The sequence below is a fragment of the Xyrauchen texanus genome, chromosome 2 (genome assembly GCF_025860055.1).
Source record: "Xyrauchen texanus isolate HMW12.3.18 chromosome 2, RBS_HiC_50CHRs, whole genome shotgun sequence".
Lineage (NCBI taxonomy): Eukaryota > Metazoa > Chordata > Actinopteri > Cypriniformes > Catostomidae > Xyrauchen > Xyrauchen texanus.
The window spans coordinates 16,235,708-16,379,886 of NC_068277.1; the positions used below are offsets into that span (position 1 = coordinate 16,235,708).

The 144,179-nt window shown below is 38.0% G+C and overlaps 2 protein-coding genes across 4 annotated transcripts; one reads left to right on the forward strand and one right to left on the reverse strand.

Moving 5' to 3' along the window:
• Positions 1–3,502: 3,502 nt before the first annotated feature.
• elp4 (elongator acetyltransferase complex subunit 4) lies at positions 3,503–94,446 on the reverse strand. Its single transcript, XM_052152398.1, has 10 exons — positions 94,278–94,446; positions 93,879–93,914; positions 86,688–86,809; positions 80,643–80,774; positions 75,833–75,966; positions 68,978–69,062; positions 53,307–53,495; positions 44,400–44,508; positions 37,904–38,010; positions 3,503–3,936 (listed from the first exon to the last, which is right to left on the reverse strand). The coding sequence occupies exons 1-10, from the start codon at positions 94,444–94,446 to the stop codon at positions 3,826–3,828; spliced, it is 1,194 nt and encodes a 397-aa protein (XP_052008358.1). The 3' UTR covers positions 3,503–3,825.
• Positions 94,447–94,599: 153 nt separating this feature from the next.
• Positions 94,600–117,535, forward strand: LOC127660387 (mitochondrial inner membrane protease subunit 1-like). Of its 3 annotated transcripts, none has more exons than XM_052150590.1 (6): positions 94,600–94,641; positions 106,933–107,057; positions 107,186–107,274; positions 107,399–107,525; positions 116,779–116,889; positions 117,391–117,535. In XM_052150590.1, the coding sequence occupies exons 2-6, from the start codon at positions 106,953–106,955 to the stop codon at positions 117,451–117,453; spliced, it is 495 nt and encodes a 164-aa protein (XP_052006550.1). In that variant the 5' UTR covers positions 94,600–94,641; positions 106,933–106,952; the 3' UTR covers positions 117,454–117,535. The 3 variants fall into 3 exon arrangements, with proteins under 3 accessions (XP_052006550.1, XP_052006559.1, XP_052006541.1); XM_052150599.1 differs by lacking the exon at positions 117,391–117,535 and adding an exon at positions 108,503–108,614; XM_052150581.1 differs by lacking the exon at positions 117,391–117,535 and having other exon boundaries at positions 116,779–117,382.
• The last annotated feature ends 26,644 nt before the right edge of the window (positions 117,536–144,179 follow it).

Below are 144,179 nucleotides of genomic sequence, written 5' to 3' on the forward strand. Positions count from 1 at the left end.
ATGTGTTTTACTACTCGATTGCTAGGTGGATCCCATCTGGTTGATAGGCAGTTACCACAGTGATACACAAAAGGCTTGTTGCTACCCTGAGTCAAATGAGCCAACACGGAAGTCTCTACGATGTTCTAGTGCAGAGATATATGTTTTGTTACATGGTTGCTAGGGTAACCCCATCTGGATGCTAGGCAGTTATCAAGATGATACTCAAAAGGTTTCTTGCTACCCTGAGTCAAATGAACGACACTGGAAGCCTCTACTATGTTCTGGTGCATAGATATATGATTTGTTACTTGGTTGCTAGGGTAACCCCATCTGGTTGCTAGGCAGTTACCATGTTGATACTAAAAAGGCTCCTTGCTACCCTGAGTTAAATGACCCTATTTGGAAGTCTCTACGATGTTCTGCTGCAGAGACATGTGTTTTGCTAATTGGTTGCTAGGGTAACCCAATTTGGTTGTTAGCCAGTTACCAGGGTGATCCGAAGATATCCATCTAAGCTTATTTTAACGGAAGTCATGGGTTTTGGTTGCTAGGGTGCACTAAATGATAGATAGATTGATAAACAGACAGACAGACAGACAGACAGAGAGAGAGAGGGAGGCAAAAAGGACAAATAGAATGATAGAGATAGAGACAGATAGAAATAGTTGTATTGATATGGCAATATTGTAAAAACAGTCATTCAGAGTGAATTTGATAGAAATAAAGATTCAATATAGTGGCCCAAAGCATATTAAAAGAGATCTGATAGACGAGCAGCCTAAAGCATGTTAAAGCCTTGTGTTGGTGGCTCAGATTTGAATTTGGACAGTTTTTGAATAGTTTGATGGAATATTCAGATGAGCCATGACTATTCAATGTAAGTGAATGGGATTTTTCTGATTTTTGATCATCCGCTGTGGGAAACCGTATGTCTGATCAGTTAGAAAAGATATAGCACACTATTTTAGATCAGTCTGAAGGTTTGGTGTATGTAGCTTGAAAGCTCTAGGAGGAGTAAGTGTTAGAAATGTTTGTCTCAGTAGAAGAATAAAAATATTAAGTTTAAATAGTATATCAGTAGGTTGGCTTATTCAAGCAATCCTAATTACCACAAACTACCCATTAGTAAATGTAATGACACAACACACAACAACCACTCTCTCCAAATACCTCATAACCACCAAAGAGCTTGTGAACAAAGACACCAGCCGACTCCACACAACTCAGACATCACAAAAACACACCACAATGGAAAAGGCCTATGCCATTGAGCACTGCCAGCTCTTGTTTTGGTAGTTGCGATGGTCTCAAAGGAAGGGGGGGGGGGGGAGCAAGTGAGCATGGGGGGAGGACAGAGGGAAGAAAACGAAGAGAATAAAGTGGCCCGAGCATGCCTAGAGTGAGCGGAGGGAGAAATGAAGTGATTGTGTGGCAGAATGAGTTATTTGCTTCACTTGCTGTCTCAGCAGGGAAGGGACAGACAGAAAGTGTCCGTGTGGAAGAGTTTAGGGGGTCGTAGGTTGGTCCTGGTGATAGCTGGGTCAGGTAGTGTCCTGTGGGATTTTAGGACAACTTCACACTGTTTCTCTCAGACACCCACATACACCCGCATAAACAGCAGTGAGAAAGCAATGAAAGTGAAACACTGCAGGAATCTTGAAATACAACTAAAGATCTGCAAGGAAATATTGGGGTGTTTAAATACTGGGACAGAACTGTTATATTTCACTACCAACAAGAGTCAAAAATCATGGAAAACCTGCACCTCCATTTTTAAATTTGTTTTTTTGATGCAGGTACATGACTAGAAAATATACAGATGAAAACACACACCAAAGTTACTCCCAAATCAATTTAAAAAGCTTATCAAGTGGCAAAAACGTGACATTTCAAGCTACATGCTCTTCATCGGATGACCAAGAAGAGTTTTCAGTATTGAACAGTTGACAAATAACATGTCCATGATCTTTCTTTTTAATCAACATCAAGATTTTATATCAATGTATATTTATATTTTACATAGATTTGCTATAAATAAGATTAACAATAAATTGAACTAAAATGTTTAAGGATTTGTGGTGGAAAGTGTATAATTTAGGCCATGCAACTTTCCAACATTTTTGCCTTCACTAGTTCATTTGAAATGATCCTTCAATGTGACAAATGAATTATTACAAATAAAACTATTCCATGTAGTTTTTTTAATAAATATGGTAAAAAAAAAAAAAAAAAACTGCATATATAATAAATACAAACAAATTAGCAAAATGCTGTTTAAAAGTTTAATCGAAAAAAACACATTAACTAATTGTACTTTTGAAAAAAATAAATAAATCATGCCACAGGACTTTTTTTAGTGAACTGTATCTAAAAATATATAATACTACTACAATAAGAATAATAAAAGCAACTGTGATAACATTTTGTTAATTTAAATAAATAATAGAGTAAATAAATTAATTCAAAATAAAGCCCCTAAATGGCACTTTCTCTTACAGATATACATTTTAAACTAAATTGTTGATGTTGAAAAAAATAAATAAAAATAAAAGACATGTTATGTGTCAGAAACACTAAAAGAGAATTGGATCTGAGTCTGCCAATATCACTTCTACAACATTTCAAAATAAATTGAGGTCCCCCAAAAAAGCTAAATCGGCTACATCAGTTTACAGATAATGAAAACAAGACTATGAAAAAATTATGTGTGCATATGAACACACTTAACATGTCGGTCTCATAAATTCATGCAGTCACAAGCAGATTTATTAAACACAAAAATGAATAATTTGTGCATGATGGGATTTTGTTTCATTACAAATACATTTCAAGCAAAGTCAAGCAAGGTCAAGTCAGCTGAAATGTAAATCTGAATATTACAAATGCAAAACAAGCTCTTATTATACTGTAATAACATGGCAAATTATTACATCTTAATTTGGACCTTGGAAGATACTGTCTTAAGAAAATTGTACATATCAAGAATATATATGTATAACAGCTACTGTCCAAATCTCCAGTCTTGTATTTGAATATATTTCCATGACAACCTCTGACCTAATTCATCTCCATGGACCTGTCATAAAAACACAAAGACTGTGTGTAGCTGCCCTGATGAGCTATGATGGCCTCACAGATTTGCACCAGTGTCTCTCATCTCTGAGTTTAAGAGTTCTAACTCACTGGCAACCATCTGTTGGGAGACTGAGAACAATGTGAAGACATAGATTCTTTATTTGTCCAGTGAAAAGAACCAAATAAATGACAAATGACTTCAAGTACCTGTATAATCAATGTTTTCAAAATAAAAAAATTATGAAATTGGAAGTCTATGTGGCACTTGTTTCACACTGTCCCATAGACTTACACTGTAAGCACATAACTATTAAGGATTTTTGTTGTTTTTTTTCTGCAGTATATGACATCAGGCATCAGATAATATCAATAAAGTTTAACTTGTATTCAACCTGTAAAATTAAATGAATCAAGAAAAACCATGACAGCAATTTTTGTAGCAATTTTAGAACATTTATTGACAGCATATATTTATTAGCCAACAAGCTAATGAACATCAGCAAGCCAGACACAGCTCATGCTCATGCTCCCAAAGATAGCAACAGGTCTTTGTAGTTCTGCATGCCACCAAGTTACCATTGGGACATGCATCCTTCCCCATGTTGTGTATTTACTAAACAATGTGCCGTTTTAAGACAAGGAATCATGGTAACCATGTCAATACAGCTGTGACCATAACCTAGTACTAGTGAAGTGTTGCTCTTCCGCCCTTGAACATCACTGTGTTGGGAATTGAAAAGAGGAAGGGTACAGGAGGGAGGGAAAACGCTAGAAATCTAGGTGCTTGTTGCCTGTGGCAGTGGTACAACATCCTGCTGCCAGTTCTGATTTACTCACTCGACTCACCGTCTCTGACAGGTCTGGAGGCAAATGCAGTCTCTGTGAAAGAGAAAGAAATGTAAGAAGGTGGCTGAGAAACACTGTGTGAGGCAGGTGATAAAGCTACATTGGAAAGCAAACCATACAAAAAAGTACTGTGATGGTACCATGGTGTATGTGTACGGTACATGTGTATATACATGTACACTACCGGTTAAAAGTTTTGAAACACTTGACTGAAATGTTTCTCATGATCTTAAAAATCTTTTGATCTTAAGGTGTATGCTTAAATTTTTTAAATTAGTTTTGTAGACAAAAATATAATTGTGCCACCATATTCATTTATTTCATTAAAAAAAATTAATGTAATATAAAAAAAAGTTTTGGAAATTGATGACTTGGACCAAATAATAAAGAAAAGAAACCAAAGTTGCTGTCTGCAAATTCTAGGCAAAGGGTGACTACTTTGAAGATGCTAAAACATAACACAGTTTTGATATATTTTCGATTTTGTTTAGTCAAAACAGAATTCCCACAATTCAATTTATGTTATTCCATAGTTTTGATGACTTTACTATTATTCTAAAATGTGAAAAAAAAATAATAAAAAAAAAAAAAAATACACACACACACGGCCAAAAGTTTGGATTAATGTACAAATGTATCTGTTTCTGAAGGAAATTGGTTCTTAAATTCACCAAAGCAGCATTCAACTGATCACAAAGTATAGTCAGTAAAAAACAGCACCATCACTATATGAAAAAAGTCCTTTTTGATCAAATCTAGACAGGCCCCATTTCCAGCAGCCATCACTCTGAAACCTTATCCTTCAAAAATCATGATAAACTGCTAATTTGGTACTAGAAAATCACTTGCCATTATATAAAACAGAGCTGAAAGAAATTTGTTTCGTTAAATGAAGCTTAACATTGTGTTTGAGTTTCCACAGTATGCACTGGAATGTCTCATCAGTCAATCATTGTTTTGAGAAATGAAGGTTATACAATGCTTGAAATTGCCAAAAATGGAAGATTTCATACAAAGGTGTACACTACAGTCTTCAAAGACAAAGGACAACTGGCTCTAACAAGGACAGAAAGAGATGTGGAAGGTCAGATGTACAACTAAACAAGAGGATAAGTGCATCAGAGTCTTTAGTTAGAGAAATAGACGCCTCACATGTCCTCAGCTGACAGCTTCATTGAATTCTACCTGCTCAACACCTGTTTCATGTACAACAGTAAAGAGAAGACTCAGGACCCAAGACGCAGGCCTTATGGGAAGAACTGCAAAGAAAAAGCTAATTTTGAAAAAAGAAAAGGTTAGAGTGGGCGAAGCAACACAGACATTGAACAACAGATAATTGGAAAAGAGTGTTATGGATCTTAACCCCATTGAGCTTTTGTGGGATCAGCTAGACTGTAAGATGCGTGAGAAGTGCCCGACAAGACAGCCACATCTATGGCATGTGGTACAGGAAGCGTGGGGTGAAATGTCACCTGGGTATCTGGACAAACAGACAGCTAGAATGCCAAAGATCTGCAAAGCTGTCATTACTGCACATGGAGGATTTTATTGGCGAGAACTCTTTGAAGTAGTTTCAAAGAAACTGAAAAAAATTCAGATTGTAATAGTAATTTTTCACATTATTAATGTTCTGACTATACATTGAGATCAGTTGAATGCCACTTTGGTGAACAAAAGTAACAATTTCTTTCCATAAGAGCAAAATCTATACCCCCCCACAGCATTCAGAAAGTATTCAGACCCCTTCATTTTTTCACATTTTGTTAGGTTGCAGCCTTCTGCTAAAATGCTTTAACTTATTTTTTTCACATCAATCTACACACCATAACCCAAAATGACAAAGCAAAAAACTGATTTTTGATAACTTTGAAAATGTATTAAAAAGAAATTAATTAAATATCACATTGACATAAGGAGTACACCTGTAGCAAATTCCAATGATCGGAACTGCACACACCTGTCTATATAAGATCTACAGCTGAAAATGCAAATCAGAGCAAAGACCAAGCCATGATGTCAAAGGAACTGCCTGCAGGGCTCAGAGACAGGATTGTGTCAAGGTACAGATCTGGGGAAGGCTACAAATAATTTCGGCTGCACTGATGGTTCCCAAGAGCACAGTGACCTCCATAATTCTTAAATGGAAGAAATTTGGAACAACCAGGACTCTTCCTAGAGCTGGCCGCACGGCCAAACTGAGCAATCGGGGGAGAAGAGCCTTGGTAAGAGAGGTGGACAAGAACAAGATAGTAACTCTGATTGGAGACTCCAGTGATCATGTGTGGAGATGGGAGAAACCACAAAGCTTGTCACATCATACCCAAAAATACTTGAGGCTGTAATCGCTGCCAAAGTGCTTCAACTAAGTACTGAGTTAAGGATCTGAATAATAATGTCAATGTGATATTTCAGTGTTTTATTTCGTAATACATTTGAAAAAAAGTTACAAAAAAAGTTATCAAAAATCTAGTTTTTGCTTTGTCATTATGAGGTATTGGGTACAGATTTAGAGCATTTTAGCATAAAAACCACTTAACTTGATAAGACTGCAACATAACGAAATGTGAAAAAAATTAAGGGGTCAAAAATTTCAGAATGCACTGTGTAATATATATATATATATTTGTATACTGTATATGTGTGTGTGTGTCAGTCATAATACATTTTAAATCGTGATTAATCGGACAAGTTTCCATAGTTAAACATGATTAATCACACTGAGATTTTACTCTATTTACACCTTTTCAGGCCAAAATGCATTTATTTCGTTCATAGGTAAAAAAAAAAACACACAAAAAAAACAATATGTAACAATAATGCTTTATAAAAATTTTCCAAACAAATCCTTGCAGTGTAATTCACCAATTTTTCCACCAATTCAAGTACCATTAAACATTTAGCAGTTTAACAAGTGGGAGTTTGACTGATTAAAAGAACTACCCAAATAGGTTACATATTCATTGCAATGCTCATTAAATCTCAAACTTTCATCCTCCACAATATTTGTAGTCCAGCAGTCTGTGGCTATCCCTTTTTATCTATAGCATTTTTTGAAGACGCATTCAAGTTTTGCATCAGGGCATCAACACCAGAATCAAATGCTGCTTTGAATTCTAGATTTCTTGTTTGGCTCTCAGCCGTGGCACTGCCAATGTAATTACAACTTATCTGAGTTGTCCAGTTATCATTAGCCGATGCTTCAAAAGGCCAGAAGCAATAGGTTCAAAGTTTAAATTATTTAACTATGGGAAAACTCCAAAAAGCTAGCTAGATGCAGCTGTCCCTCATCAGTGATATGTATCGTATGTTTTGACGTTTTGGTGACGTAGTTCTGTGGTAATTAAATTGTGCCCTACAGAGGCTACAAAGTTCTTGATTTTTGTTTCAAGTCCCATCTGGGTTTGTTTTCTACAACAACAGTTTAATGTCCCCAGACAAATGTCGCAATATTGGAATTTTTCAAATGAAGATTGAGATTAATAATGAAATCGATATTTTTCCCTAGCCCAAAGTGCTACAAGTTAATTACTCTCCAACACTGGGATACAACACATTGAACATACAGAATAAATTTTTTATAGTAAGAGAACTGATCCCAGTATTAACCACTTTTAGCTAGAGATGCCTGATTTAACTTCCAGCCACTGCAGTGACAACCTGCAGACTGAGACAGTAAAAAAAACAAACAAAAAGAAACATCCTAGTCCATGTTTGCAGACAGACGAAACAGAGTGTGTGAACACAAATCGCATTAGACGCTTGGCCATGCACCTTAAATGGTCCGAGAGGTGTAACTGTTAGCGTGCCGCTAAAAACCCCTTCAGGAAGACGAAGGCTTTTTGGCAGTTCAGGAGAAAGGTTTGTGTGTAAACTATGGCTTGGAGTACATTCATTAGAATCAAGCATTTTATTACAGCAAATTGGCCTACATGGGTACTAATCTCTAACAAGGCAATGAGTTATGCAAAAGGCTTGTGCTAAAGACACTAATGAGGGGAGCTCAGTGCAAGTTGTACACGCACTCCGTGTCAAGGGTAGTCAGGTGTGTGATGAATACAAGTTCTGTGCAGTATGTAAAAAGCTACTAGCAAAAGATACCTGCAACTACCATTCTCATCTCTTCAGCAGCCTCGATTAAAATGACCTTTATCCTGAGGCTGATGTTTATCTCATACCAAACAATGGTTTTTTAAAGCTCCTATTGTTTGGAACCATAGCCAAGTCATGTTCCTGAAAGGTTAAGTCATCGGAAGCTCAGCGCACCGTAATTTCACTGAGTTTATTCCACACGCCTTTAAGAGCTCCACATCCTTCCTCTCTGAAACCCTCAAGGCTAGGATGCACCCAGTTTAGGAGACACCCAGGATCAAAAAGTCTAAGATTATCAGGAGGAATTTTAAAGAACAGAAGAGGTAAACTACAGATTATGAACTTTTAGGACTTAAAAGGAGGAGTGGGCAAGGAAAAGATGAACCATGAAAACCAGGAAAACTAGGAAAGAGTAATAATTAAAGGAGATTCTACACAGTTTTCCAAGCAAGTGGCCAAAAGAAGAGCCCACATCTACAGAAAGCCCACCTCTACACACACTATATCTTCTATAGATCCAGAATTCATGCTGCGATCCCTGTCCTAAAGTCATTCAAGTCATCTGTATATACTTTGCTGAAAAGATCCAATACCTTTTCCTCTGAGTAAGGGTGGAAGAGAAATTACATTGAAATTTTGTGTCATACAGATGCACATCGTCCACCAAAAAGCCCAGGGATAAAGCATGTAACCATCATAATCATCTATTCACATGCAACCCTGAGCCCCAAGGCAGACTAGACCAATCAATATTAGATGGCGTGACTAAGAGAACCTGACAAATATTTGATCATACAGTGGACTACTGTATAAGGGCTCAAATAATGAATTAACTTGATTTAAACATAGAATTCCATCTCTAGGATCATTATTAGGATCAGTGGATTATTAAGAGGCCCTCGTTGTAATGAAGTGCTTAGTTAATTTGCTTTAAGTATGTTATGCAAATAGCAACAACAATTTCAGCCAACAGCTCACTTGAGCAAAATCAGTTTAAAAGATTTCAAGAGATTTTCAAGAGGCTCTTGAGGGGAACATTAACAGTGACTTTCCTTAAGAGGGTTACTTATGCCAAACAAAACCTTATGCTGATAATAGCTTTAAAGCCCTCCAGCTAGTAGCCGTTGGTTGTATTGGCACTTGTGAAGAATAACCACAAATGTCAGAGGAGAATGCATGCCAATAATGCTTATTTAGTATTTGAATTGGAGGAGATTTGACCTAAGTAAAAGCCTTACTTTTTTGATATAACAATTTTTTTGTCATTTAGCTTTATTAACCTGAAAAAAGGAGAAAAAGGGTATGTGTACAATTAAATAGTTAAAATAGCTTTTTCCACCTTAACCCAAAGTGTTGAGTTAAAAAAAAAAAACACACATTTGCAACAAACAATTTTTGCAACTAGTTTGAAGCACTTGATTGATTTTAATTGTAAAATGTGAAACAGAATTGTAATGTTACTGCATGTACAGTATATGCATAACTATCAACACTTGTGGCCACAACTTACCAGGTATAAATATTTTGCCTTTGGTTTCACAGTAACAGCATTTTTAAATTATCCACCAAGCTCTGCATTCCATAAGCAATATGTTAAATGAAGCATCCAAGCACGAACCGTCGCTTAAACTTGTCAAAATCTTTCCTTGAAATAACATTGGACATGTCTAGCAACTTTTCAGTTGGGGTTACAATTTTTCCAGGGCAATATACTTCTCACATTTAAACTGTTAATGTTGATAAGTTTTTTTCAGATGGACATCATTGTTTAAGGGAAACTGGAGAAATTACTGGGGGACTAGCTTGGTGTAACGGGAACTGTTAAACCTCAAAAAGAGCACTCATGAACCCTAGTTTTCCTCTTTCACTATGACAAGCGTAATATGATTCTAAGTCGACCACCATCCCACTGTATGGAACTTTCACACCTCCTGAAAGTTTAGCATAAAGTACAATTACCTACCATAAGGCATTGAGAGCAATACAATACAAGGAACAGGCATTGTTTGAATCTTTAAGAAGTAAAACTGTACTGAGCAAAACACAAGTTGATTTCAAGGCAACAAGGTTCTTCTCTGTTTTTATACCATTCAACACTGTACTTTCATACTTAACAAAATCCTAAACAATCAAATACAATTATGGTGACCAAAAGAGGTGTCCAAAACATGCTAAACCTCATGTCTGACATCTATGTTAAAGGAGAATCATGTGCTGTAACATCAACTCATCTATTAGGTCTCACATCCATTTGGATTTGAACTAAATGCGAACTATAGCTCACACGTAGTGGATAATATGTATTATTAGAATACGATTGTGACAGGGCGGAGCCAGGTTGTGATTATACACACCCGGTCCCTTATCAGGCTAATTAAGCCTACGAGAGGGATAAAGGCTTGTTGCGGACGGTCGTGTGACGAGAGACAGATCGTTTACGTACATGTCCTTCATGTGTGTGTGTGTGTGTGTGTGTGTGTGTGTGTGTGTGTCTTTTGTTTAAGTTTATCATTAAAACTATAATTTTGCTATTACTATTTACTTACTATTAATAATTACTATTATTATTGTCACTATATCGTCAAGCCTGTTCTCGCCTCCTCCTTTTCCATTGAACTGCTTTACAACGATATTTATTTGACAGCCATCAGGGCTGATAGAACATATATGTACACTTTTTTGGCAAACTTCCATTTACAATTTCTCATGCATGGTGAGTCTTTTTACTTAATGATGTTAAAACAAGTACCAAAATGTAAAGCTCGACAATTCAGCTTTATTTCCAAGGAACATACACAATTTGCTGGCTACATAATACTGGAACCATTCAGACATGAAATAATGGGAAGTAGAACTTTTTGCATCTGTACTACAATAATCATAATTTTCTCACTTTTGCAGTATAAAAAAAAATAACAGCATAATATATCCTGCACCATATTCAAAATCCAACAACGCTAGGATACATAATAGAAAAACACATCTGTGTATCACAATCAGTATCTTTCTCACTGCATTTCCCCCTGTGGTCAGCTGTGTCAGATGCACTCTTAATCTTTAGGCCAGTGACCGCAGAGGTCGGGAATGGGGGGTCACTCCTTTCTGCTCATACATATTTGGAGAGGTGCCAAGCGAATGGACCTTGGGTGCTGAAGAATGGGCATTTTGTACAGGCTGATGGCTACAGGGCCCTTTCGAACTGGCTGGGCAGAATATGAATGCCAAGGCAGGTGCCACCGAGGTACTCTGGGGTGCAAATGGCGCAGAGGACAAACACGTGTAATTGCTGCTTTCATATCCAATTGGCTGAGCTGAGAAATGAAGGCTGAATATGATGACAGTGTATATATGTGTGTGTGTGTGTGTATATATATATATATATACACACACAAATACAAATCTGTTATATACAGATAGTGCAAGGGAATATAATGGCAGATGAGGTATGGAAGAGGGTATGTTGGGTAAATACTGAATAAGCTGTGTATGGCACATAATTATTGCTCAATTGGGCAGTTTTAACTGTTCATGAGATGGATTACCTGAGGGAAAAAACTGTTCTTGTGCTTGACGGTTCTGGAGCTCAGTGCTCTGTAGCACTGGCCAGAAAGCAACAGTTCAATAGGTAGTGGGCTGGGTGAGTGGGGTCCAGAGTGATTTTTCCAGCCCTTTTCCTCACTCTGGAAGTGTACAGTTCTTGAAGGTAGGCAGGGGGCAACCAATAATTCAAAACCAAAAGTGGTGACTATTTAGTGTAATGGGGTTAGCAGGTCAGAATCTGTGCATTGTTGTTTTTCAAAGATTGGTGTCTTATTCTGAGGCTAAGTGAACTAATAGGTTAATTTTATGTAACTCCTAGCTAAAACAGATTTAACTGGAAAGTTTCTAAGGAAATGTTGCTCCCTTCAGACAATTTCAGACATGCAGCTTAGTTGCAAATCACTCATAATTGCAAACATGCAATTGCGAACAAAAGGACCTTGAAATTAGTTCTGACATTGCTTGAGTTGTCATTTTAGCAGATAGTACAGGCATATGCAACCTAAAAACCTTTGCACACCATATATGAATTTTGTCCACGACTTCTCGCCACAATTAACAGCATGAGTTGAAACAATTGAATCCTATGAAGCCGTTCACAACTGTAGTGAACATTCGCATGATGACAAAGTGAGGTTTTTATGATTTGTTTTATTGTATTTTTTTTCGCCGGCAACGAAATTCCTTTAAAAATAAAATATAAGCTTTGGATCATGAGTCAGTAGCCGCTGCAGTTACCAAAACCAGTACAACTGATAGCGCTAAAGCACAGAAAGCTGTTTTAACCAGGCTGAAGTAACTTGAGGAACAAATCCTGAACTAGCAGTAATGATGTGTATTTTAATTGCATTAAATGCCTTAAAAGCTTAGCTCTTAGCATGTAAATTATATTACCACATAATTGCCTTGGATCCACCTAAAATACAAATCTCTGTGATCTTACGTTGATTGTCTTCATAACAAATTCAATGTTGCTTAATTGTTTTTCCTTTGCATTTAATCTTATGCGAGTTCTCGTATATCTCTAACATTATACTGTATATATTGTGGGATCTTTGCCTTAATATCACAATCTTTTCAATAAGCAACTTTAAAAGATCTTAAGTGTTTTTCTTTGCCAAATATTAATAATATGAATACCATTGCTGTGACTTGAAGTGCACTTTCTAAAACGTGCTAGATTCTCCACAAAATTATGAAATCTTTATTACTGTGCTATAATTAACAGTAAAGACCTAATAATGGGTCAGACTGAAGACGGATTGTGTTTAGATGTCATGTTTAATTCGTAAAATGCTTGGTTTTTAGCAAATGTATAGCAGAAGAAGATATACATTGCAATAAGATACAATTGGTATTGTTCCAAATAACTTAATTTGTTTTAACGTTCATTAGGTGAATGCATTACGCAGTGATTTTAAACAAATGTACAGTGGATACAAAATTCGACACACCCCTGTTAAGATGCCAGGTTCTTGTGATGTAAAAGAATGAGACAAAGATAAATCATGTCAGAACTTTTTCCAGCTTTAATGCGACCTATAACTTGAAAAATTGAATTGAAAAACAAACTGAAATCTTTGAGGGGAAAAAAAATAAATAAATAAAAACTCACAATAACCTGGTTGCATAAGTGTGCACACCCTTAAACTAATACTTTGTTGAAGCACCTTTTGATTTTATTACAGCACTCAGTCTTTTTGGGTAGGAGTCTATTAGCATGGCACATCTTGACGTGGCTGTTCATAATTCCCTCCACCCTGACCAAGGACCCGGTTCCAGCTGAAGAAAACAGCCCCAAAGCATGCTGCCACCACCATGCTTCACTGTGGGTATGGTGTTCTTTGGGTGATGTGCATTGTTGTTTTTGCGCCAAACATACCTTTTGGAATTATGGCCAAAAGTTCAACCTTGGTTTCATCAGACCATAACACTTTTCCTACATGCTTTTGGGAGACTTGATGTTTGTTTTTGCAAACTTCAGCAGGGCTTGGATGTTTTTCTTTGTAAGAAAAGGCTTCCGTCTTGCCACCCTACCCCATAGCCCATTCATATGAAGAATACGGGAGATGGTAGTCACATGTAGCACACAGCCAGTACTTGCCAGATGTTCCTGCAGTTCCTTTAATGTTGCTGTAGGCCTCTTGGAAGCCTCCCTGACCAGTTTTCTTCTCGTCTTTTCATCAATTTTGGAGGGACATCTAGTTCTTGGTAATGTCTCTGTTGTGCCATATTTTCTCCACTTGATGATGACTGTCTTCACTGTGTTCCATGGTATATCTAATGCTTTGGAAATTCTTTTGTACCCTTATCCTGACTGATATCTTTCAACATTGAGATCCCTCTGATGCTTTGGAAGCTCTCTGCGGACCATGGCTTTTGCTCTGAGATGCATCTAAGAAAATGTCAGGAAAATCCTACTAGAACTGCTGAACTTTATTTGTGATTAATCAGAGTCACTTTAAATGATGACAGGTGTGTAATGACTTCTATTTATGAGTTTGAATGTGATTGGTTAATTCTGAACACAGCCACATCCCCAGTTATAAGAGGGTGTGCACACTTATGCAACCAGGTTGTCCAGGTAAGGTTTTGAATTTTAATTTTTCCCCCACAAATATTTTAGTTTGTTTTTCAATTGAATTGTTCACATTATAGGTCACATTAAAAGTGGAAAAAGTTCTGACATGATTTATCTTTGTCTCATTCTTTTACATCACAAAAACCTGGCATTTTAGGGGTGTGAAGACTTTTTATATCCACTGTACACATAGCACAAATATATGCAGTATGCATGGCAGTGGCATATCAGTATTGTTCCAATTGATAACATGTTTTAACCATTAATAATTTGTTTCACACAATTCTTTCTAATCATCTCTCAGACTATGTATACATGATAATACTGCCAGTCAATTTGTCCAGCAGGTGAAATTAAATAGTTTGTGAAGTGTCTTAAAAGTTTTCTTTCTCATTGAGCAAATCAATAACACACTTTTCATAGTTGCTGCAGCTTGTAGATACATTTGTTTTATTTTCCATCTGAGAAATCACTTGCTTGTCTTTCATATAGCAGTTTCATGGTTGTTTTGCAAATTTAAAGTAAAAGTAGTTCTTCTTCTCGTACATGATGGGCGAAGGGCAGACCAGCTGAAAGGTGCTTTGTGTCACCTACCATACCGAGGTTTAAAAAAAGGGTAGATTAGCATTACCTATTGTAAAGGCGTGAATGTGTTAACGGCGATCATTCGCCTCACATTTAATGTGAAAGGGCCATTCGTAATTCGCAATATTGTATTGCCCCGGTGTGCAAAGGCCTTCAAGGTGAATTTACTTGCTCAAGCACACACTGGTGATAGACAAACCCAAAAATCATATTTGTGTCCTTCAAATTACTAGCCCAGATCACTAAAGTCAGCTTCCCACTAACTGGTTTCAGACATTTACAAAGTAATTCATGAATCAGAGAGAGTCGTTGCTGCAGTAACTTCTTTTTACAAAACAAAAAAATTATGTATACCTCAAATGGTATATTTTACGTTGCAGTACCGTTGTTTATATTATTAAATGATGAACTTAATATATTAACCTTCTGAAACTGTAAAAAGTAATTACAGAAGGGCACATGATGACATGATGTTCATCAATAGTGGCCCTTCCAGGAGCAATGACCAATAAACATATATAGCACTCACTCACACAAAAACTTAACACCATCAGGGGTAACACAGGTGAAATTAAAATTATGCAATAAACATGAACTAAACTACATCAAATATAACACAGAACACCCCAAAGTACATAACTGATATTTAAAAAAAAAAACGTAAACTATTCCCATAAAATATAATGAAATGCAATGGGTCACGCAGGGAATTCTGGGAACACCTGATTACTGTTTTTTTTTATTTTTTATAATTTATCGTTTACTCTCTTGTTGAACATAATATACATTTTTACTGTTAATTATATGGGAAAATCATACTTCTTACAACAAATTTTTACAACATTTTACCATAAAACCACAGTAGTTTTTACGGTAGTTTTTTAGTAGTTTTACGGTAACTACTTAACCAATTTACGTTTTTTACAGTAGCATTTTTACAGTCTTTAACCATTAAAACTACAGACATTTTTGTTTTACAGTGTATTGTTCTGTGGGTAGGGCAGCCTCTTGTGGCCTTGGTTGAGACCAGTGAGCTGCTTCTTACAATGTAGAACTGACATACTATTACCCTTCTCTGATCTGATCCCAAAAGGCAGTCAGCTTAAGCTACCTTGCTGAAAATAGTAACAATCCTTAAGGGCCCTGTATTAGTTGTATTAGAAATTTTGGGACCTGTCTAAAAAGATAAGAGAAGATAAGAGGTTGCTAGGTACTGTCGGTGATCAAATTGCTCAATATGATTCCACCAACACTGCTATAAATCTCTACATCTTTCAGCACTCAACAAATTCGAAAATTTACTATGACTTCCAGACTATAAATATTATTTATGAACAGTAACAAAATACATAAGTATATTTTTAATGTTTCCTCTCTGGAGCATACGTAAACTCAAAAGGCATTACAGAGAATGCAGATTAGGAAGAGAAAGTATTCCCCTTTAACCATTTTCTCCCCAACAAAAACCCAATCCCTGTTCCCTCCCCACCCACTTCCCCCAAAACCAGAAGTGGGGTTCACACACAGTTTAAACACATTACGTGCAGCAGCAGAGAGGTCAGCCATGGGTTACTGTGCCATTTCCTCTGCAGGCCTGACCACATCGGCTGAGTGGTGCGGTCCTCTGGCTAACACTCCAGGGTACATGTGTGCTGCGTGCTAGCATGTGTGAGAGACAGGCGATGCCACATTTTTTTTCCTATGTCTACTAGAATTAGGGCTTGCATGGTTTTTACTTGTCATCCAAAAAAGTAGTCTGTGGGTCACTTTTTACTTTAAGTAAATCACTCGCTATGCAACACCGCTGGTCTTTGCATTTCAACCTGAAATTGAAGGAGTGTGTGTGTGTGTGTGGAAAATGCTCACATAGCTTAGATGATGAGGGGGAGAAAGCACAAATATCTCCATTGCCAGAATAATACTGCATGCATTGTCATAAACTGTGCACTTGATTGGTTTCAGGGCAGATTACAAGAATTGTGGACAAATCTAAATGGACACAGAACATCATATATCCATAGCAGAAACACAGTTCACTTGTAACATGCTGTTTTAATGTAAATTCCCCAGTTTCACATTATCACCGTGCCAAACAGACACAAGCACTGTAATGGCTCCAGTAGCATTTACAAACCATTCCTAGCTCTAATTTCTTGGCACGGTTAGCTAATCATACTCAAGAAAGAGAACCTTTCAGGTGGAAATGCATCACGGATGGACTTGATTGGTCACTTTCCCAGTAAGTCAGTCCTGATTTTGTGGCACCACAATTGCAAAAAGAAACCAATCAATGCCAATGAGCCCAAATCAGTACAAAACTGTGCGGTTCCGCAACAGAACTCTTCGGCCCAAAAACGAAAAAGTTCCATTGTTGACATGTCGACTAGGTGATTCAATCCTTAACTACAAAACAAAAAAAGGAACTCTGTTTAATGTGACTACAAACGGAGGTTTGGAACTCAATCACTCAACCCAATAAGAGCATCCCCCAAGCTTAGGGAAAGTGTGCATGAGAGTGTGTGCATTTGTGTGTGTGACAGTGAGCTAAAGGCCTCTGCTGTTAGCCATCACTGCTCTTTATGCATGTGCAGCACCATGAGGAAGGAGCTAATGAGCCAGCAGGTATTTTCAACTATCAAGAAGATGTGGGTGGAGGAACACCAGTGAGAGAAGGAAAGAGAGAAGGTGGGCAGAGGAAGACAAGGGGAAAAAAGATAAAGATAAAAGATAAAGACAAGGTTTGTATGGATGGCTTGGCTTTAGCAAGGCTGACAGGGAGAGGCTGCAGATCAAATCATGACAAAAGAAGAACTGTGTGTATGGAAAGACGAGAGGAACTTGGAGAGACCGAGAGAGAGAGAGAGAGAGAGAGAGAGAGAGAGAGAGAGAGAGAGAGAGAGAGAGAGAGAGCGTGTGTTCAAGTGCTTCACAGAGTGTTAATGAATTGGGGGTGTAATCCATCACAGGTTGTAACTCTTTACAAGAAAGAGTCCCTTTAGCCAAAAGGACAGCACTTGTGGGGACAAAGAGAGGCATACTGAGGACTTCATACTGCAGCCTTGAAAAGGTGTTGCCGTTAGTAACCCTCTCACACTGAACCATAATCTGCACTTTGCCAGTCACAAGCCTGACCTTAACCAACAACACTGAGTTGTCTAGAATGATTACGTTAGGTCAAAATGTGCTTTATTCTGCTTGTAGATCCTCTCTGTAAACAAAAGAGAGGCAAAGAGTGCATACTGAGAAAGAAAGATAGAAAGAATGAAAGAAAGAAAATTAAAGGGCACCTATTATGGAATTTTGAAAATTACCTTTCATGTAGTGTGTAACATAGATTTAAGTGAACAAAAACATCCTGCAAAGTTTTATATATGAAAGTTCACCGTAAAAAAAGTTATTGTCTCTCAAAAGTAGGAGTCGACTCTGAGTCAATGTAATGAATCGTTTATCCAATGAGTCATTTTCCTTTTTGTTGTGACGTCAAGACGAAAAATTATCAAATTGGCCGCGCCCACTCATTGCGCGCGCAGACACCAGGGAAAACTTGAAAACATCATGTCGACAACAAGACGCTGTGTTCTGAAGTGCATATCAAAAGCGACCTTTTTTTCACTGCCCAGGGACGAGCATGTGAAGAATCAGTGGCTAGAGTTTACATTTACAACTATACAACACAAGTATAGCCGAACCTTGTGCTGTGTTCGCGTCATTTTAATGACGATTGCTTTATGAACATGAATGCTTTCATGTGTGGATTCGCGAGCCGGTTGATACTGAAGGAAGGTTCAGTACCAAGTTTATTTGGATCAGCTTCCTCCTCCGAATCACAACCTGTAAGTATTATTAATAATTGTTGCTTTTATGTGTTTTTTAGCATGCTTAATAAGTATTTGTGTGTGTTGTGTAAGTTACGCTCAGCGCAGCTTCTAGGTCTCCAATGAAAATTTTTTGGAAATATGTGAAATGTTTGTCGATGTTATTGGAGTTGTCATAAAGAATAGAGCAATAACTTGTAGTAATGCAATGCTTTATCAATATGTTTATGCGTTGGGCTAACGCAAACAATAACTGATTGGGTGTTTACCACCGAACTTTGGGCTATGATCGCTAACATAAATCAACTCAAATTCCTTCTCTGATTTTGATTTTTTTACTACAAAGCGGAGATGGGCGTTCCGTTTCCAACAATCTCTGCACAGAGTATACCAATCACAACTGACTGGGTCATCTGACCAATCACCGCAGATTAGCGTCACGCAAAGGAGGGGTTTGGAAAAATTAGTCGTTGAACAAATCATTTGGGAGTCGGTGAGCAAATCACGTAAACATAAATGCATATTATAAGACAACAAAAGTGTTTTTTGTCATTGCATGCATGTAGAACTGTTGTTGGGGACTCCCACACAATATTAGGAACATTTTAAATGACATAATAGGTGCCCTTTAACATATTGAACATACAATATATAAAATATTCAGGATATCCATACATAGACATTTTTTATTTTTGTGTAAACTATCAGTTTTAAGTTCTTCAAGTCTAAAAAGTTCTACAAGTCTGAGGCCTGAGCTTTCTAATTGTCAAAGCAGAAGAGGTGTATTCCCAGTAGTCAAGAGTCTCTTAAGTGGCTCTTGAGTTGTTTGTGACCAGACTAATGGCACTTCCTTCACTTCATTCTTAGGGATGACAACACTTATGCAACTAAAGCAGCTCTTTAGAGTGCTAATAGAGCACTTGCTAAAAAGTTGAGTGAGATACTAAGAAAACACAGCATTTAGATACACACTTCAAAATTTTAACATTTACTGAATGCAAGAATTGCCACCGCTATGCTAGGGGTTTTGTGGGTGGTTGCAGGGCATTGTGGTTTGTGGGAGGTTGGGTATTGCTTGGTGGTTGCTTACTGGCCCAAGTCAAAAGAGGTGGGCTCTTTTTGGAGACAAGCAAATGAGAGAAAAGAGAGAGAGAGAGAGAGAGAGAGAGACGGATATAGAAGCAGGGAGGGAGAGAGAGAGAGAGAGAGAGTATACGGGTGCTTGGCTACAGTTTGTGGTGTGCAATTGAATTTCACACAATATGTGGCAGCAAATGACATGTAAATCATGAACAGCGTCCGGCTCGCTCCTTCACGACAGAGTTAAATACCGGAGGTGTTAGTGAAATCATACGGCCGCTCCAGAGGGCCAGGCAAGAGAACAGCAGGAGTGCAAAGGCTTTCGAGACACTGAAAGGTCCTCCTCGAGCTCGGCTGAACAGCCAATCTGACACACACACACACACACACAGACACAGACACAGACACAGACACAGACACACACACACACACACACACACACGATTGCTTCAAACCCTGGGCAACCACAATGAGGACGAGGCCTGTAATTGTGTTTGTCCACCTAGGTATAAAATAAGCATTTTGGCGATATAGCGCTGGCTTGCTGTGCTGCTGAGTCCTCCGCGGAGGGGAGCAGCCACGAGTGGATACACTTCATTACCCCCAAGATTCTCCCTCCAATTACCCCTAAATAAATACAGACAGCCTTCTGGCAACAACAATGACATATAGCCTGAAATGAGAATGAAAGGAGAACGTATCAGACACAATTCGTATGTATCAAAAGTGTTGACAAATAATGACCAGATGAGAAACAACACAAGACCTGAGGGATCTGCGTATTTAACAGAAGAAAGGACCAATGAAAACAGTCTGCAGAGAGAGTAGAACACCACACTGGAGGAGATCTACAGATTGCACTGGAAAATATTGTGAGAACTTGACATCATTAAGGGTAATTTTTAATTGCACTAAGGGCAGTTCTGCCTTTCAAGCAAGCTTTATGGAGGACAGAATCTTACAAGAGTTGATTATCTACATGATTTAGGTCTAAATAACTGCTCTTATATTACATTATATAATATTATACATTTTTCAAAATATTATCATCTCTCTATATTTACCCTGATCTCTGACAAAGACAGACAGACAAACAGACAGATAGACAGACAGGAAGCTAGATAGATATATAGCCTCTCTCATAGAAGTGGAACAGAGGGGCATTTATCTATCTGTGATCTAAACGGAACATAATCATCATAAGACCGGATCACATGAGCAGTCAGTGCACCTGCCAAAAGGTTGTTCCCACATCACCAGTTTTGAAGTCCTGCTCAGCAAGAGACCAATCACACACATGGGAGCATGAATGAACATGGCCATTCACAAAGCAGGAGGCGTGAGCTCGCTCGTGGCCAAGCTAATGATTTTGACGAGAAACGCAGATGAAGCGCATCCTGTACGGTTGAGTGATGCTGACAGATGTGAACTGACACCAAAAATGGAACAGGCTCATCAAAATTCCTGAATGTTTGAAAACTCATTCAAAACCATCTCAGGTATTACATAGGGGTGGGGGTTAACATGCATCCAGTGCATTGTCATCATTCTGCCATTCACACCTGCACAACTATACACAAGCACCACCTTGGCTCTGGGCATACAGCTAGTATTTGTCATGCCATTCGATCAGTCGTTCCCACGGAGGAGGGAGGGACACACATATTTTTACCAGATTATCGCCGGGCCTCCATCTAAGGAAGTGAAATGAAACGGGGTTCCTGAGAAAAATGAGTAGGGCACCTAAGTCCAGAATGACAGCTATGAAGTGTGGTTTCTTTACTTGCTGCTTGGGACAGCTTTGCATGTCAGCAATCTCAAGTACATACAGTAAAAATCAATTAGTGACATTACTATTTTGTGTCAGTGCATGCATGGGCACATTTGATTATATAAAAGGGCAATATTAGAGAGTAATGTTACATATATACATGCATATTGCACAGAACATAACCAGGGTCTAATACACCAAACTATCTCTAAAAACAAACAAGCAGGTGGATCAGAACTGATGGGGCAACCTCTCATGGGAGAGTTCATAATCATTTGTCATTTTGCATTTTTGTTGTTGTTCACCATTTACCCCCAAACCTTTATGACTTTCTTTCTTCTGTGAAACACAAAATGAGATGTTTACCAGAATGTTGATGCTCCTTTTATCCGTACAAAGAAAGAATACAGTGACCAGGGGCTCTCAAGCCATTAAAGTAGCCCATTTGACTCATGCACTATATTTAAATCTTCTGAAGCCATATAAGAACCTTGAAAGTCTTTAATTAAAAAAAAAAATACTCCACTCTGTCGCAGCTCTCATGTAAACAGACGTCGCACCAGGTTTGATATCAATGATGCCAAAGGTCACAGTTTCTTACTAGAGCTGTCAAAGATAGCGTAATTAACATTTACTGTTAATTAAGCATAAACCATCATAAACTCTGATTGAAGTAGGGCAGAACCTTTGCAATGTGTCCACCTGGAGTCATTACACTGGCTCATACATCACAAACACACATTCAACAGTCGTGTCAGTGATCAAACGATGGAGAAAGGACCTCTTGCTCTATTTGCTGTACAAAACAAGCCCAGATGGGACTTGTGACATTAATCAAGTACTATGCAGCCTCTGTAAGGCGCAATATAACTACCACAGAAGCACGTTAAGTCTTAACTATCACGGAAATGCAGAATGAGACACTGCTTGCAAGTGCTGCTTGATAATGGTGTTTACGCTCTGACACATGGAGGATGAGAGTTTAAGAGATTTAATGGACATTGCAATGAATATGCAACCTATGTGAGGACTAGTTCTTTCAGTTAGTCAACCTCCAACTTAGACTTTGCAAAACAATGAATGTTACTTGAATTGGTTCTATTTTAGTTCATTTTTATCTTTATACTGCGGATGGCTTGTTTGGAAAATATTAATAAATTGTTAATTGATGAATATTGTTTTGTTTTCTTTCCTTTTATCTACTGACAGCACTAATTCTTATGGGACACGTGAACAATTGCTACAGAAAGTTTGAATATGTGGAAATGAATTAGGTATGAAAGCTATATCAGAATACTTGATTTTTGGTGAATAACGATGTTGCTCTGTTACACACAAAAAGCTGAAATAATATGGCTTCAGAAGACGAGCTATAGTACAAGAGTTGTATGGACTATTTGTAGGTGCTTTTTTTTTCTTTTTTCTTTTTTGGAGTGTGACAGTTCATGCTAACTGTACACTTTCATTATATGGTATAGTGTGCAGTGTGAATTTTCTACTAAACGTCTCCCTTTTGTATTCCAATGAAAAAAGAAAGCCATATGGGTTAGAAACTATGTGAGGGTGAGTAAATGATCACAGAATTTGTATTCTTCCGTAAATTATTCCTTTAAAATATTTTATGTATTAAGACTGCTAAAGTATCATACATATTAATGGAACTGACTTCAAGGCTGTTTTATATTCTGTAGACACAAGACAAGTACTAACAACTGAAATAAATGTAATTTAAAAAAAATATATATGTTTAAGTAAATTAATTTAATTTTGTGACCCGTAACATGGACGGTACTGTCATCAATATCAAAATCCCACCCTATCAAGAAAGGCATAAATACATGCAAGAACAAGTCTAGCCAGTTTCACCCTCGGTTATGGGAAAAATTTGCATGCTAAAGCCAGTCAGCATGCTAAATTGATTACCAAACTACCAGGGCCAAAATCACACGAAGGAATAAAGCAGATATCCCTAGGTGGCCATATTGTTTAGGGCAATATTGATCAATTTGTCCACTGCCAAAAAAAACCTAAATGAACAATTTTTTGCTTGTTCCAGGCAGGGTTTCTGTGTACACTCCCTCGCTTTTCAGTTGGCTTTCAAAGGAAAATTAATTATCTCAGATACATGTTGCTCTTCAGTGGGTCTGGGCTTATTTGTATTGAGGAATATTCAGCAGAAGTAATGGATGCACATTCAAACAAATGAATGCAATTTTCATGCAAAATTTTCCCACAGGAGCAACCGTATCAGACACGGTTGACAAAAATATAAAACCAAGCAAAAGGTACACAAAATTATCTGGAAATTCTAGAATAAAAAAAGCTGGAATAGATGTTCACCAAAAATAAAATAAATATATATATATTTATTTAAAACAATCGCAAAAGGGTGGAAAAAAGAGAAATAATATTACAATGTGACAGTTAACGTCTTTATATAAATGCAAGAATTGAAATTCCAATTACTGGGAAATTTATATCTTAATCAGGTATTTGTGCTCACTGCTCCATTAGCATTTATGGAGCATATTATTTACTGTGACTGTAATAGTGTCAGGGCCGCTGTACCACCTCACCTGGAAACTGCGCTGCCAGATTCCATCTTTTTAAAGTATCTAAATGCTGTACTTTTTGGTGAAACGCAAAGGGATAGTTCACACAAAATGAAAAATCCCTTATCATTTTCATACCCTCTTGACTTACTTTCTTCTGCTGAACACAAACAAAGATTTTAGAAAAATATCTCTGCTCTGTAGGTCCATACAATGCAAGTGATTGGTGGCCAGTACTTTGGTGGTTCAAAAAGCATATAAGGGCAGCAAAAAACAACCCATATGACTCCAGTGGTTAACTCCACAGCTTCAGAAGCGACATGATGTGGTGTGGGTGAGAAACAGATCAATATTTACGTTTTTACTAAAATCTCCACTTTCACTTTCTTCTTCATATGTTTTTGCCGATTCACATTCTTTGTGCATAACCTTGCATTAAAGAGCAGAAAGTGAAAAACCTACCGACGTATGCATGTTGAGTACTGACTGGTTAATTGCAAAAATGTTCTCTTGCCTCTGTAGTAAAAACTCAAATCATCCACATTCATTTCTCATTGAAGCACCTCAGATAAGACAGCCTGTATGGAGATTACACTGTGAGTAAATCACATACTGATCACAGAGTAAATCAAACACCGCACAATATTACAGCAAACCCTAAGCTGCACAAAGTACCTTGCGTTAATGAAGTGTGTCCATGTGACACCACTCTATTGCCTTTCCTAAGCCTCAGAAATACCCACATTACAACATAAAAGTCAATGATATCCAAGTTAGTCTTGCTTCACTGATGGCCATTACAGAACCTCAATCAAAATAATAAAATAAAAATGCCAGCTGAAAGTAGTTATATAGTAAATATGCAGAAAACCCTGATAGTTTCCAAGAGGATATTCTCGTAACAAAATCAGCAGCTTAAAATGTTAAATAAAATTGGCAAACTTTTTTTAAATAATTTTATTTTTAAGTAGTCTATTTGGCACCATAAAAAATATTCTGAAAGAATGAGATGAGATGAGTGACAAAACGTTATACTTTTGTTATGGAGATAAGATACAAGTATGTTTTGTGATTGCTTTTAAAGAAAAGACCTCAGAGAACACTGATTGTACTGGGCCTGTGTTGAGGGGCAGAGAAAAGAACTGAGTTGAGAGTAGTGAGAAAGCAGAAAAGAGTCTCTAATGCCAATTCTGTAATGCCCCTGCTCTCTTATTCACACAGACTCATGCACTCCTGAGCTCGGTTTCACACTGGCCCAGCACGCAACCCTCCATTTTACACACAGGCAAATAATCTTGTATAAACATGAACCAGTGTGTATGCACATTATTTGGAAGGGTTTGGTTTTAGAAACAATCACTCGTGGTTTTCCAGTTTTTGCAGAACATGTGTGAGATCGCAGCAGTGTCTGTGTGTGAAGGGGGGATGGGGCATCACTGCAAACTGGAGGCATGCCAGGGATAGGTGAGCTGTCACTGACTATTACCATCATCACTGGGGCGATACAAGGAAGCAAGGGAGGCTAGGGAGATGTGGGTGGAGACTTTCAGGGCGTAAATGTAAAACTTTTTCTCCTACCCTTCTGAATTGCCACATGGCAGTTGCCTCATGGGAAACTTTAGCACGCAAACACCTTATACACTACCGGTCAAACATTTTGAAACACTTGACTGAATTGTTTCTCTTGATCTTAAAAATCTTTTGATGTGTAGGCGTATGCTTAAAAGTTTTAAATGAGTTTTGTAGACAAAAATATAATTGTGCCACCATATTAATTTATTTTATTATAAAACTAACATTTTATTCAAAAAAGAAAGTTTTTGAAATTGATGACTTGGACCAAATAATAAAGAAAAGCAGCCAATAAGTGTCCAACATAGATGGGAACTCCTTCAATACTGTTTAAAAGCCTCCCAGGGTGATACCTCAAGAAGTTGGTTGAGAAAATGTCTAGAGTACATGTCTGCAAATTCTAGGCAAAGGGTGACTACTTTGAAGATGCTAAAATACAACACAGTTTTATTTATTTTGGATTTGGTTGAGTCACAACATAATTCCCACAGTTCCATTTATGTTATTGTATAGTTTTGATGACTTTTGACATTAATTGACATGCTATTATTCTAAAATGTGAAGGAAAAAAATTAAAGAAATTCAAGAAGAGAAACTCATATGCTAATGCTTTATCATGCTAAATTGGATCAAATAGTTCTAGTCATTTAAATTAAAGTCAAAATGTCTTAGTGATGTCTTAAATGTTTAACAGAGCTTAAATTTAATGTGTCATTTAAGCAATGTGATTGGCTCTGACAAAGTGTATCTCCGCCCCTCATCCCAATACCCCTGTCACTCAGCATTACTTCTCCTCATTAGCTACGATGGGAAAGTTTGTCTAAAGCTGAAATATTCGAGCTAGGCTCCTAGCTCACAAAGCTGGTGTCACAAAACCTTGTCAAACACTGGGCTGGCTTTGGTCGCAAAAACATTCTTTAAAATGGATCTGGGACCATCCCATTTTAATTCATGAATAACCTATTAAGATACATTAAAGTGCATTCAGTCCTCATTAATATGCATTTCCAGTGACCTCTGTGATCTGTTTGGGTTCCTTTGAAAAGCCAGTCAGCTGAAGGGGTAAAAGATGGTCATAAAATGTATAAAGGTTTTATGGTAAGTTCCTCAATGATGGTGATGGTTTAAAGGCTGCGTTTTGATTTACATAACCTTTCAAAAGCACTCTTTCTATCCATATTCAAAAAGGAGAGAGGTCAAAGTAACACAATAATTCTACTTACAACTTTTAACTTGTAAAAGCACTGCGTTATGACTGGTGCCAACACCAACTGTCGAGACAACAAATGAGTTGGATGTGTACATATACTCCCAAGGTTTACCATTACTATCCTACCACTAGTGTTGGGAAAGTTACTTAAAAAAATAGTAATCAACTACGAATTACTAATTATTTCTCTTAAATTGTAATCTGATTACTTTACTAATTACTTAATTGAAAAGGAATCACATAACTAATTAATTTACTTTTAAATTACTTAACTTATATGTTACTTTCTAAAGAATTCTCTGCTCACCAAATTCAAAATAATATATTTCTTTCTTGTTCATTGTTACACACAAGTCATACACACAGCACCTCACATTTCTCCTTCACAATGACTCGTTATGGGGCCATAATTCATGTATCATGCATAAATAATATATTTGAAATAAGCATAACCCTATAATGTACTTAAAATTGAAAGTTGGTAACAGTAATCTGATTACAAGAATGCATTACACTACAGTACATTTTTGACTAAAATATAATTATAGTACAGTAACTAATTACTTTGTACTTGGATTACACCCAACACTGCCTACCACAAATTTCAATAACATGATGTTACTCATTCACAAAACCTCTGCATAAAAGCTATTTTTACCCATTTTTACTTTTACTAGTGCACAGAGTTTGGAAACTATCTGACAAGTTGTTCAAAAGCCCTTGAAATGTTTTGAGTGTGGGAAAGTTATTTTTAGCAGCCATACCAGAACCATCAGAGAAGTCCTTCCTAAGCACTTCTACATGGTCATCTACAGCTCCGGATCAAAATTCCACCTTTGAACTGGCCAACAGTGGACCAGGTGGGGCTGAGGATGGCAAGTTTTCCTTAAACTATGTTCCCTCTATACTATCTCAAGTGAAGCAATGCATTTTAAAGAGGGTGTTTTCCCCCATTCCTTTGTTCTGATTTAGTTCAAATATTTAATGAGCAGTGATCCAGACAACTAAACTAGTATATAGAAAGCCATAGTCTAAAATAGCATGAGTCTAAGTAAAAATATTTAAATTATCTTTTCTGTGCTCAAGAACCTCATTAATCATATCAACATAAACATATAATTTAACATTTCTTGAAAAAATAGTACACAACATAAAGTACAGTATATACTGCACAGCATGCAGTAAGCAGTATATAAGTTTCCCTTTCCAAACAAAGACATATTCTAATAAAATTCCCTGGGATTTGCATACTTTCATTAAAGGCATTGGCTAGCATCATGTTAACATGCCTGAAGCTTTACAGATAGCAAAAGATGCACAAAGGAAAAGCACAAACTATTCTCACCTTTCTGTTACCTCTAACCTTTGACATTATAAGAATAGCATGACTCTTTAATTGTCTCTCACTGACACAGACAGACGCTATGACATAGATTTGTAGCTTTTGCCCATAAGCTAATCGAGAAATTCAAGTGAGCTTGGCTTTTCTTCAGCAAGATGTTTGGGTTGCAAAGGAGCGTTAATATTAGATTATACATTGGACATGTAGAGCCATGAGTGTCTAGGCTAGCATCAGGGGCTTGATTTGGCACTTAGTGTGTGGGCCTCTGTAGATAGAGCCAGATGAATAATAGATACTGATATGATTTATAGGCTGAGTGTTGCACTCAGGATGGAGTCTTCAGGGACCAAATACATGATATGTACAGGGCCACAAACTTCAGGCAAAAAAATCTACTTGATATACACAATGACTGTCAAATGCATGCAGAAACATAATGGATAAATGATTTACATTTAGTCCCATTCATTGTGATTCAGTCATAATTATAATTAACAATTTCATCTTTCCAATAGCAATTCCGTTCCCTATTCAGTAGAAGATTTGTGGAGTATAAGTTTAGGATACGGTAAACCCAGCCTGATTTCATGAAATTGACGTAACAATAGCAACATTTTTGAAAACCAAAATTACGTGCTTCATTACATGTTTGGCTGCAAATTCCCATTGAATGTGGGGGTGCCAAAAGCAAATTAAACGATGTTGTAATCAGATGAGGTTTATAAGGTGGATATTAAATGGATGTTTTAATGAGTAAAACGTTCCTCCCTAACCTAAAACTTTAACCTAAACCCAACTAATAGTGTCTTAAAAGATAAACAAGAGGTGAACAAAACAGACATCCTTACCCTAAACAAACACCTAAACCTAATTGATTGTGCACAATTTCTGAAGTAACCATGTCATTTAGTGTCGCTTTAGCTTCACTCTTACTTTTGTTTGGAGAGTCCTTGGGTGGGTTCGAGGCTGGGTCACAGAGTCCAATGTCAAACACTATCAGGTGAGCTACCGCAGAAGTTAATCACACAGGAATAAGTGTGCAAACGTAGGTGGGTCTGCGATAAAATGTATAGTTTTTCAAATGATGCCTTAAGAGTTTGTGTTCTGATATAATGAGTAATAAAACAGAAAATAAGTATTTATAAAGTCATAAACAGCCATAGTAGTGTTAATAGTGTTAATTTCACCCAAACAAAATGCAGCAAATTATAGAAGTTTCTAAAAATTAAGTTATAGTAACATTCATTCTATGAGACCAGGTTGGGAAAACCAATGGCCTCCAGAGGCTAAGAGGTGTTTAAACATGGCCTTTATCATATTACGCAAATTAGTCACATTAGGCACCATCACATTGTTTTGTAAAATAACTAATAAAAATATCAGTCAGGCTGATTAATCAAATGATATTTGGCCATTTTGAGACAGTTATGCCCACAGGGATGATTAATAGGAGTGTTTTTTTCACTCATGTAACAGTTCCAAAATCTACAGACAGCTTTGTTCAATGGATAATGCACATTTTCTGTTTTCATACGTCTAACACCCTGTCTACTCATGACATGACAGATTCCTGCACCACAATATGCCACAACACAACAGCCTGACACTGGACGTGTCGAGGTGAACATGCTAAATTATGTGCAGCTAACATGGACCAATCAGCTGTGAGCTAAAGGCTAGGCTTGAGCAAAGGTTAAATGGGTAAATAAACTGCGTCCTATTTTATCTTTAATGGAAATCCATTGGTATGAAAAATAAACATTTTTTTTTTAGTGTTATAATGTTAATATCATAATTTATGACAAATGAAATGTACACATAATAATAATTGGTAAGTAAAATCATCTTATTTCAGATAGACAGGCTAATAAAGTGGCTAGGGTAGTTCTAGAGCACATCAGAAATTGAACAGAGCATCAGTCAATTGAAGGCGCATTGCGCTGCTGTGTAGACTGTGTCATTGATTATAATGGGAATGATATGCATCCATACATAGGAGACCAGAAACGCATCTCTTAGCTCAATACAAAAAATACATATTTCAAAGCTGCATGAATTATTGTGGCAGGAAAGTGGTAAGATGGTATTAACATTTTGAATGTAATATTGTTATTTGTGATTTATAATTGTATCTATTAAAACCAGAAGTTTTCAAGGATGACATCTTAACCTGTCTGTGATAATAAGTAATAAAAATGCTTAAAGCATAGTGTGACTATGCTTTATTGTCATTGTCAGTGACTCCTAAAACATTTGTACCAAAACGTAACATTTAACAAATAAAAAGTGAGTGGTGTGTTTCTCAGGGAAGTTGCAGCAATTTTCTCTATGAAAATGTCCTTTTTAACATTCATGAAACTCCCATCCATTAATTGTCAGTTTGGTGATGTTTTTTTCAACCATTTTTAGCTCAAGCAGCCACCACCACCTCCCAGTTTTTCCCTCGCATTTTAGAATGTCCCACAAGTTTTCATTTGGGTTCTTTTCAGTTGAAGAATGGAGCCAATCATTATTCAGTCATCTTTCAAACCTTTCAGGCAAGCAAAGCAGTTGAGTACTTAGACCAAATTGAAGGAGCCGTAACCTGGATGAAGATCATGTCATCTTGAATACTATTGAATTCTTATACCAATGTTCGAAGAAACTTAGAGTTCACATTTATTTATTTTGTAGTTAATTTGCGCTTTTTAATCTCCACACATTTTTGCTGCTCTTCTGGATATTATTAAAAGTATTTTATTGTCTTGTGTTCACACCTCAATAGGATGGGAACTTCAAAAGTACTGCATCCTTCTGATAGGCTTCTCAAAATGTTTGGCTTGTCTGTGTCACTTAGATCCAATTTTACCTGTAGTAACAAAACAGCCTATTAATTATACACATTTGAATACAGGATGTTAGTCGTTTTAAGCCACACCCTCCCTCATCAAGGATTAAATAGCACTTAAAAATAAATCTACTTAGTTACAATTCAAGTTGATATGGTTTGGAAAAATAGGCTTGTAAATTATATATCATAAGAATACTGACTTGCCTAATAATTATGCACACACTGTATATATATAGGTAAAATACTGGCTACTAGCCACCAGGTTCTCTAGATATAGGTATCAGCCACAAAAAAAAAAAAAAAAAACATAGTGGTAGACCACTAAAAATAAACCTCCAAGCACTTTGCATTCTCAGTAACTGCAGGTTAAGAGTGGGGCTCACAGCAGCAGGGCCCTGGCCTGAATAACAACAAACCAAACCTAACCACTGACAGCAAACTGGCCCAGACATAATCAATCAATCAAGATCTTGCCCCAGGAGCAGAACCTTCATAACTAAGACAAGACAAAAAACAAAAACAATTACTAATGGAATGTTCATGTGATTAGGAGAATTACAAAACGAAAGTTCTGACATTTGCATCTTGAATATGCCCACACAAGTCTTAAATATGCCCAACTTCATTGGCATAAAAAAAAAAAAAAAACACCTAACAGTTCCACAAGTCCAAGTAAAACAATGCAGGTAAAACACTCACAGTTGATGGTGCTGTGCTTTTAAGATTGCACATCTGAAAGCCCACAACAAATTTTACCCAAATCCTAGGTTGAACATCATCCGATCTCACCTTCACAACCCCAACACCCCCAAGGTGCATTTAGCTCATGTTTTGGTCAGGGGTCACTCAGGGTTAAGTACAGTTTAATCACTTACCTCTTACATTCCTATCTCAATCCTCACATGTTGTTGAGTGAACAACTGACATGTATGTGTATGTGTGAGAGTTTGCTAATGACGGTTTTCCTCAGAACCCCTCTCTCTCTACCTGCCGGAACAGGGACAGAGGTTAATTCTGGCCGCAGGGCATTCTGGGCAATTGACTGCTCATCAACCGCCAACTGAACTTTACCAGTCAGTCAAAAGACAAGCAGCCAAATGCTCTTCTGGTTAGTGGAGTGACAGCATCTAGATCCAGCCTGATTAATTCCATTGCAGCAAAGCAACTATTTCAACAACTAGAGTGCTCATAAATCACATTAAGCTCCATTTGATTTCACTTCTACAATATTAAAATATGACAGATTTATAGTAAATCAGATTTTCTGATTATCATTCTAAAAACCAATCATATTTGATTATCAAATGTATACATTTTTATGAATGCACCTTAATGCAATTAAGGATGCACAAATTATCTGTGACAAAATCTGTATTAGTCAATATTAGCATTGCATTATATTGTGGTCATCGGTTTTGATTAGGATGATATTGGTAGAAGATTATATCATGGCATATTTTATACTCTTTCTACTGCAAAAGTACAAAAAATGCCTGGTTTTACTTAAAGTATGTAAAATTGCAGACTGGAGGTTTATTGCAAAAGCTTTTGCGTTGCAATATCGAGAATGTGATTTTTTCACACAATAAGAATTTGGGGTGGAAATATACTTTAATATTATAAAAACAATGTAACAATTCAAAACAATCTTGGTATCATTTTAGGATAAGGTTGTATTTGTTAATATTAGCAAATGCTTTAGTTAACCTGGACTAACAATGAACAATATTTTTTTCATAGCATTTATTAATCTTCAGATTTGCAATAATAATCTTTGTTTTTAAAACAGATTTCTGAATACGCCTCCTATCTGCCATTGGTCAAACAAAGAGATAGTCCTGCCCCCAACTCACTTAGTGAGACTAAGCAGTCGCTCAAAACAAACACAGCAATTTTCAAAGCACAACTGAAACACAGTTTAAAGTTTTTGTGAACATTTAAAGGCTTAATAATAGATATGTCTGCAAATTAAGCTGGGATAGGAGAAAGTATTTTAACACAGTAAAAGATACATAATTGAGATTTAACCAGGATTATAAATACTATTCATGTTAGCTATTGAAACGAATATAACCTTATTGAAAAGTGTTACCAAAATCTTAATTGTAATAGTGTTTTTCTTTTCTTTTCTTATTCAATTTCTCATTTCTTTCTTTTGGTTTTGGGCTGAACTACCAGACATTTCTTTATGGAATTCACCAACCTAATATTTCAATTTGAGGTTTTTACATGTCTTATACAGTTCTCTGTATGCACACTTATATTTCTGCCATATTTATATCTTGTTGCCATGACGTGGCTGATCTTTGATTGACATGTGCACTGTTAACGACCTGACTGACACACACTTGGACTGTCAATCACCCTTCAAACACAATCTACTGATTCACACTGACTCATCTCAAATGGAAGGTGAAGAGCATGTCTTTCTTTGTGCGAATGAAAGTTGGAATGTGGCGTGGTTTGCAAAAATGATGATGTCTCCATGTTAACAGCAAATAGGTGTTAAAATTGTTGTGGTGACACACCCTAAATGTACACACAAGTGGCGGCTCATCAGCTGATCCATTTCAAATCTTGATGTCAAATTTTCATAAAAAATAAAATATCATCATGGATGAAGGACTGAAATTTGACACAAGCTCACAAACTACCTGCGACCCTGCAGGGCCAACTCGTTTACATGATTTTTGTTTCTGCCCAATTTAAACCCTGCACGGCATATTTGTTTGTGTGCTTGAAAAAGGTACTGGAGTGATATTGTTAATCAAAGGTCTGTTTGTAGATATGCAGGTTGTAGGTGTAAACCGGGATGTTAAGATCATATGGGGAAAATCCCCTATGTAAACAGGTCTACTTTTCAGCAGCCTAAATTTCCAAAGTATTTTTCCCATTAATTTTCTCCATAGGGATCTAAAAAAATTACAACTCTAATAAAGAATTCTAAGCCATGATCCAAACCAACCAGCTATGAGATTAATCACAAAATGTATATATCTGATTCAAAGCAAAAAAGAAAAAAAAAAATTGGGAAAAAAGACAAGATTGTGTAATTAAAGTTTTTATGGGACAACAAACAACACACCCATGAAGAATTGCAAATTTAGAATAAAATCAGAAACGTCGGCACAACGTATTGTCTATATTACCCGGTCTTTACAGAATGTGACAAATGACATGCAGCAAATACGAACCAATCAGCTGTGAGCTCAAAGACTATATGTGAGCAACCATTAAATAGATAAATTACCCAATTTCTACTTTGTTTTCAAGGAAAATCCATTGGTATAAAATATAGCTAACATTATATTAATAATGATGTAATATTATTAGACGAACTGCGTACGCATATGGTTAGAAAAAAAAGATGATCGAAATCAGTAGATCAAAGGGCAGAAACATCATGAGCAGTATTTGATGTACCAGTCAGAACAGAAGTTATTTAATAAGTGGCATGGTGCAATGCGACAGATGCATCATGACAGCATCATGTTTGGCTTGAGTACAATGTAGAAAGTACATTTAAGTTATTGCTAGGTGGTATTAAAATAAGTTTATTGCAAAATATGCAAAAAATAAACAAATAAATAAGTAGTTTGAAAGTGTAGCGAGACTGAATGTGTCATTGCCAATGCTCTATGGGAGTAAACTGTCTCTGCTGAACACTTTTGTCACAAATTCTAGCATATTGTCCCTTGTAGGAGAGGTAAACACAGAGAAAATTAACAGCTAGTCATATTGCTGCATACATATGGACTGTAAATACATAACAATATAATTGAAAGTACTTGTTTAACAACTAGTGGAAACTCGCATGTTGGATTTGAACCCATTCCACCAACATGAGTGTCAGCTCAACAAGAAGGAGCACATGTGCTGACCACTAGGCCTATATGACATATAAAACCGTTAAGTTTTTTCTAAACTTACCTATCCTTATAATGGATATGTACAAAGATCAGGTGAAAAGATTTTAAGATGCATCAAATTGCCAATGAAGACACCAAAATTATTTGGTGCTGCCACAACACAAACCTACACTGCAGCGCATCCACAAACTCTAAGTGGTTTGCTCATTAAACAGCCATTGAGGGAAACCACCTTGACTTTTACTGACCCTATAAATCTGGTGAGGAGTGGATGAGAGGTCTCTGGCTTAAAAGAGCATTTAAAAGGCAAAGACTCCTGGTCCTTCCAATACAACAGACTTCCTGATTAACTATTAACAGGTTCAACGGTGATAACTTAATTAGCGGCCAATGATGGCGCTCTACTGAGAGCCTAGGCACTTTCATTTGTCTTCACATGATGGACAGGCACTCATTGGCTGGAAGAGGATTGTGTCTGTGTGTGTACTGAAGTTTGTATTAGTAAACATACAACCTGTGAAAAATTAACATTCACCAAAGGTCAATTGCAAGTAAAAATATTCTTTGGCTAAAAAATTTTCTAGAATTGCAAAATTGTGCATAGTTGAAATTGCGTATGGAGTGAATCAAATTAAAGAGATAAAAGTGATCTTCTGAAGATCAGAAACTAATGGGCTGTTCTAACAACTTGTACCTCAAAAGAAAATTTACCATAAGAAATTTATACTGAAAGCCAAATTTAAACGTTCACATTTCTGTAAAAATAGTAAGTGAACCCTTGGATTTAATAACTGGCCGGTCCTCCTTAGACATCAATAACCTCAACCAAGCGTTTCCAGTAGCTGCATATTAGACCTGTACAACATTGAGGGAATTTTAGTTCCATTCTTCCTTACAGAACTGCTTCAGCTCAGCCATATTCTTAGGATATCTGGTGTGAACGGCTCTAGAGGTAATTCCACAGCATCTCTATTGGGTTAAGGTCTGGGCTCTGACTGGGCAACTCCAAAAATTTGATTTTCTTTATTTTTTTAAGCCATTCTATAGTGGACTTAATTCAATGTTTAGGTTAATTGTCCTGCTGCATCACCCAAATTTAACTTAGCTTCAGCTGATGAATAGCCACCCTGACATTATCCTGTAGGATATCTTGGTAAACTATGGAATACATTTTTGATGATGGCAAGGGTCCAGGCCCCCGAAGCAGCAAATGAGCCCCATATCATGATGCTCCCTTCACCGTTGGGATGACGTTATCATGTTGGTATGCGGTGCCATTTTTACACCTTACTGTAAGTAGTGCTGTGTGTTCTTCCCAAACAATTAAACCATTGTTTCATCAGTCCATACATTTTTTGCCAGTTACGTTGTGTAGGGTCAAGGTGGTCTTTTGCACACTTCAGGCAGACAGCAATATTTATGTTGGAAAGCAGCGGTTACCTTTGTGGTGTCCTGCCATGGACACCATGGCTGTTTAATGTTTTCTGTATAGTAGACTTATGAACAGAGATGTTAAGTCCCAGAAGTTCCAATGATTACTTCAAGCTGTCACTCTAGGGTTCTTTTTTACTTCATTGAGCATTCTGTGGTGTGCCCTATGAGTCATATTGGCTGGAAATCCACTTATAGTGAGAGTAGCCACAGTACTAAATCATTTCCATTAAAAGAAAATGTGTCTAAAAAAAAAATATATATATTTTTTTTTATCAAATCTAGACAGGCCCCATTTCCAGCTGCCATCACTCCAACACCTTATAATTGAGTAATCATGCTAAATTGCTAATTTGGTACTAGAAAGTCACTTGCCATTATATCAAACACAGTTGAAAGCTATTTGGTTTTTTATATGAAGCTTAACATTGTGTTTGTTTTTGAGTTGCCACAGCATGCAATAGTCTTAAGGTCAATATTAGGTCAAAAATGGCAAAAAAGAAACTCATCAGTCAATCATTGTTTTGAAGATTTATACAATGCTTGAAATTGCCAAGAAACTGAAGATTTCATACAAAGGTCTTTCTTCAAAGACAAAGGACAACTGGCTCTAACATGGACAGAAAGAGATGTGGAAGGCCCAGATACAAATTAACTAAAGGATAAAGTACATCAGATGCCTCTCTTGTCTTCATTGAATTCTACCCGCTCAACACCAGTTTCATGAACAACAGTAAATGGAAGTCTCAGGGGTGCAGGCCTTATGGGAATAATAGCAAAAAAAGAAGAAAAAAAAGCCACTTTTGAAATAGAAATCAAAAAGAAAAGTTTAGAGTGTGCAAAGAAACACAGATATATGACAACAAATAATTGGAAAAGAGTGTTATGGATCTTAACCCCATTGAGCTTTTGTGGAATCAGCTAGACTGTAAGGTGCGTGAGAAGTGCCCGACAAGACAGCCACATCTATGGCAAGTGCTACAGGAAGTGTAGGGTGAAATATCACCTGGGTATCTGGACAAACAGACAGCTAGAATGCCAAGGATCTGCAAAGCTGTCATTGATGCACATGGAGGATTTTATTGATGAGAACTCTTTGAAGTAGTTTAAGAGGTTCTGACATTTTTTTCAAATTGTAATAGTAATTCTTCACATTATTAATGTCCTGACTACACATTGTGATCAGTTGAATGCCACATTCGTGAATAAAAGTACCAATTTCTTTCCATAAGAGCAAAATGTTTATATATGGGGCAAAATATTGAGAGATTTTGTGGTGTAACAAATCCAGTTTAGAATCAATAATTTCAACCTTTCAAATTGGCACTCAATAGCTCATGAAAATAAACAGGAAATAGTGAAGCATAGCTAATCATCTAACATTGCTAACATCAATTCATAATCATGACCTCCTAATATGTTCAGTGGTTCGTGAGATGTGGGGGGAGGAAAATGCAATTAGCAATTAAATGGAATAATCTCAGCACTAAATGTGTTTTACTCTTCCTGTTTTGGTGCCTGTAATTGTTACAACAAAATAATTTTAAGTTAAAGAAACTGTAAGACATAAATAACCAACAATTATAGTTTGTGCCAACAGTGTATGTTATTATGAATGTGTTCTAGTGAGAGGAGGGAGAGAACTGTAATTAAAAAGAAAATGCAGAATAGATAAAAGAGGAGACTGATGCAGATTTTCTTAGCATATTATGAGGTCATAACTGAGTGCTCACCTCAATTGTGAACTGCTTCCTTTTGAGTTTGAAAGCCAAATCTTTCGTATCGGGTACCTCACATGTCAGACAGTTAAGACGCGGAACCTGGCAAACATGCAGGAGACCTGAACACAGAAGAAAGGAAGGACAAGTTATTTAGCTGAAAACGGACAATAACATAATGTGTCTGGTGTAATACCACTACACAGCATGGGTGTAAAAATGTGCTGTGCATAAATTCAAATCTGATCACAATAATTACAATCATCTGAAATTAATATTTTTAAGTTACACAATAAGAAAAAAAACACTAAACATCTTGAATATGCACTAAATATTTATATTTAAAGTACCCTTTTATCCCTTCTAGTAATAGAGAGTATGTGCTGTGGAAATACATACTGAGTAATGTTACGTTGAGGAAATGTAATTTATTTAACATTATTTATAAAACTGATATTTCCAGACATGGATGCTGATTGGCCAGTGCACCCGTGCTAAAATACACAATATAGTAACCGCTATTAAATGTGTTCTATTAAAATGTGTGCTCTTAACATTTATATTATGTAGTAACTTGTTTCATAACAGCAATAAATCACTCAAGGCTGTGCTTGACAGTGAATATGTTGTCTGCAAACCTATGCACGTTGTGTTTAACAGTGCCTTTTAACTCTAACTATATTCAAAATATAGCACAGCCTCACATACTTTATTGCTTACATAATGCACAGAAGGAGAGGGTAATAAACACATTCTGTGCCATATATATATATATATATATATATATATATATATATATATATATATATATATTTCACATTTTGTTATGCTGCAGCCTTATGCTAAAATGCTTTAAATTAGTATTTTCACACCAATCTACACACCATACTCCATAATGACAAAGCAAAAACCTAATTTGTTTTATAACAGCAAATTTATTAAAAAAGTGAAATATCACATTGACATAAGTATTCAGACCCTTGTCTCTGCTGTGTGCTTAGGGTCATTGTCCTGTTGAAAGGTGAACCTTCAGCAGAGTCTGAGGTGCTGAGTGCTCTGGATCAGGTTTTCATTAAAGATATCTTTATGTGTTTTGCTGAATTCAGCTTTTCTTCAACCCTGACTAGCCCTGCCACTGAAAAACACCCCCACAGCCTGATGCTTCCACCGCCATGCTTCACCGTTGGGACGGTACTGCACAGGTGATGAGCGGTGCCTGGTTTCCTCCAGACATGATGCTTGTATTTGAGGCTAAGGGATAAGTTCACAAGAGTACTTGGAATCTTCGGTTTGAGAAACAGTCACTTTATCACTTTAATGGCATTCTAAACTCTAACAGAAATGCCAGGGCAATATATTTGTGTGCTATTCAATAACTAATTATGAAACTGTCATAAAACTAAAATAATAAACTTTTACCTAATAAGTACATCAGAGTACTTAGAGACTATATTTTGAGAAAGACACCTCACATGTCCTCAGCTGACAGCTTCATCTAATTCTACCCGCTCAACACCAGTTTCATGTACAATAGTAAAGAAAAGACTCAGGGGTGGAGGCCTTATGGGAAGAATTGCAAAGAAAAAGACACTTTTGAAACAGAAAAACAAAAAGGAAAGGTTAGAGTGAGCAAAGAAACACAGACATTGTAAAACAGATACTAGGAAAGGAGTGTTATAGATATTAAACCCATTAAGCTTTTGTGGGATCATCTAGACTGTAAGGTGTGTGAAAAGTGCCCGACAAGACTGCCACATATATGGCAAGTGCTACAGGAAGCGTGGGGTGAAATGTCACCTGAGTATCTAGACAAACTGACAGCTAAAATGCAGAGGATCTGCAAAGCTATCATTGCTGCATGTGGAGGAATTTTTGATGAAAACTCTTTGAAGCAGTTTAAGAAGTTCTGAAATTGTTTTAGGCTGAGTAATCTTTCACATTATTAATGTCCTGACTATACATTCAGGTCAGATCAGTTGAATGCCACTTTGGTGAATAAATGTACCAAGTTCTTTCAATAAGAGCAAAACCTGTACATTTTTCCAAACTATTGGCTGCCAGTGTATACAGTATACACTGTGTTTATATATATATATATATATATATATATATATATATATATATATATATATATATATATATATATATATATATACACACACACTCACCTAAAGGATTATTAGGAACACCATACTAATACTGTGTTTGACCCCCTTTCGCCTTCAGAACTGCCTTAATTCTACATGGCATTGATTCAACAAGGTGTTGAAAGCATTCTTTAGAAATGTTGGCCCATATTGATAGGATAGCATCTTGCAGTTGATGGAGATTTGTGGGATGCACATCCAGGGCACTAAGCTCCCGTTCCACCACATCCCAAAGATGCTCTATTGGGTTTAGATCTGGTGACTGTGGGGGCCATTTTAGTACAGTGAACTCATTGTCATGTTCAAGAAACCAATTTGAAATGATTCGAGCTTTGTGACATGGTGCATTATCCTGCTGGAAGTAGCCATCAGAGGATGGGTACATGGTGGCCATAAAGGGATGGACATGGTCAGAAACAATGCTCAGGTAGGCCGTGGCATTTAAACGATGCCCAATTGGCACTAAGGGGCCTAAAGTGTGCCAAGAAAACATCCCCCACACCATTACACCACCACCACCAGCCTGCACAGTGGTAACAAGGCATGATGGATCCATGTTCTCATTCTGTTTACGCCAAATTCTGACTCTACCATCTGAATGTCTCAACAGAAATCAAGACTCATCAGACCAGGCAACATTTTTCCAGTCTTCAACTGTCCAATTTTGGTGAGCTCTTGCAAATTGTAGCCTCTTTTTCCTATTTGTAGTGGAGATGAGTGGTACCCGGTGGGGTCTTTTGCTGTTGTAGCCCATCCGCCTCAAGGTTGTGCGTGTTGTGGCTTCACAAATGCTTTGCTGCATACCTCGGTTGTAACGAGTGGTTATTTCAGGCAAAGTTGCTCTATCAGCTTGAATCAGTCGGCCCATTCTCCTCTGACCTCTAGCATCAACAAGGCATTTTTGCCCACAGGACTGCCGCATACTGGATGTTTTTCCCTTTTCACACCATTCTTTGTAAACCCTAGAAATGAAAATCCCAGTAACTGAGCAGATTGTGAAATACTCAGACCGGCCCGTCTGGCACCAACAACCATGCCACGCTCAAAATTGCTTAAATCACCTTTCTTTCCCATTCTGACATTCAGTTTGGAGTTCAGGAGATTGTCTTGACCAGGACCACACCCCTAAATGCATTGAAGCAACTGCCATGTGATTGGTTGATTAGATAATTGCATTAATGAGAAATTGAACAGGTGTTCCTAATAATCCTTTAGGTGAGTGTATATATATATATATATATATATATATATATATATATATATATATATATATATATATATATATATATATATTTATTTTTACCAGGTTTTGATTTGTCTGGTACCTCTTTAAACAGACTCTGGCTTTTATTGTCTGCTGAGTTTTTCTGTTGGCACATGTAGCTATCACCTTTCACGCTGGCAACTATAGCATTGTATCAACCATTATTTTATTAGCTGCACCAATAGGCAGAAACCAAAACATACTAGAGAAGGAGTGCAGCAGAAGGAGGAGAGAGATGGGCTGATGGGAGTGAGAGAGAAAGATATGTGAGTGGAGGATGGGGGTAAAACAAGGTCACTTAGCACAGGGGAATGTTGTGGAGAAAGCTTTTTCACCCTCTCTCATTTCTTTCCTCCATCTCAATTTGTTTTCTCTAAGTTATGCTGCAAAGCGAGCAGTAGAAATATGACATTAAAAACGGAGCACTGAAGACCAGGATGAGGGGGATAAGAGGAAATAGTGTGTGTGTGAGAGAGAGTATATGTGTGTGTGTAAAGGGACCCGTACGCTAGGCTGATTCCGCTCGTGTTAATTCACTCTGACAGGACTCCCAACATGCTTTGTGCTGTTGACGCACCACAGAAGAGAAAGAGTGGCCTCATGTACGTCTTCACATTTACTATTGTCTATGAAACCTTATGGCAAAACACTAATCCATGTAACGAGACACAAATCAACAGCAAAAGGAAATACTAACTTGATAATTCCAAACCGCCAATTTTTTTGGACACTTAATTTAATTTAAACAACCCAGCAAGAAGAAATATGTTACCAAAATGCTATTAAAGAGTGCTTTATCTGAAAGGGATTGCGTTATACTTTAACCATCTTATTTGTTTGAAAGCATCTTAAAATAAGCAAATTCAAACATATATTAAATCATTACAATCACAAAAACAATCTCTTTAATGGCATTCCAAACTCTAACAGAAATGCCAGGGCAATACATTTTTGTGCTATGAAATAAATATTTATGAAACTGTCATAAAACTAAAATAATAAACATTTACATAATAAAAAAATACATTTTAATAAGAGTGACACTGACCTGATATGTTTTTTAAATAAAAGTTAAAATTATCAAATTAAAGCAATATTAATAAAAGTTCCAAAAGTAACTGACCAAAATGTTTTTTTTTTTTTTTTAAATAAAAAGGTATTATTTTCTCCCCCTTTCTCCCCAATTTGGAATGCCCAATCCCCAATGCACTCTAAATCCTTGTGGTGATGTAGTGACTCTCCTCAATCAGGGTGGCAGAGGACGAACCTCAGTTGCCTCCGCGTCTGAGACCACCAATCCAAGCATTTTATCACGAGGCTTGTTGAGCGAGTTACCATGGAGACGTAGCGTGTGGAGGTTTTCACGCTAATCTCCGCGGCATACACACACAACTCAGCACACACACCACCGAGAGTGAAAACCACATTATAGTGACCACGAGGAGGTTACCTCACGTGACTCTACCCTCCCTAGCAACCGGGCCAATTTGGTTGCTTAGAAGACCTGGCTGGAATCACTTAGCATGCCCTAGATTCAAACTCACGACTCCAGGGGTGGTAATCAGTATATTCGTTGAGCTACCCAGGCCCCCATCATTTTTTTAAATAACACCTTAAATAAAAAAATGGATGAATAAAACCGTGCCAAAAAGTAACTGCAATCTGTCTTTTTTACATTTTTAAATAATAAATCTAAATGAATAACACATTGGCAAAAGTAACTCTGAGCTGACATAAAATAAAACAAATAAAACAGTGGCAAAAGTAATTCTGAGCTGACAAAATTAAATACATAAATAAATAAAAAACTGCTGAAAAAGTAACTGACGTGACAATAAAAAAAAAAAGTAAAGTAATTATATTAAATAAATCATAACGCTTTGTTGTGACAATTAAAATATTAAATTACTCATAAAAAAATCTATACAAAGTTTAAAATGAAGAAAAAAATATATTTACGAAATAAAAATAAAAATGTAATAATATAATCCTCAGAGGTCATTAGTAGCTCTAAACCACACCCACTTCAGCTGTTACGTTAGCAAATAAGCACAGGAAGAAACAGGGCAGGGGCGGAAAGGAGGAGAGTGGACTTTCTGTAAACAAACTGACCTTTACAACAAAAAAAAGACACAAAAGAAGAGAAAAGAGATGGAAAGATACAACATGAAGAGACAAATAAAACCAAGAAGAATAAAAAGGTAGAATGAGAGAAAAAGGGCCGAACAGAAAGAGCGTGAGCCCCAAAGATCTTCCTCGTCTGTAGTCTGGCCACAGAGAGGTTTTAGCTAGTATGAAAATATTGATTCTGCAACTCTGCCACCCCTGAGGGCTATGCTGGGTGCTTGTGTTGGGGCGGGGGGCTCTATGTGAATGTGTGTGTGTTTGCTGTGGCAGCTGAATCTCCCCCCGGCTTGTCTGCCAAGGAGCACGTCTGATTGAGCAGAGCCACACTAACACGAGCTGACAGCCAGAGAGAGGTCCACCCTGCCTGCCCCTCTACTAATGCACTTTACAGCAACAAAGTGTGTGTGTGTGTGTGTTTGAAAGAGTCAGGGAAAGAGGATGATGCAAAAATCACAAATAAGACGAGGGACCAATGAAACTAGATTTTTTTATTTTCTGAAGAAAATGTGGTTGGCCATGCAAAACTCGCTGGCAATATGCTATTGTTTAGTGGGTGGATGCCAGGGTGTTGCTTTTAGGGTGCTGAGATATTCTGAGTGGTTTTTAGTGTGTTGTTATCCAGTTGCTAGGGTGTTGCAAGGTGGTTGCTAGGGTGTTCTGGGTGGCCGTTAGATGGTTTGCTTAGTGGCCAATGTCTAGGAGTCCACCACAAAGTCTCTGATATTCTGGTCTCTGGATGTAACACAGGTTCCTTCTTTTTCATGCTCCTTTTATCATAATTCGAGGTATCATTCATGTCCATAGTACAAATGGAGCAGGATGAGTTATGCTCTAAAGTGTAATATTTATTGTATGATTAGGGATTTGCACAAACCCCTAACCCTTAAGCATAAGTAATAGTGTAGCAATAGTAATAGTGATGCTTGCTATTTGCACCCTCTTGTGTGTTTGCATGTGTTTTGGTTTCTCTCACCGTGGTAGTCTTTGTACAGTGTGTTGGTCTCTTTCTCTGAACCTCTGAACGATTCCAGAGCGATGGCAGTGTCACTTAGTCTGATTATCCGCCCCATTACGGTTCTGTTCTAAAAGTCAAACAGAGAATGAGAGTGGAAAAATGAGTGAGACAGGAAATATATGAGAGGAGTTTAATTAAATGTGTAAAAGCATTAAGAACATATAGAGAAATGCCAAGAGCAAACTAAAAGGTGCACTCTCTTCCTGTGCAAACTGAATTAGGTCATCATTATCTCTCAGTAAAATTAAGATATGTATTCCAGAGACAGAATTTATTGTCTTTTATTGAGTTTACAGAGTTTAAACCAGCTTAACTTTACAAGTTTATTCAGTTTCATTTAAATACTGATAATTAGTGAGAATTTGTGTAAATTGTGAGGTTTGTTGAAAAGACATGTGTTTTTACTTTTCTTAGCAATCATACTTGAGGGTCTGAAATTCTTTGGGCGATTAAAGTCATCTCAATGGGAATACGCACTATCAGTAATTTCCCTTGATGTGCTTCAGGTGGCGAAGAATGTTCCTACACAAATTTGCGAGGGGTGAACAGAAACACAATGTTGCAGTGTTGACCAATGGAAGTGGCTTGGTTTAGCAGTGATGGGCAGTGCTTTGTATATAAACAAAACTTAATATTAACAATGGAGAAGGAAACCATTTTTTCAAGTCATAAATCTAGTTATAAAATTCAGTGGAACAAAATTATGTTTGGATCCTTGGATAAGCATGCAAGTATCCATCATGACATCTGAACTGGAATTGCTAGTTTTTCTTTAGTAAGGATATCATCTCGACAACATAATGCAACCTTTTAAACTGCTGTGTTCGAGTCGTGTAACATTAAGTCAATCAGACCAGAGTGGAACACACGTTTGGTGCTCAGACACATTGTGCATTTTGATTCGCTGAAACACATACTCTCAAAATCTGTCTGTCTCGCTTTCTCCGATCACACGACTCATACCGTGTCACCATAGAGCACAAGTCTGGACAAATGGGATCATGAAGCCACATAAGAGATCAGAGAAAGATCTAAACTTCCCAACCTAGTCTAAATCAGGCCAAAACAAATGCCCCTATCTCTATTTCATAATGTCAGAGGGAAATTTCATAAATATGTGCAGTTAAATGGTGTAATTATATTATTATTATTATTATTTTAAATCTAAAGCATTTAAAATATGGCTTACAGCTCATCAAGCTCATTGTGCTGCACATGTGTCAAATATGTTTTCACTTTAAAATGTATGGATATATTCCCTTAAAGCTAAAGTGTGTCATTTTTTTTTCCAATTTAAAAATAGTTTCTCCAATCTCAGCTTAATATGCAGTCAACTATCTGCAAGCTATTCATAGGTTGATTCCCCACAGTGACTCTGTAGTATTGCTCTCTTTGTTTGAGCATCTTGACCAGCCCAAAACAACAACATTGATTCAAACAATGGTGTCAGTTTGGGGCGGGGCTATCTTTTTGCCAACCAATGAAAGATGGGGGAAGCATTTGAGAAACCTGTTTGCAAACAGTTATTATTTTTACAATTCTACTTTGTTGACTGTACTGAAAACCTCCGACCTGATATGAATACTTGATGTGTTCATAGGTAAAACTACACAAACACAGAAACAAACTCTTAAGTCAAGTCAGATGGGAAAAGAAGGCAATTTTTAGCTGTACAGAGCAAGAAAGCACAAACATATGCAAATATAGAAGACAAGCAGCAAATCTGCAGAGAGCTCCACCTACTGGCCATTAACAAAAGAAAGACAGGAAAGGAGGAGGTGCTCCAAGGAAAGACAGAGCTAACGCCATTGTGAAAAATTTATCACTACACCACTCTTGAATATTTCATACACTCTCTCTCTCTGTAGCAGCTGACGAGGCCTAATGCAGTTTTCATGCATACGTGCCCTTTCTCTTTTCTTTCCTCCTTTTCTTTTTTCATTCCTCCTCCAGCCCCCTCTCCTCCTCCTCTCATCTGAGGCATACTTTGAGAGCACCAAGATGTGCAGCAGCAGTGACCTTTTTCCCAAACCTATTATAAAAAATTAAACCCAAGCTACTTTGTAAGTGACAGTCACAGGGAACCCCACATCATCACAGGGTTAAACCTCAACGCAGCTACAAAATAAAGCCAAAAAAATTCAACATTACTACAACAATACTACTGTGTGTAAAGTCCTGAATTGTATTTAAGAAAACAGAATGGTTAGCCAAAGTTAGATGAAGAGAGACTACGTTAAATATGTTTGTGTTATTCATAATTAATAATGAAAATATGAAACAAAACAGTTTTAACCTCTGAATAAGAATTTATTAGCCTAGTTTGAATTTCAGCTCAAATAAAAATATTTATAAGGCAATTTTGAAGAAATGTAATGGAAGAAACAAAAACATTAATTACAAATGTATTATTTTTCTTGATACAGCCACATTCTCTTAAATAATCAATATTGTATGTATTTGACTGTGTTCACATTCTGATAATCATTGGACAATTTACTCAGGAATTTATTCTGCCCATGTTTCATGAATGAGGTCCAATATATGGTTAACATCCCATGCAAATCTACACCCTTTTTTATGCACTCATTAGGGAAGTTAATATGTGGGAAACAGTGAAATATGATAAAATGTATTAAATGGATCTGAGAGCACTAGACTCATATTAGGTAAATGTAATGAAAATATGTTGATTTGTAGTTTCACACCAAAATCAAAACAAACCTCGAAGTTGAGTTGAAAGCAGTAGTTTACAATCAGACAAAATATCTAGACAAACATATAAGGGGCAGTAGAATTAGCAATATAGTCTGATATAGGCATTACATTATAATACTTAAATATTTTGCTAAATTAAATTTATATGGCTTGTTGTACACATTGTGGCAGGTTTTTGGTGAAATAAACACTAAAGCGCTACAAAAACAATGACTTTTATTCACTTCCACACAAATCAGGAGAAAAATGGCAAATTATCAGTTCATAAACTTGCCCTGTTCTTCTCACAATGTTATCTTATGACATCAACACACTTTTATTATAATGCATCACTCGTAAGGCGCTACATTTTAACATTTGCATTACATAACCAACTGCATTTATAAGCTTGTTCAAGAGTGATCAAATGGTGTGGTAGCTCAACTGATGCGTTGAACTTGTGATACAATGGACCAAGGTACAAGTCCTAAAGAACACGAAAATTGTCACATGAGCTATAAGTGTCATATAAACTCCACAAAATGACATTATTGATTCAGAAATTGTTTTTTAAATCACATTCGCTATTATGACACTATCGATTAGGTTTAGGTTTAAGGTTAAGGGTATGGGAGGTACGTTTTATTGATTTAAACCTCAAAAGACCTTCAACCTTAAAAAAAACTTGCTTTTAGTGTCACACATAGGACATTTCACCATGGAACTGCCACTATATGTGTAATTAGCCATGTAATATAATTTAGCAAACATTTCGCCATATCCACGTAATTTTCATATGATGCGACAGATAATTTTTTAAATGATTGGTATTTACTCTTAGTGGATTTCTTTGGAAGTAAATTCTGTGCAGTTTGACTAAACAGTATGCTTTATTATCTGATATTTACTTTAACATGATGTCATGTTAAAATCACTAGTACTCGGACCTTGAAAGCTGGCCATCTCATCCTTACATCCCCACTTTCACTCTCCAAAACCTGGTGTATGTAATTCAACAGACAGATATGTTTGGTCTCCAGGGTCCTGAACTTACAGCGTCTGTTTGTGTAGGTGTGGCATCTCAATGCACAATAGTCCAAATTAGGGTTACACGGTATACCACGGTTTGAAAATTGACGGTTATCATCCCATGTACATTTGCTTATCTACGGCATTGAGAAAAAAAAGCAACCGGACGGAGAATCTCACATGCGCGTGCACATCTCCTTTATTCCTTGTCTGCCTTTCAGACTCGTCAACTTGCAACACACACACACACACGCATGCGTGAAAATGTCTGAGAGAAGCGAGCCTTTACTACAAGCTCTACATGTTAAAATCCATTACACATAAGCACTTTCAAACTAATTACAGTGTTTACTCCATCACTTCCACTGTTGAGCAATGCTGTGTGCCCCCAAGCATCCCTGAGAGGGGTTTTCAGCACCCTGTCTCCAAACAGACAAAGAGCAGCGAGATCTTGTCTTTTGAAGCACTCTTAAAGCACAGCGGCTGTGGCCTGAATCTCGTTGCCTAATGGAGGCACAAAGAAAAGGGCCTCTCAGAAACCCAGAGCCTCTGAATGAGAGAAGCGCCTAGAAAGACTCGCAACTGACCACTGGCTTACTGAATGCAAAGTTGAGGACCTCAGACAAAGAATGTGTGTTCACGCGCCAATGAAGACGCTCTTCTGAAGGCCAAACATACATGTACTCAAACAGTTAGACACACAGGCCCCCTGAACCCCAGCCAAGCGTAACCCCATTTACATAGCAGAGGGGGTTGCCGCTTTGACTCCGGCTCATGGGGCCGTTATGGTATGCCAGGATGGACAAACTTATGGTGACCTCAATGCTGGTCTATGTGATTGAGAGTCAAGTTCAAAACAATCTAGAAAAGACAGTTCTTTGGAAACAGTTTGGGAATTTGATGATGGAAAAGGATATAGATATGGAAAGGATATTGGAGTGGTGGTGGTGTAAACGATTAAAGCATATAACTGGTAATCATAAGGTCGCTGGTTTGATCCCCACAGTCACCACCATTGTGTCCTTGAGCAAGACACTTAATCCAGGTAGCTCCGGGGGGATTGTCCCTGTAATAAGTGCTCTGTAAGTCACTTTGGATAAAAGCGTCTGCCAAATGCATAAATGTAAATGTAAATGTAAATATGGATGTGTCATGTGTAATTATTAATCACAATTATTGACTAGTAACGTAAAAACTTAGATCTCTGGAACCATTGCACAACCAAAAAAAAAAAATGTATAATAAAAATGTAAGAGGTTCTTGCCAAAGCAAAACTTGCCACTATGATGCTAGGGTGTTGTGGGTGGTTGCTTAATGGCCAGAGTCAAAAGAGCCCTTCCCCAATTTTTGAGAACACTCTTGTCCCCTGATATGGTTGTATTTAGTTTTTGGTGATGTTTTTGGAATGGCCTCGTTTGTTATGGTGATTAGAGTACTGGTAAAGTTTTTAAAAGGATCTGCATCATCCTCAAGGTACTGTACTGAACCCCTCATGGCATAGAGTTTGAAAATTGTACAGGTTTTTATTTATTTATTTATTTTTTATGTTGCCATCATTCTACTCTTGATACGTCTCTTCATCAATTGAATGTTAAAATTAGTGGAATGAAGTCACTACCACGGAGGCCATTCCACATTTTCTACGAGAGCTCTAAAAGTAACGGTGGATCCTAAAAGTGACAAATTGTTAAATTAATGCCTTGGGTGTAATTAAGTATATGATCCTTCATTAAAAGACATACAACATTGTTATTTATAAATTCTTCAGTTACATTAAGATTGCTGTTAATACTATTGTGACTATATAAATCATATAATTTCTCATTAAAATAGGTGTACCACCAGAGGCCTGTATATTATTACACCAAATTCATTTAAATATACAATGTTTAAAAGAGAGGGTAAAATCTGTCAATAGTTGTTTTTCTTGAAGACAAAAGACAAAAGGATTGATGACTGCAGCCAAGTGCTGCAACCCAGCAAAATTATCCCCGAGTCCAAGACAGATCCACTGGATAAAAATGCTCTCCATTATCAAGTAGGGAGCATATGGACAGTTCCCCAAATTTTGCCATTTGGGGACTGACCTCTAGTCAAGTCAAGTCAAGTCAAGTGGTTTTTATTGTCGTTTCAACCATATACAGTTAGTACAGTACACAGCAAAACGAGACAACGTTCCTCCAGGACCATGGTGCTACATAAAAACAACAAAGGACCAACATAGGACCACATGAGACTACACAACGAAATAAAATACCTATATAAACTACCTATATATACCTATATAAAGTGCACGTGCAAACAAATTACTGACAATGAACAGGACAATAGACAGTGCAGCGCCGACCAGTACTCAGTAGTGCAAAAAGATGACAGTTTCTAAAAATGTAAACATAACATACTATGAGATAATGTTCTATGCACATAGCAGTTATTGAGGTAGCAGACAGTTATAAAGTGACAGTTATTAAAGTGCAACTCAGGACACGTGTGTGTCAAACCAGTCTCTGAGTATTGAGAAGTCTGATGGCTTGGGGAAGAAGCTGTTACACAGTCTGGCCGTGAGGGCCCGAATGCTTCGGTACCTCTTGCCAGACGGGAGGAGGGTAAAGAGTTTGTGTGAGGGGTGTGTGGGGTCGTCCACAATGCTGGTTGCTTTGCGGATACAGTGTTTTTTGTAAATGTCTTTGATGGAGGGAAGAGAGACCCCAATGATCTTCTCAGCTGTCCTCACTATCCTCTGCAGGGCTTTGCGGTCCGAAACGGTGCAAGTCCCAAACCAGGCAGTGATGCAGCTGCTCAGGATGCTCTCAATAGTCCCTCTATAGAATGTAGTGAGGATGGGGGTTGGGAGATGTGCTTTCCTCAGCCTTCGAAGAAAGTAGAGACGCAGCTGACGATCACCCCTCTCATTTCAAAATCTTTTATGTTTTTTGTCTTTGAGGTTTCTTCTTTAAGTACTTTTGATTGTGAGCAAATAAGCTTCTTTGTACTTCTGTTTGAGTTTGATTTTCAGTTGTTGAACTCCAATTGGACTGGATATTGCTTGAAGTAGACACACTTTGCATTCCTGTATTATTAGTTCTTGGGAGAGATATATTCCTGTTACCAGTTAGGGGTTTACAACTTTTGGATCCATGCCCATATTTTTTACATTTAAAACACTCCAATGGGCTAGGTTTTGAACAAACTGTACTGGGTACTCAGATAGCTAATTAGAATTCTTTCTGTTGGGAGAGGTTTATTAAAGGTGAAGCTGTATGTACCCATTTTGTTTACTCTCTAGATTATTATCCTTTTCACTTTTACCTTAAATTTTGAGTCCAGATTATGCATCAGGGATATAAAGATGATATATTCAAGCAAAAAGAAAACTGCTCAATCCATTCGTCTGACCCTTAGCCAATGCATCAGGGATATAAGGATGATATATTCAAGCAAAAAGAAAACTACTCAACCCAATCGTCCGACTCTTAGCCAATGCTTACTGTGGATTCAATCTTGACCAGTTGATTGATTGGATCAGATGATTCCATCCTCCTGTCTAGGTAAAGTAGGAGCCAAAGTCTCATGTGGAATTATGGCAGCCACAACAAACCACTTTCCTCAAGTGCCAGGATCTCTTCATTCACAGACACAGGTAAGCAAGTCACGGCAAACAGTCAACCCTTTCCTTGCGAAAAGCATAGGAAGCAAGTATACTGAGCACATATTTTACTCTGGGTAAAAAGGGGTGATGTATATATAGGTGTAAAAGACATTTACGAGAGAAAAAGTCAGTGAGAGAGTGAGAGAGATCTGTAACTCTAGTATGGGAGGCAAGGATTGTTCACTCTTGCCCAATGAAGATGGCCCTAGCACTACAGAAGAAAAAGAGTGTGCCACTGTTCCTTTTACAAGCTACCACCATGAAGATGAAGTACCCGGAGTGCTGCAGAAAGCATGGGATGTAAATTGACGGCTAGAATGTCTGAGGTATCATTGCTGCAAGTTGTAGATTCTTTGATGATCAGAATGTTTGAAGAATATAGCATTTATTTAAACAGAAATTATTTGTTACATAAAAAATTCTATAAACTGCATAACATTTATAATGTTATAAACTCCAATTCTTGATCAGTCTAAAGTAGGGGATAGGTTACAAATGGGGGGCATTTATCAGTCATATTACATCAAATCTATCGTCAAGCTCCTCTTTGTATAAAAACATTTATCTAGACTTAAAATATACCAGTTCTCTATTATAGAGCCATATAGGTGCTAATGCACCTGTATGGCTCTGTAGGTGGATATGGCTAAATAGACAGAGCAGTGCGATCTCAAGCTCTTCATCAAGCACATTTGATCTTTGCAGCGCTGCCACAATCAGTGAGAAGCAAGGTGCGAGAAGCGGAAACCATTTGAATTCGACACAGAATTCTACATCACCACCTAGTTTTTACGTGTTTACTATAGTAACACTAACTGTACTTTAGGCAGAAATCGATTCAGCTCTACTGTATTAAATTTGTCATTAGGGGAGTGAGGGAATATAATCTTTTTTTTTACAACTTATAAATGTTTATATTTTGTATTTATTGTTTTTAAATGTACTTAGGGTAGGCTTACTGATTATAATTACAAAATTGCCCTAGTTTGTTTTATAGAAGTCATGTTACATCTAACCATGGTAGTGAAGATCCTTGCTTCCATGTGCTTCTATGGTCTTGTTACAAATAGCACTGTTAAAAAAATAACAAAATAAATATATAACTAAATTAAAATTTTCATAAGGGCAAATGCAAAACAAACAAAACTTAACTATTAAATTATGCAATGCATCGAAGTTGCAGTGAGCAAATTAAGATGATAACACAAAGTCTCCCATTTCAAATTGTCACATAATTTGTGGGGGGGGGGGGGCATTGTGGTAAAGGAATGAAGGAGGGGGGCATTCATCCAAAAAAGGTTGAGAACCACTGATCTAAAGCATCCCTGGTGAATAACAGTTACATTTTTTTTTTTTTTAAATCATACATATTTCATTAGTGATTCCACACTTTTTCAAACACAAAGGGACATCAAGCATCAGTCTTTAACAATGTCAAGCGCAAAGGATTATTATGAACTAAAACTAAAAACTCTTCTGATTAGCCATACCTGTATGAGGTGGGAGGGTACTGTCACCATGGCGACCGAGAGTGAATTGCGTAACAGGCCCCGGAGGGCATAAAGGAAGGTGGTGAGGTTGTGGCGGTGGGCGGGGTTATCCATGCAGCACAGATCATCTCCCCATAATGCTGACCCCAGAGAGTGAAGACCAAGCCGCAGGACATTTCGGACCTTAGACTATGAAAGATAGAAAGAGATTAACTTTTGAATTTTACACAAGATTACATTCTCCCCAAAAAAAATTTACTTTGCAATGAATATTTGATTAAAGATTCATAAAGTAAAATCTTACAAAACTTAAGTGTTGAAGCATGCATGAATAAATATCTAAAGTTCTCTTACGAGAGGTTCTCTCGTATTGCGTAAGCTAGCTTACGCTACGGGAAAGATTCATCTTTTCTGAGATATTGAAGCCAAAAAATTATCCTTAATTTTGCATCCATTGTCAACGCAGTGCAGCAGCTGCATACCTTGAGCGGGCTAGCTAGCGAGCTCATTGGTTGCTCTGCGGCAACTGCTGCAGCCTATAGAGGAACTTGAGTGAACTCGCGTCCAATGACAGGCGCCCGTGCCGTCACTGTATCAAAGCCCGCCAGAATGGGCGTGGCTAGAGTGCATATAAGCGTAAGTTCGTAGGCTGGAACCCTGATTTTCATCTATTCAGCGAAGCTCTTCGCATCTCTGAACTGCAGAAGCCGCGTCGCCGTTCGAGAGGCATCTAGCAAGCTTGGACAGCGCTCGAAAAAGCCGGCCGTCTTCGCCACCTTCAGCCATCCTGCGAGCTACGCCATCCGGTGACGTATCCTTTTTAGAGCAAGCTAGTTCCTCAGCGAACTTCACAAAAAGAGCAACGAGCGTCTTTTTAAAGATGCCTCGAATGCGCCTTATGCCGCGCCCCTCTCAGCGCCGGAGACCGCCACCTCATCTGCGCTCTCTGCCTGGGACTGGAACATGCAGAGCTCGCCCTCGCTGACGGTGGGTGCGACCTCTGCGAGGAGCTTCCGATGTCGACCCTGCGGGCTCGACTCGAAGCACTCAAAACTGAAGCCGCCAGCGCGCTTTTGTTTCGGCCACGCAGAAAGAAGCGCCGCCCCAAAGGCTGCCAGAACCGGTGTTAGAAGCGGCTACCTCGCCGGAGCCTCTCCTCGAGCCTCGCTCACCCTCCCCGCCCCGGACGCCGCGAGTTGCCGCTGAGCGGCCGCGACTGTTGCCATCTCGGATGACGAGGCGGAGGATAAGGGCTGCTGTTCCATCATGGCTTCGGACAGCGAGGAGTGGTCAGGCTCCCAAGCCTCCTCCTCGGCCCAGGAATCCAGCAGGACCCGCGCCGGAGTCGAAGAAGAACTAACGCGCCTCCTCTCACAGGCCGTCGACCGCCTCGAGTGGTCACCACCCTCTGAGCAGACTCCCAACAGACTCGATGGCTGCTTTCTTCAGAGCCGTCGCCGCGCGGCGCCCGCGGCCCGGGCCGCTCCCTTCCTGCCGGAACTCCACGCCGAGCTCTCTAAATCGTGGAACGCGCCTCTCTCGGCCAGGAACCGATCCCATGTCTCCACCTCTCTCGCTTCGATGGACGGCGCCACCGAGAGGGGCTACTCTTCCATCCCCCCGGTCGAGGATTCGGTAGCAGCACACCTTTGCCCGCCCTCCGCGAGATGGCGGTCTAAGCCAGTGCTCCCATCTAAGGCCTGCAGAACTACTTCCGCCTGTGTTGGCTGCGCCTATGCCGCCGCCGGCCAAGCCGCATCTGCTCTGCATTCCATGGCCGTTTTACAGATCCTCCAAGCGGACCTTCTTCGAGAGTGGGATGAGAAAGGCAGGCACCCAGAGGCTGTTTCAAATCTAAGGAGCGCGACGGATCTCGCCCTTCGTGCCACCAAAGCTGCAGCTCAAGCCCTAGGGAAGTGCATGGCCGCGCTGACTGTGACCGAGAGACACCTATGGCTAACGCTAGCCGACATGGGAGAAGCTGAACGCTCCACGTTCCTCAACGCGCTGCTCTCTCCGTCCGGTCTCTTCGGTTCCGCGGTGAGTGGCATTGTTGACCGTTTCTCGGAAGTCCAGAAAGCCACCCAAGCCATGAATCTCTTCCTGCCTCGTCGCGCTAGTTCCTCTGCAGGCCGCCCACGTGACCATCCTCCTGCACGAGCCTCTTCACAGCGCCCAGCTCAGCAAAGCATACTTCTCAGCGTCGACAGGGCGGCCGCCCTAGAACGCGCTCAGACAGCCGCCGCAGACCGCTGAAGATTGCGCTGAAGCCTGAGCAACCAAAGTCCTCCTAGCTTTGTTGAGGAAACGACGGCTCAGTCCCGCCGCGGCCGGACCACCGTCAAAGCTTCGCCCCCTGTCAGTCCCCTTCTCTCAGGCTACTGCAGTGGTGGATTCAGCAGCCAACAAGCCGGTGATACTGCCCGCTTGCCTGCACTCAAATGCCGTTTTCACGGCGACCCAAAGAAATCTTGTAAAAAGCAAACATGCCTTATGTGTAGAAAATGTACCCACAATCCAGTGTTCACCCCTACACACAAGCATTACACTTCCCGTGTCCCTATCAGAGCCCACTCACATAAAGCGGGCACAGCCAGCTCGAGTGTTAGTCAATAAACGCCCACCGAATCCGTGCGCGCGCCCCTTCTCTGCCCGCTCTGTCACACGGCCAGCAAACACCTCTCTGTATGTAAGTCCCATGCCCGTGACTATGCTCGTGCATCACTTCACAGATGTGACTCTTTCCCCATTCACCTCAATCGAGAAGTCACTCACAGAACAGCCTGTCCCTGCTGTCTGCGAGCAGTCATGCATAAGCACAGAAAGCGCGCTCACACATTCTGTTCAGCTCGCTGTGTGCGGCAATCAGGGTGACTTGGCCATTCACCCTCTAGCGTTACGCTTCAAAGCGTGGAAAGCTATCCCAGGGATATCCAAATGGGTGTTACGCACAATAAAACAGGGCTATTTGCTACAGTTCGATCGCCGCCCTCCCCATTTCAGAGCGCGGCTCGAAACTACTGTGAACACGGAAGCAGCCTGCATGCTTCGTTCAGAAATAGCAAACCTTCTGTGCAAAAGGGCCATAGAGAGAGTGCCACCTTCTCTGAGCGAGTCGGGGTTTTACAGCCGTTATTTTCTTGTCCCCAAGAAAGACGGCGGCCTCAGACCAATATTAGATCTCAGGGTTTTGAACGAGGTGCTCGCAAAAGACCGCTCAAAATGCTTACAATCAGGAAACTCCTCGCACATGTGCGCCAGGGGACTGGTTTATTTCTCTCGATCTGAAAGATGCCTACTTTCAGATTCAGATAAATCCCCGTCACAGGCCATTCTTGAGATTCGCCTTCGACGGCCAGGCTTATCAATACACCGTCCTTCCGCTCGGCCTGTCTTTAGCACCCGTACTTTCACGAAGTGCATGGATGCGGCGCCGCACCCCTGCGGAGTCAGGGCTTGCGAATTCTGAACTATTTGGACGATTGGCTGATTTTGGCACAGTCACATACGGAGCTTCTGTCTCACAGGACAGTTCTCCTCAGTCATCTGAACAGTTTGGGTCTTGCAGTCAATTGGACCAAGAGCTCACTACAGCCCAGTCAGGCAATTTCCTTCCTTGGAATAGAACTAGACTCCATGGCGTATGACGGCTCGCTTATCTACACAGCGCGCGCACCGTGTTCAGCGACTAGCCGCGTCCTTTCAGATGAACAGCCTCACGCCTCTGAAAAAATGTCAGAGAATGCTAGGTTACATGGCCTCAGCCGCAGCAGTACTTCAGCTGGGTTTACTGTGCATGCGCCCGCTTCAGCATTGGCTAAACACCCACACGTCTCGCCGGGCTTGGGCCACGGGCCGCCAGCCGATCAGAGTGACTCAGACCTGTATCTCAGCTCTGCAGTCCTGGGCAGTGGCCGAATGGTATCAGCGGGGAGTGACGATGGGAGCTGTATCTCGCCGAAAAGTCATCTCGACAGACGCATCCAACACGGGTTGGGGCGCGGTCTGCGAGGGCTCTCCGGTTTTTGGCCTATGGTCAGTTCAGGAAAAGCTCCTTCACATAAATTGTCTGGAAATGATAGCGGTCGAGTACGCCGCAGCGCTTCCTCCCGGTCATTCAGGGTCACCACGCCCTGGTCCGCTCGGACAACAGATCTGTGGTATCCTATCTAAACCGCCAGGGCGGTGTCAGATCCAGGAACCTCTTCCATCTGACAAAACGCATACTGAGTTGGTCCCAGTGCCACCTGCGCCGCTGAGGGCGACACACGTGCCAGGCCACCTGAACGACGGCCCAGACAGACTGTCCAGAGACAATATTTCCCCAGGGAATGGTCCCTGCACGCTCAAACAGTCCAGAAGTTATGGAGCATATTCGGCAGAGCAGAGATAGACCTCTTTAGCGCCAGAAGAGAACTCTCACTGCCCAGTATTTTTCTCGAAAGCGAGGACACGCTGGCCCAGGACTGGCCCAACCGCCCGCTTTACGCCTTCCCTCCCGCCTCGCTATTGCCACAGGTAATGCAGAGGATCAGGGAACGCGCCACTCGGTGCTCCTCATAGCCCCACGCTGGGAGAATCAGACATGGTTCCCGGAGCTTACGCGGCTGTCACTGACAGCCCCGTGGCCCATTCCAGTGAGAGCAGATCTCCTCTCTCAAGCTCGCGGCACGATCTGGCATCCCCAGCCAGAGCGCTGGGCGCTGCACGCGTGAGTGATCAACGACTACCCGTCGCTTTGCCAGAAGGAGTAATAAACACTATCATACACGCTAGAGCCCCTTCCACGAGAAGACTCTATGCGTCCAAATGGTCTGTGTTTTCAAAATGGTGCACCGACAGAGATCTGGACCCACGGACATGTGGGGTGTCGTCGCTGCTCTTGTTTTTACAAGAGCTGCTGGATAAGGGCAGATCCCCATCCACGCTCAAAGTGATGCGTGGCGGCCGTCGCGGCGTTCGCTGAACCCCTGCACGGCCAGTCACTGGGAAAAACGAGCTGGTCATCCGCTTCCTCAGGGAGCTAGAAGGATGAACCCCCGCGCTCCCATCGGTTCCTATCTGGGATCTTGCCGTAGTTCTCGAAGCTATGAAAGCCCCCTTTCGAACCACTTCAATCCGTGGATTTGAAATACCTTTCACTCAAAACCGTTTTCTAACTGCCCTGTCATCAGTTAAACGTGTGGGAGACCTTCACGCGCTGTCTGTCAGCCATGCGTGTCTTGAGTTTGGACCAAGTGACTCCAAGGTCATTTTAAAGCCTAGACACGGCTATGTCCCCAAGGTGATCGGTACTCCTTTCAGAGCACAAATCATTTCCCTATCGGCGCTGCCAGCATCCGATAGCTGAACGCGACGCCAATCTCCTTTGCCCAGTCAGAGCACTGAGATTGTATACTGCGCGCTCCGCCTCTTTCAGACGCTCTGAGCAGCTTTTTGTTTCGTTCGAGGGCGCACCAAAGGTTTCCCGCCGAAACAGACACTGTCTAGATGGATAGTGGACGCTATTGCTGCCGCGTACGTGTCAAAAGACCTACCATGCCCGTTAGGCATTAGGGCTCACTCCACTAGAGGCATGGCCTCCTCGTGGGCATGGTCCAGCGGGATTTCCATTCACGACATATGTGTGGCAGCGGGCTGGGCTTCCCCCTCCACCTTTGTCAGATTTTACAATCTGGAAGTGCCCGCCCTGCAGGCAAAACTACTAGCGGTTTAATACGCTACAGCTCCCCTGGTGAGCTGCACTGATGGGACACATTCCACACAGACCGGCACCGCCGCTCTGTCTTTCCCTTCCCACTATGTGCTTATGTATTACACACACACACACACACACACACTGGCCCGCACTCTTGCCGGCCAAATATTATTCCCCCACTCACAAGGGCTCCCCCGGGTCCCCCCACCCCCGGGGCTCATGCAGTGGATGCTTGGCGCACACGGCGTTGACAATGGGTTCCCGTAGCGTAAGCTAGCTTACGCAATACGAGGGAACCTCTCGTAAGAGAACGAATCGGTTACCTAAAGTAATATCGGTTCTCTCTAGATGAGGGAACGAGTATTGCGTAGCCGGCCGTGCTCGCGCCACGAGCGATTTTCGCTTCATTCAATGAAAACCAGGGTTCCAGCTTACGAACTTACGCTTATATGCACTCTAGCCATGCCCATTCTGGCGGGCTTTGATACAGTGACGGTGCGGGCGCCTGTCATTGGACGCGAGTTCACTCAAGTTCGTCTATAGGCTGCAGCAGTTGCCGCAGAGCAACCAATGAGCTTGCTAGCTAGCCCGCTCAAGGTATGCAGCTGCTGCACTGCGTTGACAATGGATACAAAATTAAGGATAATTTTTTGGCTTCAATATCTCAGAAAAGATGAATCTTTCCCGTAGCGTGAGCTAGCTTACTCAATACTCGTTCCCTCATCTAGAGAGAACCGAGGTTACGTTAGGTAACCGATTCGTTTTCTAAGATGCAAAACAATTTTTTTTTCAAAGAAAGCAGCTAAAAAAATATTTCAAAATACATATAACATGTAAAACATTTGAGAAATTATTGATTTACTGGACTGTAAAAGTTAGTAAATGTGTAATGCATGATTTAGCAGTGATTTCTGGTAAATGCACATATTTTTTTAGGAAAATTATTAGATATTGTACAATTTTTCCATCTTATGCTCACTCTAAAATCAGGCAGATAGAGGTGAAAAGCAAACAAAACAGTACCCAAACAGTATGTCAAACATAAGTGGGCAATGACTTGTGTAACTTAGTCAGTAGTGGAATTGTGTTTTTAGTGAAAAGTCTTTTGTCAGTTGAAAGGAGGTCCATGTACCCCTCAAACAACTTGAAACTATGAAAAACAGTGAATCCAAGACCACTCAATGGCATGGTCAGATAGAGCAGTGTGGTCAAAAGTGATTGGACAACATCTTCCAATCAGGACAGTTGCCTGACACAACCACAATGTGGCTGTCATCCTGAGAGCCAAAATGTCTGCTTCCAACAAGCGCCAACAAATTCTTGGCACACCATCTACCAACGCCAGCCAATCTAAGGGGCCATGGGTAAGAGTTGTGCCCTCTACAGTGTACAAAGCCTGGGGTAGAGTGACAGAGAATTGGGCCTTATTCACAAACCATCAAAAACCTGATGTGCCGACTCTGGACCTGGTTAATAAAGCTGACAGAGAGGAGACCTGTTTCGGGCCAGAGCATCTAGAAAATTGGCTACAAAAAATGTTCTACTTTTTAGACAATGACAAGTTTCAAATATCTCAAAAGAGGAAATATATTTTCATATTTACGTATTTATTAACATGTGAAAGGTACAATCTTACTATAGATCAACACTTTTAATACAGGAGGTCCAATAGTTTTGTGGTCTTTGCTGATTTTAGAAAGCCGCACCATAGCCAAAAATACAGGGCTTTTCAGAAAATCTCATTTGCATTTCCACATATTCAAATAGTATGCACCATGCTTGGTTATAAAACACTCAGATATCAATAGAATTTGGCATTATTGACATCAAACAGGTCCGTTGTGTCTTGATGCGCCATATTTAAATGGGCGCAAATGCAAATGAAATGGGTTAGCTATGGGAAGCAGAAGGGAAGATTTTCAGCTAATTTAATTTTCGAGTTCTCAAACAAAGGTATCATATGGTTTCAGAATACTAGGGAAATCGTGCACAAGCTATATGGACTATATATTTGGACCCAATTTTGAACCCATCCCCATTCACTTTCATTATGTAAAAGAGCAAAATCAACATTCTGCCCTCCATTGGAATAAAGTCATAAGCAGCAGAAGCCGGTCTGATGCAGCAAAGGAACCTGAGCATTTTCAATAATATATTCAAAATGAACATTGTTTTAATCAGTTTCACTACTACTACTGGGGATTGGCTCTCTTGAGTCAGGTTAGTAAGCAGCCAATAAGAATCACTCTGGTCACTAGCCAGCAAACCCCTAGCAACCATTTAGAGCGCCCTAGCAACCATTTAGAGCACCCTAGCAACCAGCAACATTGACTTCCATTCAAAATCACTTAGATCTGATCTCTGCACCATAACATCGCAGACACTTCCGGGTTGGTTCATTTGACTCAGGATGGCAAGTAGCCTTTTGAGTATCACCTTGGTAACTGCCTAGAAAACAGACGGGGTTACACTAGCAACCAAGTAACAAAACAAATATCTCTCCACCAGAATATCGCAGACACTTCCGGGTTTGTTCATTTGACTCAGGGTTGCAAGGAGCCTGACACCTCTCTTTTGAGTATCACCTTGGTAACTGCCTAGAAACCAAATGGGGTTACACTAGACACAGAGTAGCAAATAAAATCTCTGCACCAGAACTCCATAGAGACTTCCTGGTCAGGTCATTTGAGTCTGGTAACTGCCTAGCAACCAAATGCTAAAGTCAAGCCTAGCAAAGCAAAACGCTAAAACATGCTAGCAATATCTAGCTGAGTGTTAATACATGCTAGCAACATGCTAAAACATGTTAGCAATGCCTAGCTAAGCATTCTATATATCAACAAACTTTCAGACTAGGCTTTTTCAAGCCAAACTTAAGTTTGTCCTGATGAACTTTACTTCTATAATTATTATTATTAGGGCTCAAGAACTGAAAGTGTGGAGGCCCTATTGTTCTTCTAAGGATTATTATTATTCCTATATTTGGGTATTTTTGAGGCACTTGGAATACTTATAATTTCACAACATTTTTGTCGTCGGCCATTAGGACTGGGCAAAAGCTAACACATAGATGTGTAGGGGGGCTCTGTAGCTCCCCCTTTAAAATAGGCATTATGTGATTTTGATGACAATTCAGCTGTATGTTTGATTTTGGGGGCTGATCACATGGATGTGGCTATTATAGTTCATGGTCATAGCGCCACCAACTGGCAGCAGGAAGTATAGCACTTTTAACAGACTTTGAAATAGCCCTCTTATGGTTACTTGAATTGCTTCAAAATTCTTAAGAATAATGTCAAGACACTGTTGATGTAAAATTATCAAGGGATATTTGATATCTTAAGTGTTGCTATGGTAACACATTAATTGTTATTATTCCATTCTTCCTATATTTTGATGTTTTTGAAGTACTTAGCATATCTTGCACACACATCAGAGTCATTGGCCATTAGGGCTTGGAAATTGTTCACGCATGTTCATGTAGGGGGGCTCTCTAGCGTCCCCTTAAAATGGGCATGTAAGACAGCCTCAGTAACACCCCCATTTTCACCTACAGTCACCAAAATTGGTACATATATAGTTCTCATCCAGCTGGACAACTTTCATAATTAAAGTTATTAGCTTTGCCCAACGGGAAGTCAGCCATTTTGTATTTTTTAAATATTGCAGTCTCTGAATTTTTAAATACTCTTCCTAGGGGATTCATGAGACGGTCACCACATTTAGACAACATTATGCCAAGACACTGAAGGTGCTAAATTGTGAACAGATTTGTTACATATCGAATGGTGTTGCCATGACGAGGCATTCAATTAATGGCAAAAAATGGGAAACTGGAATCTGGTGGAATAAAAGTTATTGGAATATCTAAAAACATGTGAAAGACTGAATGACAAGATCATATATTTATTTGACGCAATTAAGCAGTGGAGGATGGAGTTCATCAACACATACTTTAGCCTATTATGTGAGTAGATGTTCCTATCCATGATGGGGGCCCTCCATACAGAAATGTTTGCATTGATTATAGTCTGTAGCAGGCACTGTGTCGTGTTCCATTCATTTGTTGTATTTACAAGTGCTGAGTTGATGAACAGAAAGTGCTAAACTGATAAGCGGAAATAGTGTATAACTGTAATTATCAAGACTATTTTTAGACATCAGGGAAGGACATCATCTGTGTATGGGAGCCTAATTACCAGCAAAAAGGATTTCATCTTAACACATGATATTTAGACACACTGCAAACATTACATTTTTTGATCTTTTGATACTAATTAATATATTTGTCTCCTCTGAATATTCCATCAAGGACCGCCACTGGTCATATGGGATTGGAACAACATAGGGGTGAGTAAATGACAGACTTCTCTTTTTAGGGTAACTTTTAATTATGAATATTATATAATCACATACATTGATGAGCCAAAACCTTATGACCACTCATAGGTGAAGCAAATAATGTTAATCATCTCCTCAAGAGGTCACATGTCAAGGTCTGGGTAGATTAGATGGTATGTGAACAATCGGTTCTCGTAGTCACAGTGTTGAATGCAGGAGAAATGGGCAGGAGTAAAGATGGTAAATGGTCTGCACTTATATAGCGTCTTTTTAACTTTTACGGTATTCAAAGCGCTTCACACTGTGACTCATTCACCCATTCACACACACATTCATACACCACTAGCACTAGCAATGGGAGCAACTTAGGGTTCAGTGTCTTGCCCAAGGACATGTCGGCATGTGGAGTCGTGTGGGCCGGGATTCGATAGCCGACCTGCTCTACCAACTGAGAGCGGGTTGGCTATCTACCAATGCTATGGCCATATGATTGGGTTAGAGCATCTCTGAAATGGCAAGGCTTGGGGGGTGCTCCCGGACAGCAGTGGTGAGTATCTACCGACAGTGATCCAAGTAGGAACAGACCATAAACCGTGGACAGGTTGTTGGGCTCCCAAGGCTCATCAATGCACGAGGGCAACGGAGGCTGTCAGTCCAGTCCGAACCGACAGAAGGTCTACTGTGGTATAAGTCACAGAACATTTTAATGATGGTAACAGGATGGAATGTGTGACAACACACAGAGCATTGCACACTGCTGCATATGGGGATGCATGGCCGCGGACTGGTCAGACCACCCATGATGACCCCTGTCCACTGTCGAAAGCACCTTCAATGGGCATGTGAGCTTCAGAACTGGACCTTGGAGAAGTGGAAGAAGGCCGTCTGGCCCGATGAGTTCTGTTTTCTTTAACAACACATGGACGGCCGTGAACATTTGCCCTGTTTACCTGGGGAAGTGATGTTAGGATGCACTGTTGGAAGACAACAAGCCGGTGGAGGGAGTGTGATGATCTGGGCAATGTTCTGCTTGGAAACTCTGGGTCCGGCCATTCATGTGGACGTAAATTTTACATGTGCCACCTACCCAAACACCAGGTACACACCTTCATGGCAATGGAATTCCCTGATGGCAGTGGCCTCTTTCAGCAGGATAATGTGCCCTGCTCCACTGCAAACATTGTTTGGGAATGGTTTGAGGAACATGATGAAAAATTCAAGGTGTTGCCCTGGCTTTCAAATTCCCTAGATCTCAATCCGACTTAGCATCTGTGGGATGTGCTGGACAAATTATTCTGATCCACAGGATCCCTACCCAGCAACTTACAGGACTTGAAAGATCGGCTGCCTATGTCTTGGTGCCAGATACCACAGGACACCTTGAGGGGTCTTATAGAGTCCATACCTCAGCAGGTCAGCACTGTTTTGGCGGCACGCGGAGGACCAACAGCATATTAGGCAGGTGGTCATAATGTTTGGCACATCGGTGTATGACTATATCTTTATTTAACAAATTTCACCATGTTTCTTGACAATAACTGAATAGCTTATAGCCTAGCTACCTCTATAAAATAGTTAAAGGTAGGCTGGATAAAAGGGGACTGATATCTTAAACCAGCTGAAAATGTTTGGTGTTGAATTGTCTACTGCCCAGCTGTTCTCCTCACGTCAGCCTCTGTCCACTGACAATACACAGTGAAGTTAACGCCAGCATGCTTTATGCTTCAGCAATCAGAAGCATCTAAGTTAAATAAACCTCATTGTTTGACTATGTTTCCAAAGCTTCTCAAGGGTTGAGCTTAACCTTTCCACAGAGAGGGTGTTCCTGAGTCATCAGCTTCCCCCTTCCCTTCAGCAACTTACCAGCTTATTACTCACACTCATGTGTATATTCCTAGATGATCATTTGCTTTATTTTTATGATTACAAGCAAGTGCATTTGGTCAAAAAATGTGAGAACATTTAAACGCTTGGGTCCCACTTTGTATTTGTATTAGCGATTAAACTATGTACTAACATTAAAATACATACAATACAATATATTTATCGTGCAACTATATGCTGTTCTGCAAAATTCTCACAAGATTAACATTTGTTGCTACTGAGTTGAGGTTAAGGCAAATGTAATTGAATGCAGGTACTTAAAATGTAAGTTCAATACAACAACACACACATATATTACAGCACATAGTAGTTAAAGACACCAAGTAAAAAGTAAAGTGGGTTCAATGCTTGTGACTGATTATTAATGGGGAAAAAAAGAAAATAAATAAGCACAACCCTGTCAAAAAATTTAAGACATAAAAAAACCTACTCTAAAAAGTAATTATAGTTGATAAAAAAAAGTTTAAAATAAAGTTTAAAAAATAAATAAGCATAAATATGCAGTAAAAAGTAATAGATATAAAAAAAGCAAGTTGAATAGAAAATGCATTATTGATGTCATTCATTTAAAGGGAGAGTTTACCCAAAAAGGAAAATTCTCTTTTTTGTTTTTGTCAGTAAAATTAATTCCAAACCCATATGACTTTCTTCCTTCTGGTACACAAAAGTCAATGTAAGGCAGAATGTTAGCTTCAGTCATCATTCACTTTCAATATATGGAAAAAAGTTATTAAAGCGAATGGTGACTGAGGCTAACGTTCTGTTGAACATCTCCTTTTGAGTTCCACTGATGCAAAAAAAGTCATACAAGTTTAAAAAAAAATATGAGGGTGAGTAAAGGATGACAATTTTCCTTTTTGGTTGAACTATGGTATTCCTCTAAGTGTATGTTTTACTGGGGTTTATTTCAATTTAACAGGTCAGTATGTCCTGTATATGCAAAATCATAGCTCCAGTAGAATTGAGTCACCGCTATGACAAACGTTTTAGTCAGTGGTGCTGCTGCCCTGTGAGCTTTCATTCTGAGCATTCTTGCCTTTGTGCCCATGTTCTCTCAACCTCATCACATTCCACGACCTCTGCCAACAAAACAGTACTGTTTGATGATGTAAGTGCTTAATCTGTCGGTTGAGTGACAGGGGATCGAGGACTTCCAGGGTAAGGAGCCCAAGGTATCCATCAGTTCCAGTTTAAAAAGAAAACACTGAAGTGCTATCAGTTCAGTTCATTAACAAGCAAAAACTAGCACAATCTTGAACATGAAGATTCATATTATCCAACCAATTAACAGAATAAGATGTTGAATTATATTGGGAGTAAAAAACAAATATAGCTTCCAGGTCCAATGGCAATTAAGATTACCTTACAATATGTTAATGTTTGCACAGTTCAAAACACTGAATTTGTGATTATTTCAATATGATTAAGGGCCACTAAATAGCAAAAAACAAATCAATAAAAATGTGTGTCATTTCATAGAGATGTCAATGGAATGTTCTTATCCAAAAGACTTTAGCCTGAATATTTCCATATATAATAACACATTAACATAGATACATGGTTAATTGGTCTAAAAACATTTCCATTTTTAGCAGATTTTTATTTACTATTTCTTTCTTTCTTGTTTCTAGTTAACTTTCACTTTATTACATACAATGTCTCTTTCACAGAATCTTCCAGATTGTTGATTGTTTTTGTACAGAACACTTTTGTGCAAAAAGTATAAACCAATAAAGATTTTAAAGACACAGATTAAGCCTGGGAGAAATTTCACTGAGAGTCTTAATTTAACATATTGTTATACTAACTTCATTATATAACTTTTATTTACTTTAGCCTGACACAAAGTTTGGTCAGGAGAGCATCTCTTGAGTTCACCACAAAACAGAAGCCACATTAGAGCCACATAAAGTTGGAAACTGATTAAAAATAGCGAATGTATCCTCTAGCGGCCGGCTCCCAAGAGCAGATCGGCAGATGCAGTGCTGAAGTAGAAGTCAAGACAGGCGCTATCAAGGGGCCGTTTCTGAGAGGGCTCCCCAGAGGGGCCAACTCCCCTGCTTCTCAGTAGGAGCTAATGAATATGAACAGACAGAAGGCATATTGCCCAATGTCTGTCTTAGCCTGTTTACCACAAAACTAATAGGACTCAGCTTTAAGGAAGAGGAACCCAAGGGAACCCATTGCCCTCATGAGAGTGATCAAAACACAACATGGAGAAAACGACAAGGGTATGAGTTAAGAGAGAAAAAGAGGAATAAATGTTGAAAATAAAATATTGGGCAATTTCAGTTGTATTTGAATTTCTTGAATTTTCCTAATTATCACATGCTTTTAAAGCCCCATTACAGAGGAAGTGAATACACAATCAGGCAACAATTAGGCAACTGAGACCAATCAATGGAACATCAAACTAAACATCTTGTAAAAACATAGCCTGTGGCAAAACAGTGCCATTGTTCCAGGGGTGTGAAAGCCAAAGATCCTGTTAATTGTGCATTTCATTACTAGCCTCATTGATAGCTTTAAAGTCACCACTGTTCAGGAGGGAAAAGCAAGAACTCATGACCTTAGTATGTTAGGTAAGGTTCTATCCGATCCCAGACCCATTTTGTAATACAGGGCTTTAAAGATTTGCCACCCTTAAGTAGTATAACTTTCATCGATAGTTCATCAAAGACTACTCTTTAAAGACCCTTTAAGTTTATATTTTCAAATCATAAAACATTTCCAAAATGGATTTTTGACCAGTGCAGACCAATGCAGATACAATTTAATTATTCTTTAAGCACTAATACATTTCAGGGGGGAAAAAATTGCTTTGAATTTACATGATTTAAATCACATGAATCAAGTAAATTACATAAACACATTCTTTTTAAAACCCCAATTAAGTAGCCTCAATGTTTTTTTTTTTTACACTTGGTCACTTCATGCTTTTTTTACAGATCAGATTGCTGCCTGATTGAATAAGCACATTCCATTTGCACTTGCCAACATCAACGTGTCTCCGCCAAATGGATGTAAATCCGACGATCTTCAATTCCCATGCTATTTGCAAATAAAAATTAGTTAACCTCTTGAAAAGTAGATTATGCTAAAGCCAGGCAGCGAATTTTAAAGCGTGTGAGTCTGTGTGGGTGTGTGCACGCTGTGTATTTCCCCCCGCTGGACTTGTCGTAGGTAAGACATGCATGTCAACTGAGCTTATTGTGGTAGCTGTGAGGTTTTGCTTTTTCCTTATGCAGACGTAGCACTTTTTGGGCAGAGTAAAGTTGACATATCAAGCTTGAACAGCCAGAGACATTTACACTTGACCGAGTTTCGCCTGGAATTGAGTGATGGGATTTATATCTGCCTCGAATCAGTCTTGGAGGGCATTTACACCTGGTCTTTTCATGATTAGATAGCAATCCGATCAGTACAAAATGGATGATGTGACCAATTATAAATACCCCCAAATTTATTTGAATGTGTCCCTGACATTATTAATTTCTTCAGTTTTACATAATATTTTTTTTCACAATACTGATATATGTTATACGGTTATGCTAGTTAGCTAACTTTTAGCTAGCAACATCATGCATTAGCTTGTTTAATGCTAAGTAATAATTGCTATTAAGTAATTGCAACCTACAACATGGTCTTTGTGTACCCGTCCTCAACAAATACCAGTTTCTACTTTGCTCTGCACATTATCTACTGTTGAAAAAACAAGGACAGCAGCTAAATCAAAAAGTTGACCAACCTGTGGTGTGGATCCATCAAACCCTTCTTTATGGATGACCGCCTGAATGGACTTCAGGAGAGCATGATAGGGTGAAGGCAGCAAACTATGAGAGAAGAAAAAAAAACATACTAAATACACACACTGACAGATGGATTAATAGATACTAATTGCAGGGTTGAAAACATGGGAATTGGGTTTGTAGATAGGATGTGACAAAGGCCTTAAGTTTGAGAGTTCAAAACATACTGTGCTTTTTCAACTGCACCATTTGTTTTACTAAGAGATGGTAGTTAAATGTGTTTACTAACCCTAAGTAATAAACTTAAATTTGCAACTCGTTCAACACCATTTGTATCATTTTACATTTATTTATTAAACGACACTACTACTAGTCAAAAGGAAAACACTGGTAATCAGAAGGTTGCTGGTTCGATCCCCACAGCCACCACCATTGTGTCCTTGAGCAAGACACTTAACTCCAGGTTGCTCCGGGGGGATTGTCCCTGTAATAAGGGCTCTGTAAGTCGCTTTGGATAAAAGCATCTGTCAAATGCATAAATGTACATGTAAATGAGGAATAGTATGAAAAATTGCTGTATTGTAGCGATTAAACAAAGTGCCATTCCATTATAAATTACACAATACAAAGCATCAAATCTATCCAAAAGGGTACAATCCTAGAGAAGTGAGTGACAACAATAAAAAAAACAGCATAATATTTTTATTTTATTGAATTAAATTTGTATTCAAAAGGTCACTTTCCGAATTAGTATCGAAAGTGCCTCAATAATGTAGATGATTTAGGTTATGTTTCTGGTCAAAAGCTGATGATATCTGTGTACGGTTCAAATAATACCACTAATGCTATAGCATATAGATGCTACCATAAAGAAAGAATTGCTTTGATATCAAAAAAGTATGTTGACATAGGCAGTAACACTAGCAACCTTTCCATATATGTAGATGCAAGGAAATACAGCACTAATTAAATGAAATGAAATGAATGAAACACATCTCTGAGCACTCTCCCTGAGGTCTGCGGTGAGTTTGAGTGTGCTGAAACGATGGTATATGTTAACGGGACAGTGCCTCTGATCGCAGTGACACAGCACTTCTATGTTCAATCAGGGGTGCGTACTCAAAACACTTGACCTGCTATCACTTGCATATTCTTACCTTCCCTCAATACATATCACTCTTTCTCACTTAAATCTGTGAATCTTATACAGTATGCATATAAGTCACAATTAAAAATATATGAATGCCATTGCAATGTCATTCAATCACAACCTTTCAGCAGTGTTTAAAAAAACGGATGTGCAAAACAACATATTCCAATATCTACTAGTCAGTGGGCTATTCCGCTGATTTTGGTCATGTTCACCAGACACCGATCAGACGCGTTTCATAAGGGTTCATAATCACATAGCACTCTTGCATTCAAAAACAGCAGGACGAAGCTCAATGAAATGGAGCTGAATGCCGGGCTCAAGACATGTTTTTTTTTTATTTATTTTTTTAAAGTTTAATCATCTTAAAAATTTAACACTCGTGGCATGAGACTACAGCTGTGTTGATACAATCATACATCTATATACAGCAATACTTTTCCAATATTTTAAACTCGAATTTAAACAAGAACTGTTGAAGTCTTACAAGCTTGAAGTACAACATTAGACAACAGAACATAGTCTTAACAGTATATGGAACTGTTACTGTAATGCCATGAGATATGTGGGACTTTAATTAAGCAGTGCAGTTACTGACTAGTTGTTCATATGACAATGTTTAATTAAAGATACACAAGTTTTGTAATATATCAATTTTTATATTTAAAAAAAAAAAAATCAATGAATGAAATATGCCATCACATTTCTTTTTTTTTATATATACAGTCCAGATGTAGCCTAGTTAGCATCAATTACTTGGATATGGCTTGGATATATGTCTCTAAAATTCAGCAAACACACCTTTTACAAGAACTTTATTAAATTTATCTCTGATTTGTTATATCTGCTATGTAAATATCTTAAAGGATTTCATAATTTGGCAACAGACTGCAGATGACAGTGAATCCAATAAGAAATCAGTTTCTAATTTTAATATTATTCTTCCACAAAAGTACTAAAATAAATACTGTAATCATTACTGGAACCATTAAGGATCCGGAATCGTTAAGAGAAATCGGATGTGCAACCTTTCAATAATGATGAAGCAGGCCATCTAAATAAACTCTTGAGTGCAGTCAGAACCACTTCTATGAGGTGTGAGAGAGACTGAAACTGAATCTGCATGATTCACTCTTTCTCTTGTGGACACTGTGGGCCTTTGGGTGTTTGCCGCTGTTTTAATCAGAATCCTATTATGATACTTTGATGTATCGGGATGTATCGTGACATATGTATCGCAACACGTATTGTATTCTGAGATGTTGGCAATACCCAGCTCTACTGTTCATGAGACACTGAAAAAAAAAACAGTACGAAGAAATGCACCAGCCAAAGAAACCATCTGGATGCATGCATAGAGGTAAAATTTAAATATTTTGGGGAGAGAATTTCTTAATAATGAATTGGGCACAGTGAAAGAGGCATTTATTTGAATCCTCTGATTTAGTGCACGATTCACACAGGAATTACACAAATCAGACAATGGTGCAAAAGTGTACAAAATCTGTACCGATTGCAATTTGCTTACGTTTTGTGAAAATTAAGCACAGTCAATAACAAGCCAATTTTACATAGAAAGTCTACATAACAATCCCTTAATTTAAATAAATTTAAAGACGCAGCACTATGTCAGAGCTGATCGCACCTCCTAAACTATTATGTTAGTGGTTAGTGAATAAGACACGCAATAGTGCGAAAACGTTTATTGACTTCGCGCCTTGGAGTCCGACAATGATTGTTTTAACATTAAAGGGCACCTATTATGCCCCTTTTCACAAGATGTAATTTAAATCTTTGGCGTTCCCAGAATGTGTCTGTGAAGTTTCACCTTGTTGAAAATGCCAATTTTTGGGTAGGAATAAAAACAAGCTGTTTTTGTGTGTGTCTTTAAATGCAAATGAGCAGGTGCTCCCCGCCCATATCCAGAATAGGGCAGAGTTTTGACATCTCTGCTTCGGATAACAAGACATCATAAGCAATATGACTGAAAGCTAAAATAGTGGTGTTCAGCCCTATATGTTTGAACCGGAGTCAGACGCTGATGAGGGAGGGACTCCATCAGAAGTAACAACTTTTAGAATGAACCAGCAGTGTCCATCAACAGTTGTGGGCAGGGCCTGAACAAAGTGACGTAACTTTGTACAGAATCTGCGAACAGCTTGTTCTGAGACAGTGCTTATGATAAATGGGGATTAAAAAAGGACTGGGTGGATTTTTATCATTATAGGGTGGTTGTGTACACACACTGCCAACACACATTGATATTCAAACACCATGTAAAAGTGAATTTTGCATAATAGGTCCCCTTTAATAGTTAAAGATGGTGGATTTGTTACAAAAGTTGTGTTTTGATGGCTATTATATTATAAATTTAGAGATCACATTTTAGAGATTGTTTTAGCATGCTGAGAGTTCAACTGTTCCCATTACTATTAATGGACATTAAAGCAGAGCACGCTGTCGGCATGTTAAAAACCCCTTCATCCCCATTAAAGCACTGCCACTAAAAACACTAAAGCTAAAAATAACCAAAGAAAATAAAGCTATTTAAATCAACTAGTCAGTTGTTGTACGATTGGTTGACCAACTTGACCTATATGCATTTGAAAAGATGTGCTTTTAAACTACAAATGGGTCAAGACGGTTGACTAGTTGGTCAAGTGGCTTGCAAGCCACTATAATAGGTCACATCATGTAACATGTTTAACTTTGACTTCCATTTGACTTCCTTTGTACATTCAATGGCACACTCTGATCCAATCTTCTTAATGATTTTCTCCTTAATGGGGAGAAACATGTGTTTCCCTCTTTTGATTAAGACCTAGGGAGGTGCGGTAATCAAAAGAGGGCACACCCCCATTGTGCCTAAGACACAGAGAGCGCAGCAGCCCAGCGGAGTGTGATCACTTAAGGTGCCATCCATAGAGGATAATGGCAGACAGGTGAGTTAATTAAGATCACAGTGATGCTAGCGCGAGGGGGAACAGAGGGGCGCGTAGAACCAGCATCCGTCTAAAAAAACAGACTCAGCTTTCACCTGGAGAGCAATTTGTGCCAATTACGACAAGTAGTGAAATGGAGCGATTTAACAGTCTGAAACGGCATAGGGCACTTTATTCTATGAGCTGTTTTTTGTTTTTTTCTCTCATGACATTCGCTTGTCATTTAACCTTGCTGATTAATTGATTTCTTTGAAAAGGATATGAAGCAGTTTTTCTCACCCAATGCTATCTAATGACATCAAAACACTTGTACGGATGATTTGTAAGGCTATATGTTTTAATGTTTGCATTACATAACCACATTACAACACGTGAGCTGAAAGTATCATAGAAGCACCACAAAATGATGTGGTTGCAACAGCAATTGCATTTTTCACCTCACATTTGCTTATATGATGATATCTGATTGGTTTAGGTTTGAGGTTTAGTGTGGGGAGGTAGGTTTTGTTGATTTAAAATGCAATAAGGCATAATTTATTAATAATTTTATATGTTTTTCATCCCAGTTAGCTTTTTATGGCATCATCAGTTAGGTTTAGGTTTAATGTTTAGGGCAGGGATGTAGGTAGGTGTTGCTGATTTAAAACACAATAGAGCATTAACCTTAAAAACCTCATCTGTTTAGGAGAACATTTAACTTGCTTTAAATGTCAAATAATTGTCAAGACATCAGGCTGGAATTATTGGCTATAGAAATTAAAGAGGCATTTAAAAAACAAACATTAGGGCCTATATAGTTAAATAAATTTTTGTTTACTTTTATATGATAAACCATTTTAGCGTGTTGTGTCACCACTTGATCTCCATTGTGAAATCTGGGATCTGAAGCAAAACCAGTTGAGGACACCTGCTTTAAAGTAAAATTGCAAGGACCTTCAAGACTCAAAAGCTCTTCACTAGTATTTGAGATAACAACAAACTCTCTCAGTGTTCCTCTGGGATGAAAACATACCTAAAAGGCGAGCTAAAAGAGCTAACGGCTGAAAGCTTTATGACTCTATTATAACACGCCATAAAATGATAATAAACTAACCAGCAATGAAACACAGAGGAAGGAGTGATGCTAGAATTCCAAAAGCAACATCTACGTAAGCCGTAGCATTCATCATGTTGCTGCCATGCCGCAAGCTGTTCAGTGGACATAGTATTTTTTTGCCACACAGGAACACATTTACGGACATGAGTAAACACAGGCTCAGGAACACAGCCCCTTCACTATGGTGTTGTTTTGTAGATGAACAGTTTGAAGACCTCTGTTTGCAGACATAAAGAGCTGAAAGAGGCTCAGCGAAGCAGGGAATCCAGATTGGTTTGTTTGCACTGCGGTGGTGCCGTTGATTTTAATGCAACAAAGCTCTACCCCTTCTACATGGGCACCCCTCACAACCATAAAACAAGCGCATCGCAAACAACATTCAAAACTCAAGCCCATGTCTCACAGCACTGGAAAAGAATATGAAAGTACAGAGATGCTTTAACAAAACCTTTATTATTCTGAACACCCGCCATAAAATTAAACTGCAAACATGTTCTTAAGAAACATGAGATCATCATTGAGAGAGGATCTTCTTCTTGGAGAAATGCAACGTCACATTGCACACTCATCTTACATTCAGCATGGACACAGAAAGCATCCATGGAAAATACGTGAAGGCGGACATAAGTATGTTTGTTTATATTGTTTGGTTAAGCTGGCCCTAATCATAACCATTAATTTATGAACTTTGATGAGTCATATTGAAAAATATATAAAAATGTGTAATTTTATATATATATTTATATATATATTTATATTTATATATATATATATTTATCAGCTACAACATTATAACCACCTGCCTAATATTGTGCAGGTCCCACTCGTGCTGCCAAAACAGCACCAACCCACATCTCAGAATAGCAACCATTCTGGCCATTCTCTGTTCACCTCTCTCATCAACAAGGTGTTTCCATCCACTGAACTGCTGCTCACTGGATGTTTTTTTGTTTTTGACACCATTCGGAGAAAATTCTAGGATATCAGCAGTTACAGAAATTTTCAAACCAGCCCGTCTGGCATCAGCAATCATCCATGCGATTATCTAATCAGCCAATCATGTGGCAGCAGTGCAGTGCATAAAATCATGCAGATACGGGTCAGGAGCTTTAGTTAATATTCACATCAACCATCAGAATTGGGGAATAAAATTGATCTCAGTGATTTGGAGCATGGCATGTTTATTGGTGTATTGGTATATATATATATATATATATATATATACTGTTCCTTAAAGCCAGATGTGGAATGTTCCTATTTGACATTTGAGACTATTGACATGTTCTGTTGTCCAATGTTCAGAAGATGAAGTATATAGTAAACAAAATGGCAATGCTAGCATTTGTTTTGCAGATGCACTTTTGTCTACAGAGAGAATCATTTATCATGTTTTGCACACCTGTCTCTGCAAAGGTTTGCTATACAGGTATTATTTTCATTTAATGTAGGTACTTTGACTCATTAAAGCATTCTATTTGCTTAAAAATAAATGTTAATCATTCACTGTGACTTCTGTGCCATCTCTATGGGTGCCGTCATGTTCAATTGACGTCAAACGCCCACATTTTGTAAAATCAACGCATTTTAACATAAAGTCTTACTTTGAGGTGTACTATTCAGCACTCTGAATATTACATAATAAGTAATTATGCTTTTCCACCGATACCTTGTTTCTGTGTTTGCTGGTGTTTCCTGCAGTGGATAAAAACTGTGGCACTTTGCTGCTTGACGGACTTCTGGCGCCATGGTCTTGGAAATGTCATAGTAATGTCCAAACCTCAATGATGAAGTCAATGAAGTCTATAAAAGATGACAGAAAAGAGGACAGATGCTTTATTGTTATAGTTACTAGTGGCATAAAAATGCATCAATCTTACAATGAAAATTCAATGAATCAAATACAGAATTTAGTATTCAATTATTAACAGCCAATGAGCTCTGTGTTTATTTCTTATTCAAATTTCAATTCTGGACATATTTTTGAGTTTCCAGTCTACTCCCAGTACAGACCAATTTGATTGTCCCTCCAGTTACAATTGAGTAATTAACGTGTATATATATATATGTGTATATATATATATGTATATATATATATATGTATATATATATATATATATATATATATATATATATATATATATATATATATATATATATATATATACACACATACATTTAAATAATCATAAATCATAACAAAAATATCACATTGAGTCGACTGAAGACCAAGTTCTAAATTTAATTATACAGTGCATCTTTTATAGATTCATAATCAAAATGCTATTAAATATTCACAACCAAAATGTAATAAAGCATGGTTTTAAAGGAATAGTTCTCCAATCATTTTGAATTCTGCCATCATTTACACACCCTCATGTCTCTGTGTGTTTTACTTTTTGACTTTCATTCGTAGAACACGAAGGGAGTTATTTTTTTTATAGCAAAATATCCAAGATCTTGATCACAGCTGGCAAGCAAGAATTTCAGTGCATTACGATTTAAATTTCAGTCTGTTCCTAAAACAAAGCTATCATATGTCTTCAGAAGACTTGGAATATAGTGCATGAATAATTTGGACAACAAGCAAAATGCTGCCGTGGTGGGGCTTGAGATGAATGTAGAAAAGACTGTCCAAATTCAATTGAACGACAAATCCCGAACTCACACACAACTCGTCATCGATGGAAACAAAATCGCGATTGTCGATGACTTCAAGTATTTGGGGTTTTATATTGTATCAACCGAGAAAGATGTTGAGAATCGAATCTCCCTCACCTGAGATGCCTTTACCAAACTCAAAACCATCCTGAGATCACCCAGACTGAAAGTGAAGTTTATTATTATTAAGTGAAGCTTGCATATCTGTGCTGCTTTATGGATGCGAGTCTTGGCCACTCACTGAGGCACTGGAGAACAAACTCGACATCTTCACCAGAAAGTGTTATCGGATCATGTCATCAATCAAGCTGAAGCTCATGTGACTAATCAAGAACTTTACAAGAAAACTGGCCAAATTCCAATCAGTTCAACTATTAGATCGAGACAGCTGCAGTTTACTGGACACTGTCTACGAATGAACGAGTGTGAATCGGCGAAAATCTATGCCCTTCACAAGTCGGAAGTAACATCGAACCCACGTGGTAGACAGCGCTTTTCATATCGAGAAAAATGTACAAAGATCTTAAACACTTAGGCCTGGAATTGGAAAAAGAACATCTAAATGCAAGAGGTCACCAGATTGGCAGAGGATATAAAGTTGTGGAAGAGTATTGTCGTGCCTAACAAGCCTGCACGATGATGATGATGATGATGAATTTGGACTACTTTTATGATGCTTTGTCCTTTATCCATTTTAAAGCAGCATGAACAGTCTTCAAAACTTATGTTGTGCTCTACAGAAGAAAGTAAGTCAAATGGGTTTGTAATAACATGAGGATGATAAAAATATGAACATTTTAATTTTTGGTGAACAATGTCTTTAATAAAATTGTAAGAACAATATTCTGACCACCGCTGGTATAAGTGATGTCAGCCATTGGCAGGTGTGGCAAAAAGTTTATATTGGACCCTGTTTACACCCATAGATGTAATTGTTGTCCTTTGCATTTTTTTTCCCTCAAGCATTTAAATTGAAACTAACTATTAATGGAAAATAGGAAAGAACATACATGTGATCAACAACAGCTTTTTTAGTTACAGTATTTAGAAGCTTTTAAACTGAACAGCTTTTTAGCTTTATTATGTTGGCTTGACAGCATTCTTGAAATCATTGTATGTATAAGGTAAACTTTTAAAGGACAACGAGAAAGAAGTATTAAGAATATAAAAGACTTTGTAACTTCCAGGTGCCATTGATGGTTTAACCATTGTTGGACAGTAAGAAATCCTGACGATTCGCTAAGCCATTGAGAACATAATCACTTTCTGACAAGACTGAGCACTTAAGCTTAGAAAAACACACTTGCACACGGGCAGATGTTTTCCTGGAGTTGTGAGGGGGTCTGGATTTTCCTCCAGAGTTTCTAATGAGCAGGGGGCACCACTGTGAGGTGAGCCCTAATCTTCTCCTGATCTGGATCAGCGATTCTTCTGTTCCATCACCTCATTCTGATACTGACAGATTGGATCTCATCATCGTTTAGTGGGCAGGTTCTGGCGACCCCTTTAACATTACGGGATGGTTCTGCACTGTCTGAACTTTGATCTGGTGTCTCCATTGAGCAAGAGAATAGAGGGGGGCGCTCTATATTTAGGATGCAAATCCCTTACTAGATTTACTAGTGCTTTGTGAGGAAGACAGAGGTATGAAAAAGGCTAATGAGGGTAAGTATCCCCTCTGATACAAGGAGGAAAAAAAGAGTGATAGAAAAAAAGGACAGGAAAGTAAAAGAAATAAGGGAAGACAATAAAATGGGTGTAAAATGCCTCAATGCATTGATCTGACAATGAAAATTCAATGTATAATAATTACTAATAATCAATTATAATTACTATATTAATAAGTTCAGTTCTTAGCCAAAAAGTAATTCTACCAAATTCACACCAAAATTGTCAAATCTAACCAGACTGAGACCATATTCCAATTTCGCCATTGAAACATTGTTAGAGCAAATATTTACATCTCAGATTCCAAAATGAACACTGACCAAGCACCAAATGAGAATATTTTGGCTTTGCCGAGAAATAGGAAGAGGTGGTTAAAAAAAGAGGAAGGGTAAGGAAAAGAAATAAGAAAATACAAAATACACTAAATTGACTGAGGAGAGAAAAAAGAACGGAAGCAGCAAATGAAGAGAGAGATTGAAATTCGTCCAAAAACGAGGGAAAGACTGAAATCTTTTGGGGTGTCTCACGGGTGTCCCCCCTAATCTCCATAGCAATCTGGATTACAGGCAGGCGGGAGGGATCTTTTCTGAAAGCAGAAGAAAGAGGGGTGCGCGGAAGCCACAACGAGGGCTCTGAGGGGATTTGGAGAAGTTGGAGGCTGCTGTTTCATTGTAATGGGCTTGAGCTTGAATAGAACCTCCATGTCCTCCTGTCTGCTCTGGGTTTAAGTCTACCTATAACCAGCTAAGCGTGAGTAATCCATCTAAACTGCGAATGAGAGTAGCGAAAGCCCATTCACGTTGCTGGGTGGGAAGGAACTGATATATTTATTACTGAAAACTACACCCCTTCCCCCACAAATAAACACACTTTCTTAGCCTTTATAATACAACGCCTGTTATGGAGAGAACGGGGGGCAGATAGGGGGAAACAGTTTTAAAAGGGAAATAATGAATAAATCATAACAAAAATGTTATTACAAAAACCGATTACAAGTTCTGAATTTATTGAATATGATAGTTAGGGGTGTAAAATGACAATGAAAAAACTTAATTACAAATATGGATTTTAAAACTGGATTTTACCCTATAAGGTCACACTTGTTTTACAGAGTTAATGGTACTATGTATTTACAAACTGTCTAATTACTGAGAAATACTAATTAACTATATGTACTTAATGTGTAATTATTTTTACTTGCATGGTAATTAAAGCAATATTCCAAGTTCAATACAAGTTAAGCTCTATCGACAGCATTAGTGGCATAATGTTGATTACCACAAAATTGTATTTTCGATTTGTCCCTCCTTTTCTTTAAAAAAAAAAAAAAAAAAGCAAAAATCTGGGTAAAACTGAGGCATTTACAATGGAAGTGAATGGGGGCCAATATTTGGAGGGTTTAAAGCCAGAAATGCATTGCTTAAAATTTTATAAAAGCACTTACATTAATTATTCTGTCAAAATTGGTGTATTATTTGAGCTGTAAATTTGGTTAAATCATCATTTTTACATTTGTTTTTTTAGAGTTTAAGTTGTAAATTGGATAGACCTTTACACAGAACAAGTTAGTAAGTGATTTTATTACACTAAAATCATTTTAACATGCATATTGTTTATGTTTTGTGGCTATACTTTTGAAACAGTGAGTATTGTAATGTTTATGGATTAGCCCCATTCACTTCCATTGTAATCCAGATTTTTGCTTATTTTAAAGAAAAGGAGGAATAAGTCTAAATGAGTTTTTGTGGTAATCAACATTATTCCACAAATGCTGTTAATTGAGCTTAACTTGTAATGTACCTTTAACATTAGCGATATGTAATGCGTAACACAGACACTAACATAATCCAATGTATTTTGCATTCATCTTTTATCCATAATACAATTATTTACCTATTTTCAAACATCAACCAAATCCAGATGCGCAATGTACTTCCGAGACAAATGTTTTTGATGGAGCAGTGGCAGAGGCAGTAGATAAACCATTTAATCATTTAATTAATGTATTCATATGTCAAGTTTCATGGTACATTTCTTCATGATGACCATCAATGACCTTGACTGATTGTAATATATTTAAGTGTGTATGAATACTCTTCAGTGTGTTTTGTTGAATCAAAGGACTGACTGCCCTAAAAATTGTCTTTTACCTGAACTCTGGGCTGGTTTTGGTAGCGCCAGGCGATTTTCATTGTGTCTGGATTTTCTGGTTTACATGGCTGAGGTTGACCCTCATTGATTTTCAGACTGGCAACATCATCCACAATCGGTGAAGGGAGTTCCTACATTGCAAGGTAAACAAAGAATAAATTGCTAAAATGCTATTAGTACTATTTGGAAAAAAAAGTATTAAAGTATTCCAGCCCTACATAGTTTGGTAAAAAGACCTTATTAATAGAAATAATCTGCAAATTGTAACTTTGAAATATGCATATATTTTACACATATGGGAAAAAAATTCTAAGCAAAAATAATTTTAGTAAATTATTACTTTTTTGCTCCCAGTGCAACAGTGTGTATAAAACTATACTAAATAAATTAAATTATGCATTGCTGCTTTATTAATTTATGAAAATGTATTTGATAAAATGGAAGATAAATTAAGATTGTGTTGTGCAAAATAACGAAAATAAATTAAAATAAATAGTTCCTTTTTGTCTTCTGAACACAAACAAAAAAAAGTACTTTGAAGGATGTACAGTATAATGTATTTTGTCCACACAAATTTAAAGGTATAGTTCACCCAAAAATGAAAATTCTCTCATCATTTACTCACCCTCATGCCATCCCAGATGTGTATTACTTTCTTTCTTATGCAGAACACAAACAATGATTTTTAGAAGAATATCTCAGCTCTGTAGTTCCTCACAATGCAAGTGAATGGTGGCGAGAACATTGAAGCTCCAAAAAGCATTTAAAAGGCAGGATAAAATTAATACACAAGACTCCAGTGGTTAAATCCATATCTTCAGAAGTAATTTGATAGGTGTGGTTGAGAAACAGATCAATATTTAAGTACTTTTTACTTTAAATATCCACTTTCCCATTCTTCTTCTTTTGTTTTTGGCAATTCACATTCTTTGTAAATATTGCCACCTACTGGGCAGGGAGGTTAATTATTAGTGAATAAAGAACTTAAATATTGATATTTTTCTCACCTACACCTATATCAACACAGTTGTATTGATTACCTTTATGATTTTGGACCTTCAAAGTTCTGGCCACCATTCACTTGCATTGTATGGACCTACAGAGCCAAGGTATTCTCCTAAAAATCTTTGCTTGTGTTGTGCAGATGAAAGTCAAATACAATCTAGGATGGCATGACGGTGAGTAACTGATGAGAAAATATTCATATTTGGGTGAACTATCCCTTTAATCGACCATAATATGGTATTACATTTTTGTCTGTTTCTCACCCAAAGCAATCCTGTCTCTTTAGAAGACATGGATTAAACCACTCAAATCATATGGATTACTTTTATGCTGCCTTTATGTCCTTTTTTTGAGCTTGAAAGGTTTTGACCCCACTGACTTCTATTGTATGGACAAAAACATATTATACATCCTTCAAAATGTCTTTGTTTGTGTTCAGCAGAAGAGAGAAATTCATATGAGTTAGAGACGGCATGAGGGTGAGTAAATAATGAGAGAATTATAATTTTTAAGTGAACTATTCCTTTTTTACAGAACTTTACAGTCCACAAATGCACTCAGAATATTGCAAGACATCTTTTTACATAAAGTTAATTCTTCTTAAAAAAAAAAAAAAATAAAAAAAGCTTTAAAGAAGCATTAAAAATGGGAACAGTACATTTTTTTATTTTTTATTATTTGCTTGTAATTGAAAAATAATTAAACAGTTACTAACAGTAAGTTGCAGTACAGAATTACCTGTTTAATTTGTGCGTGTGTTGCTGCTTATAAACTTTACCTAGATGCTATAAATTAAATCTAGATTGAGACACTTTCTTGGCAAGAAAGGGGAAATACAATTGCGCTGGGACCTGGATAAACAACGTTAAATAAATACAGTAAATAAATAAACACATTAGCACTTCATAAGCTGCTTTTTTAAACAACAGAGTTAATCCTGAAGTCGTTAGTGCTAAGAAATGACAAAATGTAGGCGTGGTCTGCCTCACACAATTTGCATACAGATCAAACAATAACAATCATTAAGCTTGTGTTGACTGGGGCCAATCAGGGGCCAGAGAGAGGAACTGTTGTCCACTGTCATTAAGGCGAGACTCGTTAACACTCACAGGTAACTCCCTGAGCTCTCTCACACAAACATTCATGTATCAGTCTATGAAAGGGAGCAGAGAGACAGAGACACAGAGAGACAGAGAGAAAACACTGACTATGCTCAAAATTGAATACTAGTGCATTTCATTTATTGCATACTTCACAATATACACTGAATACTGCCTAGCATTTTTTGAAACACATTACGCAACACAAATTTCAAACAGTAATATGCTACAGCGTTGACACACTACCTTATTATGTGCAATAAGATGTGCATCTTATTATGTAGCATGGTTAGGTGTTTTTGTAAACAAGATATCTTGTGATTAAAAGTCTTGGCAGCCCAATCAAACAATTCAAGTCAAGAAAAGATTTTAAAGGTGACCTATTATGCCCCTTTTTACAAGATGTAATATAATGGGGCTTTTCCACTGCACGGTACAACTCGACTCTGCTCGCTTTTTGGGGGTTTTCCTCTGTGGATAGTACCTGGTACCTGACGTTTTTTAGGGTTCCAGGCGAGCCGAGCTGATACTAAATGTGACAAAAAATCATGCAGATCACTAATTGGTCAAGAGAGAATAGTCACTACCAGCGTCACTGGATTTCTGACACGCAACATCAACCCGCTAGTTTTAAAGTTAGCAACAGCGATAACAGAATAATTTGTTCATGCGCCTTTCAAATTGTGAAAAAATTGGCAAAACTACGCCATGGTCAATAAACGAGGTGCAGATGGTCCACTAGGTAGCAATGAGTGAAATGAAAAAGTCTATCAGGAAGTGTCTAAGCTGTTGGCTGCACACGGCTACCACCGGACCAAGGAAAAGTGGAAGTGGTTCGACCAAATGGACGCTATCTAAACCGGTGAGCAATTGGAGGATGGTACATATTGTTACATTAACTATATAATCTGTTTGAAAGCTTCACTTTATTTAGTTGACCAGCTACTGGAAGCTTGCTTCTAAAATCCCCATGCAACAAATGCTTTATGCAGTACAATGAGTAGCTATCAGCTAGCGGTTGTTATTTTTTTTTGGTCAGTTTGTGTCGTGTTTAAGATGATGTCATGGCAGTAGATGCGGCGCAACTATGACGATAAGCCTATAATCCCACCCACGTTGAGATGGCACTAAACTGCACTGGAAATGCAAGCTCAGAAATGTAAAGCGAGTAGAGCTGAGGTGAGTCGAACCGTACCGTGCAGTGGAAAAGTGCCATATGTCTCAGGTGTCCCCAGAATGTGATACATCTTCAGGATATAAAGCTGGAACACGAATAGTTGGTACTGATCCATGCTTGAGAATCACATTTTTTGAAAATCCTGCTTTATATTGACACTCCTTCACAAAGTGGTCTGGTGTAAAATGATTTGCACTAACATACACAACTTCTGGTATGTTTTGGAGCACATTTCCTTCAAAAACAAAACTTGTCCACTGTGTGGTGATGGTGTAGTGGGCTAAAGCACTATACTGCTAAGCAGAAGGTTGTTGGTTCGATCCTCACAGCCACCACCATTGTGTTCTTGAGCAAGGAACTTAACTCCAGGTTGCTCCGGGGGGATTGTCCCTGTAATAAGGACTCTGTAAGTCGCTTTGGATAAAAGCGTCTGCCAAATACATAAATGTAAATGTGTCTTCAGTGGCTCTGATGCCGGGAGTACATGAAGACTCTAATGTTCACTTTTACAGCCAACAACAGAACACTTATAACGCTTACGAAACGGATACATTATTCTTCTCACTTTATCTGCTCCAGTGAGGGAAAAAAATGGCAGACTGTGTAGATCACTCTGGGACTGGAGTCAGTCACCAGTCATGGGCGAGGCCTGCTCTAACGTGCCATCACATTAGAGCAGAAACGAAAAGAAAAGAAAACCATTCATTTTGACAAACAATTTTTGATTAATAGAAATATAAGAAAGAGGAGTGGGTGGACTTTTAACATTGTAGGGTGGTTGTGAAACACTGTTGATTAACATTTATGTACAAACACCATGTAAGTGAATTTTGCATAATAGGTCCCCTTTAAAAAAAAATCACTGATACTTCTGGTTCATTCAATGATAAGTCAATATGAGCGCATTGCACAGTAGGAGTTTTGGTATTTTCGTGTAAGTCTAGGCGCAGTTGGGTTTGGTGAAATCATGCACGCAAGGCACTAATCGGTCAAATAAGGTTCTTCTCTGGCACCATCTCATCCTATACAGTCCATTTCCTGTAAAGCACCAGTGATATAAACAAATACAGCACATACATAAGACATTGGTAGTGTAAATGGACTATATGCAATGAATTAGAATAATAGAAATATGGATTTACATTATTTTGGGACGCACTCTTTTTCTACGCATGGTTCATATGAATGTATGCTCCATTAAATTGTAGAGAATGCAAGTATTATTAATCATTATCATCTACTCACACACAAATCATGGCTAGTATTAACAGTGATTGAATTGGCACGCACTTCACTTCTACCGGTCAATTTAGATAAAATATTATTGTTTTATGTATTGAAACAAAAAAAAAAATTATAATAATATTTCTAAATTCAAAAATTACACTTCAAACAAAATGAAAATATAATCAAAATAACGAAGTGGTCAAAAAAATAATACCAAATCCAAACATTGTACTCTCTCAAACTTCTTCCACCGGCCCCTTTTTCAGTGACTTAAAAATCACTTTATGACAGGTGGAAAATTACTAGTCAAAATGTAATCATAAATATAATTGTAAATATACAAGAATAATAACACATATAAACATACAAATACAAATACTAATAACAATAAAAAAATAAACCATGACCTCTAGAAAGTTTAACAAAAATCTCATAATTTTTTGTTTCAATATAGGTCTTCAACAGTTATTGAAGGGACATAGTTTGATGTTCTGAACTTTATTTCCACCTGCTGGTGAAATATCCAAACTGCAAATGCTGGAACTGAATTTAGACTTTGCGCCGAGTTAAGACGTGGTATTGAAACGTCTTAGTGCAATGACATATTTCTTAGGAAAACAGCAAACTGCGCTTTGCACAACTTCATTTACCATTCAGTTTGCGTGCCTACACCCACAGTCGTGCAAACACACCCACACACACCCACTTTCGCTTTGCGCTGGCATGAAAATTGCGCTTAGAATTAGCGCTCTAACGAAAATTGGATAAGACATAGTGCACAGTCATTGCACACTTACGAAAATAGAGCCCAAAGAGTTTCCCGCAAAGCTAATTTGGATATGAAAACAATGAGTGGATGATTTGCGGCAGGTGTGCCAGAACTCTCAAATTGTTAAACTTGCCACAAATGCTGTCGATTGAGCTTAACTTGTATTGAACCTGGAATATTCCTTTAAGTATTTGAGGATGTGCATTAATCAACCTGTTACATGTCCGACATAACCAGACAGGTTTTTTGAACCAAGTTATAACTTGTTTGGTTGATAGTTCAGAATGAACCTACATCATTTCTTCAAAGTAAACTGTATACAACATTGAAATATGTGGTTTAAAAGAACCCAGAAGTGTGGTCACCTGTGGTGTGAAGTAATGCTAATTTAATCTATAGCCAATAAAATAAGGATGCAGCACAGAAAGGCAGCAGATTCAAAGTGGCAAATAAATAAATAAGACTTTGTGGTAGCCATCTTGAATCAGGATAATACAATTCAGGTACTGTCGTCACCAGTCACACCTAGCTTTCTGTTCCCTTGTGATACTTAAGATAATATTGGACTGATAAAGTCAATATTCAATATATCTAAGTTTATTGTTTTGAGGGCCAGGTATTAGTTGTACAAGAGAATTCAAATGTAAAAAATTGATCTTGATGCATTTGGTAACTTGGATACTCTTGATACTTGATGAGTTGACACGTTTGCGTTTGTCTAACAGGCAAGTTTGAACATCTGATTTGATTTTGGTTTTGCTCTTACCTGCATGATATCATCAGGGTGATGTCGGGCGGATGCCAGGAATAGTTCATGTCCACACACAACTCCCTCTGCCAGGAAGTACTTGAGCAACATACGGGAGTAGCTGTCATAGCGGTCCTCTTCTGTAAACAACGAGCATCAAGAGTGAACATATCAACCCAAACCATATTACATCACAGAACATTCCTGATGTGTCAAATGTCAGAAGAATGCCATGATCAGATCAGATACTGTATATACTGACTAACCTCTGCTGAAGTGAGTTAAAAATGGTTTATTCTGGTTTCTAGTGAAGGAATACACTCTAGCCTCTTGCCTGTCATAAATGGCACATTGTTTATCTCAGTCGGAAGGCCAGTATGACTGAAGTGGGATCGTAATCGATTAATGATCAGTCCATCATTAGAGAATGATAGGAGTGCTGGCTGCTCTTTATCTGGGGAGATTATAATGACCAATTTGTCAGATCCGTGGCCTATTGGTTAGCGCAAACTTCAGACATTTTGAGCTGTGGTCCTCATGTGGGTTTGAGTGTGGTCTGCATTGTGTCCCAATCCAATTAACTCTATTTCTCTCACTCAGTACATTTACATGCACTTTAAAAGTTCGATTTCAGTTGCACTAAACCAATAATTTTTCTTTCTATAAATGTAATATAAACACTTAGGTTTGAATTTGAATTTATGCATTTGGCAGACGCTTTTTTCCAAAGCGACTTAGTGCACTTATTACAGGGACAATCCCCCCGGAGCAACCTGGAGTTAAGTGTCTTCCTCAAGGACACAATGGTGGTGGCTGTGGGGATCGAACCAACGACCTTCTGATTAACAGTTACGTGCTTTAGTCCACTACGCCACCACCACTCCTATTCCACGGAAATTGTACCAATCCGAGTTTTGTGAAGTCGGACTAACAGTCACAGATAATGCGATTGTAGTTCAGCTTCGTCCAGCATGTAATGGGACCACAACTGGCCTCAGCGTTGTGTACATGCTCCAAAAGAGAGGTAACACATGGCGTGTATTTAACACTTCCTCAGCTGATGTCTTTCCTTCAAATATTACATTATGCACTGTGTCATGTACACTTCGAAAGACAAAGATTGTAGCTTGATTATTAAAAAACCCGCTGCAGCACTCTATTAGAAACACCTGTACACCTACTTATACATGGGATTATCGAATCAGCAAATCATGTGGCAGCAGTGCAATGCATAAAATCGACATTGGAATGATTGTTGGTGCTAGACGGGCTGGTTTAAGTAATTATGTAACTGCTGATCTCCTGGGACTTTCCCACACAACAGGGTACTCAGAATGGTGCCAAAAACTAAAAAACAGTCAATGAGCAGCAGTTCTGTGGATGGAAATGCCTTGTTGATAAGAGAGGTCAACAGAGAATAGAATAATTAAAAAGGCAAAAAGTTACATACAAAAACAAACTGACTGTATAACTTAAAGAGGTGATAATCACTCCTATGTCTATGTCATCACTGATGAGAACCGAGGGAAAGGACAAAGATTGACTGATGGTGGTATTTACAAAGAAAACTAAAAGGGAACAGTGTGGACATACACATTAATGAAATGTAGCCGAGGTGAAATAATTAGTAGATCAAATATTTAAAAACACACCATGTAATCAAAATGAGAGTTTGTGACTTTTAGTCTGGGTTTATTAGCTTTGAGGTCATCTATGTGCTAGTGTACTCATAAAAGTTGGCAAATTGACTTTTAGCAGATCTTCACATTTAAAATGTCCCAATCTCTGATTAACCTTATCTCATTTGCCGTGACGGATAAAAATTTGCTAAATTCTACAATAGTAATTGGTACAGTAGTTTGGTATTTTTGATACTTTAATAACAATTCAACATAGCTATGAAGCTTAAAAAAACATATTTTTGAAATATTTACTGTTCACAACAGGGTTGGCTAATGATGGTCAACCAGTTGTCTAGTTACTGAGGTTGGCTACAGAGATTAGAAGGGATTTCATGTTATTTATTTTTTTTCTGTGTCTTGTTTCTGCTCTACCTTCTGTACTACTCAGTTATGTTTAGGGTAAGCAGTGTAATACTGTGGATATTCTTGGATTTTGTGTGATGAATTGCTTATGTTCATAATTTTGTAAGTTGCTTTGAATAAAAGCGTTTGCTAAATGACTAAATGTAAAATGTACAGGGTTTTAGTCAATTAGGCATGTCACCCACTTTAAAGCATCGTGACAACAGTCATCAAAGCATTGTTTTTAGACAAGTTGAACTAGTCTTTGAAAATCACAATAGTCACTTTTGAAAACAGGTACAGAAGTTTTGCACATTATGTGCTGTTTTGAACATTAAAATATCACACATTTGAAACCATTAACTACACTAAAAACATTTTGTACAATTAATGGTTAATTTATGGCATAGACAAATTTTTAAGAGAAACTTTCGGTAAGTGTCCATATCCAAACCCATGTTGGGTACAGGACAAAATTTAACAAATGCAAAAAAAAAAAAAAGATGACCACACACGGTTATTAAAGCGGCAAACTTTTATTGGAAAAAAAATCCCTGATTATCTCATCGGTCAAAAGGTCTTTTTTTTTAAATACACTTTTGGGGTTTATAAGTAAATTTGGCCAAATCATTATTTTTCAATGTGCATAGAAATCTGTTCAATTTATTCTATTGTATCTTTAACTGTTCATATATTGTTCATGTAAATGAAAAAAATTACAAAACATGGCCTTGGCAAAGTTTTTGACAGTGAAATTAGCTTGTATTTTTTTTATTTTAATTGGACACTTAACATCACTTAGCACTGCCCATTACTCTGACTTCCTGTCATAGTGTTCTCCAATGACACATGTTAATGGCCCACTCAGAAACATTGACAGTTTGCCTCTTCCTCCCTATCACACACAGTTTCTGAGCGTTTCAACTTTCCATTATTTCCGACAAACACTATCAGACCCACACAGGTCTAAAGCATCTTTGTGATCTCTCAAAGATTCTTCCAACAGCAGGAGAGAATGAGGGACACCCATCCACTTCCTTTTTTCGCCTACAAACCTGGATGCCTCTCATATTCCATAACAAGTAAAATAAAAAACACATTCCTCGGCTCTCCAATTTGTCACTGGAAGAACTCCCCTCTTCCTTATTGATGTGTTTCTAGGTCAGCAGGCATTTGTGGCTTTCAGTGGACATGACAAAGACACCCAGATGGGCCTACTCGAGATGGGGCCTATTGTGGTGCTGTTTCTATGGCGCCTTACAAATGAAACTTGTGGGTGCTATTAGCCTAGCGGGGGTGTTTAGGGGTGGGATGTGATGTGTTAGGGGTGCATATCTCTGTTTTTGAGACAAGACGACTTTGGCACATATCAGTCACTCAAGAGCATCTAGAGGAGGTGCATCTAAAGACTTCCTATCTTTTTTTAATGCGGAGAGAGGATGTATTTCAGCACAAATGAATGCTCTTTTTGTGAAAGAATAATTTAAGTTGTATTTTAACGTGTGTGTAAGACAGTAAGAATCTGTGTGTGCAAAAGAGAGTGAGTCAGATCTGTGGGGAAAATGTGTGTCAACCAACTGGCTAGAAATGTTTGCCGCCTGAGTCCCACTGATTCACAATAGCACTGGTAGTACAAATCTGATTTAAAAGCACAACATCCGGGACACAGCTACTCATATTATCATTTTAATTACTGCTGTATTTACTGAAATAAAATAAAAAACTGCTCTTTTTTTAACAACAGAAAATCCACACAAAAATGCTAAATTAAAATTGATGCTAACCTTTATTAACCTGAATTAATATAATTCAGACAGCTAAATTCCACTCTTTAAACAGATCATTTCTATCCACTGCAGAATGTATAAAGATCTACTTTCACAGACAGCATTGCTATTTTTATATGGGTCTATTGTGTGAGATTTACGATAAGTGAGATAGACAGCTTTTTATACATTTTTGATAAATCCACATTGCGGAAAACATGGACGGAATTGTGGAATCCAGTCATAACCGCATCATTAACATCACATGAGCACGGTTTGTGCAGTAATGACAATTTATTCACTGTGAAGTGTGCAGCACATGCAGACAATATGTTTATATAATCAAATCATAGCCTTTAGCAGTTTAATAAGCACATTAGCCCAATATAGTGAACTGCTTAACTGGAGGTGTAGAGGTAAATCCTCCAAAAACAGCTGCTAAAATAAAAGCTCTATTTAATTATTGAAAAATGGGACAGAAATACAGTATTATACTTCTGTATAATAAAATGTAATATTCAATGAAGTAGTTGTACTACTAATAACTATAATAATAATAATTATATTATATTTAAGCAATATCTCAAAGAAGAGTTTTATCACTGTTTTCATTAATACTATGATGCTCTGCAGCACTCTGACCAAAAAAAGAAAAACAAAATTTTGGGTTTTGGATTGTGCTATGAGGATCAATATAGACGCTATTTATTTTATATACAAAATAATGCAATGGTATGTTGAAAAGATAAAGATAAAATTATATGAATTCATTTGATTCATTCGTTTGAGACAGCTTTTTAATGATAAAACGTAATAAAAAATTTAAAACCCGAAATTCAAAGAAAATAAAACCGAAAACATGGAATTTTGGAAATAATTAAATGGAAATTGAACGGAAATTGGAAAAAAAAAATAGAGGACCATGTCTAATCCACTTCAAATGGAGTGAAAGCAGGACAAAAGAAAGGAAATAAAATAAATTAAAAGGCAAATGTATGAGATCCTCATGAATAGGCCTTTGTTTTGAAAATAATGGGCAATGGTGAATTAGCTGTAATTAATTAGAAGTGATTGCGGTCATATACAAGAGAGCAAAGTATGATTAAAAAGGTTTTGTTTATTTGTTTTTTACAGAATAGTGGCCAATTTCTTAAGATTATGTCCATATTTTATGAAATAAGCATGCAGTGTGAGTAAGAGTTAGCAGAAAGTACTAGCAATTTATGTTTAAATTGTCCCCTGACTCCTGAGCTTGTCAAAAATCAGAAACAAAATACCATTCACCCAAAAAATGACTGTTATAATTTTTCTTTCATCCCTGCCATACAAATACTATGAATAATTACATATTTTATCTGTACTGCTTTTGCCTAAAGAATATGTCTATTTTCACTACTAATAGAACAATGCATAGAACTTCAGCATTACATTTACAGTGAGGAAAATAAGTATTTGAACACCCTGCTATTTTGCAAGTTCTCCCACTTAGAAATCATGGAGGGGTCTGAAATTGTCATCGTAGGTGCATGTCCACTGTGAGACACATAATCTAAAAAAAAAAATCCAGAAATCACAATGTATGATTTTTTAACTATTTATTTGTATGATACAGCTGCAAATAAGTATTTGAACACCTGAGAAAATCAATGTTAATATTTGGTACATTAGCCTTTGTTTGCAATTACAGAGGTCAAACGTTTGCACACACTGCAGGAGGGATTTTGGCCCAATCCTCCACACAGATCTTCTCTGGGTCAGTCAGGTTTCTGGGCTGTCGCTGAGAAACACAGAGTTTGAGCTCCCTCCAAAGATTCTCTATTGGGTTTAGGTCTGGAGACTGGCTAGGCCACGCCAGAACCTTGATATGCTTCTTACAGAGCCACTCCTTGGTTATCCTGGCTGTGTGCTTCGGGTCATTGTCATGTTGGAAGACCCAGCCTCGACCCATCTTCAATGCTCTAACTGAGGGAAGGAGGTTGTTCCCCAAAATCTCGCAATACATGGCCCCGGTCATCCTCTCCTTAATACAGTGCAGTCGCCCTGTCCCATGTGCAGAAAAACACCCCCAAAGCATGATGCTACCACCCCCATGCTTCACAGTAGGGATGGTGTTCTTGGGATGGTACTCATCATTCTTCATCCTCCAAACACGGTTAGTGGAATTATGACCAAAAAGTTCTATTTTGGTCTCATCTGACCAAATGACTTTCTCCCATGACTCCTCTGGATCATCCAAATGGTCATTGGAAACTAAAGACGGGCCTTGACATGTGCTGGTTTAAGCAGGGGAACGTTCCGTGCCATGCATGATTTCAAACCGTGACGTCTTAGTGTATTACCAACAGTAACCTTGGAAACGGTGGTCCCAGCTCTTTTCAGGTCATTGACCAGCTCCTCCCGTGTAGTTCTGGGCTGATTTCTCACCTTTCTTAGGATCATTGAGACCCCACGAGGTGAGATCTTGCATGGAGCCCCAGTCCGAGGGAGATTGACAGTCATGTTTAGCTTCTTCCATTTTCTAATGATTGCTCCAACAGTGGACCTTTTTTCACCAAGCTGCTTGGCAATTTCCCCGTAGCCCTTTCCAGCCTTGTGGAGGTCTACAATTTTGTCTCTAGTGTCTTTGGACAGCTCTTTGGTCTTGGCCATGTTAGTAGTTGGATTCTTACTGATTGGATGGGGTGGACAGGTGTCTTTATGCACCTAACGACCTCAAACAGGTGCATCTAATTTAGGATAATAAATGGAGTGGAGGTGGACATTTTAAAGGCAGACTAACAGGTCTTTGAGGGTCAGAATTCTAGCTGATAGACAGGTGTTCAAATACTTATTTGCAGCTGTATCATACAAATAAATAGTTAAAAAATCATACATTGTGATTTCTGGATTTTTTTTTTTAGATTATGTCTCTCACAGTGGACATGCACCTACGATGACAATTTCAGACCCCTCCATGATTTCCAAGTGGGAGAACTTGCAAAATAGCAGGGTGTTCAAATACTTATTTTCCTCACTGTACATTTATGCATTTAGCAGACGCTTTTATCCAAAGCGACTTACAGTGCCCTTATTACAGGGACAAACCCCCCGGAGCAACCTGGAGTTAAGTGCCTTGCTCAAGGACACAATGGTGGTGACAGTGGGGATCGAACCAGCAACATTCTGCTTACCAGCTCAGTGCTTTAGCCCACTGCGCCGCCACCACCACAACATATTACTGCATTACTGTTACTAGCTTTTATTAAACATGCTGACAGTGATCCTATGAGTCTAAACTCAGCATATATCAATATATTTAACCATGCTTTATCTTTCAAAATAAAAATAAGAGTCAATAGTAATCAATCAATTGTTTGCAAAGTCAATCATTGTCTTGAACCATCTAATAACTTGGCAGGATAAAGACATTTATTGCTTACCTACAAGTAGTAGGGTCCCAACTGCCAGGCCACCACCTATGAAAAAGTGATAAAATATATGTACAGTATAAGAATCATGCCTTGACTAAATACACTATTATTATTTCTTACATTTTTATGGTCATACCTTCACATCGATTACATGCTATGACATATAATATCAATTACACACGGAACTTAAACAACAACTTAATCTAATCTCCTCTTTGTTTACAAAGTCATGCTGTGAGATACGCTTAAATAAGCGACACATACGCTGACATTTGAAGGGATGGGAGAATTTCAGAAGTCTAAATGTATTGTTAATGTTTAAAGAATAAAGTTCAAGACGATGTTATTATGAACGATACAGTTCGTATTCACTTTACAGTGAGCTTCAACCCAGTTAATTTCACTAACCAATGACGTAGTCAAGCGAAGTGACACCGGTGGAAACTATGAGCTGTCCGTTTTGTACAGATGGTCTGGTTCCTGGGATAGAAACTAGTTTGCTGCGGGATTTTTTCTGAAAACTAGTAGCATTGCTTACACCGGTAGGTATGTCCATGCCTTTCTCGGGAGCCGCCATGTTTGTCCTATGTTGACAGTAGGAGCATGACGCAATGCACGATAGCCAATCAGCGATTGAATTGGTTTCTCTGAGCCAATCAGATAGAGACTTGTTCAGCAATGATGACGCAACGGAGTTCAAGGTTGACCGCAGCTGCGTGATCAACATGTTTAAAGGACCTCAAACAGCACGCTGTCAGTGGACACGAATCAGGTAGGATTACTGTAGAAATGATTATTGTAGATTTTCAATCTCATAGACCTAATATATATCTGCTGTAGATTATGTAGGAAGATCTCTACTGTAGATTTAGAAGTTGATCAAACAGGTCATACAAGTCAGGCTTCCCTTGAACTTAGAGCCTGCATTAGAACAAGCTAATGAATGTAAGGGACTGCTCAGAGCTTATTTCACCAATAGTGGTACAGTAATAGTTGAAGCAGCCATATTTGGCGCCAAGAGTCAGATATAGGCGCTTGCAGTGTATTATATTGATATGTTATAGTTAAGTTATGCACTATGTCAGCCCATTTACACTGTATATGTATATGAATCAATGATGCTTTTAATACTTCTTAAGAAAAACTGTTTGCTATTGTTCATATTGAAATTGAAAATTGTACGGTTGACAATTAAAGGCATAGCTCATCCAAAAAAATGAAGATTATCTCATTTACTCACCCTCATGTGTATAACACAAACAAATATTTTTAGAAGAGTATTTCAGCTCTGTAGGTCCATACAATGCAAGTGAATATGCAACTAAAAATCACATAAAGGCTGCATAAAAGTAATCCATATGACTCCAGTAGTTTAATATATTTCTTCTTAAGAAATGCAGTAACTTTAGGTGAGAAACAGATCAATATTTCAATTTCCTTTTTTACTATAAATCTCTCCAGTTTCACTTTCAGAATGTAAAAGTGAAGATTTAGAGTAAAACAGGACTTCAACATTGATCTGTTTCTCAGCCACACCTATCATATCTCTCCTGAAGGTATGGTAACCTCTGAAGTCTTATGGACTACTTTCATTCTGACATTATGTGCCATTGTTTTTGGAGCTTCAAAAATGTGGTCACAATTCACTTGTATTATATGGACCTAAAGAGCTGAATATTCTTTTAAAAATCTTTGTATTTTGTAGAAGAAAGTATATATATATATATATATATATATATATATATATATATATATATATATATATATATATATATATATATATATATATATATATATATATGATGGTGAGTAAATGATAAGAGGATTTTTGTTTTTGGGTGAATGTGAATTATCCCTTTAACATGGACATAGACTTTCAGTAGGATTTTAGAGTCTAACTTTTATACAGTACACAACTACCAGTTAAGTTTAGACACACTTGACTGAATTTAGGTTTATCACAATCTTTAAAATGGTTTCATATAAAGGCTTCTGATTAATGCTTGAAATTTGAATTTTATATATGTTAGTTAATATGAGTGTGTATTGTCCCTACATAATATATTCTTAACAAGCCTAAAATTGAGTGTACAGAGCTGCCACCTATACAAATGGTGTCTCTATTGAAGAAGATAGGCTAGGTTTGATGTGTTTAACATTACTTTGGTTGCTGCATAATTCCTATTTCGTTTGTGTTATATTGTTGTTTGATGAATACTATTATTCTAAAATATGGAAAAGTAATAACAAAGAAGTGGGGTGGTGTGTCCATATGTGTAAGCTTATGTTTGTTTCACCTAAAATAAAATAATAAAAACCTTTCTTACAATTTTTAATCACCTTTCAGCTTTTTTTTTTTCAGTTCACTTAAAGTTGCTGGAAAAGATTTTAGCCGTTCTATTACCACGAGACTGAGCCATTGAATTAGCCATGCCTCCTCTTTCAAAAACCCAGCACTCCAACGATTCCAAATTAGCTTTATTGAGACTGACATCATGCAGAAACGGTTGTTTAAAACAACAGCAGCAAAATAGCGCCCTCAACTGACAATTGTTATGAACAGCATGGCTTAAAAATGGCAGTAAGCCTTAATAATTGGCTGCGACTACAATACTATGAGAATTAGCAAAATGATTGGCAGGTGAAAAGCATCAATGTCCACGGTCCGCTGACACATTTTTGTTTGCTGATAATGATGCAGAGACCGGCAAGATATCTCAGGACACTAATTTCAATAATATCTTTAAGGGAGTAGCAATATTTTTTGCATATCTTTCCTTGAAAAAAATTGCTTACAGCACCTTTAAGTAGTCCTGTTATTGAAAATAGTTTCAAAGGGAGTATAGCATGTCACACTGCAGGAGACTGTTGTTACTTCCAGAATACATTGTTTGGAAGGGGTGTCTAAGCACCCATGTTTATCAGATCATTCAAGGAACCTATGTATAAGCTCTTTTATTTACATATACACAGCCCACATGGGTTTATTTACAAGTATTTAGTGTTGTACATGCAATAAATAATATTGCTAGACCTAGAACGCCTTATAATTTATTGTTAGATGATTGTTGTTGCACAAAATTGTATAACATTATTTATAATGTATTTAAACAAGACTTGCTAGATCGCTAATAATATATCCTATTTATTTATTTTTTATTTATTTTTTGCAAAGAAAACTTTTCATATATCTTTTGTTGTAATATCATAGGCTATATGTCCAATTAAATTTCAATGTATTATGATGCAAATTCATCTGTCGCTTGGTAACTATGGCTGATACAACTAATACAATATTTGACCCGGTGTTGTTTTCAAGTGTTAGGTTGGTTAAATCACACCTTGTTGTTTATGCTTTTACAAAATTGTTCATTTTCAAACTCTGGCTATTCCATTTTAAACATTTTGTTGGAGTTCTATGCAGTTTATGGCTTCATGTTTTAGTTCAAAAACATTTTTGTTACTTTGGTACAATATTTTGTTTTTACTATCTTAGATCACCACTTCTAAAGTAAAAATCTGGGTCCAGAAGCAAAACCAGTGTGGACCACACCTTTATTTCATATTGATAAAAGAAAAGAAAATACAGATTAATGCTGTTTTTGGAAAAGAGAGGATATGATCAAATGGCCTTCCTGTCAAAGAGATAGAACTTAATTAAAAAAAAAAAAAAAAAAGATAACTTGATTGAAACATATTTCCATGAATCATGGAATCTAAAAGGCTGAGGTTTATGCTGTTGTTGAAAACTCTGATTAAATGGATGCACATTATGGCTTGCTGCATTATTTGGCATAAAACACATGCCAACTGATGATTTCATTTGTGGGAAATGGTGCACCTTTTTGTTTCTTCAGATGCTGGTAGATTTAAGCACATGCAATTTTTATTATGCAATTTTTATCATCTTGTATCTGATTGTTCCACACACTGCTAATACTAACAGTCATAACATGTCAAATGTTTCCTGTGCAGCTTGTTTGGGTTTCCCCAATGTGATTCTCTTTGCTACCACAATCTGAGGTTAAGAATATAGTGCTACTGCCTGGGAGGGAAGTTAGATTGTCATCTGCGGAGAGATTGTTTGCTTAGTGTTGAAAGGAAAGCAATAATCTTGGATGCAAGGACAATTATAGGGTTGTGGTTACTATTATCCGTGCCATACAGGAAGGCCATTTTATCATATCCTCTCTTTTCCAAAAACAGCATTAATCAGTATTTTCTTTTCTTTTTTTCAATATGAAATAAAGATGTGGTCCACACTGGTTTTGCTTCTGGACCCAGATTTTTACTTTAGATGTAGACGTGGTGATCTAAGATAGTAAAAATTGTTTGCTGTACCAAAGTAACAAAAATGTTTTTGAACTAAAACATGAAGCCATAAGCTGCGTAGAACTCCAACAAAATGTTAAAAATGGAATAGCCATAGTGTGAAAATGAAAAATCTTGTAAATGCATAAACAAGGTGTGATTTAACCAACCTAACACTTGAAAAAAACACTGGGTCAAATATTGTATTAGTTGTATCAGCTAGTTACCAAGCGACAGATGAATTTGCACCAAATACTTTGAAAATGAATTGGACATACAACCTATGACATTACAACAAAAGATATCTGAACAGTTTTTCCTGTCTTTAAAAGTTGCTCAAACTATTTGTTTGTTGCATTGTATTTGTATTTAGCATTATTTTCTATGACTCTATTAGAACAAGCCTTTAACCCAGTTGAGAAACACTAAATGAAAACTACTAAAAACAAAGCAGACTTATTTAAAAAAGGATTTGGTAGGGATGGGCATAGACTCAATATATAATTGTAAGATTTATCCTTTAGCCACAACAGAAGGCCTAACTTGGCAGGGCTGATAAGATCTGTTTGTCTTTCAGCACCAACTTGGGCTCAGGCTGCATTCAAAGGTCATTTCAATAAAGATTAGTCTATTTATATAATTGTATTGTTACAACACTGGCTCAGCTTGCTTTGAAATCATTTAGCTTGTGTTCATATTTACGGGCTTGACTCTATAATTGGCTTTAGCCATTATCTGCCTTTCTAAAATTCATTTGATTTCCATTGGACTATTGTAAAAAATAAAGTGATGGAGGGAGCTTGCCTTTGTGTCATGCTTGCTGACATCTGTCCTCCATCAACCAACCAGGTGTCTCCATCCTAGCTCAATCCACCATCCTCACTCTGATAGCTGCTCTCATATCCTCCCCATTACCAAATCTCCAGGTTCTCTGATCCCTTTCACTTTGTACGAGGGGCCATTGAGAAGAAAGAGGGTGATTCCTCAGCTGCCTTATGCCACACAGATAGAGAACATCATAGGTGTCACCCCCTCCATCTTCCCCATCGTCCTTCCATCTGGTTTCTCAGGGGAATGCCATCTTAGATAACACCTTTTAAATCTACGTAATCTCCTTAAGTCCTGCAGAAACCCAAGACCAAAACGTGTCATGTATGTCCAAATTCAGATATGCTGTGATAAGCTTATATTAACTGAGAAACTAAATGGAATAGTTGTCACACTGCTGGACCATTTATACTGAAGGCAAAAAGTGATTAGAAATGCTGAAAAATGACAAGAAATGATTTCCCTTATACATTCATATAACTTTAAACCTAAAATCTTGATGCTGTTAAAATGTCAGTGGACATGTGCATTAACTAACCATTTACATATTACAGAAAGTATTGAGTAATAGTAATGAAGTACATGTGCTTAATGTGTAATTGTTTTGTGGAACTGCTTGTGATTATTCATTGCCAATCTCATTGCACTTACTTTTTGAAGTATTAAACTTCACTGCAGAACTTCTTCCACATGTTTGTGATGCAGATGTGAAAAAAAGTTGAATTTTTTTCAGTGTTAAAATACTATCCCTGCTTAATATACAGAGACAACTATAAGAAAGAAATTAATATGTTAATTTTCTCGAAAACTATAAACACTGTGTCTCTGTGGCCCTATAAAAATTCCTGTTCGTTTCGAGTAACCGACTGAGACCAGCCCCAACAACATTACACAACCAATGGCGTGAGTTGGCGGTGGGACTATCAGACTGTTTGCGCAACTGGGGGAGGGGCGTATTCCGAAAGCTCTATTTAGCGGTGCAGAAATTATATTCTTCATCTTCAATGTGTCATTAGCTTCACTGTTGCCAATTTAGCAACTTTTTCCACTAGATTTAGTGACTTTATGACCCCCCCTCTTAGTGAGTAAAAGACCCATCTAGTAACTTTTGTAGTCTGAAATCTGACAACAGAAAGAAAAAAAAAAACACTAGTCTATAGTGAATGGCGTCTTAAGTAATATGCTTGACCTGCATGCTATCAGCAGTTGGACTTGCGTGCAAATAGATATTCTATAAATCAAATGACTGACAAGCGTGTGTTTGTATTTGTTGCGACAGTCTCAACCTCAATTTACATGCATGCTCTCCATTTAGAGAAGAAAAGTCAGCCTTCAGCAATTGAAGAGCATTGATTAATTATCTTGCAGGACTACAGATAAAAAAAGAGAGAGAGAGAGAGAGAATGGAAAATGAAACAGATCTATGATAAAGTATAGATATGTTAAAATGATCAGATGAGATGACACTGTCAAAACTCATGGTGATAAACATTTATGGTTCAGCATCACACGCTATGTTCAAAAATAAGATCTATTACATATCTCCAAAACAACTCCACCTGAGGCATTACTAAGCTATACTGTAGATCTACACAAATCAGCCACAACATTAAAACCACCTGCCTAATATTGTGTAATATTTTGATGATATTCTTCTCACCAAAATTGTACAGTGTGGTTATCTGAGTTACCGTAGACTTTGTCAGTTCGAACCAGTCTGGCCATTCTCTGTTGACCTCTCTCATCAACCAGGCGTTTCCATCTGCAGAACTGCCGCTCACTGGATGTTTTTTTGTTTTTGGCACCATTCTGAGTAAATTCTGGAGGCTGTTGTGTGGGAAAATCCCAAGAGACCAGAAGTTACAGAAATGCAACTGCCAAGAAACCACCCGTCTAGCAATGGTCTAGCAACCACATAGCAACACCCTTGCATTATAACAGTGAGTTATGTAGTGGAAAACATCACTCACATTGTCTTCAGAAAATGTGAAAATCTAATAATTAATATAAATCATTATAGTACCATAATATGTATAACAGTGACACTGTAAATTAAAACTTAAATGTTTATCTGTGTCAGTTGCAAATGTTTGTCTATTACAGTTTTGGTTGTTACTACTACTATTTTACTAGGATTTTCTTATATTATATTATCTTTTTATTCTTATTCTAAATGATCAACATTCATAACAAAAGCTGCCATTCTGACATGGTACTGCTTACCAGTGTCACCTGGGTTTGTGTTTATTTTCTATGCTATTTCAGGAGGTCAGTGGAGTGTTATCACATTTGATTGTGGCACAGAGTTGTAGTGACCTTTATACATGTGCAACAATGGGTATTTGCGCTTTTTTTATTTTGTATACCAGGTGCTTCCAGTGTAACCACTGATGTTGGTTTGTAATTAGGGATCACTCTTTTTTTTTTTGGTTTGTTTGTTTCAGTAACACATCCAGAATATGAATACAAAATAGAATTATACATTTCTGAAGTATACAGTATGTTCCTTTTATGGAGTAGGTCTATAACTCTGGGACAAAGCACTTTTCTTTCTTCTTTTTTTTTCTTTTTTTTTTTTTACTTAGGCTGAGGGTGTTATTCCATATTATTGTCATACTTTTAGCAAAGTTCACACATGAAAAAGAGACTTATTTGCTTGTTTTATTGTCCTTGTTGGATGACCCCCTATATTTAGACTGTAAATGAGCTGTTATTTGGCACAGATTATCGGATTAATAACATACAAAACATATATCATTGATAATTTACTTAATTTAAATACAGCTCACCCTTAATTAGAGTGACACAATATATTTATTTATTTTAATACAATAACAATTCTTTGTTTTTACAACAGTTTTATAGTATTAAAAGTGAATTTTGATGCCACCTGCTTCTCAGCTCACTTTCTCTCTACTGTTGCATGATGGGTTTTGGGGGTTCAGGGCCACAGATGGCTCTCCAGAGATGCCCTATGTTGACTCTCTGTAGCAAATATATGTACATTGTCTTGTGTAATCCTAGATTAAGGAGGACTTTGAGTTAATTATCCAATTGTTAGACAAAATTCATTTTGGTCTGTCACTTCCCCACCCTGGGAATCATGTGGCAGATATTGCTTGTTCCGAACACACAAGGGAGTTTTCAGAAATAAAGATATAATCTTAATTGTCTGTAGGTCTGTTTGATTTTGGCTAAACTTGATTCCAAGCAGCTGACTCACCCAGTCTCTCTCTCTCTCTCTCACACACACACACACACACACACAAACAGAGTGCCAATGGAAAACCAGGCGGCTACATATGGACTGTCTCTTGATATCATTCACTGGCCGTGTAATCTTATTATGCTAAATCCTTAATCCTCACCTATGCTGGACGCCCACAACAGTGATGGTGCTGGTGATTGGCCAACTGAACGGTTGTTTGGGATGCTGTGTTCTCCAGGACTCTGCAACACATTCTGCCAAGCTGTTCTGCCATTTGTGCCTGACCCATGTCTTTAAGATCACAATATGATTGAAATAGAGAGCCAAACAGATTGAAGGAAACGTTATGACAAGAACTAGAGGTGTAACATGTTTTTCCCAGGACAGTCCCGTATTTAAGCACTTTTTCTAGTGTCCCGACTTATGCTGAAATAATAATGTTTTGTTCCGTATTTCTCATCCCCTAAAATGACTCTATTGACTATGCAGCATTCTCTGTCACGTGAGTATTCTAATGAAAGGTAGCCAAGGATACAGCTTGTAAAACCAATAAAATCACACCATGTTATTTGAAGTACATGATTGTATTAAACTATCCAATCACAATCCCCTGTCAATAGACACCCAGTTAGTGAACTGATTGAAGAGTCAGTCAGTTTGAAAGAGGACACAGTTTTGCTTTGAAGGTGGACAAATACTTCCACATCTTCACAGTGTGCATGAAGGAGCTCAAAGACTTTTGTGATTTTGTGCAACTGGACTATCAGAAATTACTGCAGCATGGCAACACACATTTCCTCTTTCTTCGTCCAGCTCTTGAAAGAATACTACACATTTTCCATGGTCTGCATGCATATTTCTTTCTCAAGAAAAATGCCCAAAGTTTCTAAGAGACGTTTTCAGCGATCCTTGCACTAAACTTTGGATTGGCTTCACACTCAAGGAATTAGCCACTTTTAACCATGCACTCAAGATGGTCGAGTAAGACCACAAATCAGCCACAGAAGTGGCTTTGCACATTCATGACTTGAGAAAAGTTTTGCAGGCCAGGCTGGAGGAATCATTAATACCCTCTGACATTAAAAAGCAGTTGGATGCCCTGGTTGAAGTTGGTGAGTGGATGATTTCTTTTGTGCATTGAGAAACCTTTTTTTATTCAGCATCGGTGGATTACCTCAAATTGGATCTGCTCATTGGAGAACACAGAAAAACTTTGAGTGGGCCCTACTGAGGGGCATCCCAGAGTGGAAAGACATTCAGAGCAGCCTCGAACACTTCTACTCCACAATCCCTGCGTAGAGGGCAGTGGTGGCTCAGCAGTTAAGGCTCTGGGTTACTGACCAGAAGGTCGGGGGTTCAAACCCCAACACTGTCAAGACACTGTTGGGCTCTTGAGCAAGGCCCTTGACCCTATTTGCTCCAGGGGCGCTGTTTCATGGCTGACCCTGCACTCTGACCCTAGCTTAGCTGGTATATGTGAAAAAAAATATTTCATTGTATATATGCAGAAATGTATGTATAATGTGTGACAATTGATCAATTGTTATATTATAATTATTATATCTCAGTTTGATTGATGAAACCACGCTCTTTGATGAGTGGGGTTCTGTGAAAAACGTTGTCAATCGTCGCATCACTGATTGACACATGAACAAGATGGCCATGTGTGAGAGATGAACAGAAGTTTTTCGTGAGCTGGAGAGCAAGACCATCAACTTCGGAGTCTTAGCCAAAATCGTGAAGTTTGTTTTAAGCCAGCCTGGGTTATCTGCATCTGTGGAGTGTGTGTTCTCATTAATGAACGCAGCATAGACACCGGATAAATCTCAACTCAGGTTAACAGTCATGAAGACAGTGCTTTTCATGATAAACTCTTGAAAGACAAGTGCACACTGAGAAATATTACTGCCAGCGAAAAGTACAAGGTGACAACAGTTATAGACCATCTACATCCCATTGATCTGTGCCTAAGTAAGGATAATTCAATTTCATTTTTGCTGGGAGGGGCTGTCCTATTTTCCACAAGCAGGAATCTGGTCACCCTATCAATATCCTTTGTTGTTCCTGGACAACAATATTCCTGTCAACCAAGCATTCCCCTTACTCTAAAGGCTAGGGTATACTTAGTTTTCCATGTACTGTTTCGTCCGGTGAATGGTCGAGTGCTCAGCCTTCCAATACTCTTAACCTCGGGCCCATACAGACACATTTGATGCACAGTCACTGCTAACTGACTTATGATACTCTTAGTTCAGTCAACTTCAGGCGCATTTTCAGATGACATGCACAGATGAGGTCTGTCTGAGTGTCAAAAAACCTGTGCATGTGTTAATTTAACTGACAGGCAATGTCTCAATTAAAAAGATGATTGGCATTTTTATCCGTAAGACAGGACTTCCTTTTATACACCCACCATATTGGCCGTTCCAAATTATCCCATTCATTTTAACTAGGGACAACACTAATGACCAAATGCATAAATGTAAATGATCCAGAATCATGTATTACTTAATCATGGGTAAATTATGCTAAGAGGAACTAGTAAATGTAGAAGTGAATAGCAAAAGACTTTTAAGTGAAGCAATACACTTTATAATCAGCACACAGTTTTGAAAAGTTAGCATATATGGTGTGATATAATTTTGGCTGGGAAGGAGTCTGCTATCGATTGCAGGGGAAAGCGGGCACAACAACAATAGTTTGTCCAAAGCCCCACCCTAGACTTTGATAAGCAAAACGACAGCTGGCTCATTCTCTGCCTCCTCAAGATAAGACTACATCCAGTCAGGCAGAAACATCTCTGGATGGAGGGGGCCTTTGGGCAGAGATGAAGATGCCGGGGTTGGGGTCACATTCTGTGTGTCTGTGTTGGGGTATCAGAGGTAATTATGAGGATTCAGAGGTGTGGATTCGATAGTTAACCAGAATGGAATGGGAGTGGAGAATTGGTTGAGGTATGGGGCGAGGAAAGGGCTTGGTGGGTAATTGGATTAGGTGTAGCTCTTTCCATGACACACAGAGAAGGACACCTGACACTTGGCCTGAAACTGGGATGGAGGAAGTAGGGGACATGGGGATTAATTCTGACCTATATTGGAGATGTCACTCCTGAGGCAATAAGGCTTTGGGTTATGGCTTGGTTTCGGTTGAGTCTCCGTAATTCCTTAGGTTTGTTTCAGGAGGAGAGATTGAAGGAGAATGAAAGGTTTCTCCTTCACTGGACATCCAGCAAATCTGTTCCCCTATAAAGGCTCTGTTTTCTAATTGTGCAAGAGCTTGATTTCTAGTTTCTTGAAGCAGTCCAAACACTGTACATACAGCACGCCATAAAAGTGTTGGGTTATCTTTTATGCTGTTTATCTGATATGGCAGGTTTCATGGATGTGTACAAGCATCCAAACAATCTTTATTGACTCATTCTCCCTGCTCATCTGCTAGCTTAATGGCTAAGGAAAGGTCAATATTTTGAGAGGGGATGTACTGTTTATTCAGACAATGCACCACGGTTTTATCAGTTAAAGTGCCATGGTGTGAGGACAAACAAAGGACCTGGTATTCTGTTGCTATGGCAATAGTGTAACTCTTTTCTGACTCAAAGAGATGCCTGCCATCCCTGTCACCTGCTTCCACAGGTGTAGATTGTCTTGTCTCAGAAAGGGTCAAACGCCTTGGGGTCACTCGTTGTGTCTTGTTGAAGACTTGTTGAAGGGTTGCAGAAGCTCCTGAGAATGAAACACCAAAGATGGTGCCATCTCTAATGATCACTGATTTCATAGTTTTAACCGTTAGCGATTAAATGTGTGAGGTGCACTTCCCTTCCCAACCCAACACCACCTCAATGACAAAGCGTTTACAAATCTTATTCAGTACTCTGGCACAGACTTCTGTCAGTTTGTGGCACTAAGTGAGATTTTAATGAAAAATAGCAAATTTTCCAATTTTGTCTTTTGCAGTGGTTGGCGCATGTTCTCAAGACATGTTGAGCTATGGTGCTCATGTGGGTAATGCAGATTCTTGTCAGGCCTAAAATAAACCTGATTCCTTTCCAACTCTCTCTCCCTAGTAACTCTCTACTCTCTGTATATCAATCTAACAAAGCAAAAATTCTTATTCAAATAGAAAATATCGATATTTATTATACGGCTGTCTGGATTACTAGATTCTGATTGGTCAGTTGTTGCATTTATTTAGCTGTCAAATATATTTAAATTATGCTGGCATATCCAGGCATATGTTAAATAGTTCTCTTGTATCACTCTACAAGCAAGTTAATCAAATAATTTCAACTCAAATTAATATTTAATGTCCATTTATTTATTTAGCAAGTAGAAATGTTATTTGCAGGATTATGAGCAGTCAGATCGTCATAGACCACAGTGAAGGTTGAATTCAACACTGAAGGTTGAACTGAGGGTTTCTGAAGACTTTGCGGTCCCCACTCACATAATAACATTTCAGTGTAAATCAATATTTTATTCATGTATATTTTTGTTAAGTAGTCATTTAATAAGTGGTACAATGTAAAGTCAGCCATTCATTATCACAAAATAAACCCCTACATTATCCCCTACTTATATTATTTTATCAACCTAACCTGAATCTCACATATTGTTTGTTGTGAATGATCCATTATTGTTTCAGTTCTATTTTTATATTTATTTTATTATTTAGTCTCTCTTTCTCTCTCTCTCTTTTTTTTTTTTTTTTGTGTTGCAGTATTTCTGAGAAGTGTCAGGATGTTCCGTGGTTTCTTTGCTAAAACACTTAGTTTTGTTGGTTACACTGTCCAATATGGCTGCATCGCTCACTGTGCCTTTGAGTATATTGGCGAATTAGTGTCGGTAAGTTTTCGAGAGCATGTTTGCAAGTTTGGTTAGTGCTTGCACTTTTACTGAAAATGAAAATATGTACAATAAGTAAATACCCAATTAAAAAGTTTTTATTTTTACATACAATTCACCCACAACAGTGCTCAGGACCTTCCATGGAACCAACCATCATTAGCCATGATGTGGTTTTCTCAGAGCGAATAAGCCGTCACCTCTGTCGAATACAAAAGTAAGTGTGCTTTTTATTTTAAGCCTATCACAAAAACTGATTTTGAATTTGTGCCTTGTCATCTTCTAAAATACTATTATATGATGTTGCCTTTATTTTGACCCCACCTGTTATGTTGTTGCAGAGGTGATGTTATAATAGCCAAAAGCCCCTTTGATCCAAAGATGAATATTTGTAAAAGAGTGATCGGACTAGAGGGGGACAAAGTCTGCACCAGTGGACCATCTGACATCTTTAAAACGCACAGTTACGTGAGTACCTACCGCACTTCACATCAATTCTGCTTGTTGGGATTATTTATATTTCATTAACCCATGAATGTTTTTGAAGGTTCTGAACAATGGACATTAGACAGGGTGGATTATTTTATTTAATTTGACCTGAAAGAATACAAGGCTGTCAGTGGTGCATGTCAATTCTGTTCAATGGGTTGCATTGTTGGATGCCAAGGTGTCGGTCATTCAGCCAAAACATATAAGTCTCTCCAAAACAAATTTACAGTTGACAAAAAATTTACTACTGCACATCTAAGTTCAGGTTAGACTAGTATTACAGAGAGTTCACACAAAAATGACAATTCTCTCATCACTTTCTTTCATGTTATCCCAGATATGGATGACTATCATTTTTCAGCTGAACACAAAAAGATTTTTAGAAGAATATCTCAGCACTGTAGGTCTTTACAATGCAAGTTAAATGGCTCTAAAAGCACAAAGGCAGCATAATTAATCCATATGATGTGATGCATTCACTTTGGGTGAGAAATAAATCAATATTTCAATCTTAAATTCTACTATAATCTCCACTTTCAATTTCAGAATGTGAAAGTGGAGATTTACAGTAAAAATTACTTGTGTTTATTAGGCTGCCTTTATGTAATTTTTGGAGTTTGAATGGTCTGGTCACTATTCTCTTGCATTGTATGGACCTACAGAGCTGAAATATTCTTATAAAATATTGATTTTGTGTTCTGCAGAAAAGATAAAGTCATACACATCTGGGATGGCATGAGGGTGAGTAAATTATAAGAGAATTTTCATTTTTGGGTGAGCTATCCCTTTAATGGACTGCATATATAATAGAAAAAAACTCCAAAGACCTTAGTCAGATTAGACACAATAGCCTATTTAATTTAATGTAAAAAAAGAGGCTTTGATGGATATGCCTGTATTGTATGATATATCCATAACAACCTGGTAAAATGTAATTAAATATTGTGTTTACCCAGACTCAGGTCTGTGGACGATGTGTTCTGTCCTTCTCTGTTCATTGTGTGAAGCACTGCTATTACACTATACTTGGCTCTCTATAACACTTCACCCTCTGAACTCACTGTCAAGGTGTGTATATTTGAATTTCACATGCATGTTCACCCAGGGCACCATACTAGCTAGAACCGCTACTGCATTCACTTATCTGTTTTTGTAAAGTATTTACCTTTTTTTCTGACAACAAATGCTTGTTTCTCAGTTATTATTGGCCTAGAAAGAGTGTAGCCACCCTTTAACTGAAGGCTGTTATTGCTTTTTTGTATCACTTTTTTTTTTCACCTTGCCTGTAAATAGAGTTTCCCTGTAATTTTTCCAGAGGCTGTTAGTGTTAGTGCCAGATGAGTAGAGCAAGTGATGGAAAGAAAGGACAGACAAAAAATAAGGCTTGTCACAGGATACGAGATACAAACATCAGCTAAAAAAGGGCACAAGATTGCAGAAGTTGTTCACTCTCAGTACTAATCTAACCTAAAAATATTGCCAGAATTAGTAATCATGATATACAGTAATTATTACTATGCATGTGTGCAAGGCAGCACTGTCTTGATATTTGACATTAAAAACGGGTTTGTTCTAAATAGGGCTGCACAAATAATCAAAGTAAAATCGAAATCACGATTATTAAATCGTAGAGGGCTGCGATTTAATTAAATAAATAAATAGTCTGTTCTCTTAAAAGTTTATTTGCGCTGCTCTGTCCAGTCTTTATTAGCTTAGAGCATTATAATATTGTTTTCAGTTTAGTTCAGTGCTCCAAAACTCCATCTCATGCTTAGAGTAACAGAAGTTCTCAGAGTTCGGTTCCGTTTGCTTACATGCACCAAGTGCTTTATTTACGCTAAAATGGCACGTGAAGGTTTTTATTATCATCTGTGGTAGCAGCATCTCAGTCTCTGCCAGGCACAGGTATCACAATAATAATGCAGAATTCACAATATGGTATAGTTTAAACATCTTTATTAAATGATTGCTGAGCAAACAGCATTAACTGTAGCACCTGTACAGTCCAGAAACATGTGCTGTACACATTGGTAACAAGTGAAAGCAGAACGTCTCTGTTACGTATGTATCCTCGGTTCCCTGAGAAGAAGGGAACGAGACATTGCTTAGCTACACATATGGGGAGTGCCTTCTTACACAACCTAGTTGAAACCACTACAATAATAGCAATATTCTAATATTGGCTATGTTGTTTGAGCCCACCTGTTTTTCCATGAAACAGTCCGCTATAAAATCAGGTGCACAAACACCATTTCCTCCGAATTTCTGATTGAGAACAAGGAGAGTGCATTGCTCCTGCCTCAAAAATGTTGAGTCTTGTAGTGTGGCTAGCGTTAGCAATGTTTCGTTCCCTTCGTCTCAGGGAACCGAGGTTCCATACGTAACTGAGACATTCCATACGACTTTGCGTAGCTACGCATATGGGGAACAGAATCCCATCACGCTGCACTACAAGACATAACTTCTCAGAGAGAAACATGGCACCGCAGTCTTGTGGGATGGCGACCGACATGAGTATTCTGCAGTGAATGATCCTCGTGTTGGCCAGGAGGAGAGCACTTATAACGAATATATGAACTATAATCATATAGGATGAATTAACTGCTTATGAACCCAGTGGAGAAGGGAGTTTATTTATAATGAAAGTGCTTGTGATTTTATGGTAAATTATAACAGCTTGAATGCAGGCGGTTGTGCAAATGATGGGGAGCCCATACTAATGGGAAGGGCATAAGTATATATATATATATTTGGCCGATGAATAGCAAGTGCTCTAAACAGAGAGGACTTGTGAAAAAAGAGATGTTACGTCTAGGTTGTAAAACCTTGCAAATTTGTTTTGAGAGGACCATCCTGCTACAAAACATATGTCTTGTAAGGACACACCATTCGTCCATGCCCATGAGGATGCCATGCCTCAACACCAATTGGACAAGTCTTACCCTGCGACTCATAAGCCAGGGTAATTGCATCAACAATCTACTGAGAGAGCCTTTGCTTGGAGATGGACATTCCTTTTGTGTGTACTCCATAGCCAATCAGGCAAGTACGCTCAACGTATGCATGTAGTGCCTGCACAGGGCATAACAAATGCAATGATTGTTCCTCATTCGAAATAAATGCTGGAGGGAAGAAGACTTGAATGTGAGCCACCTGCGCTTTGAAGGGAGTGGTTTGGACCTTGGGTACATAGCCTTTCCTGGGTTTGACAGTGGCTCTTGAATGACCTGGGCCAAACCTCAGACATGAATTGTCGACTGATTGTGCATGCAGATCACCTACCTATTTTACTGAGGCCAGAGCCAGACATAGTGCGGTCCTAACAGAGAGCATGCGCAATTCAACAGATTCCAAAGGCTCGAAGGGAGCCCTGCGAGAGCTTTTAAGACTAAAGTTAAGTCGGGACTGTAGCCGGCCAAGGTGGGTTTAATCTTCTTACTCCTTTAAGGAGCTTTATGATTAAATCATGCTGGCCTAAAGAGGCGCCGGCTTCATGTGCGTGATATGCAGATATAGATGCCACATATACTTAGAGCATTGATGGGGTGATTCCAGCATCTAATAGCTCTTGAAGAAATATTAGAATTTCATCTATGGGGCAGTTTACTGGGTCCTTGCCAGGTAAGAGACACCAGTCAGTGAACACCTTCCATTTCAGTGCATAGAGGCATCTCATGGATGGTGCTCTGGCCTGTAAAATGGTGTTTGTGACTGAACGCATCAGTTCTGGCACATGTAGGGTGCCCCGTTCAAGGCCACACATGCAGGTTCCACAGCTGGGGATGCCAGATTGTGCCTTGCGCCTGAGAGAAGAGATCCCTCCTCAGTGGTATTTCCCATGGTGAGCTGTACAAAATCTCCATCATTTCCAGAAAACAAGGCTGGTTGGGTCATTTTGCCGCCACTAATAGAACCAGAATTTGCATATGTGAATAAGGCATACCGAGGAAACGCATATTTGTATTTCACCGGTCATTTGTGTGTCATTGCGTCCGTTCCAAGTGGGGTTTGGACTTTGATTTTGGAACTTATTTCTCGAATCCACAGTACAGTTTGAGGATGAAGTCTCCATTTGCCCGGTATCACCCCTTGGCGTGACAGTAGGTCTGCACCGTAGTTCAGGCGGCCTGGGACACATGTTGCTCTCAGGGAGAGGAGATGGTGCTCGCTCCATGGGAGGTGATGACACGTCAGTCTCAACAGTGGCAGTGAGTGAATTCCACCATGGTGGTTTATATATGCCACAACTGTCATGTTGTCAGAGCGAACCTATTTCTGACTGAAAATCCTTTTAAGGATAGAATTACATCTAGGCGGATGATGCGTTGGAAGCATCCGTGGTCACCACTTTCCACCTGACAACTTGGGACTTGGGTATTCAATGGGGACAACTTGGGGACAATGGGTATTCTCCACTGAGGCAAATAGATAGATTTTTGCGATACCAAATATATCCCAAATCCTCAATACAGTTTGTTGAAGAAGTCTCATGAATTCCGCCTTTGCAGTTTATATATGCCACTGCTGTCAAGTTGCCTGAGCGAACCTTTAAGGCATAAAATCCAGCCGATAGCTTTTGGCACCGCGTGACAACTTGCCCCAGCACGACACCTCGCTGGTAACAGGAGCTGTCCATGGTGCTGTAGCAGCTATACAGCGGTGGGATATAGTGATGCGCATGCGCCCTTGGCACCAAGCATGTCGTGGCGCAAGCGCTTCAGCCAGCACTGAAGAGATCTCGTGTAAGAGACCTAATGGAATGACGGATGCTGCAGCCATAAATCCCAATGCTTTCTGAAAAAGCTTCAGTGTAAGTGTTCTCCCCAGTTTGAACTGAGACAGACACTGTAGAATGGCTGAAGCAGTAAGTCTCTGTGCTGACATAACAAAGCCTCTGATTACACCAGTAACAGCCAATCATCAAGGTAGTTCAAGAAACGTACCTGCTAAGTCTCAGAACCACATCGATGCATGTTGTGATTGTGCGAGGAGACAGTCCGAAGGGCAGGACTATAAATTGATACGCTGTTCCCTCGAATGCAAATCTCCAAAACATCCTGTGATGTCGTACAATTTGGATATGAAAGGGTGCATCCTTCAGATCTATCAACACAAACCAATTGTGTGGTCGTACAGGCAATAAGATCAGTTTTGGAGTAATCATTTTGAATGAGTGCTTTATGAGTGCACAATTTATATGTCTCACATCCAGGATTGGCCGAAGTCTGCCGTCTTTCTTTGGAACAAGAAAATGATGGCTATATAACCTTGACAATTTGGCACAATCTCTATTGGCACAATCATGATGAGATTGTTTATTTTGACTCGTAACACTGGCGCGTCTTCGGATAAAACTGTGGAAGACAGAACGCCGTTGAAACGGGGTGGCCGGAATGCAAATTGGATCGTATAACCATGTTCAATCGTTTTCTGCACCTATTCTGAAGTAGCCGTTAGGGCTCACCACGTATCCGCGTAATGGCACAGAGGGCAATTTGGTTTATTTACCGTATGATATGATGTGACGCTCACTATAGGGAAGCGGTTGCACATTATTTGTGTGTTTTGAAGAGGCTCTTGAATGAGAATGTGTGAGCATCTCGTGCATTTGCAAGGAATGCTGTATTCTTTTTTGCACTTATTGATTTTTTTTTTTTTTGCATATTGAGTGCAAGACACAAAAACAATGTTTTGAACAATATTATGAACAACAATATTCTTTTCTCAACAAATAGTAGTGGGGAGATGGGGAACAGTGTCTCCAATCCAGCCTTTTTTGGAGCAGACCGGAGGGAACCGCAGGCACTGCTTTCCACTCCAAATGGTTGTGCCCATCAGGAATGCTTTTGCTGCACGTGCTGAGAAGCAAGTGCCGGTGAGGCAGCAGGTATGGGGCTTGTAGTCAAACGCTGGCTCGAAACAGAGTGAGGGCAAACCGGCTGTGATATACTCCGGTTGGGCTTAAAGTGTCTCATAGCCTGTGACTGCTGTGAGTCGGGACGTAACGCTCAGTAAACTTATTCACAGAGCTGCCAAAGAGGCTGGCTGGAGACACTGGAGCATCCAACAGAGTGGCTTTTTCCTTATCACTAATTTCTGTGTGGGTCAGCCATATATGTCGATCCAGAACAACCAGGTTGCCCATGGACTTGACGATAGCCTGGGCAGTGACTTTCTTGGCATGCAGCGCTAAGTCTGTAGTGGTGCGGAGCTCTTTGGATGTCTCTGGATCTAAATCGTGCTCGTCCATATGCCTGAGGAGCTTGGCTTGAAATATCTGGAGCACCAGGCGGTGGGATGTTCGCCGGAGCACTGCGGGGGAGCAGATAGCTTTTCCGCAAAGATTCCACCCGCTGACTCCTGTATATCAACAGCAGAGGTAGAGGGCTTCTAGACAAGAGATGATCACTGTCTTGAAGGAAGAAACTCTGAGGAAATGGTGTTTGTGCACCTGTATTTATAGCGGACAGTTTTGCGACAAAACACACGGGGCTCAAAAACCATAGCCAATATTCGAATATTTGCGTTATTGTAGAGAGGTTTCAACTAGGTTGTGTAAGAAGGCACTCCCCATATGTGTAGCTACGCAATGTCAAGTGTACTGTGTCATAAGGGAACTAATATTACCAACATCCAAATAAATTAAAAGGAAGGAACGTACACACAATAAATCTATTTAAAATATTTAGTTACTAGAATATAATGCATTGGTAAATGAAATATAATAAAATAATGAATGATGATAATTAAATCAAATTGTGACAAACTAACCAAAACTTTTACTTTGTTTAATTACACCAATGGGTTATCAGTTCAACTTCAGTTTGCCCTTAAGCCTCATTCTTTAGAACTATCTTATATACAGTAGAGAATAGTTTGTATAAGCCTACTTGTTTTTAAGGCTTAGTAAAGAGTAAAATGTCATATTTTGTGTTTATTTAATTATTCAAACAGGGGAAATCAGTTTACAGTGACATTGAGCAGAAAGCTTACATATAATATTTTGACAGCCGCTGATAAAAAGTTAAATGATCAGCATAGGGACAATTAGATAAAAATAAAATTGGAGATTGGTATTAGATGTTAAAATTCTGATTGGAGCATCCATAATATTCAAGTTGACTGTGTTTCAAAAACTAATGATGATGATTAGTGGGCTGAGACCCTATCACAAAATGGACAAAAACATTAACACGTGGATGGGTACATATTCTTTTTTTTTTTTTTACTGTTTATATATTTATTTGTTTGGTGGTCAATTGAAAAAAAATATCTCAGTTTGGTTCTTTTTAACAGGACTCAAGTGTGAAAACCCCACTAGCCTTTTGGCAGTTGAACATGTGAAAAACAGTACCTTTTTTAATCTGTCGTAATAGTAGTGTTTTGACACCTTTCTATCATGGCCAGCAAGTTTTTCAGCAATTTGTGCTACAGCAGCTCTTCTGTGTGATTGGACCAGATGGGCTAGCCTTTGCTCCTCACGTGCATCAATGAGCCTGTCACCTGTTGAACGGTTGTCCTTCTTTGGACCACTTTTGGTAGGTACTAACCACTGCGTACCCACAAGGCCTGCCATTTTGAGGATGCTCTGACCCAGTTGTATAGCTATCACAATTTGGCCCTTTTCAAGATATTTACACTTGAACATTTTTCCAACACATGAAATTCAAGAACTGACTGTTCACTTGCTGCCTAATATATCCCAATATGCAATTCATTGACGATACATTTAATTTTTATAGAACTACGGTCTAAAAAAGGTTTCCTAAACCTTTAACACAACGATTTTTCTGCTTTGCAAGCCCTGCTATTTCCTTCTAGGAATGTAACTCTTGTTTGCATATATTGCTTATAGAGCTCTTTAAGTGAATGGTTTTTTTTTCTATCCCTATAAACACTGTACAGTTATTTATTTATTTAATTTTTTGGACAGTATTACTGTTGGCTGTTGCGAAGAAATTATGTTTCTATATTAAGCATTTATGAGCACTAGTGCAATATTAGAAAATGAGGTCAAATATCACAAAATTATCAATGCTTTCTTGAATAAAAATATTTGTGAAAAGACTAAGAGCCTCTTGACAGGTATGCCTAAATACTACCTTCAGTAGCTATAACATAGCTAAAAACTTTGTATAGTTCTAAGATAGGGCTATGTAATTAATTATATTCTAAACCTGAATTTATTACATTCAAGGTTCAAAGTAGTAATGCTATTTTTCTGGCACACTTCCCATTTGAAAGATTGAATGCATGGTTGTCACATTTGTGTCTGGTCACAGTATGGTGAGATTTCTTATATGCTTGACCGAAAGATGGTAGACAAAAAGCTTAGCTACTCAACGGCAGATGACAGCGGGCTAAGATTTCTTGTGGATGGGATCAAACACATGTTTCCATGCTAATGAGAGGCGACTACAAGAAGACTACATGCTGACATATGTTTATAATCACAGCTCTTTTTGTTTGCAGTATGTAAGGTCATGAAATCAAGTCATTTTTGATTTTTCACATATTAATGCATGAGATGCCTTTGTAAGATGTCGGTGATTGTTTGGCACAGGGGGTCGGCAACCTTTTTGAGATGAAGTGTCATTTTTAATTTTCCTTGTCAATCACTCATTAAAGTTTGGTCAGTGCAAGATAGCCATCTCCATACTTTTATATTTATAATGACAACGTGATGTGTTGTTCAACCTAGCCACCCATAAATATATAGGGGGTGGAGGGTACTTAATTAGGGACTTGACAGCCCCACTCTCCCTGTGTGATGAGATTATTCCTAATTGATGTCAGTGTGGATCAGGCTTCGCTCGGTTGCCGCCCCAGCCTGGCAGGTCTGTCCATGGTCTAGACCCATGGAGCAGCTCGGGGAGGCGTGGCCTCACCCCTCACTGAGAGGATAAAGGTTAGGGGGGCATTGCCCAAGCGGTCAGGAAAAATGATCCCGTCTGAAATGAGCAGTTAAGTCATGTGAACTTTCACACTGTTCGGAATTTATCCTATAATCGGGGACAAACCTAAGAAAACCATAGGCCTACAATCAATAGTACCACTTGTAAATACTTCAGTTTCTTAATGGGGCAAAGGATAATAGCACTGCCCAAAATGTACTAATGGAATAATGAACTGATTGTTATTTTTGGTTTGGGGAATATTCATGATAAAGTTTACATACTCATTTTCTACAAATTGCAACATTTACCTCTTCACCTTAACTCCCGCAATCTAGGTGCCAAGAGGGCATATATGGCTTGAAGGCGATAACCTTCGGAATTCTACAGATTCCCGAAGCTATGGCCCAATTCCCTACGCCTTGATTCGAGGACGTGTATGCTTTAAGGTAATGAGGAAAAAGTCCAGTTGCTTGATCTATATGCTTCCTTTGAAGCCAAACAACAAGCTTCTTATGTTTGCCCTTTTATGTATAGACTGTTTTGCATATAACATAGAAATTGAATGGTCATTTTTAAATGTTCCTCTTTAAAATAACAAATAAGTTAAATTTTAAACTATGGACAACCATAAGTAGCTATAGACGTGGGTGCCATATTCATTTAGAACTGTTTTCAGCTGTCATGTCATATACCTTCATGTGCCCACGACCCTGTAGAAAGGTCCCCTCATCTTCTGTCAACCTCTGATTGGAAAGTTAGAGGAAAGTTAGAAGATACATTTTCTCCACATTTTTTATTTATTTTAAAGTTTAAAATGAATTATAAAAGAAAAATTCAAAGTTAATTCTACAATTATTAGATAATTATTATAACGTGTTAGAATATATAATGTATTTAAAATAAAATTGATGAAAAGGGAGTTAATGTAGTCTTTCTTTATTTTGCAGTTGTGGCCACTGCATAGTTTTGGTGTATTGGCAGAAAGTCCTAATGATGGGCGCATTTTATGAAGAAACTGTCTTTATGTATTGCTGGATTGTAAATGCTATTTTTACAATGTTTTTAAAATAAATGTATATTTATGATAATCCACATCTTGCATTTCATTGTTTACAGCAAATTATGTTGATACGTTTGTTTTTGTTGTCATATCATCTTTATAAATGATAACACAATCAATGTTTTAAAATAGGTAATTTAGAAGGTAAATACCTGTAAAATAAATACCTACTTTACTTTTTGTTTTTGGTTCAAAAGTGGCTTTGTTTTTTTTTGCAATTCTTCACTTTAGTGTTGTGCATAAAACTGGTGTTCAGAATTCAATGAAGCTGTCAGCTGAGGACATGTGAGGTGTCTATTTATCACACTGAGACTCTGATGTACTTATACTCTTGGGCCTTCCACATCTCTTTCTGTCGTTGTTGGAGCCAGTTGTCCTTTGTCTTTGAAGACTGTAGTGTACAACTTTTGTTTTTTCTTTTGGCAATTTCAAGCATTGTATAGCCTTCATTCCTCAAAACAATGATTGCCTGATGAGTTTCTAGAGAAAGTGGTTTCTTTTTTGTCATTTATGACCTAATAATGACCTTTAGATATGCCACTCTATTGCATACTGTGGCAACTCAAAAACAATGTTAAGCTACATTTAACAAACCAAATAGCTTTCAACTGTGTTTGATATAATGGCGTGATTTTCTATTACCAAATTAGCAATTTAGCCTGATTACACCTTGGCTGATGGAAATGGGGCCTGTCTAGATTTTATATAAAATGACAAATGATTAAAAAAAAAATAATGTTTTTTTTACATCAGTAATGTCCTGACTATACTTTGTGATCAGTTGAATGCCACTTTGGTAAATTAAAGTACCTATTCCAAACTTTTGGCCGCCAGTGTACAATGCAAGAGAATGAACTTTGATGCTCCTAAAAGCACATAAAGATAGCATAAAAGCAATCCATAATGATGTCCGGTGGTTGAATCCATGACCGACCAAAATGTAGCTATTTTTTCACTATAAATCTTGATATCAGCAGTTTTCTTGATTACACTTCTTAGCACCACCTAGTGCTTTGCGCATGCATCAAGCACTAGGAAGTGTAATCAAGATCGCCAAGGAGACTGCTGATGTCAAGATTTATAGTGAAAAAAGGAGTTACATTTTGGTCTGTTCTCATCCAAAATCGCTTGGATCGCTTCAAAATGCACTGGAGTCTTAGGAATTACTTTTCTATATGTACTGTATATGACACAAAAAACTTCAAGTAGGAACATCCTGTCACGCATTGTAATCATTGGCACGAGGAGGTGAAACAAGGATGCTTAAGTCATTTGTGTTGAATTTGGTGAAAGTTTAAGGAATAATTCACCAAAAAATGTAAATCATGTCATCATTTATACATCCTAATGTTGTTCCAAACCATATGACTTACTGTACTTTCTTCCATTGGAAACAATAGGACAAGTAAGGCAAGATAACTGTCTCAGTCACCATTCACTACACTATGTAACACAATTTTTGTTCCTGGGTAGTGTTATTAAGCTTACAGCATGCCTCAAAAGTATAGAATAATGAATAATGGCTATTATTCCCCACAAACTTTGTTTTGTGAGCAGAATTTTATGTGCAGTGGTGGCATCGGCACCTTCCGGGGGTCCACCAGTGGCTCCCACTTGATGTTATTCCTCCCCACAGAGAACTCGGTCCACTGTGGCCAGTCCCAACTGTGGTAGTGCACCTTGGTGTCCCTGCTGTCCTAAAGACAAAGATAGCAGGGAAACTTAGTAAAAACCGCCTTGGAGACCCATCAGGAATGCCACAATTTTGAAGTCTCCTATGACCTCCCAGTGGTACTTATCATACTTCAAGGTGGCAAGCAAGGTCTTGATGCTGTTGTAATCCTCTTTGAGGTGCACCGAGTGAGCCAGGGGATGAAGCGGGTACTTGTTACCATTATGGAGCAACACCGCTTTGAGGCTCCTAGATTAGCTGTCAATGAAGAGGCGCCACTCATTCTGGTTACAGGTGATTCCGATTGCCTTGAACAGACGTTACATTTTGGCAGAGGCAGAGCCCATCTTGATGGTTGACGAACCTGGAAAAAGGTTTGTGTCGCTTCCTCTGATCTGCGACTTGCACACTTTTATCCAACACGTTCCACTGTTTGAGCCTAGAGGTCAAAAGCTCTGCATTGGACTTGGTGAGACCAAGATCTCTAATCAAGTTGTTGAGGTCTTCTTGGTTGGGGTAGTATGGGTTTCTCTCCTCAGCTCCACCTCTGAAATTGTCATCTGGATCTACAACGTCTTCCTCGCTCTCTGACTTGCTGCTCGCTGTCTGCAGGTATGGGAAGCTCATGGCAGTGTGGCACCGGGGCGATGGATGAAGGAATGTCTGGATATGTGATAGCAGGTGCATTCTTGCCAGTCCGAAGTTTGGAAGGGTCCACCATGCAGAAATAGCAGTTGCTTGAGTGGTCAGTGGGTTCCTGCCAAATTCTTGGGATAGTGAACTACATGGCTCTCATTTCCCCTCTGTACAATCCTACAAAAATACATGACTAATGTTTAAAAGATTCTCGCAACATTTTTCATATGATATATTTTTTCAATAACATTGAATTTTTTTTTATATTTTAGCACAAAATTCCGAGCAACAATTGTCCATCTTAACTTCCAGAGTCTTTTGCAGTGCTCGTAGGTGAAATGGTGTGACCAGGTTTTGTCTTGTTCCCCGACAGGCATGCCGAAATATGCCTTGTAGGCCTCACACATATTAGTAGATGCTTTCACGGAGTACTTTTTCGCTCCTGTCTTGATAAATTGGCCGCAGACATAGCAAAATGCGTCTGCTGGATGCTTGCAGCCTCTTGATGCCAGCCCAGAAAAATGCAGATATGTATCCACTTAGGCAGCTGGAACTAAACTGATCTGTTGTGCTTAAGGCCCCTGTATTTATTCTACTTCTCATATTACTGGAAAGTTCTAGAAGTTACTCCAAGTACTTAGCACTGAATCTATCTGGAATGTTCTGGAAAATAGGTAAATTTCAAAATATCACTCTTCTGGTTACAAAAGCAGTTTGTGGGGAATAAGAGCCTTTTTTTTATACTTTTGAGGCATACGCAATTAGGAAATAACACTTACTACCTAGGAACCAAAACGTATAAAAAAGTATCACACTGTGATCATTGTATGGAAAATAAAAGATGCAATGAAAGTGAATGGTGACTAAACTAACTAACTGCCTCACATCCCTTTATTCTTGGTAGAAAGATAGTTATGTCGAGCAAAATTAGGGTTCATAAACAATACATTTTTGGGCAGACCTTCCCTTTAATACAATATGTGCTCACTTCAAGTAAAACTTTACGCTATGCTGATTGTACAATATCCATAAGAAGGGAGAGACTCTAATGCTGGGACTTGCTTTCCTGGCCAGACAGGAAACTGTCAGGTTGATTAAGGTGTGTCTCAAGAAGACTGTTCTCTCGTATGAAGATCAGCTAGTAGTAATGACACTTGAGTCAAATGTCAGTGTGTGTCTAGGAATCTGAAAGGCATCGCATAGGCATATGCATTATCATACTAATGTGGAGTTTGTAATTAAGTAAATATTTAAGCTCAACTGTGTATAGTGTAATGTAACACACGCACACTTTAACAAGACATGGATTTTTGGTTCCAGTTTCATTCAAATTTGTGTAATTTTTTCAAAGTTAAAATACTTTCTCCTAACCCTTTTAATGTGCAGAGACAAGTATTAGCATTTCTTATAGAGTGTAGTCACTGGCTATGTGACACTTCCAACATTGCTCTGTTTGTTTGAGCACTCTACATGTGGCTAAATTTTGTGGTGGATTTAAAAAAAAAAAGGCCCCTACCTTAAAACAATAAAATAAATACAAATCAACAAATGTCCATATTTGAGAAATTCTTTAAATTACATACTTATCGGATAACCTTATATCCTCATAACTAATTTTAGAGGACTTGGATGATGTTCTAAGCATCATTGTATTGGATTAAGCACACCTGGGATGTTCTCCACCATTGAGGGTAACGATTAATAATCTTAATCATAATTAAAGTCCAAAGAGAGTCTTCTGCTCTACTATTAAAGACCAACTCCTTCAGTAGCTTTTTCTCTTTCTGTCTCTCTTTGTTTGTGTGGATGTGTGCATTTAAGGTAATGAGGAATTGACTTTCGATGCAGAATGTGTCTTTCTTTAATCAAGGTTTTAATTAAAACATCACAGCATCATTTGATCTCAGCCCAGTATAAGCCTGTCTTTGTAAGAGGCTGGCTGACATCAAAGACAATTGTGAGATGTCGGTCACGATTCCTTTTCAATAACCTGTGGGTGTTTATGTAAGTATGAGCATCTTCATTTAGGTAAAGCCTGCTTTTGTGTGCTGATCTGAGGCCAGATTTGATTATTTCTGTTGTTGCAGTTGAGATTTAAATTTATGAAAAGGAATTTTGCTCTAAGATCAGTTCAAAAGGGGAACCTCTGCCAACACTGGATATTTTCCCCCCAGTGGATCCATACGAGACAGATGGCATTTTGAGGGAGACAGACTATTGGCAGATGCACCAAGTGTTGTGTCTGTTGTGATCAAACCAGTGAGGATAATCAATAGAAATAACCTACTGATTAAAAGGATTGATTTTTAATGTGAGGCAGACGTTAATCGAAAGTCTTTCTCTGTCTGAGACCAAATGAAAAATCAGCTGTAAAGATCCCATGAAATAAAAATGGGAGTTTTGTGGCTTTTAGTCCATGGCTTAGAGGCTGTTGATATGCTACTGCACTCCTTAAAGTTGATGACAAAGAAAACTAGTTTACAATTGTCCTCTTCCAAGAAAACTGTCCAAATTTGTTTACAAATGTGTATCCAATAAATGGCTCTCTAGAATGAGAATGTCCCGTCCCTTTAAATTATAAAAAAAAAAAAAAACACCTGCCTCTAACTAGAAACAGCAAGTTGCAAATAATGGTTATATCAGCCTATGATGTAACAGAAATGTATGTTGCTGATATCGACCTGTGTTTAATGTAATTAAAAACACTGCCCTCAGTGACCAAAGCTGAAAGCATTGTTGAAAGTATGCGCACGTGTGAGCTCATTTACGGGTAATATGTCCACAGAGTGGTGCCAAAAGTGAGTTGTATTTTTGTTGTAAATTAGGTAATGGAGTCAAGAATACATATTTTATTAGCTCTACATCCTTACCCAAACTCCAAACGTAACTGTCAGTGGCAAAACAATTATATTTTAGAGCAAAAATGCAACCCCCTAAATGTGCTCGCCATTGTTTATATGAACATAACTACATCCAGGTTTTCATGGGTTCAGAACCTGTGTCTTGGAGGTTGCTTGCGCAATGGGCTGTTAACAGGGCTGGACTGGTAATCTGGCATAAATATTTGCTTTTAGAACACAATCGGTCAGGATTAGGTGTTGGTTTAGTGTAATGATGTCTGTTTTGTTTACCTCTAATTTGCATTTAGGACACTATGTGTTAGGAAGGTATGTTTTACTTATTAAAACCTCCATCTAGCATTCACCTTAAAACCCTCATCTGGTTATGACTCCATTGCACTTGCTTTTGGTGGCCCTCGCTGGACTTTTCACTGGGAAACTGCAGCAAAACATGGAATGAAGCGCATAATTGAGTTTTTGCTAAACATTTTCCATGTTCACATCATTTTCTTGAGATCAGGCTGGGGATGGTGCTTGTCAGTAATACGTCAGAATGGGGTTGATTTTAGGCTACATGAACTTTCAGAATCAACATGTCGATTTCCTGTGTGATCACGTTGTTTGTAAGGGACAATCCCTTTGATTTGTCCCACCTCAATTTCCTCTATTAATAGTAAATTCAACACAGGAAGTAAATCTGCTCTTGTCAAGCCATTTCATGGGGCCTTTAACCATATTTAAACATGGTAACCACAGCTGCAACTAAAGTACCATAGTAACTAGTTATTGTTGATAAAATAATAATAATACATTTACTACAGCCACCATTGTCATCATAAAATTAAATATTACAATGACAGAATAAGTTTGGCTTATATTGGTGACAGTAGCTAATGAATATATAAAGTAGGGTACTGTGGTCATGGTAAATTTCTTAAGAAAATGGACAAACAATTTAAGACATAATTTGCCTCTCTGGTGAAATTTTGATATTACATTTCTTGATTAGCACTGTTTCCAGACCTGGGGTAATAAGAGGCAACTTTATTTAGTAAAATACAACAGCAGCGTTGAGCAGTTCTAAGGTTTGTAGCTGGAGGCTGCAGTTTGGGACCTTCAATTTGGTGCAGAAGTGTCCTCAGGCCACAGGCATTCAACACCATTACTGTCGCTGTCCTCGATTAATTGTGTCAAGAGTGCTAGGGAATACACTCTGAAGATTCCTAATGGAGGGCAAAGGAACATTTTCCCCAAGGCCAGGAGCGATGGGTACGGGGCGGTGGAGGAAAGGGGGCTTAGAGGGGCAAAAGACCCATCACTTTGCATAAGGGCAGGCTGACTCTGACAGTCCTGACCCAAATACCCCCATGGGTCTGCATACACTTGCACAATGAAAGCATTTTTGGAAAGAGAAGACAAGAGTGTCAGACTAGGAACACTATTTTTAGTCTTGTTTCAGTTGTTGTCTTCTGAACTTTTGTCCTCCTTCATTGCCTACTGTTGGACACTGGCAATAGTAAACTTTCATATTCAATGTAAACGAGTATATAGAAAGGCTGATTCCTTCTTTGGTTGGAACAACACCAAGCAAGTACTGCCCTCTACTCCATCCTGCAAAACTGACATTGATATACCTAGTTTCTAATTTGTCATTGATGAGGTGATATGTTAGCACTTGGTTACATAGCAAGCGGAATCAGTCTACCTTCATATAACCAGAAATCTTTAACCTGTACTGGGTTTACAGGTTGATTCACATAGACATGATTTGATTTGTCAATCCCACACCACTTTTAAAGTCAACAACTGTAATGCTAACATTGAGAGGCGTTGCAGCGTTGAATGTTTTTTGCTAGGTTAATCCACAGGACAAAAAAGAAATGCCACTCACCCGGACGAAAACCAAACGACAGTCATTGTGGAGCACGTTGGTACCGAGGTCGTTGACCCAACCACTAACAAAAAAGTTGTATGCACACATTTTGTATGCTTTCATTTGTTTTCTGGAGTAGAAGGATGTCTGGAGGACAAGGTAGTAGCTTATATCTACTACCTCGATGGCAGGCAAGTATTCAGTTGAAAAATCGCTCCTTCATAACATACAGTAAGGATCACGTTCAACATATGTTGGGATTTTCTGTTTATACCTTTCTCTCATAATAGAATCTTAACTAGAATACGGACTTTCCACCATCTCGTCCATTCTGCTTTTCACTTCCTGCCCTCCATCTGAATTTCACGCATCATAAGAATCACGTGACTGCAAACAAGCTATTATTGATGTGAATGAGAGTGATAACCATTCAATTTTGGAGTAAGAAGGCTTACTTTCCAATCTCATATGTACTGATTGTCAAATTCAATAAACCAAACCAAAAAATTGGCACTCCCTGAAAGACAGAATAGTTATTATATTCTCTGTGTTCTCTCTCATTTTATGTGGTTTAACCAAATTACATCTCCACATAGGCTCCAATAATGTCTTTCCCTGTTTGGTATGTGGGAAGAGGCGATGTTTTATTGCAAAGCTGGCAGTGGCCCCTGGACAAATATTTCTCACTATTCAGTTCAGCCTGGCATTTCTGTTCAGTCTTGTTCTCGTGTTGACTAGAAGGGAGCTTAACTTTCCTGCAGGCCTTTGCATTTCAAGCTAAGACTGCACCAGTTTGTTTGAGTTTTTGAGCACAATGGAAAAAAAAACTATAATAACCAACCATCTTGAGATGGCAAATCGGTGTTCACTGCAGTAGTATAAATTCAGTAATAAACAAGTTTGGCAGTGCTCTTTGAGTATTTACTTCAAAGGACTAACCAGAATGCCAGAAGATGTGTGCTAACCTGATGCAATGTGATACGATTTTAGCGACAAGCAGTGTATCTGTCCACAATGAACACGATAAAGCTGCATGACTCAGTCACAGTAAATTTTAACCTATTTTATATTTAACGTACAGTTTTGAGGAGTAGTACTTTAGGCTGGCGCAACATGCAGAATGAATTATTCGACAGAATGTCACTCATTGCCTACAAAGGGTGTACATCACTGTGACTTGGTTGACACATGACCATAACAGCTATTTAATAAATATGCGGTGGTACGGAAAAGTGCGCACACGTTTCACCTGAATTAAATAACTTTAATAGAAATATGTGGCACTAGAGATCATTTAAAATATGGTGGATTGGAACGATACAGGGGAAAGACCAGTGAGACGAGAATAGAGTGAAGAGGAACGAAGGTGCTAGGGTGCTTGGTGAAACAAAGATGGGGTGGAGACATTACAAGAGTTTTTTTGGTCGAGGCACTCCCAATGCACTGTACAGTTCAATAGAGGCTGATGTTGCTGTTTTGATGAGTGAGACGTCCGAAGGATCACTTTGCAAAACAGAGAAGCAGCAGCTGACAGAAGTCTGCACTTCATTTGCCGACAGCACAGGCAGAAAAAGATGAGGAAGTGTAAAGTGTCAAGATCCAGGTATTTGCTCTAGATTCAGTTTCCCTACCTAACCTCAAGTAGATTCCCAATTGACTGATTTATTTTGACAGGCCTAACCTATCTGGTGCCCGAATATATTTAATTCTTTATTATTTAAACTTAAGTTTTGGTGTTCCACTGTTACAACTGATTGCTTGGTGCTGAAATTGTCATGTACAATGAAGTCCCCTCAAGACTAAAGGAAGCACAAGAGTGTTAAAAACAATCTTAGTGAAACTGATATCAGACTCCAGCAGACCTTTCATGAAAGGGCATTGATCCAGCCTTTAATTAAGGGCAGCATTAGAGAACCAGCTTCTGGCACATTTAACACAGCTTTGATGTTCAGTCATTGTTTCATTTTCCTTAATAGCCTCACAGAGCACAGATACACCATCATAGAGACAATGGAGAGGATTGCATTGACTCTTCTTGATAAGTTTGAGAAAACTGAAGTAGAACTGGACAGGCTAATACTTCCTGTGTTGAAGGAAAGTGCCTAAGGTAACTTGGGGAAAAACACAGTATGCCGTACAAAAGCAGTACATCGGTGTTGTTTTGTGAGATTTTAAAACAAAATAACAGCACTTTTCATTCAACATAATCACATGGGAAGTCGATTTGTTGCTAACGAATGTTCCAGTACCCTGACATTGACCCCATTCTGCCAAGCTACTGACCTATCAGACATCTTTGCATCAATTCTAATTTCTAAATAAATATAAATATCAGATAATCAATTATGATTTGGAGGTTGTATTTCACTTCTTGGAATACATTTTTACTCTACTAATGGTTAGGCTTAGGGTTGGGCTTTATGTTTGGGTGTATGGTTAGTAAAATATTGATTCCTTATCATTGGATTAAAACATTACAACTAAACACAACTTGCTTTTGGCGCCCCTCTGTGGACATTTCACCCGGAAACTGGCGCTCACCCTTGCAGACACGTTCAACAACATTTCCAACTTCGGCCACTGGGTGCAATGGTTTGAATTTCAGTAAGCACTGATTTTAGCTGACAAACTTTCAACCTACTGTCACCAAATTCACAGTTCTGTTTCATTACTGTTCTCTAGTGTCAAAATTCTCAAAAAAGATGATGTCTTTACTGAGTGGAATTGGCAAGTTGGTGCCTCTAACATGACCAGATCTTACCACTAAACCACTATCATCAATATAGAATGTTAATGAAATAGGCTTGTCTTATCAGATTATTATTTAAGCCTTATTGGAATCATCATTCCTCTCACCCAAAGCATCATCTGTCAGTTTCTGAACAGATGATAAGACTGAATGCACTTTAATTACAGTTGTCCCCATTACTGAGCCAAACAGAACATCAAATGGGAGAAAGTTGTTTGTCACTGGAATGTGATGACATGACATTGACAGAACACTTAACAGCACATTTTTCTGTTGTTCCCCTGTGTGTGTGTTTTTAGAGAGAGAGAATTTTGTAGAGAAGTCCAAGATTTCATTCACAGCTTTGACACACAGCATAATAACATGTCTGAAAATGTCAAAACTTCCCTTTGTTTTGGGCTACCGTTTATTGTATTAAATGTTTTTAACTGTAGCCTTTTTTTAAAACAAGCTTCAGTGCCATGGGAAATATTTGCTTTGTCTTGACATAAAGCTGTTGCCATTTGCTGTCATATCCAAACTAGTTGACACTGCCCCGTTGTTCAATAGGCGTTGATGTGCAAATTAGGGCTGGGTATCGAAACACATTTCCTGATTCGATTCCGATTCACAAGCTTTCGATTCTGATTTAGATTATATTCGATTCAATATTGATATCTATTCATATGGGAATATTTCAGGTATAATGTCTCTTTTGCTTACATATGAAATAAATTATCTCCAAGCTAATTATGTGAATTATACAGGGGACCTTCTAACTAGGTACGATATGAAAATATAAATTTTGCTAATTCTATTTTATTAGTTTTTCATAATTTTGGTCACATTTTAGCTTTTTGAAAATGAACAAATAAATGTATTTAATCAATAAATATAATATTATATTGCATATATTATATTTAATTAAATTTGTATTGTTTAATTGCATCATTTGTACTATTTACAGGTATTGTTGAACACGTGTTATAAACGGTACTGTCTCTTTTGGGCATACTGCATTTCTGTAAACAGCGTCTTTAAATAAGCACATGTTAACGAGAGAGACTCGAATGGTTAAATCTCATCTCTGCTATGCATGATTAGAATTAAATGTTTCTTTTTTTGTTGTTGTTTATGATCAACAACTGATTGTAAAGAACAGAAAGGGTATTAAAAGAGGCGTTATTCAGTGACAATTGGGTCACGTGTATCTCATCTTTGGATGGAGCAAATTTTATTCTCAACACGCAGTGACAGGATCTCACTGCTGAATACTCCATGACTATACTTCACAATTCATTTACTGGTGAGTGAAATCTAAACATTTACATACCTGCCATTTACCAAATATATACATTTTTAGTCACACAACTCGAAATTTGGATGCAAATGCACATGATTTCCTCTCATTGCAGAGGGTTGCACATAGAGTAAAATATTGATATTAGGATTTAAGAATTGTTATCGAAATCATTCAAATGAAGATTGCCATTCATCGTAAAATCTATATTTTTACCACCTCTAGTGTACATGTATTTATTTTTATGACATGACTGATTTCAGAATGAGCCATTTTAGCTAAATCAGTCTAATAAATGGTCTCTCTGTACTGGGGAGTTACTGAGTTATGAAAATTATATTCTTAAAGAGTATATACTGTAAAGACAGGGTTGGGAGGGTTACTTTTGAAACGTATTCCACTACAGATTACGGAATACGTGCTGTGCAATGTAATTTGTAACATATTCTGTTAGATTACTCGAGGTCAGTAATGTATTCTAAATACTTTGGATTATTCTTCAGCACTGGTCGATTTTTTTCACTTGTTTTGACTATTAAAACTCTGCCAGTCAAGTAAGAAAAAATACACATGTTAAAAAAACCTAAATATCTTATGTAGTGTTGTTTCTAAAAGATAAATCTAATTGAACAATACAAAAATTAGCAAAAATATGATATTTGCACTAATATCAAAGGTCTTACTAGAAAAAAGAAATTATGATCCAATATATGATCATGCCTGGTAACGTGCATGTAAAAGGGCTAGAAATAGCATTTTAGCTTAGCATAAAGCTGACAATTTACACAAGGTTGATTTATTTTTCTTCTGCTCCAAACTTCAAATTTTCTTTTCTGTCTGCTCGTATGAATGTAACGCATCATAAGAAAGTGTTTCACCACTGTTCAAATGCACTTTGGATCGCATAATTTATATGTATAAATGTTTTCCATCTGAAAAAATTAAATATTAAATGAAACAAATGACAATAAAATGCAAATTAAACTCTTCGGTAATCAAACTGTATTCTAATTACCAATGATTTAAATTGTAACTGTAATTTTAAATACGTAATCCGTTTCATGTATTTCGATACTCCCAAACCCAGTGTAGAGATTTAACTTTCTTTAATACATTTTGCAAATTGACAGTTACAATGTAGTAAATTTTCATTTTTTTTTTAAAATGTTCTTGAAAAAGCACAGTAATATCTGATAAAGAATACTGCATGAATACTTTGAAAAAAATGTTGTGTCCAATAGCACATTTTCAAACAATTTAAGTAAAAGTACACCTGACCAAAATATGATGAATCTCACCAACAAAATCATCATCTGGTTCTCCCTGGCAGCAGTTGTGTGGGACGACTGACATTCATGACTGTTTTTCCAGTACTGTTGGTCCAGCCAATGAATATGGCCAAAGTGATGCCAAATTTCCCAGCTATTTCTGCCCTTCCTTTACAAGACCAATGAATCCAGACCTTCAGCAAATCTGGTGCTTTGTGGCAGCTTACCGACTGATCATCAATCTTGGTCAGAAGCTTGGTGGGCCCCAGTGAAGCCCAGTGTAATGAGTCACTGGGGATTATCAGTTGTTCCTGAGTTTGCTCCGGTTGGTTATGTAGTATATGGACTGCAGATGGGTTTGAGATCTGAGTGTGCCAAGAGAGGAACAGAAACGGCACCATGGAGAGAGAAAAAACAAACATTAGAGACAATTAATGAAAGGTGTAATTAGTAAAGAACAATATTGTTTGATCATGAGATTAAAAAATCAACAGTATGTCGATTATATTTCATCAATTTCATTGTGGTTTCATGTGGATATTAATTAAATCAAGAGTATTCAAAGAGTATCTATATTTAGGTACTAGAAGGGATAAAACCATTCTAAAATTCCACCACTTTCTCAAAGTTTTCCATTTTATTTTTTCTATTTTTACAAATAAATAATATCTACACAGTCACATGGGGTGACCAGAATCGACTGAAATGCAAATAATTCCTTAGCATTCAAAGAATGCAGACAGTGCACGCTTAGGTCACTCCATCCTGTCATAATGGACTTATTCAACAGAGCATTGCTAATGCAGGTGTATACACACACACACACACACACACACACACACACACACACACACACACACACACACGTAAGTGACAAGGTGTTGAGACAAGCTTATTAAATTCTTCATTTCCATAAACAGCCTTGGGGGCCAATGAGAGATACACTCTCCAACATGCTTCTGGACTGAGTGTTTGTAACACTGTACCTCCCTGAATATCCGATTTTTATTTTATTTATTTAGAATAGTAGGCTATTCCATTACCCTATTGTTTGTAAAAGCACACATGTCACTGCATTTAAACTAAATGGTTTAGTTTACCCAAAAATAAAAATACTGTCATCATTTATGCCCCCTTGTGTTGGTCCACACCCCTATTACTTTTTTCTTCGTCTGTGGAATAGAAAAGATGTTAGGCTGAATGTTCAGTCTCAGTTAACATTCACTTTCATGGTACAGAAATATATAAATGCAAGTGAACGGTGACTGAGGCTAAAATTCTACCTCATTTAGTGTTTCACAGAAAAAGAAAACAAAGTCAAACAGGTTTGGAACATCTCAAGGGTACGTACATGTTTACAGAAATGTCTTTTTGGGGGGTATTATCCCTTTACATAATTATAAAAGATGGCATTGAACTTAATAAATGGGGAATTAAAATCCAATCTTCAAGTGAAAGCAGAACAGGGCTAAATGACTGCTCAAATGACTATGCACCAACTTTCTCTACACACATTCTCACACACACACACACACACCGAGCTCTGAGCAAGATGCTCTTCATTGTCGATTTCCCCCATGGTTGTGATAAGTCAAATATTTTGCTCTCAGACTGTGATGGTGGAGAGAGCAGATATTGAAATGCCTGATCAATCTGCAAGCAAGCGTATCCAGGGAGATGCATTAGTCCACTTGCTCGAGCAGAAGATTGTAGCGCATATTTAAAATTGTGTGTGGCTGACTTCAAGAGTGTCTGTGTGCTTGCTGAGAGAGAGACATTGAGAGAGCAATGGAGACATTTCCAGCAAATCCAGAAAACTTATGTTACCTAATTACATATCACAGAGAGCTACACTATTTTGCTGCACGCAAGAGAAATTATATGTTTGGAGCATTTGTTTTTGGAACCTGATGTGTTTTCTCCCTTAGTTCAGTGTGTTTCGGCATATTTGAACACAGCAATAGCACTCAGATCCGCACCAAAACAATTGGTCTGTGACCACCTTGACAAGGTAGTCTTGGTCCGATTGCAAACAAATCCTGAAGCCAACAAACCAACCGATATCCTTATGATGACCATGAGTGTACCTGATGGATCTTTGGAGGAAAAAATCTGTAGATCAGCACGTCACTAATACATAATCAAAACATGGTTTTAAGGGCACTTAACCCTAAAATGCATAATAGGGGGAAAATGACCCAGCCATATCCTTTATGACTATAATTTTTACATATAGTGGTCATTTCATCAAACACTTTAAGAATGTTAATATCAACTCATTAATAAAGCACAATTAAAAACAACAATAGTTGACCAATGTTCTGTACAACAACAATTACAATATAGAAATCATACAAAGTAAAAATAGCAATTTAAACCATTTAAAAACATCACTAAAATCTCTAAGATTGATTATAATATGAAAGAGAAAATATGTTGATTTTATGTTCCCTTTTGCATACACCTGTCAAAAGCCTGGCAACAGCATTCTGAACCAATTGCAATCAAACAAGAGAAGACTGGCTTATTCTTTTGAAGAAGGGCCAAACACAATATTCTCTGTTTTACTCCCATTGAGGTTTAAGAAATGTAAAGACATCCAAGATTTTATTTCAGATAAACAGGCCGGGAAGGATTCTAAGCCACTCTTAAAATATTGTTTTCGGAGGCAAATAGATTTGGGTGTTGTCCGCATAACATCGGAAGGACATATTGTGTTTCTTAGAAATAGTACTTAAGGGAAGCATATACAGGACAGGGGGGAAAAAACTGGAGCAAGAATGGTGCCTTGAGGAACCCAACAAGTAAGAAGAGCTGCAGATGTTTAAAAACTCACCAATCCTGACTGGAAAACTTCTATTCTTCAGGGAAGATTTTAACCAGCTAAGGGCATTTCCTTTAATGCCTACACATTGATAAGAGATGAGAAATGACAACACCATGGTCACTGTATCACAATAAAGAAAGTGAAATATGGTCAAACTGGCTTAAAGCACCAGTGCAAAAGGAAGGGATGGATGGATGGATCATGAGCAGAGATTAGAATGTGTAATCTAATATCCACTTTCCTGTCAACTAAGTAGGGATGGGCAGATTGATCCTAAAGTATTCCGATACTGATGTTGTATCAAAAACATCAATCCTCACACTAAAATGTAGATTCAACATTTTTATGATTTTTTTTAATCTAGGGTTATTATTATTTGGTTACAATGAACGTGAACTATAATCATCTTGAAAGGGGCAGCACGGTGGCTCAGTGGTTAGCTCTGTTGCCAGAACTGGACTGGTAATCTGGCATACCAGGCATTTTCCCGTTAGGCTGATGCACTTTGGGGACGATCGGGGGCGGACAGACCATCGGGAGAACCTCAAATTCTTGGTATCGGATCGAAAAGTAAATAAGTGATATCACCCATCCCTACAACATAGTATCTAAGAACACTTTCCCTGACAGATACATGCACAACTGGATAAACAGTAACAGAGGGATTAACCACATAATTCATAGTAGTGAGATGTTTGCTTACTTTTCAGTGATATCAGAAAAGTGCTTAGACTTGGCTGCTTTCACAGCACTCTGAAATTGAGACAAAGCGTCTCACCTGATTAGACAATAGACACCTGAAGCTTGTCTTTTTTCCATTTTCTTTCAGCTCTTCTTCAGGCCTGTCTGAGAGCATGAGTGGTATCATTCAGACAAGGCTCTAGTATGTTTAGCTTTCAGAGGAGCGACAGAATATAGAATATTACAACAGATATTAAACATCATTTATTAAGCAATAACAATCCTCCGCATTCATTTCATGAGGACAGTATTCAAGAGAATGAGAACCTTTTTAAACGCTAATCATGCGAGACCAACGAACAGCAGCAGGGTTGGACTGGTAATCTGGAATACGGGCCATTTTCTCAATGGGCCGATGCACTTTGGGGCTGATCAGGGGTGGACTGACCATCGGGAGAACCAAGCGGGCAGGTGGATCAGCCGTGAATGGGCCGCCGCGTTATGCAGAATGGACAACAAAACGGCACCGCGATATGCAGAAAAGTCCCCCCTTTGGACCAGTTGCTATGTATAATCCCGGGCCGATATCTCTTCCCAGTCCAGCCCTGAACAGCAGTGTAAGGTTTGGCAGGATTATAATAAAGGCAAGCAGTAAACATGATAGGTTTATGATCAGAGAAACTAATATGACATATTTCAATGTCACAAACCGACAATCCATGTTGTAATAGAAGATCAAGTCCTTGTATATGAGTGGGGCCTTTTTACCAGTTGAACAAAGTCAAATGAATCATAAATAATTCCCTCTTAAATGTCAGAAAATTTATTAATACGTTCTGTGTTGAATCTTGGTGGTTGGTACACCACTGCCAACACCATTGAGTTTCCCTGTTCCAATTGAGTTGAAGATCAAAACTAGACTAGGCATCAGTTGTTAAAGTCTGGCAACAAAACCTAATTTTAAAAATGGATACCAGCCCTTCACAGTGGACAAAGATATTGAAGATCCATTCCACCTTGGAGAGATTGGGTGATCGATGCAAAGGGATATGAGCTGAAGAGTTTGGACCAATAGGTAAAATCAACTGGCAGCCCAGGCAAGGCTGAAATACAAGTTGAGAAGCCATTAGAAACTTTAGCTTGATGTCTATGCCTCCTCGCTTTCCTCATCTTCTGCTGCATTTCCTCCCAGATAGAGAACACTGTAGCCAACACAGGCATGCAGGTAAAGTCATCAAACAGGGAGGGGGAATGAAGCATGGCCCTCTCTGATTTTGTTTGAACCACTCATGGTAATTTTTAAATAAAGAGGCATAAAAAATATAAAACAAATAAACTTGGTAGCAGACCATGTGCAGACGGCACACCGGCGCCGTCTTATCAAGTGATAGATCTAGTGTGCAAGAGATAGTTAGTCCAGTCCTATGCCTCATTCAAGGTGTCTTTAACCATGTGAACTGACTAGATTAATATTTAGTTGGATATTTTTTAAATTATAAGAGAGATTGCTTTGTAGTTCCCAAATGTGGGTCATACATGACCTGCATGTGTTTACTATGTTATTCAACACAAATGAACTGGTTTCCATCTGTTATGTAACTAAATGTGTTAAATAAAAAAAATGCATTGTGTATATTATATGTTGTCATTCAAGGTTTTATCTAAAGCACAAGGCATTATACCTATTACAAGGACATGTGTTTGTGCCTGCAACTTTTCAATTTTCATTATGCATCACCACTGGCAATTTACGGTTTCAGATTTGAGTGCATAAGGTTGTTATTGTTGTTTGTAATTAAATATTAGTAAGAAACCTGTGATCCTAGCCCTTTGTGCTACTATTTGTTTGTTTGGGTAGGGTTGCTGATGCATTTCATTATCATTGTTAATTTCATTATCATTGTTAAAATTATCATTGTAATTCCCTTTTCTTAATAAGTTTAAGAAAAGAAAATGCTTCTAATTTTTACCTGGGTAATTTTTGACCCCACATACACATTCCAAGGAGTAAAGTCAAATATACATTTTATGATGGAGGATTGACGGAAAACAGAACAGACAGTGAGCCTTTTTTCCAAAGCAATTCTGAACCACAACTTACAAGGCTAAATTTGAATCTCACAACTTGCAGTAGAAAGAATCTGCATCCAACTCAATGTGATTGGGTCAAATTGTTCATCTTTATGAGTGTGTTTGTGTGAGCTGGATGACTCCAAGGCATTAACATGAGATTTAATGGCCTGGAGGGATTAAGTTGAAATGATCAGGAGAAGAGGTTGATGGTTCAGCATACCTTTACTGCAGTGACCATGACCTTAGTCAGTCTGTGTGCCAGAGCCCAGCAGGAGACCCATACTGCATCTCTCTGATCTCTAATACCTCAATAATGATTCTAATTGTGCCTGTCTCGCAGTTGTCTGTAATGTGTTTTCCTCATTTATTTTTCTCTCTTTTTTTCTCCTCCTCCCACTTTTTTAGAAAGCGTTGTGAAACCCATTACTGTGAACCATTCTCACTTAATCTCTCATTCGCTCTAAATAGCTCTCTTTCTTGCTATCTTCTTTGTCTTTTCCTCTCCTTCTCTCATAATAACCATAAACACATACATACTTTGTACTGACACTCACATGTGTCTGAACACACACATGCTCTCCAGACCTGAAATATGTATACCATCACATATGTATATAGACTGTAGTATTATGCATTTTCATAATAAATAATTGCTAGTTACCCATGTGTGTGAAAACCAGTGTTGGGTTTAATCAAATTACAAAGTAATTATATACTGTAATCTAATTTCTTAAAAAACAAAAAAACAAAGTGTAACGCATTACATTTTAAATTCTTGTAATCCGATTACAGTTACTGACTTTCAGTTAAAGCTACACTATGTAACTTTTGGCCCTCTAGCGTTTAAAAAATAAAACTGTATGCGTCATGCGGAAGGGCATTGTTTTGGTTGTGGTTCAGCTCTGTTCCTTTGCACGGATGAATGTTGTTCAAGGCACCGGTGTACTAATGAATACATGACATTTTATCAGGGTGAATGGAAAAATAAATAACAAATGAAAGGAAAAGATGGATATCTGAAAACATGTAATCTAAGCAGGTAAATGTCATATCTAATGCTGTTGTTTTGACTTATTGGAAACATTAATGTTTTGAAATCAATTACAAAAGTTAGGCAATGTTCATTAACATAAGGCATAAAGATTACTGGTCTAATAAGGTCAAACATTGTGAAGTTTTTATAACTTACAGGATATTCTGTCCAAATAGATCACGATAGTAATTAATTTATAGATTGTCATTGTTACTAATCAGTGTTCAACATAATTTCAAGACTCACATGTCCTTGACAAGCCTAGGATTAAAGGATTTATTGATAAAAAAATGATTGCTGTTATTAAAGAAAAATGCATACCTGTGATAGCAAGTGAAAAATTCTGCACCGATTACAGTATAATATTTGTATTTCAACACACACATACACACACATCCATACACACATGTGTATACATAAACCATATAAATAAAATATCTTACCTGTTGAGTAAGAAAAAAGCCATCTCTGGGTAACTTTTAAATCCTTTCAGATCTCTGAGTTTTACACATGTTGATTTGTGTTTTATAACGGAATCTGTCACTTTCCCTTTTTTCTTGTAGACTCTGCTCTGTTCTGTTAGGGCTTTCTTTGTTTTTACAAATTTATTCCCTGGAGGTTTGCCATTTTAAATTTTCCTTGGCCAATTTTTTTCGTTCGTTGTGACAACAAACTTTCAGCTTCAGCTATTCCCAGACATGTGCTATAGTTGCCAGATCTTATTTTCGCTGTGTATGGATATAACATCAACACGAACGGGAGAAATGACAAACACTGGCGGCCAACTGTAATTCATCAAAGTGGCATTCAATTGATCATAAAATATAGTCAGGACATTACTGATGTAAAAAAACAGCACAAACACTATTTTAAAAAAAAAAAAAAAAAACATTATATATATATATATATATATACATATACTTGATCGTATCTAGACAGACCCCATTTCCATCAGCCATCACTCCAACACCTTATCATTGAGTAATCATGCTAAATTGCTAATTTGGTACTAGAAAATCACTTGCCATTATATCAAACACTGATGAAAGCTATTTGGTTTCTTAAATGAAGCTTAACATTGTTTTTGTGTTTGTTTTTGAGTTGCCACAGTATGCAATAGACTTGCATGTCTTAAGGTCAAAAATGGCAAAAAAGAAACAGCTTCAATCAATCATTGTTTTGAGGAATGAAGGTTATACAATGCTTGAAATTGCCACAAAACTGAAGATTTCATACAAAGGTGTACACTACAGTCTTCAAAGACAAAGGACAACTGACTCTATCAAGGACAGAAAGAGATGTGGAAGGACAGATTTACAACTAAACAAGAGGATAAGTGCATCAGAGTCTTTAGTTTGAGAAATAGACGCCTCACATGTCCTCAGCTGACAGCTTCATTAAATTCTACCTGCTCAACACCAGTTTCATGTACAACAGTAAAGAGAAGACTCAGGGGTGCAGGCCTTATGGGAAGAATTGGAAAAGAGTGTTATGGATCTTAACCCCATTGAGCTTTTGTTGGATCAGCTAGACTGTAAGGTGCATGAGATGCATGCATCCGACAAGACAGCCACATCTATTACAAGTGCTATAGGAAGCGTAAGGTGAAATGTCACCTGAGTATCTGGACTGACAGCTAGAATGCCAAGGATCTGCAAAGCTGTCATTACTGCACATGGAGGATTTTTTGATGCAAACTCTTTGAAGTAGTTTAAGAAGCTCTGAAGATTTTTTTCACATTGTAATTGTAATTTTTCAAGTTATTAATGTCCTGACTATACATTGTGATCAATAGAATGCCACTTTGGTGAATAAAAGTACCAATTTCTTTCCAAAAGATCAAAATCTGAATATTATTCCAAACTATTGGCTGCCAGTGTATGTATGCAATTTCCCGTGAAATCCATCCTGACAGATCTAAAATATTTATAATATAATATATTTATTATAGGTTTATCAAAGTGTATTTGGGTAAAGTAAATACATGATTTCGAAGATGGATATTTGTTGCATTCTCTCATTAATAACATTTTATTTCTTTAACAAAAAAAAAGTGTAGATTTAATTTAATTATTTTTAAAGTACATTATAGGGTTATGCTTATTTCTAATATATTTATGCAGAATACATTTTCCTTGCTATGATAAGCATGAAAGTAGTTTTCAAGTTTTTTTTATTTTTAATTCAATTCCACCAAGGCAAGCAAATCATTTTGTTGTTGTTGTTTTTTTTTTTTTTTTAAGTATGCAAGTGTAAGTATGATCTGTTCACCTCTTCAGAAATATATATGTAGTGCTACTGTACATATGCATATACAGTGCAAATATGCATATACATGCTTTAGTTGAAAACTATATATATATATCCAATGGCATATTTGTACTTTTAAAAAAATAAAACATTTATTTGACCAAATTTACCAAGTTTAACAACACAGGACCATGTAAAATTAATTACTGGTAAAAAAAAAAAAAAAAGGTAATAAAAAGACTTGAAAACGTAACCCTAGATACAAATTTTCCTTTATACCTTTTTGCAAATTCTTAAATCTTGATGTTGAATAAAATAACATGTATGGACATGCTATATGTCAACTTCTTACACATATAAATACTATATAAATATACATGAAACATATATACAATTTTTTTTTGGCAAAGCTCATCATAACATTTATAAATAATTATAATATCTATATACTGTATAATTGACAAAACTACACTGGATTTCAGTGTTTATACATTCAGAAAGCCAGGTACAAATTGCCAGTGACAGAGCAGATAAAGCCATCAGTATCTGCCACACTGTAGAATTCACTTCATTAGGCTGATGGTGAGAGAACTGGCCACAGTCTGGAACCCTTGAAAATGAAGCCAGGCCAAAATGAGAGAAGTTGCCAGTATGACAACATTGCCACCTAGAGCCTATATTGCATGCAAAGTGGAGGTAAGGGCAGATTTTTGATTTTACAGCTACACTATGTAACTTTATTTAAAAAAAATAAAAAGAAATGTTATTAATGAGATATTGCAACAAAAATACATCTTCCAAAGCATGTCTTTTCTTTACCCAAATACACTTTGATAAATAATTTTTATTTTAGAGCTGTCGGGACTGATACATACGCAATTCGCCCATGCATGTTGATGTCATATCCGTACACAGAGAAAATAAGATCCGGCTACTGTATGGTGTGGGAGAAGCGTGAAGATGAAAGTTTGTTGTCACAACGAACAAGAAAAATGTACCATGGATCATTTAAAATGGCAAACCTCCAGGGAATCACCGGTTGTAAAAACCCAGAACAGACCAGAGTCTACAAGCAAAAACTGAAAGTGACAGAGTCCATAATAAAACCCGAATCAACATCGGCTTGGCTTTTCAGAGGTGGCGACAACTCAAGAGATCGGAATTTAAATTTAAAAGTGGATTTAAAAGTGACTCAGAGATGGCTTTTTCTTACTCAACAGGTAAGATATTTTATTGATATGGTTTATGTATAGTTTTATGTTTATAGGTTTATAGGTTTATGAAGCACAACCAAAACAATGTTCTTCCTCAAGACGCGTGCAGTTTTATTTTTTAACCGCTAAAATTTACATAATGTAGCTTTAAGGGTCAAATGACGTCTGTATAAGATTGTTTTTGTAGGACAAGATATTGTTTCTAAAATAGAATATAAACAGTCAGTGCATATAGGCAGAATTATACAATCAGTGTAGAATATGGAAAAATAGGAGATTTTAAGCTTGAATCTGATACAAAAATGCAAATAATACAGTCCAATCTATTATTTACCAAAACATTTTTACCCATGACCTGATGACCATATAATGTTGGTACTGGGGTGCTAGGTACGGTGGTCATGTGGTGAGACAACCGAGTGGTCCAGCATTTAAACTCAAGCACAAAACACAAACAGAGACACTTTTTCATATGCTAACCAATCAGCGGGATGGAAATATAATTAAAGAGAGACTATGGAATGAGAGGAGATGGAGACAGAATAAGAACCAAGCACAAAAATAGGATGGATCCAGGTTATAGCTCAACTGCCAGAGCTGCGTGGTGAGTCTGTTCACCTCTTGATTCAACTTCACTGGAAAAACAAGATCCGAGACAGAGGGTTGATTTGGCAAAACTGCTCTGAAAAATTGTTTAATTATTTATTTTAGTATAGCTGGATTTGGTGTTTACCTTAACTGTGGACCAGACTCAGAACCTTATGGGGCTTTTCCACTGCACGGTACAACTCGACTCAACTTGACTCTGCTCGCTTTTTTGGGGTTTTCCACTGTGGATAGTACCTGGTACCTGATACTTTTTTTAGTACCACCTCGGTCGAGTTTCCAAGCGAGCCGAGCCGATACTAAATGTGATGTCAAAACCCTGCAGATCACTGATTGGTCAGGAAGAATCGTCACTATCAGCGTCACTGGATTTCCGATACGTGACATCAACTCGCTAGTTTTAAAGTTAGCAACAGCTATAACAGTGTCATTTGTTCACATGACTTTCGAATTGTGAAAAAATAAATGGCTGTGTGCAAAACCACGGCGTGGTCAATAAACAAGGTCCAGACGGTCCACTCGTTAGCGATGAGCGAAACCATAAAGGTTCTCAGGAAGTGTATCAGTTGTTGGCCGCACACGGCTACCACCTGACCTACCAACAGTGTAGGGAAAAGTAAAATTTTTTTTTTAAAGTGACTACAGAACCATCAAGAAAAAGTGAAAATGCTTCGACCAAATGGACGCTATCTAAACCGGCGAGCAATGGGAGGGAGAATGGAACACGATGGAGGATGGTATGTTTTGTTATGTTAACTCTATACTCTGCTTGAAAGCTTCACTTTATTTAGTTGACCAGCTACTGGAAGCTTGCTACACTTGTGTAAAATCACTATGCACCATGCATGTGTCATCTTTAAGATGATGTCATGGCAGTAGAGGCGGCGAAACTATGACGATCAGCCTATAATCCCACCCACGTTGAGATGGCACTAAACTGCAGTGGAAATGCAAGCTCAGAAAAGTAAAGCGAGTAGAGTTGATGTGAGGTGAGTCGAATTGTAACGTGCAGTGGAAAAGAGCCATTAGATAGTGGGATGTTTTAATTGAGGGCTCAAAGCAAAATTAACCACATTAAAGAAGGTTTCTTAAAAGGACAGTTAGTCCAAAATTGATAATCCTGTTATCATTTACTCAACCCCATGCTGTTCCAAACCCGTATGACTTTCTTCCTTCAGTTGGATACAAAAGGAGATGTTAGGTAGTATGTTAATCTCACTCAACATATTTTTTCATACAATGAAAGTGAATAGTGACTGAGCCTGTCATTCTGCATGACACCTGTGTGGAGTGGTGGTGGCGTAGTGGCTAAAGCACAGGGCTGTTAATCAGAAGGTCACAGGTTCTAACCCCACGGTTGTGTCCTTGAGCAAGGCACTTAACTCCAGGTTGCTCCGGGGGGATTGTCCCTGTAATAAGTGCACTTCAATTAATTAAGCCGCTTTGGATAAAAGTGTCTGCCAAATGCATAAATGTAAATAACACCTCCTGCACCCTTTTGAATGAAGGCTTAATTAATTGATCTGCTGAACAAGATTTTAAACCATAAGTGAGTGTGTGGCTTCAGAAAGCCTCTTCCTCTATCAAGAACAATTGTCAGTTGTCTCTACATCAGAGGCATTAGGGACCACATCCTGCTGAGCTAAGTGCTCTATTAGTCTTTAGTAAATATAGCTTTGGTTCTTCTAGCCTACTGTTATCCGTGTAGGGTGCCTTCTATTCCCCGTTTCAGAGATTGTCTGGCCCCTGAAGATTCTCCATTACCAATTTGGAAGCATACACTGTCAAACTCCACTACCCACTGAATGTAGAGTTGTGCCTTAATGTGATTACCAGTAATTATGAAACAAACTAAAAAAGTAAAGGAATTAAATTAAAATAGCAAAAGTATAAAAAACAGTGACGAATAAAAGGAGAGCTAACATTTTCTAATGCAGCAGTTCAGAGTGTTTCAATTACATTTGTATAACATGATTGCTCTCATGATATTAACTTGACTATATGAAGTTTTCTGTAAATTGCGCTCTACCATTATTAAAAAGGAGATACCTCTGTAGTTTCAATTCTAGATACTTCATTAGTTGTAGTATTGACATTTATAACCTTGGTCACTGGAATAAAACCTAGAATTAAACTTTCCAAATATTATATTAATTGTGACGTATCTACATGTTATGGCTGGTTGAAGGATTAAGTTAAGGATACCCCTTAGGTTTAGCTCCATCGACAGCATTCGTGGCATAATATTGATTATCTCAAAAATTATTCTGACTTGTTCGTCCTTTTCTTTAAAAAAAAAAAGAAGCAGATATTGTAGCTACAGTGAGGCACTTACAATGGAAGTGAATGGAGCCACATTTGTGAGGGTATAAAGGCAGAAATGTAAAGCTTGTAATTTTTTAAGTTTACACATAAGTTTACACAGAAAAGTTTATTAAGCGATTTTATCGCACTAAAATCATGTTAATACATATATTGTTTATGTCTTGTGGCTATAATTTTGAAACATTTACAGATTGGCACCATTCACTTTCATTTTAAGTTACTGCATTTATTTTTTCTTTTTAATAAAAGGTGGTGAAAGTCAAAATTTATTTTTGTGCTAATCACTGTTATGCCACAAATGCTGTCGATTGAGCTAAACTAGTAATGATCCCGGAATAGTCCGCTATGGCCTTGTATTACTCTGCAGACCTCTGTAGTTTCTTCCCAGCAGTACAAATAAAACAGTGCACTATGGCGCCATTTGTGAAACTGTGCCATTTGTGCCAGAAAATATAAGGTTGTCAAATGTTATTTTATTTTCATTTTTTTCATGTATTTTATGTGAAAAGGTTACTGCTGAACAAATCATATTCCAATCCCCCACCTTATTTAGTCAGTATTGTTGTGCTTTGTGCCAAGAACAATATTGTTTCCATAAAAAATGCAAATTTCAGTTGCATTAAATTGTCACGGTGATAAATGAGGAGATGCAAACTGTCTGATTTTGCTATAAAAAAATAAATAAAATGAATGCTTTATTTTTGTGTTACACACTTCAGTTCAGTTTACAAGTTCAGTATCATGTTAATTTTATCAGTAGCACATAAATGACACTATTTCCTGAGAATGACCCATTAGCTTTTACCAGTGCTTTAACGGTTCGTCTGTATTGTTGGAGACTGTTCGGATCTCTTCCATTTTACCTTGAGTTTAAAAATCCTTCTACCTTTAATTCTTATTTCTTTCTCAGATCTGGACAATGTGTTATAGTCATGCTGGAAGGTCAACCTGCTCTCCCACAACCACATTTAATCAAACACAGACTCTTGTCATATTACAGTTATATCAACCCCTAACACTAAGAGAGGGTCTGTTACACTCTCACCCCTGACAAGCTAATGTAACAAACTCCAGTGACCACGGTACATGACAACAAGCACCCGTTTTTGTGCTCGGCTGCCCTCGACGGCTACATATTACAGCTGTGGCTAAAAATCTTGTCACAGCCATGATTTTGAAAATAGCAGGAGAATGAGGATGACACGAGAAGGGATGTGCACCCTCTGTCCACTGTCATTCCTTGTTATTGAGAACTTACTGGAAAAATCACCTGAGGGAATCAAAGTCCGCCTGGCTCCCGTCACCATCGACTTAACACAAGCTGATGGCTCCAACACTGAGGCCTCTTTC

Bases quoted from the DNA above. Each gene is read 5' to 3' on its own strand.
- elp4 (XM_052152398.1), bottom strand. From the start codon at position 94,446: ATGGCGGCTCCCGAGAAAGGCATGGACATACCTACCGGTGTAAGCAAT. The intron at 75,967-80,642 runs GTAAAAGACAAT...CATCTTTTATAG, and splicing joins AAAACCAGCCCAGAGTTCAG to ACTTCATTGACTTCATCATT. The intron at 44,509-53,306 runs GTATGGCTAATC...TTTGACTTTTAG, and splicing joins TACCCTCCCACCTCATACAG to AACAGAACCGTAATGGGGCG.
- LOC127660387 (XM_052150581.1), top strand. From the start codon at position 106,953: ATGTTCCGTGGTTTCTTTGCTAAAACACTTAGTTTTGTTGGTTACACT. The intron at 107,058-107,185 runs GTAAGTTTTCGA...CACCCACAACAG, and splicing joins ATATTGGCGAATTAGTGTCG to TGCTCAGGACCTTCCATGGA. The intron at 107,526-116,778 runs GTGAGTACCTAC...CCCGCAATCTAG, and splicing joins TCTTTAAAACGCACAGTTAC to GTGCCAAGAGGGCATATATG.